Below are 129,998 nucleotides of genomic sequence, written 5' to 3'. Positions count from 1 at the left end.
TACCTGGTCTTGCAATGCTGAGATGGCAGTCTCGTTTGTCTGTGACCGCGTGGAGGTTCGGTCCAGCTGGTCCTCAATGGCGGTGGTTCTGCGCGTGAGATCATTTAGGCTGTCAGTAATGGGTGTCAGGTGCCTGGAGAACTCCGCTGCCATGTTAAGTTTAATCTCCTGCAGCAGGTGCCGTAAGTCTTCTCTGGTGAGAGGTGTCGTGGCAGCTTTGCGGCTGGTATCGCTTGCCGCCGAGTCAGAGTCTTCATCGCGGCCATCTTCCCCACGTGTGGAACTCTCCTCCCTGCGGGTGCGGAAGATTGGCGCTACCTCCGCTCCGTGTTTAGTTTTTCGTCCTCCTCCCATATCAGGTCGGTCGGGTGCCGTGGTGGGGGTATTTTGGACCGGGTGTGCCGTTCGTTTGTCGGGTATACTTGCTGTTAGAAGCTGTTATAATGCCTGCCTTTACGGAGCTCTAATAGAAAGCAGCCATCCGCACCGGAAGTCAGGCGCCGCCCCATTTTATTATTTATATAGCGCCAACAAATTCTGTAGCGCTGTACAATGGGTGGACTAACAGACACATAATTGAGATCAGACAACTGGACGTACAGGAACAGAGGGGGTTGAGGGCCCTGCTCGATGAGCTTACATGGACTTGTCTTTACCCGTGTGTCTCATTTCCTCAATTCAAACTCTCTCCTTGACCCCCTTCAATCTGGCTTCCGCCCTCTCCACTCTACAGAGACTGCCCTTATCAAAGTTACTAACGACTTAATCGCAGTTAAATCCAAAGGCCACTACTCCATACTAATTCCTCTTGACCTCTCAGCGGCCTTTGACACCGTTGATCATGCTCTCCTTCTTCAAACTCTTCAATCACTTGGTCTCTGTGACTCTGTCCTCTCATGGTTTTCCTCTTATCTCTCCCAACGCTCATTCAGTGTCTCCTTTTCTAATGATACCTCCTCCCCTTGCCCTGTCTCAGTTGGAGTTCCCCAAGGCTCCGTCCTTGGTCCCCTTCTATTTTCTCTTTATACTGCCTCTCTTGGCAAACTTATTACCTCTTTTGGATTTCACTACCACCTGTACGCTGATGACACCCAGCTATATCTCTCCTCCCCGGACCTCTCCCCTGCCGTCCTGCAACGTGTCACTGCTTGCCTTTCTTCCATCTCTGACTGGATGTCCTCCCGCTTTCTGAAACTCAATCTCTCAAAAACTGAGCTCCTTGTCTTTCCTCCTCCTAATACTGATCCTCACCTTTCGCTCTCCCTCCAAGTTTGTGGTACCAACATTAGTCCATCCTTGCAAGCGCGCTGTCTTGGCATCATACTTGACTCTGGTCTCACCTTTGAGCCTCACATCCAGCATGTTGCCAAATCCTGTAGATTCCATCTTAAAAACATAGCCCGCATCCGCCCCTTTCTTGCACCAGATACTACCAAGGAGCTTGTCCATGCTCTAGTAATTTCCCGCATGAATTATTGTAACCCTCTCCTGATTGGTCTTCCCAATAGCCGTACTGCACCCTTACAGTCCGTAATGAATGCTGCTGCTAGATTGATTTTCCTCTCTAGTCGTTTCTCTCACACCTCACCCCTCTGCCAGTCCTTACATTGGCTTCCTGTATGCTATAGGAGTCAATTCAAGGTACTAACTCACACCTATAAAGCACTGAACAACTCTAGCCCCTCTTATATCTCCTCACAGATCCATAGGTATGTCCCTTCTCGGTCTCTCCGTTCTGCCCGTGACCACCTCCTGTCCGTTGTCCGCACTCGTACGGCCAACTCGCGCTTGCAGGACTTCTCGCGGGCGGCTCCCTTCCTATGGAATAGCCTGCCCACCGCCATCAGACTCTCCCCTAGTCTTGCATCTTTTAAGAAGTGCCTTAAAACCCATCTCTTTAGGAAAGCTTATGGCCTCCAAGACTAACCCTTACCTCACATACCTGTCTCTTGCCCTCTCCTAAAGGGCAGCCCACCTTATTTGATTGTAAATTCCTGTCCTAATGTGTTTTACACCCCACCTCCTATAGAATGTAAGCTCGTTTGAGCAGGGTCCTCTTCAACCTATTGTTCCTGTAAGTTTATTTGTAATTGTCCTATTTATAGTTAAATCCCCCTCTCATAATATTGTAAAGCGCTACGGAATCTGTTGGCGCTATATAAATGGCAATAATAAATAAATAAAAATAGAGGGAGTGGGGTATAGTGACACAAAGGGTTAAAGTAGGGGAATTGAATATTCAAATACATATTAAGGTGTGGCTGTCTAATGGGTTAAAAAGAACAGATGGCGTTTGCTATTCTGTACCATGAGTAATCTGAAATGTGCTGTATAGGGAGATTGGGGGTAGGGTCCTTATATGGGGAGTTTCCTTCTGTGGCCAGAGTCTAAATTAAAAGTTATGACGTAATTTTGCCTATAAAGGACTGATGACAATAGACTACGCTGCTCTTCCTCCTATGATCCGATCTCCTCTCCTGATGTGTTCCTGACTTGTTGATATTAAGACGACTACTCACTTTCTGTAAAGTCGTTATGAAATACTATCTGTTAAGTATATCATTGTTTGCTTTTGAAGTAGAATAAGTGCATATTTTTTATGAAGAACATCAGATTGTGTATTAGTACTTTTCATTAATATAGACGTATATTAATGTAGCGAGCCTTTGACCCAAGAAGAAATATCTATATATAAAAGACTTATTCAACCGAGGAAACACAGACCAGTTATTACATTGACGAGCCAGTCAGACTTTTTTCTGGTCTTTCACACTTCCATTAAGGGGGGGGGGGGGGAGGGGAGGAGTGCAGAGGAAGAGAGAGAGAGAGGACCGATCAAATTACTCTTTGTGAAAGCAGCGTGAATTGAAGTGTGGGCAACCAGAAACAGAAAAGAACCATGTGTGTTTATAAGAAGAGAAAGATTTTTCAAATCACAAAGACTGTTCCAAGATTATTTTCGACAACAGACAAAAGCACATGTTATAAAGAAAGCAGCACAAGATACAACGTGAATTCTGCAAGCAAGCATGTGGCAGAGAGTTTCGAGATCCAAGCCCAGAACTGCGCAGCTGTGTGGATGAAGCAACAATATAGATAGAAATAACTGATCTGGTAAAGCGTGACAGATCTATGTAACAATAAATTAGGAAAACATTCCTTCAGACAACTGGACATCGGCTGTTGGAAAGGAACGTTTCATCTGATCTGCAAACTGTGATGGAAGCTGCTACAGAGTTAATTTGATACAGAAGAGTAACAGACTTAAAAATAAAACATTGACACTAACATACATATCAATTCCTAAATATTAACGTTAAAGAAAACAGACAATTAAAAGTTATGATCAGTTATTGATACCAAGAGAGAGATGAAAGCATAGTATAATGAAGAGAACTATTATATTATGACCGATACATAGGATGAGAAGTATCAGTGGTAGATAAAATAAGGATCATGTATACTTAATACCATAAAGATTGAGTTCAATAGTATTTCATAGATTCACAAGAATGAGTAATTTGTTTATATCAAGGTGAAGTAAAACAAACAATGGTAAATAAAAGAAGAAAACTAAGGAAAAATAATTTATATTGATTAATATATCCAAAGTATTTTTAATGTATATAATTACTTAAAGGATCACTATAGTGTCAGGAAAACCCTTCAGCAGCTTACCTTAATCCAGCGCCAGAGTGAAGCAGAATGCGCATGCGTGGCAAAAACCACGCGCACATTCTAACAGTCCATAGAAAAGCCTTTCTCAATGCTTTCCAATGGACGTTCTGCACGCTGGATGCAAATTTAGGAAGACAGCCACTAGAGGTTGGATTAACCCTGCTATGTAAACATACAAGTTTCTCTGAAACTGCTATGTTTACATGTGAAGGATTAAAACCTGAGGGACCTGGCACCAAGACCACTTCATTGAGCTGAAGTGGTCTGGGTGACTATAATGTCCCTTTAATAAGAGTTCAGAGATCAAAGAGGAGTTGAATTGAAGTTTAGTTAACATTACAGTACACAATTATATTTGACCTAAGTCTATAAAGGTATGGACTGGGGAGAATAGGTTTCTTGATATGACGGTATCCAATGAATAAGTTTGATGATTACCATGAGTTTGTAAGACACGGACTAGGAATTAGTTTCTGGGCAATATGACCAAATGTTAATTTTATTTTAGTTTAGTCAGTTGAAGTGTACTAAGGAATACAGATTGGTCAGAACAAATATTTAAGTAACATTAGGACAATCCTACTTTTATGTTAAGATGTATTACATTAATAAGTCATCACAATTAAGGTGAATAAGTATAGATAAATGCTAATGAAGAGAGTGATGATAATGCATTTAAATTATTCTTTCCAAGTTCTTTTAAAGTAAACCATGTTTCTATTGAATGAAAAGCTTATTAATACAAGGTGGAATTTTAGTGAAAGATTTCTGGGTGCAGAATTCCTAGAACAATAAGTATTGTCAACACCAATACTAGAATTATTATAGAACTTCATGGTTGATAACACATCCTTTGAATGTTTGAAAGAATATTATGAGACTTATAAGTACGGTTGATATATTTCAGGTAGTGAGTGCCTACTGAATATACAAATAAAATACTATGATTGTAAAGTACTGATACAATCGTAACTAGGTGGTATTAATGGTATAGGAATGTAATTAATCAATACAAATGACCTAAAGATTTTTAAGTTCACTAGAAACCATATGATTCATGGAAATATAAGTGGACGGATAATATAGTAACACATGTATTAGTACTTCAGTAATATCAGTTCTTGACAATGAAAATACTTTGTTATATGTGTCTGTATTAGGAATATGATAGCGATGTAGGAATGGACAGGTTAGTGACACTGTGTTATGGTTTTAAGACAAACCATAAACAGAGGGAATGTAGAATATTGCATATTCTATGTTTCTATTGATTATTTATGGATGTCTGGATTGACATAAATAACAGATGGTATCAATAAGTCACAAGGTTTTCTGGTATGGGAACTCTGGAATGTGGATTGGGGGTCTTGTCCTTATATGGATAGAGTTATACTCTGACGTCAGTATGGGCACATCTATATAGTAACTGAACAAAGGGACACAAGGTCGCTCTCAGACAGCTATGCAACGATGTCTCTCTCGCTTCGGGAGACCAGCAATTAGCATCTGCAGTTGAACATCCATGATCACGTAACATCCTTTGTTTAATTATGTATCAGTAACTAAGAATAAACCTGAGGAAACCGTAAGTCAGATTGCGTATTCGTACTTTTCATTAAATATAGACTTATATTAATGTTGCGAGCCTTTAACCCAAGAATGAATGAATGAATATATATATATATATATATATATATATACACACACACACACACACACACACAAAAGACGTATATATCAACTAGACAAAAGACCCAGAAGAAACTAAAATTATTACACTGCTATAACCACCAATACTGCAATATGCTTCTCAGTGGTCTTATGTGTTTCCCAACTTGCCCTGTTACAGTTTATAATGAATGCAGCAGCAAAGCTCATTTCCTGTCTGCCTGCACCTTCCACACCTCAACCCTCTGTCAGTCTTTACATTCCCATAAGATATAGGGCTTAATTTAAAACTCTTGTACTTACCTACAAATCTGTACATTACGCTTCGCCTATCTATCCTCACTAATAGACAAGTATGTCTCGTCTAGGCCCCTACTCTCTGCTTGTACTCCCACCACTGATGCTCACCTTCAAGACTTCTCTATGGTTGCACCATTAGACACCCAGTCTCCATTCATTCAAAGGATCATTAAAAACTCACTTATTCAGGAAAGCATATCAATTAAACTATTAAAAACGAACCCTTCACTCGTCTAGCAACCTACTTTTCTCAGACATGAAATACATACTTCCTTTACCTCTGGTACCAAACCCTCTAGAATGTCAGCTTGTTTGAGCAGGGCTTTCAACAACTTCTGTTCCTGCGTGTCCAGCTCATCTTGTTGCAAATAAATGTGTTGGCGCTTTATAAATAATCATTAGTTCACAATCTAATATACTTGGGAACCATGCTCACTGATGCCTGAGATCACAGCAGGGACGTCCGCTCCTGGTATTGAAGAGCCAATAGCCTCAAGAGTACCCTTCGGAAAATTATGGCAGCACCCGTCAGGTAAGTAGAACGCAGCTTTCCCTGCGCACACCCTGGCTTCATAATCCCCCAGCAATGATATTACCAGCCTGCAAACATCCCCAAATGTTGACTGTGACTCTAAACAAGCTACCGGTTGGTTTGTTTATAGAGGAACTCAGTTGAAGCAGAACGGCAACCCCCTGCAAACACAACCTGCCTGAGAGTAATACGGAAACCAGGAAGAGCTACGATCTCCCAGTAGAAGAATTTTAGGACCTGTTTTCTGGCTGCATTGTTCTCTGGTACTGGTGACCTTTAAAGAGTTACTCCAATTACCATTTGCGCTTTTTTGTGGTTATGGTGGTAGGAGTCTAGAGACACAGTGTTCCATCATGCTACACTGCACATCCAGAGTTAATTTTGTGTGCTGTGGGCTAGTTACACCACCAGCACAAGTCACATTGACCGCACAGAACTCCAGGCTGCTTAATGTTAGTTCTGTGCATATTTTACATCTGCCATCAGTACTCTGTACTGTGCTTGTCCCCTGTAGCTCTCTGTATCCTCTCAGCTAATATTTTCTTTACACATCTGCCCTTCTTCAATTCCTCCCTATCCCCTACCGTCACTGATAGGGAAAGAATGGAGGAAGAGCGAGGACAGGTAAAGGGGCATTTGACTGGACCTCCACTCTGCTCCTGTGATGTCAGACAAGGGGCGTGCTCTTCAGCATCAGACGTTTAAGATAAGTAAAACTTCTTGCTTAATGCTTTGAGCATTTCTTTTGGAGTGGGGACCTAAAGAATAATGCCAATAGGGCATTATTCTAATAAAAAATAAATAAATAAATAAATAAAAGGGTTGGAGAATCCTTTTAACAAAAGAGCAGGGTTGCAAGCCAAAAGCATCACAAAGGGTGTTTTTTTTAAACCAGCCAGCAGGCAAACCCCCTGCAATCGGGTGTAATCCAACTCGACTCTAGTTTGAGTTCCAAACATGTCCATCAGTGTGCCACCAAACAAGCTGCACCTACTGGGAGAAAAGTAATCCAGGCTTGGAATATATGTGCTCAGCATGCATTCCACAGTTTCATAGAACCAAATGGAATTCCCTTCCAGATAACTCAAATGACAGAGCTCCCCTGTGACACACAGGAACAAAAATATCCTGGTAAGCCTATTCTGCTGAGGACTGAGAACTGGGGCTTCTTTATTGTGTGGGAATTTTAGACCTAAGGGGAGGAGTCTAATCTTTTAATTACATTTTCTGGTGGACTGCCTGTCCAAATGATCGTGGATTTAACAATGGCATGGGTAGGCAACCTTTGGCACTCTACATGTTTTGGACGTGCACCCATAATGCTTGCAAAGTATCAATGGAGGTGTAGTTCAAAACATCTGGAGCACTGAACATTGCCTATGCCTGAACTATGGTGTTGTATTGTCTTATCTGTGTGGAGGGGGAGGGAATAAATAGTGTGCCAAATACAAAGCATGAAAATCTTGACACCAAAAAGAGCCACTGACCCACTCTTTTCCGGTTTAGCAGAATGCTGCACTATAAGCATGTCCCCTTTAGCCCTGCCATCTTACTCAAGAAAAAGGTCATACTTTTCAAATGTATACACACACACACACCTCTGCCACTGACCTACAAAGCAATATGCATTAAAAGGAGTAGATACCAATAGAGAAATATTAAAGGACTGTACCGGTATTACTCATTTGTAGTCTGACAGTCTGCATACCTTTGATAGGGAAATTTGTGAGTAAGGCATTAGGGATGTGGGCATATGGTGCAGCATTCTGCAAAACATTTGTGCAAAAATTATATGGATTTGAGCATGCAAAAATAATGCAGTATATGATGCAAATACCCATCAATGCAATCCCTTTTCAAGCAGAGCTGTTGCTGCCCTAAGGAAGTTTCTCTGGCATGGTTTGTGAGCAAGGAGAAAAGCGTCCGGTGCAGCATTCTGGAAAAATACGTTTGTGCCTTGATCACCTCATGTCACAGGAGGTCAAGTGGGACAGACTTGTAACATATTAAATATAAGGGTCAAGTGACTAGACATTCCTAGCTCACTCCCCTATTCCATACCTTAGTGAAACCCTTTCAGGTTCAGAGGAGTGCACAATACACATGTCCAGCTTATTGGATTGTGTGCCATGTGTAGATTTAGAAAGCAATGTAAAGAACTTCAGTCAGACCGCTAACAGTACAAAGCAGCAGAAAACCTCTGAACAAAAAGATATTTCAACAAGAAGTGACATTTCATTCAGATTTTAATGCTTCCATCTCAGTGCTTTATTTAACATCTTATCTCCCACTCACCACAGGTTCAGGAACAAAAATATATGCATTTTACAATACCTTTCCAGTGGATTTATTTTACTTTAACATGATTAAAAATCCATTTGTCAAGAAATAAAAAAAAGAGCACTCAAATACTGTTTTTGCATTTTGTTATTTTACATCTGTACAAGTAGCAAATTGAGGACCATAAAAATGTAGACTTTACGGCATACCCAACCAAGCCACACATTTGTGTACAGAATATATTCAACACACAATATAAGGTTTTGTGCAACAGAACCTTTTTTTTTTTAAGCAAACCGTTGACAAGATTGTGTGGACATAGTTAAGCTTCCTTTTTTGCCTCCAGTGTTCCAATACAAAATATTCTAATTTGATTAAATTTATGTATATATTTACAAAGATGTGCACAAATATATTAATATGAACACAAGACAAGATGGAAAAAAAGGCTTTAAAGCTTTTTAAAGTATGGCTTTCAATCGTATCCTCAAAGTCAGTTTATGAAAAAAGAAAAAAAAAAAAAAAAAAATTTCCAGAGGTCAGTTAAATAGGGATGACGCAAACATTTCATAAAAACAAAACAAAAACCGTCTGAGAACAATCTCATTATAAATAGAGTACAAAGTCTTTTTTCCTCCGGCAAATTACAAGCTGGTGAGCTAATAGGTGTCTTGCCAGCGAGCATAGCCTCTTTCCACAATGAGTGAGTTTATGGACACAGCCTGTAAGAAAAGTACAAAGCAAGTGAATATTCAAACAGAAGCGTAAAATATAAAGTTAAATATGTTTCCCCGTGATCCAACTTCACTGGTATTCCTGGGCTCTTGCAGGTGTAGTGTTGGACATAAGAATGTATGAGTAGTAAAGCCACTATATTTTTAAAGCACAGAAGAAGCCCTACAGAGGAGCATAAAGTATGTGCTTTTCTATTTGAATAAATCAGAGTACCAGCAGAACAGAATCATACTGTGGGATATTACTGGACAGGTGTATTCTCTTTATAAAGTGGATGATGGGGGGGGGGGGGGGGGGGGAAGGTGGGTGTGTGCGGGATGTGCTAATACACCAAAGTATGCATTAATCTATGCAGTTTATGATTTGTGGTATTGTCCTCAAATAACTGTTAGAGATCCAGAGTAGCAACAGGGCAAAGCTGTGTATGTTTTCCTGGCAGCAAAATGTCTTTGAGAAATGACAATACAATAGTCATAAAAAAAGGATGCATTTATTTCACACGTTAAACCATCCCAAGGTTATGGAAAGCTGCAGCATTGACAAATATCCATAATAACACTACTTGTTGTCAAACACTACTTGTTGTCTATGCAGTCAACAAACATTAAAATGAAACATACCCCCACCACTGAAAAGTGCAAAACTCACCTCTCCACCTACCATAGCCCATAACTGGATCATTTGAATCTTTGTTGCAAGATCATAATTTGTAACCTATAAAAAGAAAAAAGAAATTAATTTAACTTACTGTAAATTCTTTTTCCCTTAATATAGTGGCAGTACCAGTTGGTTTTGAATCTTTCTGATGGACAAGCTGACTGTAAATTAAAGAATTTAAATAGTCCCTTCTACTCCCCCCCCCCCCCCCCCCTTTAACCCCTTAAGGACCAAACTTCTGGAATAAAAGGGAATCATGACATGTCACACATGTCATGTGTCCTTAAGGGGTTAGCCCTGGACTTGCCCCAGGACCATCAGTAAATAAAAAAAATAAAAAAAACAGACATTAGGCCATATCATGCTCAATATAAATGTACAGGCATTTCCCGCTTTACGTACTCCCGCCTTCACAAACGCTCCACGGACTCGTCGCCATTTTATTTTGACGACCTTTTGTGCCGGCGGCGCTCCGTGGATGCGGGCCGAGGAGCAGAGTTTGTGGCCAGGAGAAGAGAAAGGTGAGTAACAATGATGATCGGTAGGAGGGGAGTGATGTGCTGAGCTGCTCCCCTCCTGCTGCTGTTGTAGCATGGCTGAGCGGACTGCAGTCTGCCAGGAAGTGCTAACAGAGAGCACTTCCTGGCAGACCGGGTACTGTACCATGGTGATCAGGTACAGGATGGGAGGGGAGGGGGGGGGGAGAGGCACATGGACAAGTACAGGAGGGGATGGGGGGGGGAGAGGCACATGGACAAGTACAGGAGGGGATGGGGGGGAGAGGCACATGGACAAGTACAGGAGGGGATGGGGGGGGAGAGGCACATGGACAAGTACAGGAGGGGATGGAGGAGAGGCACATGGACAAGTACAGGAGGGGATGGAGGAGAGGCACATGACAAGTACAGGAGGGGATGGAGGAGAGGCACATGGACAAGTACAGGAGGGGATGGAGGAGAGGCACATGGACAAGTACAGGAGGGGATGGAGGAGAGGCACATGGACAAGTACAGGAGGGGATGGAGGAGAGGCACATGGACAAGTACAGGAGGGGATGGAGGAGAGGCACATGGACAAGTACAGGAGGGGATGGAGGAGAGGCACATGGACAAGTACAGGAGGGAAAGGGGAGAGAGACACATGGATGGGGCTGGGAGGGGAACTGGGACACATGGATGGGGCTGGGAGGGGAACTGGGACACATGGATGGGGCTGGGAGGGGAACTGGGACACATGGATGGGGCTGGGAGGGGAACTGGGACACATGGATGGGGCTGGGAGGGGAACTGGGACACATGGATGGGGCTGGGAGGGGAACTGGGACACATGGATGGGGCTGGGAGGGGAACTGGGACACATGGATGGGGCTGGGAGGGGAACTGGGACACATGGATGGGGCTGGGAGGGGAACTGGGACACATGGATGGGGCTGGGAGGGGAACTGGGACACATGGATGGGGCTGGGAGGGGAACTGGGACACATGGATGGGGCTGGGAGGGGAACTGGGACACATGGATGGGGCTGGGAGGGGAACTGGGACACATGGATGGGGCTGGGAGGGGAACTGGGACACATGGATGGGGCTGGGAGGGGAACTGGGACACATGGATGGGGCTGGGTAATGGGACACAGAGGGGGAAGCAGATACCTGGAAGGGCTTGGAGGGGGTAATAAGACACTAGGAGGGGAAATGAGCCACTGGGGTGGGGAATGAGACACCAGGAAAGGCTGGGACTCTCACTTTATGAACTCTCACTTTATGAACAAATTAGTTCGTAAAAAATCGGGAACTACGTATTATCAAAAAAGGGAGGTAATCATACAGCCACTATATTAAGGAAAAGAGAATTTACGGTAAGTAAGATTTGTTTTTCCCAACAGCGGCAGTACCAGTGGAATATAACAAGATCCCTGGAACATTAAAAGGGTGGGGTGTCTCCACAAACTACAGCTCGAACACTTTGCATCCAAAAGCCGCCTTAGAGGAAGAGATGATGTCTAGCCAATAGTGCTTAATGAAGGTATGAAAAGAGGACCAGGTTGCCGCTTTGCAGATGTCTTCAGGAGTCGCGTTGGATTTTTCAGCGCATGATGTGGACATGGCTCTGAGTGTGCTCTAATAAAGTAAGGTAATTTAACAATGTGCAATTCATAGGCCAATTTGATGGTGTCTGTTAACCACCTCGCCAGAGTGGTTTTAGATTCTCCCACACCCTTCTTTTTTCCGTGAAAATTAAACTTAAAGGTGATCCAAGGACCTAAATTCTTCAGAACGGGATAAGTAAACCAGAAGTGTTCTACGCACATCCAGGTTATGCCACTTCCGTTCTTTATCTGATCTTCCTGAACTATAGAATGATGGCAGCACCAGAGGTTCATTCAGAGTTTTTCTTGATAGAACGTTTGGGGGGAAAAGAAGGTTTAGAATGCAGCACAGTCATGTCCTGATGAAAAATTGTGAATTCTGGCAAAGAGGAAAGGGATCTCCCCACCCAATTCTCCTAGCTGAGGTAATTGCTACCAGAAATATAGTCTTGAGGGACATAAAATTCTTAATGATACATCTTTGGGTGGTTCAAATGGAGCTTCACATAAAGACTAACACCAGACATAAATCCCAGGAAGGGAATTGAAATGTCTGAGGTCTTTGTAGAATAATGAACTTGAAGCAACGCCTAATCAGCAGACACAACGGAAACTCTTGGAGCAAACAAAATGTCTGAGTGTCGCAGTGTGAACCTTTAAAGTAGAGAGACTGAGTCCAGTTTCAAAGCCTTCTTGCAGAAACTGAAAAATCGTCTTGACAGATGGGACGGCAATTAAATCAATTATGCCGAACGCACCAATGGAGGAATTTGATTCAAATTCTTAAATAGATTCTAGATGTAGAAGTTCTGGTGGAGTTAAGAATTGTATGAAAGAGGTTACCTGGAATGCCCTGGATTTTTTAAGATTAACATTGCAAAAGCCAGGCCGTCAATCTGAACATGTGAATAGTTTTCTATGGAAGAACGACATTTTCCGGGAGTTGATCTGAGAATGGAAGCTCCCAGTAGACCAGCTCCAGTTCGGCAATGCCGAGAACCAGCTCCAGTTCGGCAATGCCGAGAACCAGCTCCAGTTCGGCAATGCCGAGAACCAGCTCCAGTTCGGCAATGCCGAGAACCAGCTCCAGTTCGGCAATGCCGAGAACCAGCTCCAGTTCGGCAATGCCGAGAACCAGCTCCAGTTCGGCAATGCCGAGAACCAGCTCCAGTTCGGCAATGCCGAGAACCAGCTCCAGTTCGGCAATGCCGAGAACCAGCTCCAGTTCGGCAATGCCGAGAACCAGCTCCAGTTCGGCAATGCCGAGAACCAGCTCCAGTTCGGCAATGCCGAGAACCAGCTCCAGTTCGGCAATGCCGAGAACCAGCTCCAGTTCGGCAATGCCGAGAACCAGCTCCAGTTCGGCAATGCCGAGAACCAGCTCCAGTTCGGCAATGCCGAGAACCAGCTCCAGTTCGGCAATGCCGAGAACCAGCTCCAGTTCGGCAATGCCGAGAACCAGCTCCAGTTCGGCCGGTTAGGACAGCGATCACTTAAGCTTGGTCTGCTTTGATCTTCTGTAAAGCTCTCAGAATCATTGAGCTTGGAGGAAAAAAGGTATGCCAGGCTGAAACTCCATGTGATCGACATGCTGTCCAGAAGTGCTGTCCAGACATGCTGTCCTGTGGGTTGTCCTGCCTGAACAGTGAAGCAAACGTCTGCACTTTTCTGTTCCTTCTCCTTGCCATTAGATCCATCACTGTAAGACCAAATCTGTTTACAATTTCTGAGAAGACTTGAGGGTGAAGAGACCAATTAGTTTGTGACCATTTGTTCCTGCTGAGGTCGTCTGCTACCACATTTTGTTCGCCTATTATGTGGACTGCTCAAAAAGATTCCAGGACCACATCATAATCTCCCCAAAAAGAATGTGCAGGTCTCTGATTCTTGTACCTCCCCGACGGTTGATATATGCTACCGTCGTGCTGTTTTCAGACTCTTTTACTGCCTTGTTCAGAATCAAATATTTGAAATTTACTAGGGCATACCAGACTGCTTTGAGCCATTTGTAATTGGAAGAGTTTTATTTCTCCTGAATTTCCACAGCCTCTGACAGAAATTAAAAAAAAAAAGATGTGCTCCCCATCATATCTTTGATGCGTCTGTTGTGATAATCACACTCTTGTTGCTGGAATGGAAATCCCATTGACCGGAATCTCGACCAAATCAGCTGTTCGGGTTGATATCAAAAGGCTGAGTTTTGAATCTAGATCTTTGTCCCTTTTTGTCCAATGAGCTAAGATTTCCCATTGAAGTGGATGTATTGCCGATCTGGCCCATCTGACGGCTGGAGTTGTGAATGTCAAAGTACCCAGAACACTCATTGCTTGCCTTATGGTGTAATCTTGTTCTTCTTGAAGAAACTAAAATTTCCTCTTTTGCATTTCTTCCCCCAAAGGAAGGTGCAGAGAAAATTTCTTGGCATCTATGATGATACCCATAAATTTGATTCTTTGGGTTGGAAAGAGCTGTATTTTTGTACATTGATGATCCAACTATGATTTTTTTTTTTTAACCATGAGCATCGTTGTTTGAAGATCCTTTTCCAGATGATGTCTTGAGTCAAATATGATCGTTAATGGCGCAAGGATTTTGGTAAAAATTCTTGCGACCGACGTGAGCCCGAAGGGAAGGGCCTTTAATTGGAAATGGGTTCTGGAACTGGAGTACACTGCAAACCTAAAGTATTTCCTTATTGTTACTGCCATGGGGACATTAAGATAGGCGTCCTTTATGTATAAAGTTGCCATAAAATTCCCTTTGTTTAACCCCTTAAGGACACATTCCCTTTTATTCCAGAAGTTTGGTCCTTAAGGGGTTAATAAATGGGTGACAGTGAATCTGATCCATCCGGAACTTCTGGTAGGGAATATACTTGTTGACATTCATTAGGTCCAGAATAGGTCTGACTTACTGATCTGATTTGGGGACCAGGAAGAATCTGGAATATAGCACTATCCATTCCTGTCATCTTGGCACTTTTTTTTTTTTTTAACCAGTGCCACTGCTTCTGACCATGGAGCTTCCTTCTTTTGAGATGGGTAAGATGACAGAAGAAAACAAGGTTCCCAAGTTTCTGAGAAGTTGATTTTGTAGCCTCTTATGACCCCCAGAATCCATGTGTTTGATGTTGATTCTACCAATGCCTTGTAAAAATGTTGTAGACATCCACCTACTTTGGCATCAGAACCTCTGTCTTTTGTTAGTGTTTGTCTTGAAACTTATAGTCTCTTGATGGTCTCCAAAAAATTGACTCCTATCAAGCTTCCTAGATCTTTAGGTGGATATTGGAATCTTTTATAATTTGGCGTATATCTATTTTCCTGAGATAAGGCCTTTTTAGTGTCGGACATTTGCTTAATTATATTTTTCTAGTTGGGAACCACTTTCTAAAGTTAGTTCACAAAAAGAAGCCTTCGATGCCGTATCAGCGCACCATGAACGCAGCCATAAAGCCCTTCTGACTCCTCAAGCAAGTCCCATTGAACGTGCCAACAATTTTAGGCCTTTCTCAGATAAATCCTGCATAAAATCATTAGCCAACCTTATGTTAGGTCAAAGTTGAGGAGCTTCTTTTTCAGATCTTTCCTTTTTGTGCTCACATGACACATACTCCTGCAATTGCAGCTTTACTTTGAGACCCTGCTTTTTGGAAGATTTGTCTGCAGGATGTCTCCACTCTTCGGTCCATTAGATTTTTAAGGCTGGATAGCTTACAGATGGTAGTATGGTCTTTTTGGACAGTTGTGCCACTTGCGTTTCTACCTTTGGTAGATATTCCCAACTTAAACCTTCACGAAGTCTGATAAGCTCTTTAAAAAGGTTTGTAAATTAATGCCCTTTTCTCAGGATTCTTCCATTCTCTATGTACATATTCTAACAACTTCGGGTCTATCGGGAAACCCTTAATCTTTTTAGTAGAATCAATCTCTGATAATACTGCCGTTACCTCTTAAAGGGATCTTTTCAGGTGTACGGCAGAAAAACCTTCCACACTAGACACCTAAATAGAATTTGATGAGCATGCAGTGTCAGAGCAGTCTCCTGATGATAACTCAGACAGGGAGGGAGATCTTTCTCGCTTACATTTTTTTGAATGCCTCAAGAATAATGCATTTTAGCTGATTCTTTAAAAGATTCAAGCATTTGTGAAAGGTTAACCTGGAACCAGTTAAGAAATTTCTGCATATCCTGCTGCTTAAATTTCTCCAAACCTTCAGAGGCGCAGCTATTGCAAATTTTCTTTTTGCATCCATCAGGTAGTGGAGTAGGGCATTCTGAACAGCTGTTATGTTTCAATTTAAATGTAGCCTTCTTGGGTGCAGTTGCCGACATTTTCTCCTTGTCCAAGTCTTTAGGAGACAATGAGCTAGACATCAGCAATAAAGCCATTTTGAGAAACTTACCAATCCAGAAGAAAAACAAACAGATGCCTTTAAGGTATGATAGGTTTTATCTTTTTCTTAAAGACCTCTGAACGGTGTGGGAAGGCTGCTGACACTGTATTCCCTCTCCAAACTTACATGCTTGTCCTGAGGATTTGCATGGCTTATATAGGCACCAATTTTTTAATTGAGCGCCGAGATTTAAAGTTCTAAATTGCACATGCGCATTAGGAACTTCAGTGGAACGCACGGCTGCCCAGGAGTGCGTTCCACCTCTGTGCACAAGCTCGCAATTCGATTGGCAGATCACCCGGGACAGCCTCTTACCCAGCGCTGGTCTTTACACAGCATAAGAAGGCAGACTTCCAACTGCTCTGTAACTAGGATGCAGAGCGGGGTACTCCACTCACCACCCAGCGAGCTTTCGGCCAGATCCCCCAGACAACAACCGGTGCGCCTCACCAGACTAAGTTCCGTTAGTATGTCCGTCCCAAATGGGACAAGAAAAAATACTGGGCTAAGTAGGAGGGATTATTTAAATTTACTTATTTACAGTTGGCTTGTCCATCAGAAAGATACAAAACCCACTGGTACTGCCACTATACGTTAGGAATAAATATGTCTTTGCTAGATACGTAGCCCATGTGTACAGAGCTAGCCAATCCTTTCATGCTCAGACTATGGACAATAGAAATAAGATAAAAGCAGTTATATGATGACACTGGCTACAAATTGGAATATTCAAGGGCTCAAAAAAAAAAAAAAAAAATTACCGCAAACTAAAGCACAGTTTCAAGGTCAGCTAAGTAAATGTCAATGTAAAGTTATTAATTGGTTATGTTAATGAAATATTTAATTTGTAAACATACAATAACCATGAAAGCTTACATCCATGCTCACACCAGTAGCCCCAGGTATTAATGATTACATGGGGCTCCTCAGTCAGCTGGGGTCATTTTCAGTAGCCCCAGACAGAAGAGTTCTAAGCAGAACTGGAAGTGATGCTCAGTGCCCTTTAAATTCATTCATAAAAACTTTACTGTGATGCATTACTAAAAAACACAATCTAGCCCCCTCCGAGCACCTCTAAATATTCCAGTCTGCTGCTGCTGGCTCTTCCCCTGATCTGCCTGCTTGGCAGACATCAAAAGTCAATCACAATGCTTTCCCATAGGCAGAGCCAGCACAAGTCAAACAACCCTGGCAAATCAGTATCTGCTCAGAGATTTATTGAATCAATGCATATCTATGAGGAAAGTTCAATGTAGAGACACTGAATGGCAGTGCTGCACAGTATGCAGCACTTCCCCAGGAAGCACCTCTAGCAGCCATCTGAGGAGTGGCCACTGGAGGTATCCTTATGCTGTAATGTAAACACTGCATTTTCTCTAAAAAGACAGTGTTTACTGCAAAAAGCCTGAAGGTAATGATTATACTCACCAGAACAAATACAATAATCTGTAGTTCTGGTAACTATAGTGTCCCTTTAAATTTGAGCAGTCTTATAGACCAGAATTGTAGTTCAGTAATGCACCTTGTGTAGACTACCAACCACTTTAGATTAATTTTAGAGTTTTACCTGTGCATATAAAGGTACACCGTTTAACATTTCACCAATAGCTTCAATTGCTTCTGTGGTAAAGGTATTGTCACCTATACAAGGAGAGAAAAACACATCAATATGTTCTCAAATGTGTACAATGGAATACAGCTGGATGAAAATGCAGATCAAAGAGTGAGGGAAAAAAAATAATGGATTTGGATAAATCTGCATGCAAAACATGATTATTCTATTAATCTGCCAAGTAATGTGTGTGTTTTTCCATGAATACAATCACGAGGTACTGTTGTACTGCAAATCCCATGAATTCCAGAACATGTAAAGGTGAACCAGCAGGACTGGCTGAGAAACCTGTTATTTCCTGTGCAATGCAAAGCTGCTAAATTAACGCTCAAAGCATCTCCTCTCTATTAGGTACGTATTTATTTTATTTACTTTCTGCAATTTTCTCTAAACTGCATTAAGGATAAAGAACTGGAATGTCCAAATTGTTTTTTATTCCCCAATGCGCAGGAAAGTTGTAAAATGAAAAAAGAAAATATATTGCTATGTGTTCCTGCATTTGACCCATCCTCAGCAATCACCATCTACCTTTGTTTACCACACAGAGCCAAATTCTTCTTAACCTCCCTGGCGGTATGATTATGTCAGGAATTTTGTACCAAAAGCGGTACCATTTTTTTGCATTTGAATTACCCGCCCAGTTCCGTTATTTGTAAAAATATAAATATATATATATATATATAAATATATATATATATATAAATATATATATATATATAAATATATAAATATATATAAATATATAAATATATATATATATATATATACATATATATATACATATATATATACATATATACATATACACATATATAAATATACACATATATAAATATACACACATATAAATATACACACATATATATATATATATATATATATATATATATATATATATATATATATATACATACATATACATACATATACACAAACAATACACAAGATCCAGCGCACTCTCCTATCTACTAAACAGCAACTTCAATGTTGACAGAATTGAACATTCTGTCAAAATTGAAGTTGCTGTTTAGTAGATAGGAGAGTGCGCTGGATCTTGTGTATTGTTTATTGTATAATATGGCCCCCAGCAGCACCCCATTTAAGCATGTTTAGGTGAGTGCAACCATCCCCCCATGTTTCATACATACATATATATATACATACATATACATATACATATATATATATATATATATATATATATATATATATAGTCATTTTACGTGTATTTTGTTACCTATATATATATTAATAACAAAATACAGTTAGAATGAAATTACATATGCATATATAATTTATATTAAATTTTGTTTCAATATTTTATTTATTTATTTATTATTTTAATTATACGTATTTATATATAATATATATGTACATCTATTATATATATACATATATACAACGTCATTCTAAGTGTATTTTAATATTAATATATATACTTATATTAATATTAAAATACACTTTGTATGACTTTACATATATAATATGTATATATATTATATACAAATATATACAAATATATACAAATATATACATATACATATTTAAAAATATATTTAATTTATTTTTACACTTGTCTTTTATGGTTTTTTTAATACTTCCCACCAGCAGGGGGACTGTCTGATATTTCAAACAGTCCCCCTGCTGGCAGATCCACAGCCAGCTATAGAGGGCCATGTGATAGCTCTTTGAGAGCGATCACATGGCCCCCGGGGGCCTCATTTGCCACGCTCGGGAATACCGCCAGGAAGGTTAAAGGGATACTATAGTGCCAGGAAAACAAAGCAGTTTTCCTGCACTATAGAATCCTACAGTTCTCCCCCCCCGACAGGTTAAAACCCCTTCAGTTACTTATCTTAATCCAGTGCAGATGTCCCTTGGCGCTGGGTCATGCTTGGCCCACGCAGCCCAGCCAGCAGGGGAGACCTAATGCACATGTGCACGCACTCTCATTAGGATTTTCACATAGGAAAGCATTAATACATTTTTTCCTATGGGGATTCTGGTGACGCTGGAAGTCCTTGCTCATAGCGCACTCCCTCCTACCAGGCACTCTGCGTAGCGTGGCCGAGCGGAGCAGTGTACACAGCGGTACAGGAACATATTCTTCCTGTACCCGGCCGGACTAAAAGGAAGTGCTCACAGAGAGCACTTCCTGTCAGTCCAGCCGAGTACAGGAGACAATCTCCTGTACCGCAGTGCGCAATGCTCCCCTCAGCCACGCTACCAGGATACACACAGGGGAGCAGAGACCGAGGAGGGGGGAGAGGTACACTGTGGGACAGGGGGTGGGGATGGAGAGGTACACTGTGGGACAGGGGGTGGGGATGGAGAGGTACACTGTGGGACAGGGGGTGGGGATGGAGAGGTACACTGTGGGACAGGGGGTGGGGATGGAGAGGTACACTGTGGGACAGGGGGTGGGGATGGAGAGGTACACTGTGGGACAGGGGGTGGGGATGGAGAGGTACACTGTGGGACAGGGGGTGGGGAGGTACACTATGGGACAGGGGGTGGGGAGGTACACTATGGGACAGGGGGTGGGGAGGTACACTAAGGAGAGGGGGGTGGGGAGGTACACTATGGGAGAGGGGGGTGGAAAGGTACACTATGGGAGAGGGGGGTGGAAAGGTATTTTTATATATTTCCTATATGCTCCACTACTTTTGCGTTTTTTAGATTTGCACTAACAAGTATATTCAATACTTGTCTGTTATTCTCATACTTTTGACAGATTCAATAGGTGTGTTCGCGGTTTTCAGTTGGGCTTTATTGGCAGAATATTTAAATAACCCTGTAAGCAGTGTTCTTGAGAAAGATTTCAAATTCAGCTATTGGGGCATGTGATCTGAAATTAATGTTACGTTCCTGACAATTCGCAATTAGGCTGCTTATCCTACCACCAATCAGCTTAGTTACTCAAAAATTACTTTTAGCAAAATAAAAATCAAATTACAAAATCTTAATATAGCGGATCCAGAAAAATTCTCCAATTCGCAGTGTGATTATTTAAATTTTTTTGCCAGAGTAACAAATCAGACTTAAATATGTACACCACACAATGAGGTTTGTTTAAAGGATTAAAAAAAAAAAAGGGGGGGGGGGGGGGGGGATATAAAATAATTAAAAATGAAAAAGAAGGCATGAACAATCACCAGGAACAATGCAAAATGTGTTTACCATGAATAGGTGCAACATTGTCTAACAAAACTTCTGTTCCTTGGAAAGGCAGAGTGACAAAGTCAGATCTATGGGAAAAGCAAAACATGCTCCTGTTAAATAAACTTCATACTAAAGCAACATTTTAATTATATGCCTGTGAAACATTTTGGGTAAATTTTACACTTTTTAAACAAACAATTGTGCACATTTATAACAATAATGTATGCATCTTCAAATACATGGAAATAATTAGCATTAAGTATTTCATTACTTAAATGTTAGGTGACAATCAAGCAAAAGGAGAATAATGTAATTGGAGCCATGTTTATTACTACGACAATAGCGCTCTCACTGGATCTAGTGCCGGAAAAACTGACAGGGTCTGAACAGCATTTTGATTGGTGCTGGGCTGTCAGTTGCATAAAATTTTCAATGCAAGCTTTTTGAAGGTGTCATTATGAAGATCGCAAGTAGATGGCAGCAACATACTATTGTCTCAAAATTCACTGTTACCATCCGTACTGATATTAGAGGGAAACATTTGAGATTAGGATTAAATCAAGGATTAAAATGTGTAGAATAATTAGGGTATAGACTTCTAGGATTTTAGGATTGGGATTAGGTCTCAGATTAGGGCCAGCAAGGAAATGCTTAAAATCAGCAAGAGAGTCATTCTACCCCTATTTATAAGGTTAGGATTGTGATTTAGGTTAGAATTTGGGTTAGGATTACTTGGGAGAGGTTTATTAGATTTAGGGTTCTATTTGGAATTAGGATTTGGTTTAGACTTCGTGTTTAGGATGAAGAATTTAGACTAGAGTTAAAAATATTACTTTGCAAAAGTATCCACATGGTGTAAAAAAAATTAAATGGCCCCTCAAGAAAGCCTAAAAAAAAAAAAATCACGTGTTAGTCCCCGTGTTGTCCACTTCTGCAAAGGTGGAGTAATTGAAATAGGTGAGCTACTAAAATGCACCACAGATCCATCTTCAGTTTGTCAATTATTTGAACAACTACAATGAGCAGGTTTCAAATTCAGCTCTGTATAATCAACAATTGACAAGGGTATACAAAAGGGGTCAATTCTATACTCCGATAGACACAATTTAGTGCTTTTTATTACAATAGAACATATTAAGTTTACAATAACTGCTCAAATTGCAATGTGCATGTAAAAAAAAAAAAATCTAAAAAAATACAATACAATAAAGTTTAGAAAATGGTGCTAAAATAGCTAAATAATAAGGCTCAAAATATACCATACCGCTTTATTTATACTTTCACAAATGGTATGCATTGATGACGTAGAATTATTAAACTGCTACAATGCCCCAAATTAATCTTTCAAAAATGCTTATTTTAAAAGCAAATAGTATGTTCTCTTATATGGCATAACTTTGCATATTAGTGTCACATAAGATTTGAGAAATGGGCAGTTAAATTGAAAATATATATATATTTTTTTTATTAGTAATAATACTTAATACTTGAACTCACCTTATCTGACGTAAAGTCTTAATTTTTACTCTCTTATAACCTCCGTAATCCACGTATCGGATGAAAACCTCTTCGGTGTTTGGGAAATAAGACACGACCTGGGCCCTCCACCATTCGTTATTTTCATTAGGAGCAGCACAAATTGTACCAACTGCAAAGATACATTTACAATATTATCTTTACTTTTTCCAAGAAAGAAGTCCCAACAGTGTTAAACGTGTTTTCAATATGCATTCTGAACCAATGCCAGATAACCATCTTGATTTCTCATGACTGGCACAGCAAAAAACACTTGTTGGCAAACCCTGAACAGCTGTTGCTCTCTCAGAGCTGGTTTGCTGTGAACTATTGAGGGGGAAAAAAAATAAAAAAATAAAAACCACAAGATTAATCAGACAACCTTCCCCATTATTTCCTGGTGTGTTGCACAATAGAACTAAGCGCAAGAGGCAGGCATGCTCAAAGATTTTTTTTTTGGGCAGTTGAGTATACCTTTTTGGCCAAAAACACCCTAACAGGAAACAGTCAAGTCAGCTGTGCTTCCAAACCAGTCTCCACTTGGCATTGGCCGGTCCCATTTCTTCTGAAGTCTAAATCTACAATAAAGGTGGGAATCCGAGCAGCACTGGACACCTATATCGCTATGGCAATCCATCCTCTATACTGATTGTATGTGTGTATGTATATTATATACATTTACTGATTTACAGTAATTAGACCAATTCAGTGTGAATTGACCATATCATCCAATAATTTCCACACATAGGATGTGATTGTATGGATACACTTATTTATAGAGACACTATCACATTGTGATTTTTACCAACTATATTGTTCCTATTTATTATGCATGAGGTCATGTATGGTTTTATTGATACTATGGATTTCATGTTGGCTCCTGGTTTACCATTTACTGACTTTTTCGCCAGATAGAGTTTAGTGACCCCTGTTTTTCCAGTATTGAGGTACTATTTTTGCATTTATTTTACTTTATGAGTTTAATATCTTTTACTCTCTCCTACTTTTTAGCTTTAGACACTTGTGTTTCACCACTATATTTTTCTTCACACATTTCCTTGGCCCCGACATCTAAACCACAGCCCAACCAGAAAAGGTTACTGGATCCTAAACCCAACAAGGGAATGTCAGGAAGGTTCATTATGTAGCATATGCAAAAAGATAAATGCTTGTTAAAAATCCATCTCCAGAAATACTATTGTTAATGGTTTGCATGATAAGTACTTCACATTTAAAGCAGCACTCTCATGGACGAATTCAATTTTTTTTTTAATCCCCCCTCCCAACTCCACTACATCTAATTGCCCCCCCTAGTCAACCCCAAATGCCCCCTAGCCCCCCATCTTACCTATTTTTGCATCTTTATTTTGTGCTTGGACGGTGGTTCTTAGCACATCTTTGTGTGGGTAGGTGAAGTCCCTGTGGGACACTTCATCTGCTCACACTACATAGTGCTGTGAAATTCCCATGCATGTCCAGTGAAACACTTGGGCATGCGAACAGGAATTTAATCTATTCATTCGTCAGAATAGAAATGTAAAACGAAAGAAAGAAGACCAGCACAACGCTCCCTCCTTGTAATATGTAAAAATAGAAAGAGCAGGGAGCAGTGCCCGCCGCCACTTCCTAAGCCCCCTCATGTCCTCCCCTCAGTCTATGGGGGTCAATATGACCCCCATAATAGCATAAGGGAGATTAAAAGCTACCGAATGCCCCTACTATGCCGTGTGTAGGGGCATGTCTACTAAACATGCTTACTGTTGGGAGAAAAAAAAATAATATATGGGAAACAGAGCACACGTTGTTCCTCCACTGATCATAGATGGTCAGGCATAGGAAACCTCCATAAGACAAATAGTCCCTACTTTGTCTTATGTTTTAAAGAAAAACTAGAGCAGACAGGAAGAAATTAAGAACAGATTGTGACAGAGGGAGAGAATAGGAATAGATTGGGGAAAGGCAAGTTCGGCATGACAGTGCCGCTTTAACCTCTTTGCCCCAGAATTGTTCCTTATAAATACAGCTCTAGGCACATAAATACAAATTCCTTTCTTCAGTGCCAGAAGTAAAACAGACAGTCCTTCAGAGTTCTCTTTAGGGATGTAATGGGAATCTTAAAGAAACACTTCTGTCACCATAAGGACTACAATTTCTATTGTGTTTGTGGTGCTAGAAGTCACCAATGCATGACTGTTCAGTGGAGCCAAAAGAAGCCCATTTAAGCTCATGGAGTGGAAAAGAATAAGGTTTATGATATAATTAGAGATCTAATCAGAGGATTTTTTTTATTTTTTATTTTTAAATCGGACATGGAATTGGACAGAAAGGTAAAATGTGTCAACAGCACAGTTGTGGGATGTAAAACCTGATGTTTTAATTTTAATGTTTTGAACACTACTTCACAAATTTAAAAATCCTTTAGTGTAGTTACATGTACATTTTAATTGATGAACCAAATCCATTGTATGATTTGTTAACTCACCTTCTACTGGAGTTGGAAGAGTGGGAATACCAGGTTCCATGTAGCAATAATACATTTGCTGGTCCAAGGTGCTTAGAGCATGATACGTTGGGTGTGTGTGTTGCTGGATGAACAGATGAGTGGCGCTGGCTATGCTGGAAACAACCACTTCAATAGTGACACCTTCTGGGAGCACCAGCTATAACATGCAAAGTATACACATTTACAGCTTGCAAGACATGTTTATCAGTTGGTGAAAACCAATAATATACAGTCTAACGCAGTGGAAGGCAAAGATCAACATCATCTTCAATGATCTGATAGCCATAATTTTAGCCAAGCATCATGGGGGGTGTAGTCCACAGCATCTAGTGTGCCAAAGGTTGAACACCCCTAGTCTAAGGAAGTATGGAGAGGGGGGTTATTTATTGAAAGACAGTCTTATAGAAGAATGAATATATTGAAGGGGACAGGATTGTTTTATCGATACTCACGTAAATCCGATTAGGTTATATCATAAGTCATTTACCATAGCTAGGGGGAAATAAGTGACTCCCCTCTTTCCAATTGATGTGCTGTGATAGGCTAAATGCAGTTGGCTGACACTTTCAGACAATCAGAGCTCAATTGTAGTGTGAGGAGCATGACTAAAAAGCTTTAGAGACACCTCCAGAAGGAGTCAGGCTGTGGGTGGCCACACTATAGGAATAGTCAGGAATACATGTTTGTGTTGCTGACCCTATAGTGATCCTTTAACATTTTGGCTATATGGCTGTGTTTCTTACAGAGCACCATACTTGACAAAGTTAAGAGGAATGCCTGCTTTCATGTGACATCACTCAAGATTTTATTAAGTTTACTGAGAAGTTTACAATTATGTAATTTGAAGGTGCATTTACATGCTGTCCTTTTACCACAATGAGAAAAAAAAAATGTAAGCAGCTATTCAAGGACAAGCAAGGGAAATTAGGAATCTCATATTGACTTTGTCTGGTAGCTCAAAACTCTAAACTGTCAAGGTGACAGAGTAGTGTACAGGTCCTGTTTGTTCACATATCTGGCAGATTGCAATAGAGATGCTTCTACTTTGTCAGGCTGAAATGTTTGCAAAACGTTTCTGATTTTACTTTTATTAGCTTTATCAACGGCTGTAGGAGACACCTTTGGCACCAGATTTACAAAACAAGTCATTGACCACATGCCCATGCAGGTACACTTCTGTCATCCTACCTTTCTCTTAATATTTTAGCACACATTTCAACCATAACATTGTTAAATTAAAGCTGTGTCATGCTTGTGCAGTCTATAATTTGTTGTAACTAGGACACATTTAACTGCATTTTTTTTTTATGAACTTCATATTTTATATCATATATACAAACATTCCCCTATAGTTCTAACATAGCAGAAATGTGGGTGTGTAAATAAAATAGTTTATTGTCTTCAGCCAACAGGAATAAGCTTAAATCTTCCAGAGGAGGTAACATACATTTGCAAGCACAATGCATCCACAATCATATCCGAACACATTTGACACAAACTGGTGCTCTCTTAAACTACTGAATTTCATGTGTTTATATACATTGCTCTAGACAAAGAACTTACCCAAGATGTTGTAGGAAGAGAACCTTGCCTTTGCAATAACGGTGGTTGATAAAAGTTTGTTAGGTCAAGATCCCTAAATTTCTTGGAAATTAAGTCAAGTGCAATGTCAACTGCCTCCTGAGAACCTGTCAAATAGAAAAGGAAAACATTTTATTTTACTAATTTGACATAAGAGGGAGAGGTTTAATTAGTAGTCATGGTCTATGGTGCCATGAGTCTCTGAGTTATGATTGCTCTCAACCACCACTACACACCATGTCCCTTTAAAGACCTTCAACAGTCTCACAATTTACAGGGAAAGCCAGCTTGAAGTCAAGTGCAAAGTTCATCATTTTGGCCAATTATGACCTTGTTTTAATATTCTCAAATATTTTATTATGTTTGCATAAACTTAAAAAAAAAAAATGAATGTAATATTTCAAAAAAATAATATTGTAGTATTAAAACTATTTAAACATAATATATTGAAATTATTTTTCAAAATATTACATAATTTTAAGTTTATCCAAAAATCAAGGCAGACATCTGGTTGAACATATCAAAGAGCATAATGTGCATAATTTTGGGGAACAATCAAAAGTTGGGTGTGAGTTATGCACTACAGTTATGCACCAGAATGCACTACAAATCACTGGCATTTAGATACAAAGTTTGAGCTAAACTGAAAGAGCAGCAAAATTGATAAAAATTACCATTTGTCACTAGCAATTGGCAAACGATAATTTTACCCTGGCAAGTAGTAGTTCTCACCTAGAGAGTATGCTATGGCTTGCAGTGGTGAGTAACTTAAAGGACCACTCTAGGCACCCAGACCACTTCAGCTTAATGAGGTGGTCTGGGTGCCAGGTCCTTCTAGGGTTAACCCATTTTTTCATAAACATAGCAGTTTCAGAGAAACTGCTATGTTTATGAATGGGTTAAGCCTTCCCCCTATGTCCTCTAGTGGCTGTCTCACTGACAGCCGCTAGAGGCGCTTGCGTGATTCTCACTGTGAAAATCACAGTGAGAGCACGCAAGCATCCATAGGAAAGCATTATGAATGCTTTCCTATGTGACCGGCTGAATGCGCGCGCAGCTCTTGACGCGCGTGCGCATTCAGCCGACGGGGAGGAGAAGAGGAGGATCGGAGGAGGAGAGCAGGAGGAGATCTCTCCGCCCAGCGCTGGAAAAAGGTAAGATTTAACCCCTTTCCCCTTTCCAGAGCCGGGCAGGAGGGGGTCCCTGAGGGTGGGGGCACCCTCAGGGCACTCTAGTGCCAGGAAAACGAGTATGCTTTCCTGGCACTAGAGTGGTCCTTTAAAGACTTGCACCAAACACAATGTCTGCTTGTGCTTTTTGAGGTGGTTATGTTGGTAGCAGTCTGAATGTGCAGTGTTTCAGGCAGAAATGCAGCACATCCAGAGTTATTTGCAATTGTATCTAGTTGCACCATTGGCACGTGTGACTTAGTTGTGAAATATATCCAAAGAACTGACCATATTCCAGACTGTCAGCTCGTTTTGCATACTAGCAACAGACATTCTATGCTTCTCTTGCAGGCACAGCTCTCCCACACTGAACGCAGCCCTCCCAGACTACCTATTCCACCTAGCCTTTTCTCCCCTCCTACCTGACTTTAAAGAGTGCGCCGAGCAGGTAAAATGGTGCAATCAGAGGCTTCCTTATGAGAAGCATTTAATCGGACCACTGCGCGTTCCTGTGACATAAGATGTCCAGAGAAATGCCAGGAGCTTTACCTGCCGCTTGAATTAGGCCAGTAACACTTATTTTTATATCCCTAAAGTATGAGGCTACAACTTTCCTGACACTATGTATCACAATATTACAGTTATAAATGCAATTATTCATTCTTAATTTTGGACTTTACTAGAACAATTCTACTCACCTTCTATGTGACACAACTGGAATTCTTGTGTAAAAGGCAATGTTGTTATGTAAATTTTGGCACCAGAAGTCTCTTTCAGGTATGTCACAAACCGACCTTGTTTTCCAATCAGTCGGCCAACCAAGTGCTTTGTTGAAGAAAGGAGAAAAAAAAAAAATTCACACACTAAATAAAAATCAGACTTCTGTAGGTAATAAAGATAGAAGAAACTACATATTATGGAAAAGAGTAACTGCATTTACTGAAAAAAGTTTAAAAAAAAAAAAAAAAAAAACCAGGACAGTATATGTTTCATATATATATTTTCAAAGGTGAATTTCTGACAATGTATGTGTGCAAAAATAAGTCAAAGCTTTTAACCTCTTAAGGACACAGCTTCAGAAGATTTTCTTACGCTTAATGACAAGCAATTTTTGCATTTTCTTGCTGTATGCGTTCAACTGCAATTTGCATCTCTCTCGTTTATTGCACTGACATATTATATACTGTTTTTTTAAAGGACAGAAAGGGCTTTAAAGCGGCACTGTCATGCCGAACTTACCTTTCCTCAATCTCTTCCTCTTCTCCCCCTCACTCGGGATCTGTTATTCTTTTCTTCCTGTCTGCTATAGTTTTCTTTAAAATCATAAGACAAAGTAGGGACTATTTGCCTTATGGAGGATTCCTCCGCTTGACCAGCTCTGACCAGCGGAGGAGCAAAGTGTGCTTCATTTCCGCTGGTCAGAGCAATTTTCCCATGATCCCTAGCTTTCCTCCCTGTTCCCACAATGCTTCCTGTCAGTATTGCCGAACGTCCTGTCACTTAGACAGAACGCCGGCAAAACTGCCGAATTGCATCCTAACAGAATGAGAAGAGTTTCTCCATTGGTGTTAGGATGCAATTCGGTACTTTGTTCGTATCGGAATTTCATTCTAATGAATGAAACTCCGATCCTATTCATTGCCACGGCTGAAAGACCTAAATTGGTCTTTCAGCCAAATTTACTAATACTAAGTAAAGATTACTTAGTATTAGTAAATAATATGCCCCTACTCGCTATATCGCGAGTAGGGGCATGTGTAGAAAGCAGTGAGCAGCCTATAGCTGCTCACTGTAAAAAACCTGCTGTCCTCCCCCCCTGCGCGGTGGGGGGGAGCCCTAATAAAACAATAAGGTGGGTGGGGGACCTACTGTCCTCCCCCCTGCGCGGTGGGTGGGGGCCCTAATAAAACAATAAGGTGGGTGGGGGGGACCTACTGTCCTCCCCCCTGCGCGGTGGGTGGGGGCCCTAATAAAACAATAAGGTGGGTGGGGGACCTACTGTCCTCCCCCCTGGCCCCCACCCCTGCGCGGTGGGTGGGGGCCCTAATAAAACAATAAGGTGGGTGGGGGACCTACTGTCCTCCCCCTGGCCCCCACCCCTGCGCGGTGGGTGGGGGCCCTAATAAAACAATAAGGTGGGTGGGGGACCTACTGTCCTCCCCCCTGGGCCCCACTGCTGAGCGGTGGGTGGGGGCCCTAAAGAAAGATATGGGGGGGGACCTACTGTCGTCCTCCCCCCTGGCCCCCATCCCTGCGCGGTGGGTGGGGGCCCTAATAAAACAATATGGGGGGGGACCTACTGTCCTCCCCCCTGGCCCCCACTGCTGAGCGGTGGGTGGGGGCCCTAAATAAAGATAAGGGGGGGGGGGACCTACTGTCCTCCTCCCCCCCAGAGCGGTGGGTGGGGGCCCTAAATAAAGATAAGGGGGGGGGGACCTACTGTCCTCTCCCGGCCCCCACCCCTGAGCGGTGGGTGGGGGCCCTAAAGAAAGATATGGGGGGGGGGACCTACTGTCCTCCCCCCCGACCCCTGAGCGGTGGCCCTAAATGAAACACACACACCCCCCAAAACAAACTATCCCCTACCTACCCCCTCACCCTAAATATATTGAGGGGGAATAAAATAACTAACCTGTTAAAAAAAAAAAAAAAAATACCGTTTGATGTCTTTTTTTCTAAAATCTTCATTTTTCAGCCCCCAAAAAGGCCAAATAAAAATCCATCATAGTTGTCGAATTAAAAATAAAATAAAAAACCCGAGCGCCAAAAAAAAGACGAAAAAGAAAAAACGAGCGCAAAAAAAAAATCCATCTTCACCCATGAAGGGCTCCGCGCAGACTGAGCTCCGCAGGGCGGGGGGAGGCTTATAAAGCCTTGCCCCGCCCTGCAATTAGGCTAAGAACACTCTGATTGGTGGGTTTAATCCAATCAGAGTGCTCTGTGTCATTTCACACAGCGTGGGAAAATTCCAAAGAACTTTCCCACGCTGTGTAAAATGACACAGAGCACTCTGATTGGCTTAAACCCACCAATCAGAGTGTTCTTAGCCTAATTGCAGGGTGGGGCAAGGCTTTATAAGCCTCGCCCCGCCCTGCGGAGCTCAGTCTGCGCGGAGCCCTTCATGGGTGAAGATGGATTTTTTTTTGCGCTCGGGTTTTTTCTTTTATTTTTAGTTCGACGGGTATGATGGATTTTTATTTGGCCTTTTTGGGGGCTGAAGAAAGAAGATTTTAGAAAAAAGACGACGTCAAATGGTAAGTTAATTTTTTTTTTTTTTTTTTTTTTTTTTTTTACAGGTTAGTCATTTTATTCCCCCCTCACTATTTTTAGGGTGAGGGGGGTAGGTAGGGGATAGTTTGTTTTGGGTGTGTGTGTGTTTCATTTAGGGCCCCCACCCACCGCTCAGGGGTGGGGGCCAGGGAGGGGGGATGGGGTGAGGAGGACAGTAAGCCCCCCTTATTGTTTTATTAGGGCCCCCACCCACCGCTCAGGGGTGGGGGCCGGGTGGGGGGGGGGGGGGGAGGACAGTAGGTCCCCCCCCCATATCTTTATTTAGGGCCCCCACCCACCGCTCAGGGGTGTGGGCCAGGGGGAGGACAGTAGGTCTCCCCCTTATTGTTTTATTAGGGCCCCCACCCATCGCGCAGGGGTGGGGGCCAGTAGGTGTCCCCCCCTATCTTTATTTAGGGCCCCCACCCACCGCTCAGCGGTGGGGGCCAGGGGGAGGACAGTAGGTCCCCCCCTTATTGTTTTATTAGGGCCCCCACCCACCGCGCAGGGGTGGGGGCCAGGGGGGAGGACAGTAGGTCCCCCCCCTTATTGTTTTATTAGGGCCCCCACCCACCGCGCAGTGGTGGGGGCCAGGGGGAGGACAGTAGGTCCCCCCCTTATTGTTTTATTAGGGCCCCCACCCACCGCGCAGGGGTGGGGGCCAGGGGGGAGGACAGTAGGTCCCCCCCTTATTGTTTTATTAGGGCCCCCACCCACCGCGCAGGGGAGGACAGTAGGTTCCCCCCCTTATTGTTTTATTAGGGCCCCCACCCACTGCGCAGGGGTGAGGGCCAGTAGGTCCCCCCCTTATTTTATTAGGGCCCCCACCCACCGCCCAGGGGTGGGGGAGGACAGTAGGCCCTCCCCCTCAGTACCATTATAGCACCCACCTGCTTCCCAGGGGTGGGGGCCGGAGGACAGTAGGTCCCCCCGCCCCCCCATATTGACCCCCATAGAGTGAGGGGGGCCTGGGGGGCTTATGAAGTGGAGGGGAGCACAGCTCCCTGCCGCTTCTGTCTTTACATATTACGAGGGAGCTGCACGCCAGTAGCTCCCTCCTTGTAATAAACCAAACAAACGAACACTGATATTCGGTGTTTGTTCGTTTGATTTTTCTATTCATTCATTCGTCTGTCTGAAATTCCCGTTCGCATGTCCAGGTGTTTCACTGGGAATGTGCAGGAATCTCAGTCTGTCTAGTGTGGGCAGATGACGTGTCCCTCAGGGACTTCACCTACCCACACAAAGATGGCAGCGCCCTGAATAAAGATCGGGGCAGAAAATAAAGAATAAAAAAAAATAGGTAATGTGGGGGGCTTAGGTGCATTTGGAGGTGACTAGGGGGTCAATTGGATGTAGTGGAGGCGGGTTAAAAAAAAAAACCGGGATTCGGCATGACAGTGCCGCTTTAATTTGATGCAACATAATTTATAATATATTACAATATATATGTACAATATACATAATACAATATACACACATACACAAACGCACATCTATATACACACACTTATTTATTATTTTAAAAATACAGAAAAAAGCAAAAAAAAATTTGTACAGTTTTTGCAATAATAATAATAATAAGTGCCTAATTAGCGCAGGTTAAAGAAAGTAAAAATAAATTAATTTAGTTGTTCTGAATTACAGAATATATAATGTGTCTGGGATTTTAAGTTTTTTTGGTAGTTACAGGTCACAAAGCACAAGGAGTAAAATAAAAACGTTTAATGTGGAGCGATTTTAGAATTTGGTATGTTTGTCTTGTAAGCTTTATAGCCATAAAAGAAAACAAAATTGCCACACAAAAGTATTTATATAAAGTAGACATCACTGGCTATTGTCCTAAGGTTGTTTTGACACTTTCTAAGTAGCCATTTCACCGCCAATCTCTGCTAAATATTAGAGTAGAATTTTGTTTTTTTTTGGCACACAAACTTATAACAAGAACTTCTCATGTGTATTTTGTAAAGTTGGTGTTTGCTATTCCTGTACAGAGTTTTATTATGTGTTCAGTTACTTCTGCTGAGTACAACGGTATCCCCATTGTATGTCTTTGGCACTATTCCGTGAAGCTACAGTGCCATATAGGAGACCTGTCCGTTTCAACATTTACAGTAGAATTTTGAGAGGCGGATTTAATGGGCCTATGCTTCAATTTGGGGTATTATAGCAGTTTGACTGTTCAAAAAACAAAAGCATACCATTTGTAAAAGAAGACACCTCAGGGTATCTCATATGGTGCATATTGTGCTTTAACATGCCCTAATTTTTTCACCAGTATATGCCAAAGTATGTGGTAAAAAATAAGTTGGGGCATTTTTTATTTTTTTTTACATACGGATTACATTTTTTGCTGGGCATTTTGTACATTTCATATGTGCCGCTAAGTTCAAACCCCCCAAATTATGCTCAGCTAAGTCTTCTGAGTAAAACAATATGCCCAATGTATGACCTAGACACTATTTTGTTTAGTTACAGTGCTGTAAAAGAGATGTGACAAGTTCAGGTTTTTAAGTGTGAATTTTCATGGAGGGTTTTTATGCGTCTGTGTCCCACTTTGGAGCACTTGAGCAGGCTACATATTCCAGCTACACTATAAAGGCATACCATTTCTTAAAGAACACATCCCAGGGTATTTCAAAAGGCGTATTTTGAACCTTAGCGTGGGATCATTTTTCCGCTAGCTTGTACCAAGTGTAATGGAGCATTTTTTTACACTTTTTCTAAACTTTTCCTTTACCATTAACCCCCTAACTAGCAGTAAGCAGCACTAACCGTAAATTTGCCATTTTCCCATAACTCTCACCCACCCCAGCTAGCAAAATATATAATTATACAATATTTAAATTAATTTAATAAATTTAACCCCTGAGCATTAAAAAAGAAATAAATAAAAGTTAATCCTCAGGGGTTAAAAAAATATTAGATCACAGTATAATACTGTGAGATCTGTATTTTGATCACTGTAGGCAGTGATCAACTTGCAGGTAAGGGGTTAATTTTTATTTAGACTGGGTAAAGGGGGGTGTTTTTTTTTTCTTTTTTACTTAAACGTTTATAAAACTTTTTTTTACCTTTTTAAAGCTTATTTTAAAACTTTTAACGTTAACCCCTAGTTAGCCTAACACCAAATTCCCCAATACCCCACCCATCCCAGCTAGCTAAATATATACATTTTAAAATATTTAAAATTTAATAAAATAAATTTAACCCCTGAGGGTTAAACAAAATAATTAACCCTCAGGGGTAAAACAAAACAAACAAAAAAAAAATTTAGATTGCCAGTATTCTAGCTTAATCTTATCGAAGGAGTCGTTTTTATTCATGTGTGGATACCAGTTGGCCCCAATGATCCCTTCCTATGAATAAAAAAAAAAAAAAAAAAAAAAATAGGGCTGATCATTTATAACTAATCATTCTAAATTAACTATACATTGAATATAGCTAGATTTACCAGTCATTTTATGCAACATTTTATACTTTTGGTCTCCAGGAAGAGCCTTAACAGCGAAACACGTGTTGGGGACATTGAAGTGTATGGTGTTCGTTTAGAGTTAAGGGACAACATGTATTAATTCTACAGAGACAATACTATCCATACTATATTTTTCCTTTTAGTAGGGGGGGAGTAGGGCCCTCGAAGGAACAGCAGAGTAGGGACGATCAGTATCTTTACCCTGCAGGGTCTCATCACTACGATATTTGTAATTTTGTTTCATCTCTCCCCCTCTGGCTAATTAGTTATTGGATAAGTTACTTTATTTTTCGTTTACATTTCAGTACAATTATTCCACTTTTATCACCCAGTTATGGTGAACAGCATTTGTTACTTGCTTTTTTTTTTTCCTCAATATTTCATTTAGATTGTTTATTAAAATTTTATATTTTCCTATTTTGGTAGGATTGTTTCCTATTATAGATATTAATTGGATTCACTATATTCATGATCAAGTATTTTAAATATTTATACAATTATATTAAAAGTTATGTTTTATTAAGGTTACTCTGTATATTAGGGCTTCTCTCCCAAATGGTCAGTTCTTGTGTTTTTTTTTGTTAGTGTATTTTTTATACTTATACCTTTACTTTTGTTGCAAGTGTGATAACATTGTAACCAATATAGTTATAAACTGTATGTATCTGAAAGAATATCTAATCCTCTATTAATACACTAAACAAAATTATAAACACAACACTTGTTTTTGCCACCATTCAGGGCCACTATCAGATAAAATTGCACATTTTAGAGTGGCCTTTATTGTGGCCAGCCTAAGAAACACCATTGCAATAATCATGCTGTCTAATCAGCATCTTGATATGCCACATCTGTGAGGTGGATGTATTATCTCGGCAAAGGAGAAGTGTTTACCAACACAGATTTGTGAATATTTGAGAGAAATAGGCCTTTTGTGTACATAGAAAAAGTCTTAGATCTTTGAGTTCAGCTCATGAAAAATGAGGGCAAACACAAAAGTGTTGCGTTTATAATTTTGTTCAGTGTATATGCCCATTAGCTATCCAATTTTAAGATTTATTTTTTCCCCCACTTAACTCACTCATGCTTCACTTCGTTAAGTCTGTTATTTCCAATTGGTAATTAATAAAGTAATTCCTTACTACTTTCTTTTCTGTATTATAATTTCTGTTTTTGAGCTTTTGTTGAACATTTACTTTTGTGGGTAATATTATTGCCATCGTGTCCTCTTGAGGCTTCAGCCAATCTATTAAGTGCACTGTCCCACCTAGACCTGCAATGTAAACATAGTTTCTCCATAGCCAAATTGTTTTACATTGCTGGACTAAGACAGCCTCTAGTGACTGTCTACCAGAGAGACGCTAGAGGTGACTCCAGGAATTTACTAGATTCTGGTCACCAAAAGGTCTCTGAATGTCCTCACGCTCTGCATGAGGACATCGAGAGTCAGTGAAACTCCCATAGGAAAGAATTGACTAAATGCTTTCCTATGGGGGGCGGGGCCTGAGCAGCATGGCGGCTGGACGTGCTTCGTGAGAGCTCCGAGCTCAATCCCCCCCCCCCCCCCAGGACCGGCAGGGGTTCCCGGTCCACCCTAACCTGCACCGGTGACCAAGCGACTCAGCAACAAGCTCTCGCCTACACTTTCACCTCACGTGAAGAATCGAGCCCGCTGCGAGACGGGCCTCGCACACAGGCTACACCACAAATGGCGCCTACACAGACAGACCCTAACGAGCACCCGACTGAGCGCTCCCTCCGACGGATAGATGAGGCCTTCCAGCGCTTTTGGGAAAGACTAGAGCAGCGCATGGCACTGCAACTGCCAGAGTTCGTGCGGGAGAAGAGGGAGGCCAAGAAGAAGGGGCCGAGCGAGCCCCGCTCGGGCAGATTCCGTCCTGGAGCACACGCCACCCAGGCTATCTGTCCACCTGGGCCGAAGGCCAAATGGGGTATACCCCCTCAGCATCGCCCACGACGCCGGAGGACCACGCGCCGCAGGCGGCGTTTCACCACCCGAGCCCTCTGTAGCGCCCATAAAGGGGAAGACCCGGCTGCACTGCATACCCGAGTCTGTGGCACACAGATGCGGTCCTTCCAAGTGGCCTGGGGCTGGAGCGGGGTCCGCCACGGCACACGCAGCACCGTCTTCGTCAGCAGAGCCGCAGAGGCCTCTGAGCTCCCCTCTGACCAGAACATAAAGCCACCACTATCCTTACGCCTGAATGACCTACAGGAAGACCAAGCAACTGCTTCACAACTGCCAACCACGGGAGTCGGGTGAAGTGGAAACTACCCCTACACCCTGGGGTCAGCTCGGGAGGAGACAGCGAGCACACACCCGCACCACATAGAACACTTGAGTAACCACCTGCCTCTAGTTCCTATTGACACATACTCCCCGGCTTCCGAACATCAAAGTGGAGTGCCAGATTTACGCTGCACATGGGACTGTTCAACCTACCAGCTGTACATCTACGGCGGCCTAACACAGGGGACACCGGCTGAGTAGCCCACTGGGACTTTAAGTATCCTGGCGGGAATTGCGGCACCCGAGCCCCGACACTACCCTACTCACCTTTCATGAGTCACGATGGACGCACTCCAGCCCTCTCTGCATCCTTCCAGGTCTGCCACCTGCAAGAACCAACACTGCGTCCTTACATCTGACTGATATGTATATATTGACTCTCCTGCTCTTATCACGCTAATGTTTATTTGGTTAAATACATAATCTTAAACTCGCAGAAACTACCGCTATTACACTAAGCTGAACTTGCCTTCATCCACTAAATAGCGACAGTGCGAATTTAGAGGTGAGGTCCACAGTTACTACTGTGTGCGCAGCATGCTGGAGACTCCCCATTTTATGGTGAGGTCATATTAGCTCAGCCTTGCACAGTCCGTAATTTTTGACCATATAGGTCCCGCAGTTTGATGTTCCTGGGCCTGTACCCAGTGGCATACTAGTGCTACCACATACACGCCTTCATGTTTAGCTAGCCGGCCCACACACACAGCCACTAATAAACAGCACCTCTTTGCCTGAAGTCAATAGCCCACATAGCCACGTGAAAAGCCCCCAGACTCTACGCAGTAGCGCTAATAAGTAAAGCTAAACAGTCAGTCCACAGCACATGTACGCCATTTCTAGTCCGGGCAACCGCACTAGCCTGTTCATGTTCTAGCATGTTATCACCACTTTTGCAAGCAATTTATCATTTATTGTGTAAGCGTGTTCCTACTATCTTAGTTCAATTTGCGCGACAAGGAAATACTGAACCTGCGCATCTATTCTGTACAAAGTTTGCGCACTTAATCCCTCGCAACTAGTCAATGTTAAGCGAATTCAATTGCATATAGACTAAACCTGTTTACAAATGCGACTTTAAATCATTATATATAAAAAAGAGGTATTAATGCTAAGGGAATGTTAGATGACATTGTTATTGAACCCTATACTGTATTCGAATTGCAAACTTCCCTCTCTCTATTCTGTACCCCATCTAATATGCCTCAATAAAATACAGATTGACATTAAAAAAAAATGCTTTCCTATGGGGAGGGCCTAATACACTCACCGCACATGTGCATTAAGTCCCAGGTCGGATTACTGAAGAGGCAGAATATCAACCCAGTAGCAAGGGACATCTGTGCCGGCGGGAGGGATAGGTGTCCAGAGGCACTATAGTGTTAGGAAGACAAATCTGTATTCTAGCACTATGGAGTCCCTCTTTAAAGGGATTCTAGTCGCACTCTTGCGCACCATCATACCTTAAGTGCCCTTGATAGAATGTAGCATCTTATCCATGTTTTTCACATTCACTTTATTTAAATAGCAAAACAAACGATTATGCAGCTTCCTGAATCATAACCCTGTACTTTTAGCTACATTGCCTCTTTTCACAAAGAAACGTCCTTGTTGAATTAACTAGGAGTACATATTCAGAGATTCCGATATTACTCCTTTGCTCTTATTTGTCCCCTTTGCACAGCTTTGAAATATTATACAAATATTAGGACAGTAATTGCCTGAGGAGGCAGAGTAAAGTAAGCATCCCAGGTCTCGCTAACCGCTCATTGGCTGAGCATGTACTCAGAATACATTTAATAAAGAAGTTTCTTTGTAAAAAGAGGGAGCATTATGCAGGTACACTGTTATATTGTAGAACAGCTCTTAAAATCTGAAGTCCTAAGCTACAAGCCAGGCACTAAAAGTTGGTCACTACTGCAAACCATAACATACACGTGGGGTGAATTTCGACATGTCAGGGCAGATTAATATTCGCTAATGGCTAGTAGGGAGTGGAAATATTGAGGCACTGCTGTAGAAAGCAACAAAACAGTTCTCTTTAAGTAGACTTAAGATATTTGAACAGGGAGGAAAACACATGACTGGGGACAAAACCTCTAAAATGTCCAATAAGATGTTTGCTTTAACCCCTTAAGGACCAAACTTCTGGAATAAAAGGGAATCATGACATGACACACTTGTCATGTGTCCTTAAGGGGTTAAGGTGCTGATGCACAGATCTCATAATGAATACTGTTACTGAAGGTGGTCAGCAAGAGGGAAATGGAGGATTTTCAAAACCATGTGCTGTATTACTGTGAAGGAACGGGATTACAAAACTACATGCACAAATAGATGAGCAAGTCATTGCTTTGTCTCATTTACACCTGTCAACGGATTTAAAATAAAAAGACAAAATAGATTAGATTGATCTTTACCTTTGGAACTTCAAACTCCCAGACAACAAGTGGTAAATTTTTTGGAGTACTTCTCAGAAGCTGTTCACTTGATCCCAGGGTGCTGGCACCATCTGCAGAATCCACACCATTCATCTCTGACCCTACAGTTATCAAAGTCATGAGAGTAACATGCCTTAAACATATGCAAGTCTCTTTACAAGAAAATAGGAAGAAAAAAAAAAAATACTATAAAAAAAAATCAAATATAGACCAGATAATTTAAAGATATTTTTAGGATATGAACCCCGAATCACAGCTGTAAAGCCAATAAGCTATAATTCAATGAGTCAAAGTTATTTCAGTTTGTTAGGCATAGTTACGAAGTAGAGACACTGAATATAAACATTTCTGGGCCAACAACTGCTTTTAGTTAAATGCTTTTTTTTTTTTCCTAACCTGTCATGATATAGGTGTGCAGTTAACAGGACACTTTAGTCATCAAAACAACTTTAACTTAATTAAACCGTTTGTGTGTCTAGATCATGCCTCTGACGTTTCACTGCTCAATACTCTGCCATTTAGGAGTTAATGGGACACTATAGTCACCTGAACAACTTCAGCATAATAAGGTTCAGGTGAGAACTATAGCTCCCTGCAGCCTCTCATGTAAACACTATTTTCTGAGAAAATACAGTGTTTACATTGAAAGCTAGGAACACCTCAAGTTGAAGCGTTCAGAGTGAACCAGAGGGACTTCGGAGTTGGAGGCATAATATGCCTCCATCCACTCAGATCTGCTGTCAGTAGAGCACAGGGCAGCACTGTGCACAGCATCCTGTGATTCAGTATCTCCTCCCTCTGCATGCAGACACTGAACTATCCTCATAGATTCATTCATTCATTCAATTCATCTCTATGAGGAGATGCTGATTGGCCAGGGCTGTGCTTGAATCATGCTGGCTCTGCCCCTGATCTGCCTCCTTGTCAGTCTCAGCCAATCCTATGGGGAAGCACTGTGATTGGATCAGGCTATCACAAGTCAGCAGACTGCTTGTTTTTTCCGGAGTCTAACCGCATGCAGATTTACAGCTTCTGGCTTGAATACAGTAAGATTTTTACTATATTTATGGAGGCATGAGGGGCCCGGGGGGGCTAGATGGTCGTGTTAACACTAGGGTCAGGAATACATGTAGGTGCCCTGGTGACTATAGTGTCCCTTTAAGTTACTGGTTTCTACTCATGCAGCCCTAGCCACCCCTACCCTGGCTGTGATTGACAAAGCCTACATAAATAAGAAAAGGTTTATTTTTCAATCAGATGTAATTTACTTTAAATGGTTTTATCTTCTGCTCTGTAAATTGAACTTTAAATCACACACAGGAGGTTCATGTAGGGTCTACAGCAGCTTTTAACAGAGCAGGAGATAAAACAATAAAGGAAGTGTAAAATATTACTCTTTACAGGAAGTGTCTAGGAAGGCAATGCAAGTCACATGGAAGGAAGGTGCAACTAGGGCTGTATAAACAAAGTGATTCAACTCCTAAATGGTAGAGAATTGAACTTTGAGACTGCAGGGGCCTGATATATACACCAACACTGCTTCATTAAGCTAAAGTTATGATGACTATAGTGTCCCTCAAACCAACCACCTGGCTTGACTCACATTATACTTTTAAGTGTTTCTTCCCATAATACGGTTAAAAGCTCATGTTTTATTGTATTTCCATTACCCCTGTCTCTTGTTGAAATCACAAATCATATTTTTAGTGGGTGTTACTTTTGCTGTTAGACACCTCTCCTTCATAATCCCATTTGGGAAGCAAATACTAGGTTTAAAAAAAAAAATAAATAAATAAAAAACACAACATGTGTATAGACTTATCTGTTCTTGGTCTCCATTATCAAATTGGCTGTACAAAGCTGCTGCAATAATTCATTCTGGCTGCTTCTCTCCTCTGTTCTGCAGCACATAGACAGAGCCTGCCTCTCCTCCCTACTTTCCCTTGCATACATGGTTTTACCCTTAGGCTGAATTCAAGCAGGAGGCCTGCCCAGGTGAGGTTCTCTCTCATATCAGACATGCAAAGCATAGCCTTCCATATGTCTGTCACAGACTGAACTGACAGAGGGGCACAAGAGGGCTTTTTTTTTTTATCCGCTGCCCCCAGATGCACCTATAGTAGCCAGAGGAGTGATCAGTGAAGTTATCACTAGGCTGTAATGTAAATGCCACTTTTTTTTTTGAAGACGGTGTTTACTGCAAAAAGCTTGAAGGGAAGGATTCTACTCACCAGAACAAATACAATAAGCTGTAGTTGTTCTGGTGACTATAGTGTCCCTTTAACTCCCAATGGTAAGTTGGCGCCAGTGACCTCCTGCCATAACAAATTCCAATGAAGTTATGTTGCCAGAGTGTTCCTTTAAGAAAATAAAATGCAGGCAGCAGAGTTAGCATTTAAAATAAAATCAAAAATAACCTTACCTCCTGAGTGGTCAATCTCTGTCTCTGAAGTACTTGCACCTTCTCCTTTCAAGTCAAGTGAAGAGCTATTTGAATGCCCATTGGGTATAAGAAAATGCTTTCTTGCTATCTTATCCTTTTTTACTTTCTTCTTACGTACACTAATCTGATCCCTAGACAATTCAATACCTGAAGTGCTCAAAGAGTCATATGACCCAATGCCAAGACTTGAGAGAACTGTGCTCTGCATGGGATCTTCTGTGCCCACCCCATCTTCTGATGTACAGGCACTCATGCTAGAGTCATCTATAGCCACATGGGCTTCATCAAAGGAATCTGTACTTAAATGGACTGGACTAAAGATTGGTTCTCTCTCTTCCGCACACTCAAAGTCTCTTTGCATCATATCTGCATTGCTTTCCTCCAGACAAGCCTGATCGTTATCTACATTTGTTAAATCATCTTCTTGATTCTGTTCTGTTTGTGTAGACTCACATGCAGAGTCCCTCGTGGAAAAACTATCACCTTCTTCATGGGAGATTGCACCATTTTGCTCCAGCACTAGTGGCATACTTTTCTCTGAGGCACTTTCATCAGTTTCCAGGTAATCCCCATCAGACAGATCTCTCACTGCACTGGCCAATAATTCCTGTTTAGCTGCTACAATCACTTTGGAAATAATATTGATAGCCAGCTCCTCAACCATTTTTGCCTCATAGTTTCCAAAAAACTTTTTGGTACTGGCATCATCAGAGCACCCATGGAAAATTTCCAAATCTGGGCATGAAGCCATTTTAAGTCTGTCTGAATTTGTACCTTTTTCAATGTCCTCTGCTCCCAGTGAAGCCTCAGTGTCCATCTCCGCCCTCAAAACGCACACTGTAGAATGCTGTGTGTTATTGTCTACTGCACAGAAAGACTCTTTGATCCAGGAATCCTTCAGCACAAGAGAGGAATTCTGATTTTCCATCAAAGAGGACTCAATCAGGGAAACTTGTAGTAAAACTGGTTTCTGCACACCCTCAGCTTGAGAAAGCTTTTCAGAGGAACACTCCAGGACAAAAGAGTCCATATGCCTAGGTGTTTTAGTAAGGGTCTCTTGAATGTTGTCAGTGTCTAGCTCTGCTTGCCTGTCATCTGTCTTGCTTAACTGATCTGTTGGAAGTTTTGTGTTCTCTGTTAAGAATGTTTGTGTTGTGTGGCTGACACAATACTCTGCACACAAACCATTGAGGAAAAGGTCTTCAGATTCCAAACAACCTTCTGTCAGTTTCTCACCTTGCGGTTTAAACAGTTGAGTTGCAAGTGGCGCAGGAACATCTTCACAGTTTGTGGTTTGTCGCAAGGGGCAAATCTCACCATTTTGAACTTTTGACTCATTCTGTAAAATATCCCTAGATGAACCCTTCACGTCTGAGATCAGGATGGCAGTGTTGTGCTTTGAAGACGAATCCGAACACAAGCTACGTTGACGTGTTTCAATGCCCTCCTGCAAAGGTAGTGTTCTTGCATTTTTCACAACTTCTATTGGAACAAAAGCATCTATGTGTGCAGAGTCTGCAGGGCAAGCAACCGGCTCTGGTTTACTTTGGTTCAGCTTCTTCTTCCTAGAGTAATACCACCAACAACCAATAGCAACAGCAGCCGGCACAATGATTGGGAGGATTTTGCTCAAGCTGAATGAGGACATTTTTAAAAAGGTCAGTGAAATCTGAAAGAAGAGCACAGAGTCATAGGTAAAACAAACCACTAAAAAAAATAAAAAATAAAAAAATATTATACAAACATATTTTTACCTCTATAGATCGCTCTATAGCTATGCAGACCAGAAAATGTATACATACACACAGAATGACCACCAAAAAGTAAATGCAGAGCTAGAACATTACCTTGTGCTATACAAGAAAAACAATGCAGATACAAATTCACATTTAGTTGGAAAGTTATTCAAATTAATGCCTTTGACCCACTGTACTTATTATTACTATAGTCTCTAGTACACCAGAGGTTTATGAAAGGTTGAACAATCTGCATTAAAACCTGAATGAAACAATCTTCATGGTTTTCATAAATGAAGTTTAAGAACAAAGCTAGTTGAAGGCTTTACAGATGTCATTAGAATGCAGCCAGTTCAACTAAAACTTCAATAAATCCTAGATGAACAGCCTCTCTGGATAATAACCAGATGTTATGCCATAAGGTATTTTATTATCTTATTGAAGTGGTCTGGCTGCAGTGTCCCTGTCCACTGAGTCCTACAATGTAAAACATTGCAGTTTTAGAGAAACTGCAATAATTACCTTGCAGGAATAAGACTGCGTCCAGTGGCTGCCAATCAAAAGCCACTAGAGGCACTTCCTGGATGGTAGCAGACTCTGAAGATGTCCAACATAATTTAAGGGACTCACTCTGCAGGACATCCAGCGTCAATAAAATACCCATAGGAAAGCATTGAAGCAATGCTTTCCTATGAGGATGTCCTAATGCGCTTGAGACACATGCATATTAGTCTGCCCAGTTTGATGGCGTCAGAGGAGGCAGAGCGCCGTCCTAGTACCAAGGGAGATTGGTGCCGGAAGCGGGTGAGTAAATAAAGTATTTTTAACCGTTTATATGCCAGAGGGGGGGACAGAGGGCACTATCGTGTAGAAATACAGCTTTGTATTTCCAACATTATAGAATCCCTTTCACCCCTTAAGGACGGCAGGCGTGCTATGCCATCCTTGGAGAGCTGACTCTAAACGCCAGCGTCCATGCCATCCTTCCCACTTACCTGCGATCCCAGGAATGAGAATTACCCCCATGATGGCATACCATTTGCCATAGTAGACAACCCAAGTTATTGCAAATGGGGCATGTCCAGTTTTTTTTAGTAGCCACTTAGTCACAAACACATGCCAAAATTGATGTTCAAATTCGTTTTTCTGCATTTTTCACACACAAATAATAACACTAACTATATATATAGTTCTACGTGTATTTTGATATCTATATATTAACCCCTTAAAGACAGCGCTTCAGAAGCTTGTCTATCACTTAATGACAACGGCATTTTTTGCATTTTTGCTGTTTGCGTTCAACTGCAATTTGCATTTTACTAATCTATTGCACTGACGCATATTATATACCGTTTTTTAAAGGATAGAAAGGGCTTTAATTTGATGTAACATATATATACATAAATGCTTATTTATTATTAAAAAATACAAATTAAAATATATAAATTTGATTTTTTTTACAGTTTTTGCAATAATAATGTGTGCACAATTAGTGCAGGTTAAGGAAAGTAATTAAAAATAAATTAATTTAGTTGTTCTGATTTACAGAATATATAATGTGTCTGTGATTTTAAGTTTTTTTGGTAGTTACAGGTCACAAAGCACAAGGAGTAAAATAAACTTAATGTGGAGCGATTTTTGAATTTGGTATGTTTGTCTTGTAAGCTCAATAGCCATAAAATAAAACAAAATTGCCACACAAAAGTATATATTTATATAAAGTAGACACCACGGGGGGGCGGGGCCTGACTACCAAGCAAGCAGGACGCATGCTGAAGGAGCTCCTCGGCAAATACAGAGAAATTGGCCCAAAACTTGAAACCTGCTCTAAAGTACCGGCTGAACCCAATCTCTGAAGGCACGGGAGAGGCCGGGCACCAATTTCAACTACCCTGCTGAGAGCTTTATGGGCTTTAACAGTCTTTGCGGCCTACAAACTACACTGAGGCGGCAGACGCGGCCGATCCACTGCCTCGCCTACAAATCAACGACGAGCCGGGCCACGCTTCCCCCCCTATGGGCCGGCGGGGGTTATCCCGGTCCCCACGAAGCAACAGGACACAAGGAACTGCTTAAAAGCACAGAGCAACTGACACCGCAAACTGACATGCTGGCTGTAAAGATGGCCGCCACACAAAATCCAGATCCCTGGGCTCCCCACGAGGACAACATAACAAGGGCGTTTGATCGCTTTTGGGCGCAACTCTGGGAGAAACTCGCTGAACAGGCACAAGGACCTGCACCCACAGACCCAAAACAAAAGCTAGCGGCAACAAAAGCACCACAGCCTGTCCCACTTAGGGGCACCGAGCGGCTGACTGTAATGAAAAGGCGGAGGAAGGCACGGAGGACACCTCGACTCTATACGAGCCGTCCTGCTACCAGAGCTCACTTGCCTGAAACCCAGTCAGCGCACAGCCTCGGATGACGAGCACCCCGAGGAGACACCGGCTGCCGGCTCACACACTCAGCGAGCCGGCCCAGTCCACCCACTGCACTCATGCACGAAACACACAGCCGGCTCCTATGTATCAACAGAGGGGGAGAAACAAACCTTGATGGCACCTGCCACTGGACCCATATGCCAATCACCACCTTCCAGGGTCACTGCGCTTCCTGCTATCGGGAGTCGGCTGACCGGGGACTTACCTTCCATGGAGGAGGTCACACCAGGGCTGTCTGACCTTCCGGACCCCCTGTGGACGTCACAGGGTCTAAGGACAAGCTTCCTGGACGAAAATCAATTCTGCTGCCAAAAGCCTTGATACCCTGCACACCCTTTGACTGTAGCCACAACACCATTTCAACCGACACCCTCGACATCCACTCACTAGGATCCCGCGAGAATTTGCCTGTTCATACCTGCGGCTCACCGAGGAGATCCATCGTAAATCCTGGGGCCATGAACTGTCCGCAACTACCCGCAATACTAGTTGAAAACTAGTGCAGTTCAAGTACTTTTTCCATCTTGTTTCGAATTTTCTTTAACTGTTTTACACATGTTTGCATAATATTACCTAAATCCCTGAGCGGTGCTCCTTTGATCACAGTTTGTAGCTCATACTATCGCTATACTCCAAAATTAGAAGTAGCATACTACCGATGCTATCTCCAGCTCATGTTGTGTACCAAATTTTTTCTCCCTAACACAGACATGCTCAACTAGCTTGTAAATTTGTTACCTAACCAAAATGCATATCTCACATATGTCAGTGTGTCTGCCTGCACCAGCTGCTGTGGCGGTGCCAGCTTGTCCGCTCTACTATTGTGTCCTTGGGCCCAGTGGTCTAAATAATCTGAAGTTTATCTATAGTTCTAAACCTTAACTTGTCTTTTTCTGTCACTCTACACATAGAACTATGACCCTGAAACGTTTCTACTTAATTACAAAAAGTGCAGCAACTCTGACGTCTTCTGATACTTATTAATGTTGTATTTTGCAATTTGAGAAATGTCTGATACCATGCTTTGTTACTCAATGCACTACAAAAATAAAGAATTAAAGTAGGCACCACAGGCTATTTACCAAAGGTTGTTTTGACACTTTCTACGTAGCCATTTCACCGCCAACCTCTGCTAAATATTGGAGTAAAATTTTATTTTTGGGGGGTTTTGGCACACAAACTTATAACAAAGAACTTCTCATGTGTATTTTGTAAAGTTGGTGTGTGCTATTCCTGTACAAAGTTTTATTTTGTATTCAGTTACATCTGCTGAGTAAAATGACACCCCCATTGTATGTCTTTGGCACTATTTTGTGAAGTTACAGTGCCATATAGGAGACCTGTCCTTTTCAGTATTCACAGTCGAATTTTGAGAGACGGATTTAATGAGCCTATGCTTCCATTTGGGGTATTATAGTAGTTTGACTGTTCAAAAAAACCCCACAAAGGCCTACCATTTATAAAAGTAGACACTCCAGGGTATCTCATAAGGTGCATATTGTGCCTTAACATGCCCCCATTATTTCACCAATATATGCCAAAGTATGTGGTAAATTATTTTGGGCATTTTTTTTTAATTTTTTTTTTTACACATACGGATTGCATTTTTGCCGGGCATTTTGTATATGCCACTAAGTTCAAAACCCCCAAATTATGCTCAGCTAAGTCTTCTGAGTAAAAAAAGACATCCCCAATGAATGTCTTTGGCACTATTTCGTGAAGCTACAGTGCCATATAGGAGACCAAGCCATATCAGTTTTTACCGAACTTTGAATTTTGACGCTGGGCCTATGTGCAATTTCCAAGCATCTTCGCAGGTTTTAAATTCAAACTACCCCACAAAGGCCTACCATTTCTTAAAGTAGACACCCCAGGGTATTTCAAAAGGCATATTTTGAACCTTAGCGTTGGATCATTTTTCCGCTAGCTTGTACCAGGTGTAGTGGTATGAGCGTTATTAAATGGATTTTTTAACTTTTTAAAACTATTTTTTAAACTTTTGTTTTGCTTATTATTTTTTTTTAAAGTTTCCTAAACTTTCGTAGAAATTTTTTTTTTTTACAGATTTAACATTTTTCTAAGCTTTTTTTTTTTACCGTTAACCCCTAACTAGCAGTAAGCATCACTAACCATAAATATAATGAAGAAAATGCACTGAATGCTGTGGTAGTGCCCCTTAAAAAGAGAGAGACTACCCAGCAAGCTGGTAAGATGACAGATGAATATTGATATGAGCCTAATCTATCTTAAGATTAGGAGTCCAGTGGATAGGGGCGAACTAGGGGAACAAAAATAGGAAAAAACGGCAATAAATGGTGCTGGAAGTAGTGGATACAGTGCAAGAAAAAAGTATCTCGAAATCAACAGTGTTACACTGAAACTTTATTAACTGCTTATAGAGAGAGATACACTTGCCACTGTGTATCCACGCATACTTCTATATCCTATAAATGATTAGAAAGTCTGTCCCTGGTATGCAAATGAATACTTTGTCTATACATATAACGATGAGAGGCACAGTATTCAATAGGGAGAAGAAGAAAGAGAAAGACGTTTAACCAGTACTAATGCACAGTGATACAGCAAAAGGGAGGATGTCTACTGACACACAGGCAGCGATAATAGTGAAGTGTAACGAGAGTCTCTTTGGTAACACAAATCAATCGCTAAACTGCTTAAAATCCCTTTGCTTCTGCTAATAAACACCTTCGTGGGTGTTCTAACGCTAGATGGTTAAACTAAGTACTGTTCCTATCAGTGGTATCGGACTCCAAACCAAAATTAAATGATCAATGAGAATGGTTAACAAAAATTTAACATAACGAAAAATGTGCAGAGAGGGGTTTCCCTTAGTGCATATTCGGTGGTGCACGTGAAGTGTCAAAGTGCCGTGAGTGGGAATACCCCCCGTCTTAACCCGACGCGCGTTTCGGAGTCTGAAAACTCCTTCGTCAGGGGTGAAAATTGCCGCCAGAACCCCCCCAGCATTTAAATGCAAGGTGGCCAATCATGAAGGAGGTAATTCGTTCGTCATCAGTGACGTGGTATCTCGACGTGAGCATCATGTGGGTGGAGACTCATAGCTACTACGTCAGATGATTGGCACACGTTCCTCGCTCAGTGAAGATAGTTTAATGATACCGGTGCACGAGTGCATTACCGGTTAGATGATGATTGGTCAAATAAAAACGTAATTCTTGCTGGTAAGCCATTCAAATATATGGCGATCAGCAAATACCCCCCGAAAATGTTTTTTCCCAATACAGTCACTGCATCCTACGAGTGTTATATGGAAGGTGGAAACATGACATATGATACGATTAATTATGTATATCCTGGATTACGGAGGGTCCTCTCATATTCTTATATGTGGTATATATGGAGAAATCACTGGAGCATAAAAATAGTAATTTATGAGGGAAATCTCCCTTAGTTCGTCAGTGAAAAGTCCATAACACACAAAAAAGGAACCATAATGTAGGGTGGTATTGATAAGGTGGGGAGAGAGGCAAAAGGGGAGGAAATGGGCGGTAAGTATTGGACAAAATAATGTCCTACAGTTCAAATCATAATACAGTGATATAGAAAAAAATATATAATATTAAACAAAAATCCCGTGAATTGATCAGAGAAATAAATAAAAAATTATAATTAAGATAGATGAAGTAGGCTATTTACAAATATACAAGATAAATATGTGTATTGTCTGAAGAGACTTCTAGATGAAGGGGGAGTATGAGAAGCCCTCATTAAGACCTTTAGGAGACAGAGTTTTTAGGCGATAGATCCAATAACATTCGCGTCTTCTTAGACGTTGGTCCCAGTTGCCTTTCCTCTGGTCCTGTTTGATTAATTCTATGCCTTGAAATTTGAGGGTATTAATGTCTCCATTATGGACTGTTTTCACATGCCTGGAGACAGATGTTTCTATGTTTCTAGTTGTTTTAACTGAGTTTATGTGTTTTAGAATGCGTTTCTTAAATGGTCTGAAGGTTTTTCCCACGTACATCACATGGCATTGGCAAGTGATGAGATATCACACCCTTCGAATTGCAATTGAAGAAGGAGGGTGAGGTGAAGTTTTCGGTATTGGAGCTATTGCTGAAGTTTTTTGAGTTGGTATTAATGTACCTGCAGGCTTTGCACCTACCACATTTATAGGTGCCTTTCATTTTTTGCGACAGCCAGTGAGTGGGTGGTTTATTCATTTGAAAGTGGCTATGCACCAAAATATATTTCAAATTATTACCCTTTCTGGCTGTCAAGGAAGCATAAGAGGGGAGGACATCTCTAAGATGTGTATCCTGTTTCAGGAGAGGCCAGAAGCGATTCATAATGGTTCTGACCTGATCCCAACCGGCATCGAAGGTGGCAATACACCCAAGTTGTTTCTGTTCACCATCTTTTGATATTGAGGGGACAACTCCTTTTTCTTTTAATAGATCTTCCTGTTCAGTTAAGAGAGCCCTATGGTATGCCCTCTTGAGGCATTTATTGGGGTACCCTTTGGACCTGAACATTTGTCGCAGGTCTCTTGCTTGTGTCTTAAAATCTTCTAAGTCGGAACAGTTACGTCTCAGGCGTAAATACTGGCCCGTTGGTATTCCCCGCTTCTGTTGAATTGGGTGATGGCTTTTCCAATTTAGAAGATTATTTGTCGCTGTACTCTTTCTGAACAGGTTTGTTTTAATGACCCCTTGTTGTAGTGGGGATACCGTGAGGTCGAGGAAACTTAAGGATGGAGTGCCTATTTCAGCGGTGAATTTAAGATTCAATTCATTAGTGTTGAGGCTATGTGTGAATTGCCTAAACTGATCCCCTGACCCAGTCCAGATGATTATAATGTCATCTATGTATCTTTTCCAGAGATGTATGTACTGGGTCAGGGGATTTGATGGGGGAGATGCGAATACCACTTGCTCCTCCCACCAACCCAGGTGCAGGTTGGCATATGAGGGCGCGCAAGATGTCCCCATAGCAGTCCCCTGCACCTGGTGGTAGTATACCCCATCAAAAAGGAAGAAATTGTGTGTTAACACAAATCTTAGGAGGTCCAATACCAGGTCACTGTGTTTGTCTAGGGATGCCCCTCTCCTCCTCAGGAAATGCTCTGTATGTTTTATCCCTATTGGGTGAGGTATTGAGCTATATAAAGACTCCACGTCCAAGCTGCAGATGATAGCATTGTGTGGTAATTGGGTTTGAGTCAGGACTGCTAAGGTTTGTTTTGTGTCTCTTAGGTATGACGGTAGCTGTGCAACCAGCGGTTTCATAATGTGGTCCAAATAGACACTAACATTTGGGGTCATATTATTGTTGCCAGAGACAATGGGTCTGCCTGTCAAGATCTTCTGTTGCTTGTGGATCTTAGGTAGGCTATAGAAAGTCGAGATACGAGGGTTGTTAATTGCCATGTAGTTATATTCATCCTTAGAGATTAGTTTGTCATCGAAGCCTTGTTGTAAAATGCTTCTTAGTTTGTCTTCAAACATTTTGGAAGGATCTTGTTTCAAGATTTTGTAGGTCGTTTGATTCGAGAGTAGTTTTTTGTTCATCTCTACGTATTTTAGAGTGTCCAATATAACTATATTGCCACCTTTGTCGGAAGGCTTTATAGTTATTTGCTGATTATCTTTTAGTGTATTCAATGCTTTATATTCCGATGCTGTTAGGTTTGAGTTTGGTTTGTAGCTTATTTCATTACGTGGGATTTTTTCCAATCTCCTCGCAAACCAACTCCACGAAAGTCTCTACATACTTTGAATCTCCTAATTTCGGACAGTAATGGCTTTTGTTTTTGAGGTTGGTCAAGGGGTATTTTGGTCCTGCAGTGTTATCATTTTCTTCTGATAAGTCTGCTAAGATCATAGTCATGCGATAATCTTTGAGGTCTAGACCTAAGTTTTTAGCTTTCTTCTCTTCACTTAGGAGGAAATTTTTATGTAAAATGAGCTTTCTTGCGAAGAGATGAATGTCCTTAACCCAAGTAAATTTATCAAAGCGTGGTATAGGAATAAAGGACAGACCTTTTGTCAACAAATCTAATTCTGATTGTGTAGGAATATATTCGGATCAATTGCAATTCGAAGGGTGTGATATCTCATCACTTGCCAATGCCATGTGATGTACGTGGGAAAAACCTTCAGACCATTTAAGAAACGCATTCTAGAACACAAACTCCGTTAAAACAACTAGAAACATAGAAACATCTGTCTCCAGGCATGTGAAAACAGTCCATAATAGAGACATTAAAACCCTCAAATTTCAAGGCATAGAATTAATCAAACAGGACCAGAGGAAAGGCAACTGGGACCAACGTCTAAGAAGACGCGAATGTTATTGGATCTATCGCCTAAAAACTCTGTCTCCTAAAGGTCTTAATGAGGGCTTCTCATACTCCCCCTTCATCTAGAAGTCTCTTCAGACAATACACATATTTATCTTGTATATTTGTAAATAGCCTACTTCATCTATCTTAATTATAATTTTTTATTTATTTCTCTGATCAATTCACGGGATTTTTGTTTAATATTATATATTTTTTTCTATATCACTGTATTATGATTTGAACTGTAGGACATTATTTTGTCCAATACTTACCGCACATTTCCTCCCCTTTTGCCTCTCTCCCCACCTTATCAATACCACCCTACATTATGGTTCCTTTTTTGTGTGTTATGGACTTTTCACTGACGAACTAAGGGAGATTTCCCTCATAAATTACTATTTTTATGCTCCAGTGATTTCTCCATATATACCACATATAAGAATATGAGAGGACCCTCCGTAATCCAGGATATACATAATTAATCGTATCATATGTCATGTTTCCACCTTCCATATAACACTCGTAGGATGCAGTGACTGTATTGGGAAAAAAAAATTTCGGGGGGTATTTGCCGATCGCCATATATTTGAATGGCTTACCAGCAAGAATTAAGTTTTTATTTGACCAATCATCTAACCGGTAATGCACTCGTGCACAGGTATCATTAAACTATCTTCACTGAGCGAGGAACGTGTGCCAATCATCTGACGTAGTAGCTATGAGTCTCCACCCACATGATGCTCACGTCGAGATACCACGTCACTGATGACGAACGAATTACCTCCTTCATGATTGGCCACCTTGCATTTAAATGCTGGGGGGGTTCTGGCGGCAATTTTCACCCCTGACGAAGGAGTTTTCAGACTCCGAAACGCGCGTCGGGTTAAGACGGGGGGTATTCCCACTCACGGCACTTTGACACTTCACGTGCACCACCGAATATGCACTAAGGGAAACCCCTCTCTGCACATTTTTCGTTATGTTAAATTTTTGTTAACCATTCTCATTGATCATTTAATTTTGGTTTGGAGTCCGATACCACTGATAGGAACAGTACTTAGTTTAACCATCTAGCGTTAGAACACCCACGAAGGTGTTTATTAGCAGAAGCAAAGGGATTTTAAGCAGTTTAGCGATTGATTTGTGTTACCAAAGAGACTCTCGTTACACTTCACTATTATCGCTGCCTGTGTGTCAGTAGACATCCTCCCTTTTGCTGTATCACTGTGCATTAGTACTGGTTAAACGTCTTTCTCTTTCTTCTTCTCCCTATTGAATACTGTGCCTCTCATTGTTATATGTATAGACGGCACGATTTATATTTTCAAGGGATCATATTAGAAGTTAAGGGAATCACAGCAGTCTAGCGATCCAATTGTGTTATCAAAGAGATTTTTTTCTCGTTATAAATTACTATCATCGCTACCTGTGTTTGTCATTAGACATCTTCTCTTTTACTTTACTACTGTGCATTAGTATTGGCTAAACGTTTTTCTCCCTTTTTTTCTCTCCCTATTGAATACTGTGCCTCTCATTGTTACATATATAGACGGCACGATTTATATCTTTAAGGGATCATACTGTCTAGGGGTTGACTGTCGTATACTTCCCTGGGAATAGCACTCTGAACAAAGTATTCATTTGCATACCAGGGACAGACTTTCTAATCATTTATAGGATATAGAAGTATGCGTGGATACACAGTGGCAAGTGTATCTCTCTCTATAAGCAGTTAATAAAGTTTCAGTGTAACACTGTTGATTTCGAGATACTTTTTTCTTGCACTGTATCCACTACTTCCAGCACCATTTATTGCCGTTTTTTCCTATTTTTGTTCCCCTAGTTCGCCCCTATCCACTGGACTCCTAATCTTAAAATAGATTAGGCTCATATCAATATTCATCTGTCATCTTACCAGCTTGCTGGGTAGTCTCTCTCTTTTTAAGGGGCACTACCACAGCATTCAGTGCATTTTCTTCATTATATCTACAATTTAGGGTTCATGCCCATTAGGTGGAGCTGGTACCACCCACTCTGACCCATTTCCCTAACCACAGATTAAACTTTGTTGATCTAGGGCTAAGGGGAATTTTTTCGTTTTCTATATTTGGTCACTAACCATAAATTCCCCATAACTCCCACCCACCCCAGCTAGCAAAAATATTTAATTATACAATATTTAAATGAGTTAATTAAATAAATTTAACCCCCGAGGGTTAAAAAAAATAAATAAGTTAATCGTCAGGGGTTAAAAAAAAATTAGATCACAGTATAATACTGTGATCTGTATTTTGACCACTGTAGGCAGTGATCGACTGGCAGGGAATGGGTTAATTTTTATTTGGACTGGGTAAAGGGTTTATTTATTTTAATATTTTACTTAAACGTTATTAAAACCTTTTTTTTAACTTAATTTTTTAACTAAAGCTTATTTTAAAACTTTTTTTAACGTTAACCCCTAGTTAGCCTAACACCAAACACTAAATCCCCCAATTCCCCACTAACTTCCACCCTCCCCAGCTAGCTAAATTTATAATTTTAAAATATTTAAATTAATTAATAAAATAAATTTAACCCCTGAGGGTTAAAAAAGAAAATCAGATCATAGTAAAATGTAATCCCTGCCAATTGATCACTGTAGTCAATGATCAATTGGCAGGGAAGGGGTTAATTTTTTATTAAAATGGGTAAAGGGGGGTGGGATTTTAATTTACAGTGAACCCGGAAGTGCAGGGAGGCGAGGTGAGTATACTGAACACATGTGCCCGCTCTGACAGCACATGAGCTGGGACAGCCGGATCCAGTGCTCCCGGTCTGCCTCTAATACATTGCAGACGATCTGGGGTTAATTTTAACGGGTGACGTTAAGGGTTTCCCCGTAGCAACGGACCTCGCCCGTCACTCGTCGTTAAGGGGTTAAAATACACACACACACACACACAAACACACACAAACACACACAAACACACACAAACACACACAAACACACACAAACACACACAAACACACACAAACACACACAAACACACACAAACACACACAAACACACACTCTAATTAAGTGCTTCTGCGGGCCCCCCCCAGGACTGCCGGGCTTGTCATGAGCCCGGTGGTCCTGGTCTGTATTATGGCAATGTAAGCAAGAGCTTCTGCGGGTCCCCACTGCACAGCCCGTGCCACCGGATCACCAGGGATTGACATATCCCCCTCCCTGGCCAAGTATGAAGCGGAGGGAGGGGGGGGGGGGGGGAACTAAAAAGATAAATAAAAAAAAATATAACTTAAATATTTAATAAAAATACCCTCCCCCCACCCAGTTTACACACTACACAAAAACACTCTGCATTCATTATATACACACACACACTGTAAATAAATATTCAAAAACATTTAACCTACTGATGTCTCAATTAATGTAATTTTATTGGTATCTATTTTTATTTTTACATTTACCAGTAGCTGCTGCATTTCCCACCCTAGGCTTATAGTCAAGTCAATAAGTTTTTTTTGTGGTTTATACGATAGAGAGATAGATGGATATACACACACACACACAAATATTTATGACCAAGTATTTATTACTTAATTTTAAACGGTTTTAACGTTTATTTTTTTTATTTATTTTTTACAGGCAGCAGGGGAAGTACCAGTCATTACAAGCACTCCTCCTGCTGGCACTGCCATGCACGGCATAGCAAGGACCTCGTGGCCCAGGAGGGCCGGAAAGGAGGGGGGGGGACTCCCTGAGCTGCCAGGTGAGTCCCCGCACCGCAATCACCACCGACCAGGTAAGTAGAAAGGAAGGCGGGGATGCGCTATGCCGCCACCCCCCTCCTACCCCCCGGCGTTTAGAGCCAGGTCCCCAAGGATGGCATAGCACGCCCGCCGTCCTTAAGGCGTTAACTTCAACGCTTTGCAGGCCTACCTGACCCCAACGTATATCTCTCCCACAGCCAGAGTTTAACATTGCAACACAGTCTGCCTCCAGGCGCTCCCTGGATCCTAACGGACCTTTGGTCCGGTAACTGATGCTGAACATCCTCACAAGGACATACAGCGTAAGATTTTTCCACATAGGAAAGCAACGATTCAATTCTTTCCTATTAGGGAGGTCTAATGTGTGCATTACATTTTCTGCGCATGAACGGCAACCCAGCACCTAAGGAAAGACGTTGGGGCTAAGATTAGTAAATAGAGGGTTTTTAACCCTTTGTTCATGTCATGGGGAGCACGAATAAAGGGGGAGGCAGAGGGAGGCAGAATGTCAGGAATATGGCTTTGTATCCCTTTGTTTTATACACCTACATACATAACTCTGTCTTCTCTCATTTCTCCCTGCCGGCCCCTCATCCCTTTTGATACCTACCTAAATGTTTGTTTTGCTTCAGTAACCTTCCCCTCATCTGTGCTTAGATGCAGCTCGCCATTCCTTAGCTTTACTGCAGGCCTGTCTGACCCAAACATCTTCCACAGCTAGAGTGAAAAGCTATCCAGCCTCAGAAGTCAGAACTGCAAGGAACTTTCTTTGCCTCTCATAACCTACTCCTGCACTTCCAAGTTTTGTTTTTTTTTGCGCTTGCTTTTTGAAAGGGCATACTCATCTAGAGAATCCTCTGTCTTCTCTTTTCCTTCTCCCTCACTATAAAAATCTTTCCTTACATTCAATTCCCTCAACCCCATAACCTCCACACTTCCCCCTCTATACCACTTGTGGTTTGCAGAAACCTCCACTGTCTTGGCCTACAGCAATTCACCAACCTCCAAACTCTCCTTCTACCCAACTAAAACCTAATTTCTTCCCTAGCTATGCAACCTCCCTCTACAACTCAACCCTCCCCCCTCAACTAAACAGCACAGCAGCTCCTACATTTAAATGTAACCAGAGGCACCAATAGCACAACAAGGTAACCAGGCATCTTTAGAACTGCTGAATGCTGCTTGAGAAAGTGTCATTCTGCGTTTGAATTCAGCCAATATGTTTATGCTATACTCAGCTTGGTTCTTTCCTCTGCAAAAGAAAACTTCAATACCCTCATAGCCATAATCTCCCGCTAACCAAAATGCCTCTTTCATACTTTTATCTCTTCTTCACCCTGTTGCTGCTGCTCCTCCTCATAACTTTACCACTAAAAACTTTGCAACTTACTGCACAGGGAAGAGATCTCATCTCTTCTTCCCTCTACACAACCTTGATCGCAACTTCCCATCCAACTACCCCCCTGTCTCACTACCATTTGCCTCCAAGATTCGATCTCTCATCGTCCCTCGACTCATGTCTAACTGCCTCTCTGCAATTTCTAATTGGATGGCAGCTCACTTCCTTAAAGGGAAACTCCAGTGCCAGGAAAACAATCCTTTTTCCTGGCACTGGAGGGTTCCTCTCCCTCCAACCCCCCAGTTACTGAAGGGGTGAAAACCCCTTCAGTCACTTACCTGAGGCAGGCAGCGGCGATGTCCCTCGTCGCTGCCTCCTTCTCCGCGCCGCTCCTCCCTGTGATTCCGTCGGCCGGTGGGAGAGACTGATCCCGCCCACCGTCCGAGGAGACCTAGTGCGCATGCGCAGCAATGCCGCGCATGCGCATTACGTCTCCCCATAGGAAAGCATTGAAAAAGATTTTCAATGCTTTCCTATGGGGAATAGAGCAACGCTGGAGGTCCTCACACAGCGTGAGGACGTCCAGCGACGCTCTAGCACAGGAAACCTGTGCTAGAAACTAGGAAGTGACCTCTAGTGGATGTCTAGTAGACAGCCACTAGAGGTGGAGTTAACCCTGCAAGGTAATTATTGCAGTTTATAAAAAAACTGCAATAATTACACTTGCAGGGTTAGGAGTAGTGGAAGTTGGCACCCAGACCACTCCAATGAGCAGAAGTGGTCTGGGTGCCTGGAGTGTCCCTTTAACCCCTTAAGGACACATGACGTGTCTGACACGTCATGATTCCCTTTTATTCCAGAAGTTTGGTCCTTAAGGGGTTAAACTTAACCTGTCCAAAACAGAACTGCTAGTCTTTCCTCACTCACGGTGCCCTTTTCTCCACCCCTACTCATGTCCAGTCAATTGGAAAAATCCTGCAGCTTCCACCTCAAAAACATAGCATACATCCTCCCCTATTTAACACTTAATGTTGCTAAGGTGCTGGTCCATGCAGCTATCCTGACTCACCTTTACTACTGCAATTTGCTTCTCAGTGGTCTACCATGTTACAAACCTGCCCCATCACCGTATATATTGAATGCGGCGGTGAGGCTCATCTTCCTGTCCGCCCATACCAGACACCCTCTGTCAGTGCCTACATTATCTCCCCATAAGATATAGGGCTCAATTTAAGATTCTGATACTTCCCCACAAATCTCTACAAAACGCTGCTCCTAGCTGCCTATCCTACCTAATACACAGGTATGTTCCATCTAGGCCCCTACGCTATTCTGAAGACTTGCATCTATCCTTAGTGCTACCCAACCACTAAGTGAATACTATTATAACAGCCTACTTTTCTACACTACCCTTACCTTTTGTTTCACTTTACCCCATCCCCTCTAACATGTAAGATCATTGAGCAGGGTCCTCAATCGCCTCTGTTCCTATGCGTCCAACTTATCTAGAACAAGTACTTGTTTGTTAGTCCACCAATTGTACAGCACTGCTGAATTTGATCATGCTTTATAAATAAATAACAGTTCTTGCAATAAATAGATGCATGAATTAACAGAGGGCTATGCTTCCCAGAGAGCTGAATGAGTGCTAAAGGTCATTCCATCACTGACTTATTATACAGTACTCTTAAGGTCATGATTATCTGGAACATGTATTCCTATCAACTTACTATCAGTACAAACTAGGCATGCAAATACAGTCAGGACAGAAATCCCACATGATAGAGAAATTACCAGGATCATTCTTGAGAAATCTGGGCCTTTTGTATTCCAGTCACACTACAACTGGAGTTGTCAGTTGTAGAAATTCTGCCTCACAGAATTACGCCTAAGCTAGTGCAAGGCCAAGACAGCCTTGTATGGCTTCCTAGCAGCAGTAACATCATGTGTTTGATAAATGTATACAGCTGCAAGCAAGCCTGAGAGAAAACAAACTTGGAATATTTAGGCTTAGAATATCATTGTATAAAGCCTGGGTGTATTATATTACAGTACACAAAACAATGAGAAGTGCCGAGATGGGCCATTATTAGATATAAAACAGTTACATTGATCTATACACGTAGGCCAAGGTTCCTTTTTATTTTAGCGCAAAGTGAGCGCTGCACATGGCCCTTAGAATAACTCAGCTGCAGTTATTTTAAAGGATTTACAGTCTGCCCCCATGTTGAGGGAGACACCCACCATATGAAAAGACCCTTTGAGGTCTACCTGTATGCCCCTCTGTCCAACAATCAGTACTGGTTTTGTCCAGCTGCCCAGCACAGATCAGTTTTAGGAGCTACCACATGAGAGGGTGATCTCCCTCTTATGCTCCAATTACAGTAGATATTGTTCTGTACTGTGAGAGCTGGGAAAGCCCAATGCTGAGATCAGAATACAATTATGGTGGGTTTACAGTAGAGAAACACTGTCTGAATTTCCCCCCAAAAAAACATGTGAAAATCACAAAAACATTAATAAAAAAACTTTTTGGCAGAAATGCATTATAAAATGGTTAATGAAAAGTGTCAAAATGCTCTTAAAGGACCACTCCACAACCCAAAACACACTTCAGCTTGCTGGGTGAGAACTATCCCATAATAATAAAAAAAGTGTCAATTTCTATAAATAATAAATCGATCAAAAAGCCACTGGGCCAATGTGTCTGCCTTAACCCCCCTTAATATTTTATCTATATTTACTATTGGGTTATGTATACATACAAAAGAGCCCTATTTCACCTTTAAAAGTTATATATAAATAATATGGGTCTTCTTAAAGGGACACTATAGTCACCTGAACAACTTCAGCTTAATGAAGTTGTTCAGGTGAGAACTATAGCTCCCTGCAGCTTCTCATGTAAACACTATTTTCTGAGAAAATACAGTGTTTACATTGAAAGCTAGGAACACCTCCAGTTGCAGTCACTCAGAATGCCACCAGAGGGACTTCCGAGTTGATGGAGGCATAATATGCCTCCATCCACTCAGATCTGCTGTCAGTAGAGCACAGGGCAGCACTGTGCACAGCATCCTGTGATTCAGTATCTCCTCCCTCTGCATGCAGACACTGAACTATCCTCATAGATTCATTCATTCAATTCATCTCTATGAGGAGATGCGGATTGGCCAGGGCTGTGTTTGAATCATGCTGGCTCTGCCCCTGATCTGTCTCTTTGTTAGTCTCAGCCAATCCTATGGGGAAGCACTGTGATTGGATCAGGCTACCACTTCTGATGAGGTCAGAAGACTTGTTAGGCAAACATCATGCAGAGTTACAGCTTCTGGCTTGAATACAGTAAGATTTTGACTATATTTATGGAGGCATGAGGGGCCCAGCGGGGCTAGATGGTGGTGTTAACACTATAGGGTCGGGAATACATGTAGGTGCACTGGTGACTATAGTGTCCCTTTAACCAGAAAGGGTAAATGGGATAGAAAGTGCCAAAAAGGCCTCGGTCATAAATGTGCTGCATCTCAATAAGAGCCTTGGTCCTTAAGAGGTTAAATTTATACACATCTTATTTTTCCAAGTAAAGGACAGGAAGATTTTTTAAAAAGTAAATACCAAGAGGTTTTAAAAAGAACGGCTTATAGACAGGGCCCTACATATGTACTGTATGTGTCTACTAGGGTCTTGAAGACATTTGTCACTGCATAATCTGTTGACTTAACAGGAAGGTTAAAGGACCACTATAGGCACCCAGACCACTTCAGCTTAATGAAGTGGTCTGGGTGCCAGGTCCAGCTAGGGTTAACCCATTTTTTTTTTTTCTAAACATAGCAGTTTCAGAGAAACTGCTATGTTTATAAATGGGTTAATCCAGCCTTCAAATCCTCTAGTGGCTGTCTCACTGACAGCCGCTAGAGGCGCTTGCGTGATTCTCACTGTGAAAATCACAGTGAGAGCACGCAAGCATCCATAGGAAAGCATTGATAATGCTTTCCTATGAGACCGGCTGAATGCGCGCGCAGCTCTTGCCGCGCGTGCGCATTCAGCCAAATGGGAGGAGAGGAGAGGAGGAGAAGAGCTCCCCGCCCGGCGCTGGAGAAAGGTAAGTTTTAACCCCTTTCCTCTCCCCAGAGCCCGCGGGAGGGGGTCCCTGAGGGTGGGGGCACCCTCAGGGCACTATAGTGCCAGGAAAACGAGTATGTTTTCCTGGCACTATAGTAGTGGTCCTTTAACTATCAAACTAATTGCCAGGTGCAATGACAGATGGCCAGTAAACAAACATCACAATGAGGAAAAGATTGGAGTTGTAGCCGTGGAAAGACTACATAAAAAGGTATAGACAGCCACAGGAAGGAATCAGAGACAAGGAATCAGGTTAGCTAGCCAGCCCCCCTCTTTCACTACTACCATAAAACTTTACACTATATAACTATACATAAGGCAATTTGTGATTTTCTAACCGTGCCCAGGACATACTGATAAGTTTAACTATGCAGCAGAGATTCAGCTTTTGTGCTGTTCTACTACCCTTCTTTACGGTTCATATAAAAAAAAAAAAAATACTGAAGCACAGATTTATTTTTGTATATTTAATTGACACAAATGCACACACCCACCAATCTAAACATTCATTAAAATTATTTTTGTATCCGTTTAAAAAAAAAAAAATTCCAAGTAAGAAAGAGGTGTCTATCAGCAGTATTGAGTTGCTTTGATGACAACAGTTCATAATCTTTACAAGACACTAAGCACCATAACCATTTACCTGCCCACAGTGTGCTCAGTAGACCATCACCATCCAAGGTTGACATTCACATTTGAGAATGTGCAAATATAAATTCTGGATTATCAATTAGACTGCAGAACAGACTATGGGTACCAGAGAAAGATGGATATTTAATAAAAAATGGACATAACTTGATAAAAACTGGGGTGAAGGCATCCCATAGATTCAAGGCTCTAGAACTAAAACACGTTAGAAAATAGAGTTTTTTGCAAGCACTGTTATCAGAAATCATTCACTTATACCACCGTTTCTCAAACCAGTCCTCAAGACCCACCAAAAGTCCAGGTTTTGTTAGGATCTCCATTGGAATAAAACAGGGAAATACATAAATCCTGGACTGTTGGTGGGTCATGAGGACTGGTTTGAGAACCACTGACTTCTACCCTAAATGGAGAATATCACCCATAATTACATATGGATCACCAAGCGTTGGAGTCCAATATTCTGAAGTCCTAATATCACAAGCTAGTTGTGAGATAGAAAGGTTACTCTATACCAGATGGGAGCAATTTTGTCTTCACTTTATAGTATTGATTGTTAATGTGTGAGCTCAGGACCACACTTAAAATTGACATCCTGTCGCAGAGTTCCTAACTGAGGGTCTATTAATACCTTGCTCCCATCTCCTTCTCTATGCATTACGAGGGTGGTTATGATTTCTCGTGTCTAGTAGAATGTGAGAGAGTGTATGGAATTGCGCCTCTGAATACAGTAATCTAGTCTAGTGTGTTAATGCATATCTATTCAACCAGAACCAGTTTACGCTTTTTCTTTATCACAGGCAGAGGTGTATCTTGGATTTGTAGGCAGGACTAAACTCTAGCAACCCCCTCATTAATTTTGCCCTGCTATCCCCCTTCCTATTTAAGACCAAACACACGCTTTGACAGACGCACATCCTCCAGACACATGTACGGACATACACTCACTAACTGATACAGTCATACACTTTAACAAACACACCCACTCAGATACACATACAGTGACACATAGATCCTCACTGATTTGACACAACACACTGACAAACACACATACACACAGACATTTTATCATACACTCAAAAATTAATTGTATTATTTTAATTTAAATCCATCCAGGCTCCTTACCTAGGAGGAGTGGATTCTTTCTCTGTGGTCCAGCGTGGCTGTTGCTGGCTGGGGACTCCTGTGCTACTGGCTTCTTTGCTGGAGAGGGGAAGTGGGGGCTCCTGTGCTGCTGGGGGCAGGAATGGGGAGTGTGGGGGCTCTTCTGCTGCTAAAGGGGGAGTGTGGGCTGGGGGGGCTCCTGTGCTGCGGTGGGTGAGGAGGGGGGAGAGAGAGTGTAGGGGCTCCTGTGCTGCTGAGGGGGAGGGAGGGGTCTTCGGTGGCTGCTGGGCGCGGAATGGGGATGGCGAGGGAGCTATAATCTTGCTCTACTCCCTCACACAACGCTTACTGATGCCGGGGCTAGAGTGACGTCATATTCCGGCTCCCAGCATCACAGAAGGGCGCAAGAGACTGGAGCTTCGAGATAAGCACTCCCTTGCTGCCCGCCCACAAAGCAAGTTGTCGCCTGCCTCGAGGGGAGGGCGGGACAAAAGGCTAGCAAGGCATTTGCTGGGGCAGCGTTTTTTGCCACCCTCCTGGAGAGGGTGGACCAAGGCAAATGCCTTGCTATCCTCGCAATTAATACATCGCTGATCACAGGTGTAAATTTCCCAGAGAACCAGCATCACTAAAAAGGTCATGGGCAGCCTTTCTGTGTAAATATAAAAATTTGTTTTCAGTGCTGCTTAAAGGGACTTTCTGGGCACCAAAGCTACCTTAAAGCATTTGATAATGCGATTTTTGCCTAACTATTTTGCTGCATTTTTTTTTGCATAAAATAAACATGTTTTGCAGAATGCTGCATTATAAGCCTGCCTCTTTAGCAACTACCATGCAATTTAGAAAAAGACTTCCTTACCAACAGGCATGAACACCGCTCAGCCACTGACTGAATAATTTGAACAAAGGAGAAGATACCCAGAGAGCCATACATTAAAGATATCACATAGTACTTTATTTTTCTGCAGCCAGGTTGTGAATTCAAATCTGCTCACTCTGTGCTGCTGAGACTGTGTGCATCCTATTGATAATGAAGTCTTCCTGGCATGAGGAGTGTAGGAGGCAGGCTTTTGGTGCAAAATCCTGCAAAACATTTTTTGCACAAAAACTGTAAAAATTTTAGCATGCCAAAAATACACCATATTAATGAGGATGAAAGCTATCAAATGCATTAAATTTGTATTGGTGCCTGGATTGTATATTTAAGCAACAGGTAGCACAATTCAAGAAGATATTGGACATCAGCTGATTCTTAGCTTGCCTTCCCAGCGTCAAATTTCCCTATCTACTCTATAATTTATGCCTTATTTTCTGAAGTTGAAATGTGAATCTTACGAGAAGGTGAACCAAAGGATTCCTCCTCTTCCAGTCATTTGGTGATGGCCAGTCTGTGATAAGGAATAATATACTTAACTATAGTGCTCAAAATATAAAATATTTTAGCAGCAACTGCAAAATCATTAAATCCTGACCTACAAAGAGTGCAAGACAGAATTTGCACGATTTCCTGCATGATATAGTTTCATGAGATCAGGAGTAAAAATAGTACTCCAGACACCAAAACCTGCTTCAACTAGAAGTGGCATTGTCATCGTCTAGCCTTTGCAAAATTCACAACTGTGATATCGCCGCTGAGGGTCTGGTGGCAGACAAAGATGAGTTTTACTTACCTGAACCTGTACCTTGCGGACAGGTACAAGTCTGATTCAACAACAGCATTAAAGGGAAACTCCAGTGCCAGGAAAACAATCAGTTTTCCTGGCACTGGAGGGTCCCTCTCCCTCCCACCCCCCAATCCCCGGTTACTGAAGGGGTGAAAACCCCTTCAGTCACTTACCTCCGGCAGCGACATGTCTCGCGTCGCTGCCTGCTCCTCCCCGCCGCTCCACCTTCTGCCTACGTCGGCCGGTGGGCGAGACTGATCCCGCCCACTGGCCGAGGAGACCTAATGCGCATGCGTGGCAATGCCGCGCATGCGCATTGGCGCACCCCATAGGAAAGCATTGAAAATGAATTTCAATGCTTCCCTATGGGGAATAGAGCAACGCTGGAGGTAGATAATCTGTGCTAGGGACCAGGAAGTTCCCTCAAGTGGCTGTCTAGTAGACAGCCACTAGGGGAGGACTTAACCCTGCAAGGTAATTATTGCAGTTTATAAAAAACTTCAATAATTACACTTGCAGGGTTAAGGGTAGTGGGAGTTGGCACCCAGACCACTCCAATGAGCAGAAGTGGTCTGGGTGCCTGGAGTGTCCCTTTAAGGTCCATGGAGGTCCCCACTAGAACCTTCAAAGACAAGAGTCTACTCCCTGTAGTAGTCACTGGTTACGGCCAGGGGATTGACACTTCTACAAAGATTCAATCTTCATGAAAGTCATATTACAGGAAGGGAAGAGGGTGTTGTGTTGTTGGTGCACAGACCATGTCCCTTTATTTCTGCAAGACAGTGCAGTTCCTGAGACACTGCTATGTTAACATTTGTTGGAAACTACACCTGTCATACTTACACTCATTAGGTGCTTTCTCCCTAATCTTACAAAAAGTAATAAAAATAAAAATCAAGATCTCCAAAGCATCACCTGACTAGAGCTAATTATGCACTGAATTCAATGCAGGCACCTGGAACCAAGTAAACTACTAAACTGTTCTAGAACAATTTTAAATTGACACTATAGTCACCAGAACAACTACAGCTTAATGTAGTTCTGGTGAGTATAATAGCTCCCTTTGGGCATTTTCATGTAAACACTGCCTTTTCAGGAAAGGGGCAGTGTTTACATTGCCCCTAGGGACACCTCCATGTAGTCACTGGAGGGGCCTCCTGGCTCAGAGTTTAACCCATTGACTGCTGTAACTCCAACACTAGCAGCATCATGGGGTACCACCAGCCAGACTGGGGAGAAAAAAAAAAAAAAGTTCCATGTTGGCTAATTTTGTGCAATTTTTGTTTTTGCACAAAAACAGATCGTTTTTCTGTCACTGGAGTTTCCCTTTAACCCTAGCAGATAATTATTGCAATTTATATAAACTGCAATAATTACATGCTTAGTGTTAAGGGTGATGGGACATTGCACCCAGACCAGTTCAGTGCCTACAGTGTCCCTTTAAAAGTGTGACTGTTCAGAGAACTTTTAGGCGATTTACCAACTATATGCAACAAAAGTGTAATTTACAACAAGGTCAATGTAACTCATTTTTAAACAAAAATAGTGTTTATAGACATTACTGTGAGATATTATTGATTTAAATCTCTGTTATGCACTCAGACACACCAACAACATGAACTCCTAGAAAAGAGGGACATTATGATAGAAAAGAGGGACTGAGGGATTTGGGCCAAACATATGGGTTTTATTAACCCCTTAAGGACCGAGGACGGTTCAGGACCGTCATCGGCATTTTTGCATTGCCGACCGAGGACGGTCCTGAACCGTCCTAACGGTCCAATGTACTTACCCGATCGCCGTCGTTCCCCCGGCGGCGATCGGCGGTGCTCCCGTTGTGGGGAGACTGCCTGCAGCCCAGACAGTCTCCCCATGGCGGATTAGGACCCCTGTGGCCATGTGATCGCCCAACAGGGCGACCACATGGTCACAATAGGTGTCCATGTCTCTGCCTGCAGGGGGACTGTCTGTGCTGACAGGCAGTGTCCCTGCTTAGTGTAAAATCATAAAAAAAATAAAGTTTAAAGTTAATAAATAAAAATTATAATTATATATGTGTGTATATATATGTTATATAGACGTATATTATATATATTATATAATATACGTCTAAATATCATATATATATATAATGTCATACTAAGTGTATTTTTATATTAATATGTACATATATTAATATAAAAATACACTTATAATTAAATTACACACGTGTATATATATATATAATAACTATATATATTGTGTATATATTATTATAAACTACAAATAATAAGTAATTTAAATTAAACTAAAAAAATTTAAAATAATAAAAATTTAAAAAAAAATTATTTATCTATACGAAATTTTATTCTAACTGTATTTTGATATTAATATATATATTTATATCAAAATACACTTAGAATGAAATTGTATATATATCTATGTATATATAAATAAATAAAAAGAATACGAACTATTCATATGTCCATATACAAAATTACATAAATAATTATATAAATATACACGTAGACTTCAAATATATAAATATGCATATATATTTAAATTCTACGTGCGTATTTATGTAATATTTTTACATAATTAAGTTATTTTATTGATTGCAATTTAAGGGACCTGCCTGCCAACCCAGGCCGAAAGTCCAGAGAATTTAATTTGCTATCACTGTATTTTACCCTGTAACGTTCTACGACACCCTAAAACCTGTACATGGGGGGTACTGTTTTACTCGGGAGACTTCGCTGAACACAAATATTAGTGATTCAAAACAGTAAAACATATCACAGCGATGATATTGTCAGTGAAAGTGACTTTTTTTGCATTTTTCACACACAAACAGCACTTTTACTGATGATATAATTGTTGTGATACATTTTCCAGTTTTGAAACACTAATATTTGTGTTCAGCAAAGTCTCCTGAGTATAACAGTACCCCCCATGTACAGGTTTTATAGCGTTTTTGAAAGTTACAGGGTCAAATATATGGGTCATATTTTTACATTGAAAATGGCCAGGTTGGTTACGTTGCCTTTGAGAGCGTATGGTAGCCCAGGAATGAGAATTACCCCCATGATGGCATACCATTTGCAAAAGTAGACAACCCAAGGTATTGCAAATGGGGTATGTTCAGCCTTTTTTAGTAACCACTTGGTCACAAACACTGGCCAAAATTAGCGTTCAATTTAGTTTTTTACTTTTTTCACACACAAACAAATATGAACGCTAACTTTGGCCAGTGTTTGCGACTAAGTGGCTACTAAAAAAGTCTGGACATGCCCCATATTGAATACCCTAGGTTGTCTACTTTAAAAAAAAATATGTACATGTGGGGTGTTATTCAGCGATTTATGACAGATAATAGTGTTACAATGTCACTATTGATACATTTTAAAAATATAGGTTTTGAAACCTCAATATCCTACTTGTACCTATAGCCCTATAACATGCAAAAAAATAGCAAAAAGCATGTAAACACTGGGTATTTTTAAACTCAGGACAAAATTTTGAATCTATTTAGCAGTTTTTTTCATTCGCTTTTGTAGATGAGTAAAAGATTTTTTACATAAAAGTCAAAAAACATGTATTTTTTAAAATTTTTCATCATATTTTTTCATTTTTTAAAAATTAAATTACATGAGATTATATAAATAATGGTATGTAAAGAAAGCCCATTTTGTCCTGAAAAAAACAATATATAATTTGTATGGGAATAGTAAATGAGAGAGCGGAAAATTACAGCTAAACACAACCACCACAAAAGTGTCAAAAAGATGCCTGGTCGCAAATGTACAACATCGCAAAAAAAAGTCCGGTCCTTAAGGGGTTAAATAGCTGCACACACCTGGACATCACCGGCTTCATGTATTTTCCATAATAGTCAATGAAAAAAAACAAATCTACTTAAAAACCTTAAAAATAATTAGATGGGGAAATAGAAACTAAAATGTGTTAATCTACTTTGACCCTTGAAGTGCACAGCAGAATTTGTTGTTTGTATAAACAAAACAAGTGTAGACTGTCAGTAATTCTTTCACCCACCATGCTACACAAAGTTGTGACAATTTGAAAGTGTTAACCTGCATGGCAGGCAAACAACCTTGAGAAGAAAAAAAAAAAAAAAAAAAAGGGATGATATATATATATATATATATATATATATCATCATTTTTAATTTATTGTTTTACATTTTTGTATAATATGTAAATGTTTTTGTTAAAAATACCTAAACTGTTAAGAAGGAAAAAGAACGAAAACGTGAAATATCAATTTCACTAGAGGAATACACAACAAGGAAGCCATGAGAGCAAGGAAGGTAAAAAATGTTTTTATAAAAAAAAAAAAAAAGACGAACAATTCTAGAAACTGGCTGAAATACTTTCCATTAATGACTAACCAAATCCTGGTTTTTACAGAGAGGTAGTCCGTTTACGACACAAGTTACAAACACATTTGTAAAACTTAATAAAGGAAGAAACTTAGACAGGTCTGTTCATACCAGCACACCCTTCACAATCTGCACTGATAACAGAATCATCGTGGCCTACAATAAATCTGTGTAAAACACATGTACCCGCCAGGCAGTGTGACCTTTACAACAAACCCAGTGTTAGTGAGTGAGTGTGACCTTGGTGAACCAGCTCAGGACATGGGACCATACACACACACACTGCCGGCACCCATTCACACACAGCACATGGACACACACAGCCTGAGGGGCCGGATAATAAAGCAGACACTCAGTAAGGTGACAGTCACCGTGCTGGCACAGCCAAGGACAAAGCCACCTGCAGGGAGCACACGGCCGGCCAGCACTCAGCCCGGGCACTCAGCCTGGCAGGGGGAGCACACTGACAGACCCCCCCCCCCCCTCCCCCCCGAGGCTGGCTGGGTGCTTGGGGGCCGCACGCGGTCAGTGGGGGGCGCTCTGTTTACCCCCGCGCTGCACGTGTCTCCCTCCCCCCCCGTCAGGCCCGGTGCCCGGTGTACCCACGTGGGAGCTATTAATAGAGTCAGCATGCGGGCCGCTATATATAGACACGGGCCGGACACGGACTGCCCCCCCGCTGCAATCACGGCTCCGGCTCTAAGGTTACTGCGTGCACCGCCAGCACGGAGCCCGGGCAGCCCGTACCGGACACGTGGGACCGGGGAAGGACACAGCCGGTATCTAGGTCACCCTCTCTCCCGCACACCATGCGGAGCCCACACAGCCCGGCTCCCCCTCTCACACCCGGCCAGGGCAGCACTAACCCGCCGGGCGGCAGCTCCCCTCCGCCACCGTTACCGTTACAAACTGCCGGCTGCGCCGACCGAGGCCTCGCACTCACCTATGCAGACAGCTTGGGAGCCGCGGACCGGAGACCATCAGAGGGCGGGGACCGGCGCGCGAGACCACCCTTTCTGTCCTCGCGGCGGCCAGTCAGATGCGCGGGAGCGGACTTACGTCATGCACAGGGCGTGGAGCATAACAGCGCGGCTCGGCCATTAGTAAGCGAGGCCACGCCCCCTGCCAAGCGTGCAGCATCACGGTGTCCTTAGATGGAGCATGGCAACCCTGTGTTTATATTCAATGTCAGCACAGTGTGCTCTAATAATACAGTGTGCTATAATAACACAGTGTGCTATAATAATACAGAGTGCTATAATAATACACTGTGCTATAATAATACAGAGTGCTACTATAATACAGAGTGGTGGTATAATACAGTGTGCTATAATAACACAGTTCTATAATACACTGTGCTATAACAATACAGAGTGCTATAATACACTGTGCTATAATTATACAGAGTGCTACTATAATACAGAGTGCTAAAATACAATGTGCTATAATAATACAGAGTGCTATAATAATACACTGTGTTATGATAATACACTGTGCTATAATAATACAGAGTGTTACTATAATGCAGAGTGCTGTAATACACTGTGCTATATTAATACAGAGTGCTATACTAATACAGTGTTCTATATTAATACAGTGCTATAATATAGTGTGCTGCAATAATACAGAGTGCTATAATAATACAGAGTGCTATAATACAGTGTGCTATATTAATACAATGCACTACAATAATACAGTGTGCTATGATAATACAGGGTTCTATAATACACTAAACCAAAATATGGGTCACTAAACATTCATTCATGAGTTCCACATTCATGAATGAATGTTTATTACTGATTGTGGGGTGTATTTAAGAGGGAGGGAGAGGGAATGTTTTTTTATTCATTGTTAAACCTGTCACACTGCTGCAAGGTCCCTGAGGAAGTCCCTGTAGTGGGAAGAAACGCGTTGGACACATTGTGGGCAGTTTTTATCCTATGCTGATTGATTCTTACCTATGTGTAAGTAATAAATGCTTTTTGTACTTTGCACAAGCCTTTCTACTTTTTTCATTCTGGATGTCTTTTCTTTTTGTATCTTTCTCCACTAATGAGATTGAATAATTTTGAAAGCAGAGAAACATCTGAGAACAACAAGGAGTTGTGATAGTTGTCATAGCAGTTTCAGAGGACAGCCACTAGAGGCGCATCTGCAACGCTGGAGGCATATTATACCTCCATCACGCAGAGCATCCATAGGAAAGCATTAAAAAAAAAGCATGCGCATTCGGCTCCGCTGACGTCGGCAGAGGGAGCTGACGTCAACGGGGGAGGAGAGGTCACCAGCGCCGAGGGAGCCTGGCGCTGGAATAAGGTAAGCTGCTGAAGGGGTTTTAACCCCTTCAGCGCTACGGGAGGGGGACCCTGAGGGTGGGGGCACCCTCAGGGCACTATACCACTTTGTTTTCCTGACTCTATAGTGATCCTTTAAGGGGTTAAATCTCTCTACATACACAGGCCACATTTTGTGTAGCAATCAATTAGTATACTTATAACAGAGCAAGTTATTTAATTATACATTATAAAATCACAATGCAAATTGTTGCATATGAATATGAGATATTTTAATCATACGATATCAATAACAAAATAAAATGGGAATCTTACTATATGTGCATATTAGTCAGTGTGGGCATTTTTCTTTATAAGCTTTATTCTGTGTGGGCTTTTTTCTTTGTGGGCATTTTTCCATGTGGACATTTTTCCTTGTGGGCAATTTTCCGTGTGGGTATTTTTCTTGTGGGCATTTATGACAGTGGAGTTTTTTTCTATGTGCAATTTTTATGTGGGCTTTTTTCATGGAACCTAATAAAATAAATCCTACCTACCCCGCTCAGCCTAATAATAATTAAGGGGGAAGCTAAAAACTAAATACATGGAAAATTTTAAACAAAAATCATACTTACCATTAGAGGTCTTCTTTTTTTCTAAAAACTTATTTTTTTCAGCCCAAAAAAGGGCAAAATAAATCCAGATGATAGAAAATAATCCATCTTCAAACGACAAGGGTTTCGCATACACTGAGCTCTTTATAAAGCCTTCCTACAACCTGCAATTTGAGTCAGCGCACTCTGATTGGTTGGTTTAAGCCACTAATCAGAGTGCTCTGACAGGTACAGTTGTGCTCAAAAGTTTGCATACCCTGGCAATAAATGTGCCATTTTGGCATTGATTTTGAAAATATGACTGATCATGCGAAAAAGTGTCTTTTATTGAAGAATAATGATCATATGAAGTCATTTATTATCACATAGTTGTTTTGACTGCTTTTTAAATCATAATGATAACAGAAATCACCCAAATGGCCCTGATCAAAAGTTTACATACCCTTGGATGTTTGGCCTTGTTACAGACACACAAGGAGACATGCACAGGATTAAATGACGATTAAAGGTCAAGAGCGGGATGACGTAGGATGTCATTCGTTGTTGCAGGAGCGCGTTTGGGGGCACAAATTTGGAAAATGCGGCTGGGAAGCAGTATGGCGGAAGAAGGAGGAACGTAGATAGCGGCTGAAGGGGACACAAGCAGAATTAGACTGCGGACACGAAGCAACAAAGCTAAGTCGGAGCAACAGACAGCATAACGGGATTGGAGCTGGAGGCAGAGACAGATTCCAGTCTTGGATCAGGAAGACTTGAAGATAAGTAACGCACACAGTATTGCAAGTACCCTCAATATTTAGTTTCTCTTGTTTCTTTTTTCTACTGTTTGACAAGTATGGGTGGTGAAGTGATAATTGGATACAGGGATCTATTGCAGGGCTATTGCAAATACTCTTTCCACAGTATTCCAGTATACAAACACCAAATAATCCCAAAGTTAAGGTATATAAAGTTTGTATTAATCAGTAAACAACTGATAAACAGTTGAAATTTACAGCTGAGATCTACAAACATCAAACATTACAATTAGTTCATTATAAAAGGGGAAGAGATCCCTGAAGACCGTTAAAACCAGTAAATCACGAGAAACACATTCAATTTAAAAAAAACATGGCCCCCAAAAAAGAGAAAATGCATGAGATGGTTAGACCTGATAAAACAGAAAAAAACTAAACCAATACAACTAGTACTTTTTTTTTTCACCCAAATCCAACATGGCTACTCAAAAAGAACAAAATAGAAGATCAATATCTCCTAATCAATTGGAGATCTCAACTTCTTCCATGCAGACAGAAATAATTCAGTCTATCAAAAATAAAAATTGGTAAGGCATTTCATGTGATTTGCTTGCAAATAAGCATAGGCCCACACAAGTGTTAAACATTCCTAGTGGGTGCTGCTTTTAGGAGTTATTTAAGGGGTAATGGTCATTAGCTTGGCTGATATAGCTTGGTTGCTGCTTCAAAGTGCGTGCTTGGAGATATTCTGGAGATAAATTGGAGGTAATCTGAGGTATACAGGAGGACGAAAAAAAAACAAAAAACTAAGGTTTGTTTGACTTAAAGGGATCCTATGGTGCCAGGAAAACAAACCTCTTTTCCCTGGCACTATAGGCTCCTGGAGTTCTCCCCTTCCTTGGGGCCCCCTCCCGCAGGGCAAAAGGGGTTAAAACCCCTTACATAGAAACATAGAATGTGACGGCAGATAAGAACCATTCGGCCCATCTAGTCTGCCCAATTTTCTAAATACTTTCATTAGTCTCTGGCCTTATCTTATAGTTAGGATAGCCTTATGCCTATCCCACGCATGCTTAAACTCCTTTACTGTGTTAACCTCTACCACTTCAGCTGGAAGGCTATTCCATGCATCCACTACCCTCTCAGTAAAGTAATACTTCCTGATATTATTTTTAAACCTTTGTCCTTCTAATTTAAGACTGTCCCCTTGTTGTGGTAGTTTTTCTTCTTTTTTTTTTTTTTTTTTTTTCATGGTTATGTGAAAAAGTTTTTTGTTTTGTTTTTAAATTCTTTATTTTTCTTGTGCACAAGATAACATACAAGCTTGCATAGCCACGACGGCTGATGCATGCATTTCAACAGTAGTCACATGCGTGGCAGATCAAACAGCACATTTTAGATATATGTAAGGAACTTCATGCTTTAAAACAGTAGTAGTATTGTTAAGCTGCGCTTGTGTACATGTCGGGTAAGCTTAGAGTCATTAAGTGTAAGGTCATAGGAGTGTGGTGCAACCTTTGAGTGGAGAGTAATCTTGCACTTTATGTGTGAATATAATAACAAGCTTTGGATCTTCAGTGATCTGTAGTGTTTGTGCTAGGCTGCTCAAGCGTATGCAAATAAAGGTTGCGTTTAGAGTGATAGGAGTGTGGCATAACCCTGGAAAGGGGGGTACCCATTGTTACTTTGTAAAACAGGCTAAAATAATTGTAAATGGGGTACATGTGAAAGGTAAGATTAAGCGTTTAACTAGAGTATACTCCTATGGGTTTCATGTGGTAAAACATAGCTTTAGTGATACCGGAGAAACTGACGGAAGCCAAGCACAGAGAGATGGACACAGGTTTCTTCAGGAAGGAAGAGATTCTTTATTGGATCACCGATCGGGACTCAGAGGGACTAATGTCACCAAAATACAGCAAGTTCTGAGCCCCGGACAATAGTGCAGGCTCCTTATATAGGCACATAACTCCTCCCATATTAAGCTCCACCCATACATTCTCTTGACCAATCAATACAAATAAGAATTAACTTCCTGCTTGACCGCATGGCCTGTCCAGCATAATGGAGGAGGGGAATACTACATCCTGTATTCTTGCACATGCTCCGTACACTACTGATTGTATCTTGCCTCGTGCAACCAACTGATCGATACGTCAGCATATGCACGTACACATGCCACGTGGTAATCTCGGCCTACTAAATTTATTTTTACCGAGATCCACCACATTCCCCCCTTTGATGCCTCTTGATATTTCACAATTACTTGAGGCATCACTTAACCTTGGTTTGCATACACCGCAAGTTACCTTGAACCAGACCAGACTTATCTTATGATGTGAATCTTCAACACTCATCTTCCTGCATTGGTTCTCCCTGATCTAGAGCCTTATATTTATAAATTGCCATTATCTGTGCAGCAGCCTTCCTCTCTGCTATATTTTCTATCAGGCTTTGCACAGACCTAACTACTAAGGGTATAAGACACGGCAGGAGTAGACACAACATTAAAATTAGTAGGACTCCACCTACCACTGCCTTAAGCCCTCCAAACCACTCATACCAGCTACCAAACCAACTACTTGGATTGTACCCTTTCCATACCTGAGTAGGCACATGCGCTAGTTTAACCATATGGCTAGTAAGCTCAGCTATTGCTTGCCCTTCGTCATCTATTTGAAGACAGCAATTGCTCAGGTTAAACTTCCCACATACACCTCCCTCTACTGCCAATAGGTAATCCAAGGCTAATCTATTTTGGTATACTGCTGTCCTCATCCTGGTATTGTGCTTCGCTAGAAGATTGAGCGCTTGTGATGTCTCGTTAGTAATGATCTCAACCACTGCCTGTAATCTTATAATACGGTTGAGCATATAAATTGGGGTTCTATAACCAAAGGTACCATCCTCTGCCCACGTGGCTGGCCCATAGTAATCTATAATACGCTGGGGAGGCCATTCATTATCTTCCCAGGCGCCTATCTCTATGGGTCCCCTTTTCTTCCTATGATTCACATCATACACTTTAACACCTAAAGTCTCACCTGTTTCAATAGGTAACAAGAAGAAGGATGGTTTGAGCATACCCAACACACATGCCCCTTCCCAGTCCTGTGGCAACTCCGAATAGGCTTTCTTACCACAGATCCAGTACAAATTTGCTGGGGCTCTCCAGTTAGATGTGATGGATAAATCAAACCACACATCCTTTAAATTGGCGTATCTAGCAAACGGGTTAGATGGTTCTGAGACATTTGAAGCCGACCACCAAGTTGTATTCTTCGTATCATCATCATAAGCTTTTTGCCCTAGACAAGTTAATTCTCCTACAGAAGTATTATACATCATTCCTTTCCTTGCTATGCAAACATAACCTATGATGGAGGTCTTTAATCTCCACTCAGATTTACCTCTAACACTCATATGATAATCGGCTTGTGTAGATATTAATTGGTCAACTGCCTCAGAACCGGACATTACCTCCTTTGCTTCCCAAGGCCATTGGTCTCCCATGTTAGTACCTCCACACACATAGCAGTTGGTAACATTAAGACTACCGGCAATACTTTCAGCTAAATCAATAAACAGGTTTTTAGCATTATGGGGGATCTTATTATCTATGCTCATCTCTTCATAAAAGGAATGGTATACTTGATGAGTCTGGGAGGATACCGTATCAGTCTCTATCCCTATAAACAATACTGTCCCAGGATCTAAACCCGTCCCATATATTTGAAACCCAAATAAATTACCATATTTATCTAAGAACTTGTCGGGGTTATTTATAAGTATATGGACTGGATTGCATTCCATAGACTTACAATATGGACTGGTAGGCAACTTAGTCACAATCATGTCCTTGTCTACTGTCTGTCCCCAAGTTGCCCACCCCACACAAGACCAATATGGGCAAAAGTTATAATCTCTATTTGGGCATCTAGGGCTCACATACTTATTTTTACTACTGGGACAAATATATTTATCGTTAGACCCATACGTCCTCTCCCATCTAAGATCCCCACATACATTCCACGGCTTTCTACCACTCGATATCGCCTTACACGCATCAAATAGCAGAACACCCGAAGAATGTACGGATTCTAATACCGTCTTATTAATTAGGGTCCCCTGAGGATCTCCATTCCTGAGAGTCAACCAACTTGTACGGGGTTGATACTCTGGACTGAAGCACTTAGGTTCTCCTACTCCTAAATGGCACACACTATATTCTATATTTAAGTATCTACATCTTGATACATCTCCTTTACACTCGTATTGCGAATGCCAAATTAGAGTTTGGGAAATATGGTTACCTGTTCTTGTAGTCTTAATGCATACCTCACAGCTAGGAATGTCGGTACCTCTACCTTCCTGAATATAAAAATACACATATAAAAACATTATCAGAAACTAGTGTCACGCGAACCGCCATTGACTTCAATGGGCAGGCGAATTTTAAAACCAACAGGGACTCTTTCTGGCCACAAAAGTGATGGAAAAGTTGTTTCAAGGGGACTAACACCTGGACTGTGGCATGCCGGAGGGGGATCCATGGCAAAACTCCCATGGAAAATTACACAGTTGATGCAGAGTCTGCTTTTAATCCATAAAGGGCAGAAATCACCTAACATTCCTAAATTGTTTGGAATAACGTGCTTTAAAGCATCAGGTATGATGTTGTATCGATCAGGTAGTGTAAGGGTTACGCCCGCTTCACAGTGACAGACCAAACTCCCCGTTTAACGCACCGCAAACAGTCCTCTATATACAGAGTAAACATGGCTCCCTCTATATACAGAGTAACATGGCTCCCTCTGTATACTGTGTAAACATGGCTCCCCTCTATATACAGTGTAAACATGGCTCCCTCTATATACAGAGTAACATGGCTCCCTCTATATACAGTGTAACATGGCTCCCCTCTATATACAGAGTAACATGGCTCCCCTCTATATACAGTGTAAACATGGCTCCTCTCTATATACAGAGTAACATGGCTCCCCTCTATATACAGTCTAAACACGGCTCCCCTCTATATACAGAGTAACATGGCTCCCTCTATATACAGTGTAAACATGGCTCCTCTCTATATACCGTGTAACATGGTTCCCTCTATATACAGTGTAAACATGGGTCCCCTCTATATACAGTGTAAACATGGCTCCCTCTATATACAGAGTAACATGGCTCCCTCTATATACAGTGTAACATGGCTCCCCTCTATATACAGAGTAACATGGCTTCCCTCTATATACAGTCTAAACACGGCTCCCCTCTATATACAGAGTAACATGGCTCCCTCTATATACAGTGTAAACATGGCTCCTCTCTATATACCGTGTAACATGGTTCCCTCTATATACAGTGTAAACATGGCTCCCCTCTATATACAGTGTAAACATGGTTCCCTCTATATACAGAGTAACATGGCTCCCTCTATATACAGTGTAACATGGCTCCCCTCTATATACAGAGTAACATGGCTTCCCTCTATATACCGTGTAAACATGGCTCCCTCTATATACAGAATAACATGGCTTCCCTCTATATACCGTGTAAACATGGCTCCCCTCTGTATATAGAGGGAGCCATGTTACTCTGTATATAGAGGGAGCCATGTTTCCACTGTATATAGTGTAACATAGTTCCCTCTATATACAGTGTAAACATGGCTCCTCTCTATATACAGTGTAAACATGGCTCCTCTCTATATACAGTGTAAACATGGCTCCCTCTATATACAGTGTAACATGGCTCCCCTCTATATACAGAGTAACATGGCTTCCCTCTATATACCGTGTAAACATGGCTCCCTCTATATACAGAATAACATGGCTTCCCTCTATATACCGTGTAAACATGGCTCCCCTCTGTATATAGAGGGAGCCATGTTACTCTGTATATAGAGGGAGCCATGTTTCCACTGTATATAGTGTAACATGGTTCCCTCTATATACAGTGTAAACATGGCTCCTCTCTATATACAGTGTAAACATGGCTCCCTCTATATACAGAGTAACATGGCTCCCTCTATATACAGTGTAACATGGCTCCCCTCTATATACAGAGTAACATGGCTTCCATCTATATACCGTGTAAACATGGCTCCCTCTATATACAGAATAACATGGCTTCCCTCTATATACCGTGTAAACATGGCTCCCCTCTGTATATAGAGGGAGCCATGTTACTCTGTATATAGAGGGAGCCATGTTTCCACTGTATATAGTGTAACATGGCTCCCCTCTATATACAGAGTAACATGGCTCTCTCTATATACAGTGTAACATGGCTCCCCTCTATATACAGAGTAACATGGCTCCCCTCTATATACAGTGTAAACATGGCTCCTCTCTATATACAGAGTAACATGGCTCCCCTCTATATACAGTCTAATCACGGCTCCCCTCTATATACAGAGTAACATGGCTCCCTCTATATACAGTGTAAACATGGCTCCCCTCTATATACCGTGTAACATGGTTCCCTCTATATACAGTGTAAACATGGCTCCCCTCTATATACAGTGTAAACATGGCTCCCTCTATATATAGAGTAACATGGCTCCCTCTATATACAGTGTAACATGGCTCCCCTCTATATACAGAGTAACATGGCTTCCCTCTATATACAGTCTAAACACGGCTCCCCTCTATATACAGAGTAACATGGCTCCCTCTATATACAGTGTAAACATGGCTCCTCTCTATATACCGTGTAACATGGTTCCCTCTATATACAGTGTAAACATGGCTCCCCTCTATATACAGTGTAAACATGGCTCCCTCTATATACAGAGTAACATGGCTCCCTCTATATACAGTGTAACATGGCTCCCCTCTATATACAGAGTAACATGGCTTCCCTCTATATACCGTGTAAACATGGCTCCCTCTATATACAGAATAACATGGCTTCCCTCTATATAACGTGTAAACATGACTCCCCTCTGTATATAGAGGGAGCCATGTTACTCTGTATATAGAGGGAGCCATGTTTCCACTGTATATAGTGTAACATGGTTCCCTCTATATACAGTGTAAACATGGCTCCTCTCTATATACAGTGTAAACATGGCTCCCTCTATATACAGAGTAACATGGGTCCCTCTATATACAGTGTAACATGGCTCCTCTCTATATACAGAGTAACATGGCTTCCCTCTATATACCGTGTAAACATGGCTCCCTCTATATACAGAATAACATGGCTTCCCTCTATATACCGTGTAAACATGGCTCCCCTCTGTATATAGAGGGAGCCATGTTACTCTGTATATAGAGGGAGCCATGTTTCCACTGTATATAGTGTAACATGGCTCCCCTCTATATACAGAGTAACATGGCTCCCCTCTATATACAGTGTAAACATGGCTCCTCTCTATATACAGAGTAACATGGCTCCCCTCTATACAAGGGCGTACCTGGAGCATTTGGCACCCGGGGCGGATCCTTTATTTGGCACCCCCCTCCCCAACTTTGAAATGTAAAAAACAGCTGCAATTTTTTTTTAAATGTATGTTTATGCAGTGTGTGTATAGTGTGTAAAGTGTGTGTATATTGTGTGTATAGTGAGTGTGTATAGTGTGTATAGTGTGTATAGTGTGTACAGTGTGTGTATATTGTGTGTATAGTGTGTACAGTGTGTGTATATTGTGTGTATAGTGAGTGTGTATAGTGTGTGTATATAGTGTGTATAGTGTGTGTAGTGTGTGTGTATAGTGTGTGCATAGTGTATGCAGTGTGTGCAGTGTGTGCATAGTGTGTGTGTAGTGTGTGTAGTGTGTGTATAATGTGTGCAGTGTGTATGTAGTGTGTGTGCATAGTGTATGCAGTGTGTGCATAGTGTGTACAGTGTGTGTGTGTAGTGTGTGTATAGTGTGTATAGTGTGTGCAGTGTGTGTATAGTGTGTATGCAGTGTGCGTATAGTGTGTATGCAGTGTGTGTATAGTGTGTATGCAGTGTGTGTATAGTGTATGCAGTGTGTGTATAGTGTGTGCAGTGTGTGTATAGTTAGTGCAGTGTGTGTATAGTGTATGCCGTGTGTGCAGTGTGTATGCAGTGTGTGTAGAGTGTGTATCGTGTATGCAGTGTGTGTATAGTGTGTGTATAGAGTGTGCAGTGTGTGTATAGAGTGTGCAGTGTGTGTATAGTGTGTGCAGTGTGTATAGTGTGTGCATTGTGTATGCAGTGTGTGTAGTGTGTGTAGTGTGTGTGTGCATAGTGTGTACAGTGTGTGTATAGTGTGTGCAGTGTGTATAGTGTGTATGCAGTGTGTGTAGTGTGTGTATGCAGTGTGTGTAGTGTGTGTGTGCATAGTGTGTACAGTGTGTGTATAGTGTGTACAGTGTGTGTGTATATTGTGTGTAGTGTGTGTATAGTGTGTGCAGTGTGTGTATAGTGTATGCAGTGTGTGTCCCCAAGCCCCTAGTCACACAGCCAAATAAAAAAGCCCCTACCTACCCCCCTCACCCTAAAAAATAGTGAAGGGGGAATAAAATTACTACCCTGTAAAGTAAAATTCAACTTACTATTCAACGTCTTCTTCTTCTAAAATCTTCATTTTTTAGCCCCAAAAAAGGCCAAATAAAAAGCCATCATACCCGTCGAACTTAAAAATAAAATAAAAAACCCGAGCACAAAAAAAAATTAATCCATCTTCACCCATGGAGGGCTCCGTGTCAGTGTTTATCAGGGATCCTTAGGATAGGTGTCAATCCATATCTGCCAAGTGACCCTATGTAGGGGGAACAGTCCCTATTCTGCTCTGTGTCAGTGTCTGGAGGGAGTATCTGCAGTAACACAGAGTGTCTGGGGGGAGTATCTGCAGTAACACAGGGTGTCTGGAGGGAGTATCTGCAGTAACACAGAGTGTCTGGGGGTAGTATCTACTTGTAACATTTATATGCACTAAAAAATAAAAAATAAAAATTGAAAAAAAAAATAAAATGGTTGCAGCTTCCGAATTAATCTAAAATGGATGCTGTCCAGTAGGTGGGAGGGTCTGCTAGGGAGGGTGTGCTGCTGATTGGCTGTAATGGGTCTGCTGACTGTGAGGTACAGGGTCAAAGTTTACTCAATGATGACGAATAGGGGGCGGACCGAACACCGCATGTGTTCGCCCGCGGTGGCGGAGGCGAACATGCTATGTTCGCCGGGAACTATTCGCCGGCGAACAGTTCGGTACATCACTATCAGAAACACATCTTTCGTCGTCATCCTCAGTCTTCGTCCGTGCGAAGGCACCTCAGCTTCCTGGATGTAAGGGCTGCAGGGAATGGAGTTCTGCTCGTCTTCACAGGGGTCCCTTCGGGACTTTTCCTGGCTTATACACTCGTTGGTGAGCGGACAGGCTTTATTATGGCCTTCTCACTCACTTACCAAATCTCTGAAACAATAAAATTTGTAATCCACAAGGTTCCTCGTCACTCCGACTGAGTCGTGCGCTTTAACCGGATCTTGCAGGGATTCTCTGGATCTGCTGTAACTTGCCAAGAATCGACTGCTGCTGGTTTAACCCTGGAGTGATGTATCCACGGAGTCACTTCGGCTACTTTTATCGCTGTAGGGGTAGACAAAAGAACAACATAAGGACCTCTCCACTTGGGCCCTAACGGTACATTATTCCACTCTTTAATCCACACTTGGTCTCCTGGGTGGTAACTATGAACTGGGGGATAAATATTCACAGGTAATCTATCTTGTACCCATTTCTGTACCTCCTCCATAGTCTTACCCAACTCTACAACCTGCTGCCGGGTAATTCCTTCTCCCAACTGACTCAAATCCCCCCTTAAGTTACCAAGTACGGGAGGTGGTCGCCCATACATGATTTCAAAAGGAGAGAGGCCCATCCTTCTGGTAGGTGTACTGCGGATTCGCAATAGAGCTATGGGCAAGAGAACGTTCCACTTAAGTTGGGTTTCCTGACACATTTTAGCCAACTGATTCTTAATAGTTCTATTCATTCTCTCTACCTTACCAGAACTCTGGGGTCTATATGCCGTATGAAGCCTCCACTTTATACCAAGCATATGAGTCAGTTGTTGTAGGCACTGATGAACAAAAGCTGGACCATTGTCCGATCCTATAGAGCAGGGTAGTCCATATCGGGGTATTATTTCTCGTAGCAGGAATCTCACAACTTCCCCTGCTTTCTCCGTACGAGTAGGACATGCTTCTACCCAGCCTGAATAGGTACACACAACTACCAGCAGGTAGCGATGTCCACCAGATTTAGGCATTACTGTATAGTCAATTTGTAAATCGGACATGGGGAGTCCCCCCATAAACTGGACTCCTGGTGGCTTTACTGGTCCTTGCCTTGCATTATTCTTAGCACACGTTACACATCTTCGTACAATGGCCTGAGTCAAGTTGGACAATCTTGGTATGTAGAAATGTTTTCTGAGGGATTCTTCTGTACTATCTCTCCCAGAATGTGTCCCGTTGTGATAGTTTTGGACAATTTCTACCGCTAGTGATGCTGGAATGACTATTCTTCCATCTTCTAAATGATACCATTTGTTCTCCAAATACTTTCCAGGTTCAGTCTTTAACCACTCCTCTTCTTGAGCTGTATAAACTGGAGTCCATTGAGACAGTGGAGTTGTTATAAGAGCAGCTATATGCTCCACATACTCTTGTCTTCCCGATTCAGCGGCACGCTTAGCTGCACTATCTGCCATCCGATTTCCTTTGGTTACATCACCATCTCCTCTCAGATGCGCTCGACAAAGTAAAATACCGACTTCTTTCGGCTCCCACACTGCTTCCAATAGTTGTAGGATTTCAGCTGCGTACTTGATTTCCTTGCCTTCTGAATTCAATAGTCCTCTTTCTTTATACAAAGCTCCGTGGGCATGAGTGGTTAAAAACGCATACTTGGAGTCCGTGTAGATGTTCACTCTTAAACCTTCAGCCAATTGTAACGCTCGTGTCAGTGCTATCAATTCTGCCTTTTGTGCTGATGTTCCTTTTGCCAGTGGCCGAGCTTCTATCACCTTGTCTATCGTTGTTACTGCATATCCTGCATAGCGGATCCCTTCTTTCACATAACTACTGCCGTCGGTGTAATATTGAACATCGGGGTTCTGGATGGGAAAATCACGAAGATCTGGTCTACTTGAAAATACTTCATCCATTACTTCCAAACAATCATGTTGACTTTCAGTAGGTTGTGGCAAAAGGGTAGCTGGATTTAAGGTGTTTACAGTCTCTAAATGCACTCTTGGGTTTTCACACAACATTGCTTGATACTTGGTCATACGGCTGTTACTAAACCAATGATTTCCTTTGTAATCCAACAACGTCTGTACTGCATGTGGGACTCGTACATAAAGTTCTTGACCCAGAGTGAGTTTATCGGCTTCAGCTACTAGCAGGGCGGCTGCAGCTACGGCTCTTAGACAAGGTGGAAGTCCGCTGGCCACTGCATCCAGTTGTTTAGACATGTAGGCAACAGGTCTTTGCCATGATCCCAAGTACTGTGTCAATACTCCCACAGCCATTCTTCTTTGCTCATGTACATACAGGTAGAATGGTCGTGTGTGATCAGGTAGACCTAATGCTGGGGCACTCATCAAAGCCTTCTTCACATCTTCAAATGCCGTTTGCTGTTCTTGAGTCCATAAGAAGGGGTCGTGCTCTGTACCTTTGATAGCTGCATACAGAGGTTTTGCCAGTATCGCGTAGCTGGGAATCCATATCCTACAGAAGCCTGCTGCCCCCAAGAATTCTCGCACTTGTCTTCTATTCTTGGGTATCGGTATTTGGCACACAGCTTCTTTTCTCTCTGGCCCCATAATTCTTTGACCTTCAGAGATATGGAATCCCAGATATTTGACAGTTGGCAAACACAACTGAGCCTTCTTTCTAGACACTTTGTATCCTGCCTTCCAGAGAATGTGTAGTAGATCGTGCGTTGCTTGCTGACATATTTCCTTTGTAACTGCTGCTATCAACAAGTCATCTACATATTGTAACAATACACACTCTCCTGGGATGGACTCGAAATCCAAAAAATCTTGACTTAGAGCTGAACCAAATAGGGTAGGTGAATTTTTAAACCCTTGGGGCAGTCTTGTCCAGGTCATTTGGCGTTTTGAGCCCGTTACAGCGTTTTCCCATTGGAAAGCGAAGATACATTGACTTTCTGCGGCAATTCGGAGGCAAAAGAAGGCATCTTTGAGGTCTAGGACTGTAAAGTAAGTAGCCCCGCCCGGAATTAAAGCAAGCAGGTTATATGGATTGGGTACAACTGGATGTATGCTAACAACCGCATCATTGACTGCTCTCAAGTCCTGCACAGGTCGATACTCATCTGTACCGGGCTTTTGAACAGGCAGCAATGGGGTGTTCCAGGGGGAAGTACAGAATTTTAGGATACCATACCGTATGAACTTATCCAGATAAGATTGGATGTTCTTCTTAGCCTTCTGCGGGATGTGATATTGTCTTAGGCTCACTGGATAAACCCCAAGTTTTAGTTCGATTTTAATAGGTGGAATATTGCGGGCCAGTCCTGGTGGGTTGTTCTCTGCCCAAACTCCTGGTATGTTGAATAAGGACTCATCACTCCTAGGGTTTTGGCTAGTCAACGCTGTATAAAGTCGCCACTCTTCTTCCTTTGGTACGGATAATGTCATAATACCTGAAGGTCCATTAAACTTTAAGGATGTTGTTCCATTTGGTAGGAACGTAATCTGCGCTTGTAACTTAGATAGCATATCACGTCCCAGCAATTGGACTCCGACGCGCCCATACTTATCAATGGAACGTCGTTGACAACGAATACTATGCACATGTTCTATTCAACAGTCACACCCGTTTCCTTCGGCAACAGCACCACGTGGTACGGTTACCAAGTGAAACGTACACAATAACACAATAAACACTCAGGGAATTCCCGTACACACACAGCTGTTACACCAGTCACTAAATAATCAATATTATGCCCTTTGGCGAAACTATACAGTCACCCACGCTATAATTCTCTATATACGAATTACCCGTCTATAACACACCCCAGTAACATCGTCTTTTACAAATAGCGGTTACAGTACGGTTAGCATAGGTCAAAGCACAATTTAAGGTCACAATACAATTATTAGTGGTTATGGTGTTAAACATGCAATAGACGACAATGATTAGTACTTATATACAGTGTCAGTAAATATACAGGGTTATGGTACCGTGCACTATGATACAGCAACACACTATTAACACTCTCGCTAGACGGCTGAGCTCGCGCTATCTAACAAGATATACACTTTACTAACAATCTTTAACACATTTACAATCCCAACTAAACTATTGGCCAGTACCTTGAATGGACTACCTAAAACTATCTACATCCGTTTTGGTTAGCCACACTGCCCAAGCACCACATATAGCGAACTAGAGGGCGGAATTTACACAGAATCCTCTTAGTCTATTTACTCTATCAAAAATCTAGTGGGTTCCAAATTTACACGCCTTCCCACTTAGCCAAGATAGGTTGAGATCTAGCGAACCGAATTTACACAGACGTCGCTTAGTCTCCCGGTCCCTCCGACCTAGCGAACAAAATATACACCCTAGAACGCTAGTCTAGACAAGACACCGGTGTCCGGCTAGGGCTATTTACACAGAACCCCGCCTGACTCCAAACCAAATCAAAAGGTCTTACTAAAGAGCGTTCGATTGAGCGGTGCGCCTTCGCTCCTTCCCTCCGACAGAGGGGGCAGATTCCATACACAGATTTAAACCCCTTTTGGGCCTACCGCACAATCGGTATACCCCTAGTGGGTCTGCCGTCTAAAACAGCAGTTGTCTTACCTCCTCGTTCCTGAACCTGAGTTCACACTCATCGACGGGGACACCCCAGCACTTCTTACGTAGAGGCCGATGATCTCCTGGACAACAGACCAGTGGCGCCGAGACGAAGGGAGGTCCACGCAGAAGTTCAGGGGTGCAGCCGTAGAGAACGTGGGCAAAGATAGACCGTCTCACGCCTCTGCCTCTCAGCTACCGTTGAACGATGAGCTTCCCGGCCAATGCACCAAATGATACCGGAGAAACTGACGGAAGCCAAGCACAGAGAGATGGACACAGGTTTCTTCAGGAAGGAAGAGATTCTTTATTGGATCACCGATCGGGACTCAGAGGGACTAATGTCACCAAAATACAGCAAGTTCTGAGCCCCGGACAATAGTGCAGGCTCCTTATATAGGCACATAACTCCTCCCATATTAAGCTCCACCCGCACATTCTCTTGACCAATCAATACAAATAAGAATTAACTTCCTGCTTGACCGCATGGCCTGTCCAGCATAATGGAGGAGGGGAATACTACATCCTGTATTCTTGCACATGCTCCGTACACTACTGATCGTATCTTGCCTCGTGCAACCAACTGATCGATACGTCAGCATATGCACGTACACATGCCACGTGGTAATCTCGGCCTACTAAATTTATTTTTACCGAGATTCCACCACATTAGTAGATTATGAGAGTTAGTAATGCCAATAAGAAGAGAAGCTAATATAATGTAAGACAGCTTTGTGTGTCCGTTGAGCAATAAGTAAGCTCGGCGTCTGTAGCCGCGGCTTCAGCCGATTCCACAGTCCTGGCTCAGTAAGACTTCGGCACCGCTGGGAATCAGGGGGGCTCCGCTGCAACTCCCCGGTTTTTCGTGGGTACCTTGTGTGGTGAGCATACTTTCTCGGCGACGTGCCTGCTTCGTCTCTCCCCATGCTGATCCGTGAGTTGGTGTCTGGGTGTTTCCTCCGAGTAGAGGGTCAGAGCCCCTCAGGGCGCTTGTAGCAGCTTTGCTAGTTTGTTGGCGGGCAACGCGCTGAGTGTCTATCTGGCCTCTGTTGGCTGAGAGCCGTGCATAGGCCCCCCATTTGTGGCTCTTTTGCTTGAGTAGCGGTGGGCCCTGCGTGTGGGTTCTCCGCTTGTGTCGGGACCCAGGTAGGCAGTTTCTGATGTGTGGTCTGCGGCATAAAAGTCGGGAGGTAGCCTTCGCTCTTCTCTTTCGCTTAGTCCCGGTTGGTGGCTCTATGGTGCTTGTCGGAGCTGGACTATGCGCCGGAGGAGTGATTGGCTTGCGGGAGGCCGTTTTGGCTGTATGGGTCTGCGCCAGTGTGGCCCATAGTCGCTCCCAAAAGTGGTCAAAGGCTGCTTTTATACTGGCCTCATGGGGAGTCCCGCTTGTAGGTCTCACTTGTAGAGGCTGGGTGAGTATGGGCCCCTGAACGCGGTCGGCGTCCGCCAGTTTGATTACCAGTTGCGGGTTGTGTACGCCCACAGGAGCTTGTAGGAGCCTGTGGCCCTGTGTGGTGTGGACCGGGATGACCCCCGCCGGTCCATAGGGGGGGGGGACGTGAGCTCTGCGGTAAATCCGCTGGGTGTGAGGGTTGCGAGAGAGCGGCCGTCTCTCCCGCGCTGCCCCTGGGAGTTTGCCGCATGTTGGCATGTCAGCAGGCCTCAATAGTTGGATCGGGGCACCCGGCGGTCGAACTGCTCGCTTGTGGTATTGGGTTGTTCGCCTGGGTGTCCCCCGCTTGTCAGGAGCTATTCTGAAGTTGGACGTGCCGAGTTTCATGGGTTTTTCCCCATAAAAGGACGTTTTGGTTCAGGAGCTGGGGCTCGGCACGTCTATTCAGCCCGGCTGCTCGGCTCCGACCCCCGGTAGTTTTTCTTCTTTTAAATATAGTCTCCTCCTTTACTGTGTTGATTCCCTTTATGTATTTAAATGTTTCTATCATATCCCCCCTGTCTCGTCTTTCCTCCAAGCTATACATGTTAAGATCCTTTAACCTTTCCTGGTAAGGTTTATCCTGCAATCCATGAACCAGTTTAGTAGCCCTTCTCTGAACTCTATCTAAGGTATCAATATCCTTCTGAAGATACGGTCTCCAGTACTGTGTACAATACTCCAAGTGAGGTCTCACCAGTGTTCTGTACAATGGCATGAGCACTTCCCTCTTTCTACTGCTAATACCTCTCCCTATACAACCAAGCATCCCTTCAGCCACTTACCTGAATCCTCCCCCCGCCGACGTCAGCCGGTGGGGGAGACCTAATGCGCATGTGTGGCAACGGCCGTTGTAGGATCTGGTAGACTTAGAGTTGTGAATAAAAGGCATATTGCACAATCTTTTGCTCTACATAATTCATTTTCAGCACTTTCAGAGTGTAGTGGTGTTATGGAGACAGGCTCAGGCACCAAGTGTAGTGGTGTTATGGAGACAAGCTCAGGCACCAAATGTGTAGTGGTGTTGTGGAGACAGGCTCAGGCACCGAGTTTGTGGAACCACCATCCTCTATGTCAAAGTTGAGCAATACTGCAGCCAATGACAAAAAGGTGAGGTCTGTTAGAAAGCAGTTGTTGTTCGGGGATTCCATCATAAGAGGTGTGGACCTGGACAATAGTGGCCTTGTGAGATGTCTTCCTGGAGCTACTGCTCACAGAGACAGGAGACGTATTTGTAATATTGTTAAGCGAGCAAAGCAAGAAGGGGAATTGGATGTACGTGTACATTTAAGGACAAATGACTTGGCTTGCAATGAGGTTTCAGACCTAAAGCAATTTTTTTTTGTGTTTTTGCCAATGATATACGGCAGGTTGCTTCCACACGGTAGCCCATGGATCAGCGCAGCTAAGAGGAATAGGCCTTGACAGAGCCAGGAGGTAGGCATAGCAGCCACATGAAGTTAGTGTCACTTAGCATGCTGGGTGGGGCAGAGTCATAAGGGGTGTATTTATACCAGCCATTTTATGAAGTGGCCATTGTAAAAGAAATTAAGCCTACCTGTCAGTTGTGCAGGTCGGTGTGTTTCTGTGTTTTTTATTGCAGGTGGCGTCAGCTGAAGTGATCCAGGCAGGTTGGTGAGCGCTGGGAAGGAGCAGAGGACGGCATGGATGCAGAAACAGCTGGGGGTTCGAGAACGTCTGCTGCCCCCCACACACCCCCAGCGGTGATAGAGTGGAGGCTGAGAAGGAGGGTGCAACTGCCCCAACGTATCAGCCCAGGAGCGGCGCCGGCAGGAAGGTGGCAAGGAAGTCCGTCAACTCGCAGCAGAAGAATGACGGCCCAGGCAGATGGATGGGCCTTGGAGATGGGAGTGTGGCCGGCGCCGGTCGGGCGCGGAGGCCCAACACAAAGAATGCGCCCCGCCACATGGCTGCGGGCGGGAAGGCACAGCGAGCGGCTACGTCCGGCTTGGCAGGACGGAGGCCGGGCAGGAAGGCAGAGCTGCAGCTGACATGGCGTCCCGGTGAGTCCGTCCCTGGTGGCGATACTGAGGGGCAGGGGGTGGAATATAGGGAAGCAGCTCGGGCAAGCAACCCCCTCCAATGGCGGTGGGGGGTCCGGAGGGCAGGACGAGGAGGGGTCTGCCCCTGGAGGGGACTAGGCCCAAAGCAGGGGCATGGAGGGGGACGGATGGTGCTGCAGGTGCAGGGTTTTTCCTGGCCTAGCAGAATGGCGGGGGAGGTGATCCAAGCCCCCCCAGGAGGGATAGAGTGTCTCAGGAGCAGTCTAGGCAGACAATATGAGGATGAGGACAATGGGCAAGGAGCAGCTACCAGGGACCATGGAGGGGAGAGCAAGGCATGGAGACAAAGGAGAGCAGGAGCCCCCCTGGGGGGCGCTTCCAGGGTCTGCAGGACTGGAGCAATGACAGGTGGCGGGAAGAGAGGAGTGAGCAGTGCAGTGAAAGCGACAGGTGCAGCATCCAAGGAAGTCAGCGGTGGGCTGGAAAAGCAGAGAGGAGCCGACCTAGGAGCCGTTGTGGAGGCGGAGGCCCAGTTCCAGAGTCAGGAAGAGGAGGTATCAACGCAGCGCTTCGGTTCCAACTCACAGGAGTTCAAGAGGTCGGCGAAAGGATACCTGGGGACGGGACAACAGGCAATGAGGCAGCACAGAGAAATGGATAGCAGAAGAGATGAAGGGTGGGTAAGGCACCCAGTGGACAGACTACCTAGGTTATCTTCTCCCGGCAGGTCACGAAGTGTTTCAGCTGCGGCCGCGAGGCGGGGCCAAGCGGACAGGAGTTGGTGTCAACAGGAGTCTCCGGACACTGACAAGGTGGACGGAAAGACAGCACTCCATGGCCTTCAAAGACTGGGGGCCCCGGCGGTGAGTCAAGAATTGCACCACACAGTGGGAATTCACCGGGTTGATTAACACCAATTTTAGAATCATGGCAGGAGAGGGGGTTACATCACAGCGGTTCCGAAGGGTATTGTTCCCATCAGGTGGAAGGGAGATAGAGAACGGGTCAGAGGTGGCAACAACGCGCAGGGAGAGGGGTGGTGAACCAAAGGAAGTTACGCCAGTAACGGAGACGGCTGACGGGTCAGGGGGCAGGCAGTAGTGGGTGGCGAGTTTACTGATGTGGCATGGCAAAACGTGCGCGGGGCCTTTGGGGGGGTGTCACTTGAAGATAGGGGTAAGATATATTTGGAATGGTGCCCGATTCCTAATGAAGAGAGGAGTGTTCCGGATATGGGAGAATCAGGGTGTCATTGGGAGCGTCAAGAAAAGAACACCTAAGGCAGGTAGAGTACTCGCTGGGGCTTCAGTCGCGCGTTTTCGGATCAGAGCGACACCGGTGACGATCCGGACGTCGACGCCGCTGGCTAAGGCAATACGCCCATATATAGGCACTAATTTGATGGATAGGATTGTTTTTTGTTTTTTTTGGCTATTCTGTTCAAAGTGAGGGATTGGGAAACAGCTGGGATTGGTTTGCGAGCAGTCACGCATGGAAGCCCAATTGGGGTTGGGGCGGGCCCGTTTCGCCCCGCCAGTCGTGGATCGGGGGGTGTCTCCGTCGGGGGTGGTCACCTAGATAGGGGCAGGCATATTCTGTTGCTACACAACTTGTCGCACCCGAAAGGGGCATAGGGAAAGTGTAGCGTTACTTACCTTATCCAGGGGCCGGCCGCGGTCCTCTCTTCGAGCCGCGCGCGGTCCTGCTGCTGCACGAGCCGCGCTCGGCTCATCCGACGGCTGCAACAAGAAGGCGGGCAGTGACCGCGAGAAGCGGTCATGTGTCCCACCTGAATCTAAGAGCGCGCCGCGGGTCTCGGGCGCGCTCTTAAAGAAACAGTGGGAGCCTAAATTGGAAAAAGGCTCCCATTGGCCCATGTCATGCCACACTCCCCATACACTTACCTTTTGGAGGTGTGGATCCTTGCCCTATCGTGGTTTCTGTTGCAGTTCCCTTTAGCGCTTGTTGTGTTCAGTTGTGTTCCTTCGTATTGACCTTGGCTTTGTTTCTGACTACGTTATCTCTTTATCCTTATCTGTTCTGTTTGCCGGCTTGCTGTTTACTGTTTACCAGACCCCGGCTAGTCCTAGTTTATGCTGTCTCTTTGTGCCCTTGACCTTGGATCGTTCCTGACTCTGTCTCCTCAGATACGTCGAGTCCGGCCATTCTAAGGTCTGGTAGATGTATCTCTCCTCTCTGTTGTCTTTTGTCGAGTTGAATCCTGCGAGTTGGGGTATATTTTCGTTACATTACAATAGGGCCATGGACCCCACAGATTTGGCTCAGCAAATGGCTTCTCATGAGGCAAGGTTTGTAGAGCAGGATCACCGTATGGATCAGATAGCTCGGCTCTCCAGACGCTCTTGTCTAGAACTATTCCTGCAACCGCACCTAACCCTCCTACACCTCTTCTTCCCGAAGTATCCAATTTGCCTAATACTTCGCCCCATTTAACACCCCCTCCCAGGTATGGAGGGGAAGCTAAGACATGCAGAGGTTTCATTAATCAAATAGAATTCCACTTTGAGATGTATCCACGTTCCTTTCCCACTGATAGGTCTAAAGTGGGGTTTTTGATGCATCAACTTACTGACAAAGCACTTGAGTGGGCAAATCCTATTTGGGAGGCCAATGGACCTATGGTGCATAATTTCAATAGTTTTCTTACGTCTTTTCGTAGAACTTTTGACACAACGAAAAAGGTCAAAGAATGCCGCAAGAGCATTAATGAGAATTAAACAGGGTTTTAGGTCTGTGGCTGACTATGCTATTCAGTTTCGTACCCTTGCTTCACAGGTAGATTGAACCAATAATGGGTTAACTACTGCATTCATGGAAGGTTTATCTGACACTATATTGGATGAGGTAGCAGCTAGAGAGCTTCCTATTGCATTAGAGGACCTTATTGATTACCTCATTGATATAGATAATAGGATTCGTGACAGGCTCTATACTAAGAACAGGAATAGATGTTTTGTTACACCTATTAACCCCAGAAATTATAAACCTGAGAGTGTTAAAGTATCTGAGGAGGAACCCATGCAATTAGGGGTTGCCAAACTCTCTGATACTGAAAAATTGCATAGAAGAAGGGACGGACTCTGCCTATACTGTGGTAGGAGAGACCATAAGATAAAGGAATGTCCTGTGCTTCCGGGAAACTCTCGCACCTAAGACCTTATAGGGGACTGGCCTTGGGTGTGATATCTAAGTCTCCTAAATTGCCTCCTAACCATTTGCTTCTCCCTGTTTCTCTTCATATGGGAGAGAGTTGTATAGCTGAAAGCATACTAGCCTTGGTTAATTCCGGGGCTGCTGAGAACTTCATAGACTCTGGTTTTGTTACGAAACACAACATTCCCATCAGAGAGAGGGAGATACCCTTGGCCATTGAGGCCATAGATGGTAGACCTTTAAGTACTCCAGTCGTTACCCATGAAACTGTACCATTATTCATGTACACAGGGGTTTTACACTTTGAGACTGTTCAGTTCCAGGTTATCACCTCTCCCTCTTCTCATATCGTGTTAGGGTACCCATGGTTATGTTCTCACAATCCCATTTTCGACTGGGAGTCGGGCCAATTAAAATCATGGAGCAAAGCCTGCCACGAATCTTGTATGATTAAAGTCACCCCTTTAAATACTATTAATGTTCCTACTACTCCTCCTTTGTCTACTGTTATACCTCCTCAGTACTTGTTTCTCAAGACTGTATTCGATAAAAGGGAAGCTGATAAATTACCGCCTCACAGACCCTATGATTGTGCTATCGATTTATTGCCTGGCACTATACCTCCAAAGGGCAGGGTGTACCCTTTATCTATTCAAGAAAACCGTATCATGAAGGAGTATGTTAAGACATCACTAGAAAAGGGGTTCATTAGGAGATCCTCTTCTCCGGCTGGAGCGGGGTTCTTCTTTGTATCAAAGAAAGAAGGTGATTTAAGACCGTGTATCGATTATAGAGGTCTAAATAAAATCACTATCAAAAATGCATACCCTGGGCGTGGCATGGACTCCGAGAGTGATGGCAGCCTAACTCCGGAGCTCCGCACCGCAGGCTCATTAATCAGCCCTGTAACCGGCGATCACCGACTTCACAGTCCCCCCAGAGAACTGCCAGCACTAGCGGAACCCTCACGCCCACAAACCATGTCGCAGAGGAAAGCGGCAGCGAAGAAACAGAGAGGGGATAACCCCTCCGTCACGGACATGCTGTCCACCATTAGACAAGCGCCACGTGGAACACACGGAGCAGAAAGCCCAGCGGGCGCATCCTCCTCGAGCCCCCCAGCAACACCGGCATCGCTTTGCGGACATGCTGAGGACCCGCAGAGCGCAATACTACACTCCCTGGAGGAGTTAAAGGGGTACTTGGCGGGAGAAATAGAGAGATCAGCCAGGGAAGTGAAGGCCGAAATCCAGGCCATAGGTATCCGTACAGAGGCCCTGGAAAGCAGGCTGGAGGATGTGGTCACAGCACATAATGCCACTACCACTGCCACCAATGCGCTCCTGACCCGAGTAGCTGAGCTAGAAATGGAACTAGAAGACAGCTCCAACAGAAAGAGGCGCAACAACATGCGCGTACGCGGCCAGAAGAAGTACAAGATGGCGAACTGGAACGCATAATGGCGGAGTGCTTTCGCGCCAGCCTACCGCAGATCCCAGAACACTTATGGCACATCGACAGGATCCACAGAGCTTTGCGTGCCAAGGGTCCACAAAATAGCCCACCTAGAGATATCATAATCCGATGGCACTTTTACTCCACAAAGGAAGCCATACTCAAGCAAAGCAGAAACCACCAATACGCGTACAAAGGAACGATGCTCCAGATCTATCAAGATGTCGCCCCAACAACCCTGGCAAGAAGAAGGGAATGGAAGCCCATCGCGGACCTCGTCAGAGCAAAAGGATTACGCTTCGCCTGGGGATTCCCCTTTAAGATGCTGATATTCAACGGCCCGAGACCTACAGTCCTCACGCCATCCATGGACCCCAGGAGAGCCCTCCGGGACCTGGGCATTCAAGTACCTGAAGACCTCATCTTGCCAACAAGAGGCCCCAGCGCGCAGGACCTCCTCCCCAGGGACTGGTCAGAGCACAGGGGGCACCCTATCTAAGCAGAGATGGCGGAGGCCCGCACTGCCGGGACTAAGGCAGCGGACATTGGGACACGCAAGTTATTTACATAGTTACATGCTGACTTGGTTCCTAGCACACTTTTGAGACTTTAAGCTTTAAGACGGACATTACAGTTATAATTACATGGGGGACACTAGTGACATGGGGGTCGTGGAATTGGAGGGATGGGGGCGGGGGAACAGAATACCGCACTGGAGGGAACATAACAAAAAAAAAAAAACATTGGTCATGGATATACAACTCCTAACGTTCTAATCCCGCACACGGACAGATGACCAATACTTGACCTCTACACAAAAAAACCCCCAAAAAGATTACAGCACCCCCCCTCCCCCCCGAGCAAGATAACCATCACACTGGGAACCAACTTTTAGGGGCCGGGACTTCCCCATGTCACGAACACACAGGATTAGGTAGTAAAGTAGTTAAGAGCCTTGCCACGGTGCTCGATGGCTGTACACTTGCCCCGCCTGAGATTATCTCTCGACGCGGCGAGTGGCCACCCCCGATCGCCTGGCGGACAATAAGACCAGGATGTTTGACCCGATGGAAAGGAGGATTGAGAGGAAACGACCTTGGACAGGCCTTGGTCGAGGTTATATATGTTATGTTTTCATGTTACCAACGCATGTTTTCTTACCCCATTTTATTTCTTTCCCTACCCCCACCCTCATCCCCGCTGAGAAAAGGTATACCCGCCTATCACTCAGGGGGGACCGCTGGGGCGCACGCCGCATGACGGAGAATGCACAGTGCTACGAGACAGAAACACGCCGAAGCGCAAGGTACAAAACCACACTACTCACAATACCACATGGCGCTTAAACTGACATCACTAAACGTCAACGGTCTCAATGTCCCGAACAAACGAAGACTGCTACTAAGGGAGTTACATAGACAAAGGGCAGATATAGCGTTCATTCAGGAGACCCACATACCGAACACATCTAAGGTACAAATCACAGACCACATATACACGAGAGCATATGCAGCCAGAACACTCCGCAAAACTAGAGGGGTAGAAATAGTCATACACAAACGATGTCCAATGGTGATACAAGCCACAAAGACCCGGACGGCAGGTACTTAACAATAACGGGAATAATCAACTCAACCACATACCACCTCATTAATGTATATGCCCCCAACACCCCAGAAGCAACATTCTGGCAGACGCTAGAAACCTTAATAATCTCCCTGACAGGGGGCATAATAATCCTAGGTGGGGACATGAATGCAGCGCCGTCAGGGCCGGACTGGGAAGAAAATTCGGCCCGGGCATTTTTCAATCACAGCAGCCCCCTGAGAAAGGGGCGGGGCCAGAGAGGGTATGTTTTGTCATCACTAATGACAAGCACGCCCCCTCTCAAAGTGAGCATGTTGGTTCAATGCGCAGAGCTGAGGAGCTCTAGCATTAAAAAAAGGCCCTGTATTTGTTCTGCAAAGTGCAAGCAAATTTAATAACAAGCTTGCGCTGTGTTTGCTTTTAACTTGTCTCTGGTGTCTCCATAATTGGGATACCAGAGGACAAAAGGGCCAGAAAAGTGTATGTGCATGTGTTTGGAGCATGCTTGTGGGATTGCGTGTGTGTTGAGTAAGTTGATTGTGGTGTGGTATTGTGTAAATAGGTCAATTTAATTTGTGTTTGTGGTGTAATATGTGGGGCTAGGGGCTGTAGCGAGTGTTTATAGGGGGCATAGTGTGTATAGGGGATGTAGCGAGTGTGTGCATACGGGCTGCAGTGTGTGTAGGGGTTGTAAAGAGGGTGTGTTTAGAGAATGTAGTATGTGTTTGCTTACAAGGAATGTAGTGTGTGCATAGGGGATCCAGAGTTTGTATGTCAGGAATGTAGTGTGTGTAGGTGGTGCAGTGTGTGTAGGGGATCTTGTGTGTAAAGGACCCAGAGTGTGTATAGGAGATTGTGTGTGTGTTTGTATAGAGGGTTCAGAGTGTAAATAGGGTAAGGGATCTAGCATGCATCTCGAGCGTAATGTGTGTAGTGGTGCTGTAGTATATAATATTGTATAGCGCTACATAATCTGTTGATGCTATATAAATGGCAATAATAATAATATTATGCATGCTGCACCCTTCACACATACACACAGCACACCCAACACACTGCGCCCTTCACACATACAATACGTCCAAACACATATATATATATTTGGACGTATTGTATGTGTGAAGGGCGCAGTGTGTTGGGTGTGCTGTGTGTATGTGTGAAGGGTGCAGCATGTGTGTGAGGATTGTAGTGTGTGTGAGGGTGTTCTTATCTACTGTCACATTCTATGTTTCTATTTTTTTTGTCTGTTAACTTACTGAGTGTTATTTTATATATTATACATACGTGTGTGTGTTGTATATGTGTGAGAGTGTGCTGTGTGTGAGTGTGTTGTGTGACTGAAGGTGATGTGTGTGTCTGAGGGTGCTGTGTGAGTGATGGTGTTGTGTGTGTCTGAGGGTGCTGTGTGAGTGAAGGTGCTGTGTGTGTCTGAGGGTGCTGTGTGTGTGTGTGTCTGTCTGAGGGTGCGCTGTGTGTGTGTGTCTGAGGGTGCTGTGTGTGTGTCTGAGGGTGCTGTGTGTGTCTGAGGGTGCGGTGTGTGTCTGAGGGTGCTGTGTGTGTGTGAGGAGCTCTAGCATTAGAAAAAGGCCCTGTATTTGTTCTGCAAAGTGCAAGCAAATTTAATAACAAGCTTGCGCTGTGTTTGCTTTTAACTTGTCTCTGGTGTCTCCATAAGTGGGATACCAGAGGACAAAAGGGCCAGAAAAGTGTATGTGCATGTGTTTGGAGCATGCTTGTGGGATTGCGTGTGTGTTGAGTAAGTTGATTGTGGTGTGGTATTGTGTAAATAGGTCAATTTAATTTGTGTTTGTGGTGTAATATGTGGGGCTAGGGGCTGTAGCGAGTGTTTATAGGGGGCATAGTGTGTATAGGGGATGTAGCGAGTGTGTGCATACGGGCTGCAGTGTGTGTAGGGGTTGTAAAGAGGGTGTGTTTAGAGAATGTAGTATGTGTTTGCTTACAAGGAATGTAGTGTGTGCATAGGGGATCCAGAGTTTGTATGTCAGGAATGTAGTGTGTGTAGGTGGTGCAGTGTGTGTAGGGGATCTTGTGTGTAAAGGACCCAGAGTGTGTATAGGAGATTGTGTGTGTGTTTGTATAGAGGGTTCAGAGTGTAAATAGGGTAAGGGATCTAGCATGCATCTCGAGCGTAATGTGTGTAGTGGTGCTGTAGTATATAATATTGTATAGCGCTACAGAATCTGTTGATGCTATATAAATGGCAATATTAATAATATTATGCATGCTGCACCCTTCACACATACACACAGCACACCCAACACACTGCGCCCTTCACACATACAATACGTCCAAACACATATATATATATTTGGACGTATTGTATGTGTGAAGGGCGCAGTGTGTTGGGTGTGCTGTGTGTATGTGTGAAGGGTGCAGCATGTGTGTGAGGATTGTAGTGTGTGTGAGGGTGTTCTTATCTACTGTCACATTCTATGTTTCTAATTTTTTTGTCTGTTAACTTACTGAGTGTTATTTTATATATTATACATACGTGTGTGTGTTGTATATGTGTGAGAGTGTGCTGTGTGTGAGTGTGTTGTGTGACTGAAGGTGATGTGTGTGTCTGAGGGTGCTGTGTGAGTGATGGTGTTGTGTGTGTCTGAGGGTGCTGTGTGAGTGAAGGTGCTGTGTGTGTCTGAGGGTGCTGTGTGTGTGTGTGTCTGTCTGAGGGTGCGCTGTGTGTGTGTGTCTGAGGGGGCTGTGTGTGTGTCTGAGGGTGCTGTGTGTGTCTGAGGGTGCGGTGTGTCTGAGGGTGCTGTGTGTGTGTCTGAGGGTGCTGTGTGTGTGTCTGAGGGTGTCGAGAAGACTTTTCTATGAGAAGTCCAACAAGATGGACACGTTATTAGCTAGGGCCCTCAGGCCCAAACAAAAACATAAACACATTACGTCCATCACTAACGACAGGGGCCAAACCCTTACTTCCCCACAGGATATTGCGGCAGAATTCACTAACTTCTTACAAAAACTATACAATCACTCCCCCGGAAAGGATGACACGAATAGGGAACACGTCCAGGCGGTCGCAGAATTCTTGAAGGGGGTAAACCTTCCCAGACCCAATAGGGAAGACCTGAATGAACTGGGGGCACCAATCACAATAGAAGAGGTGGAAAGGGCCATAGGGGCGATAGAGGGCAACAGGGCCCCGGGTCCCGATGGGTACGATGGGGCCTATTACAAAGCACTACGGACAGAGCTAGTGCCACACCTGACGGCTATGTACCAGGACCCCCCCCTACTTACCCTAAAATCAGTTTTGGTTGGGAGCAACAGCCTACACGGTCATAAGCAAGACGCACTCTATACACCAAAGGCAGCAGGTGAGCGTCTCAGACACCTATTAACACGCGGTCAGAAATTACCTACAGCAGTAGTCATACGCACAAACACTGCTCATAACAAGGCAAAGGCGCACCAAAGATACTCCGATCACAGGACGGAGCAGTACACGAGCGAGCCACGCAGTTAACTAGCATTTAGATAGGTAACCCACAGCGGTACACACTTAGGCATAATTGTCCAACGGGAAAAGGGCAAAAGAAGAGGGGTGAGATATACACTTGTACTGCCCGAAGAAACGGAATAATGTATGTCAACAATATATTATACAGTCATTTGTTGCCTCTGTAACTGTGAAGATGACATGGTGCATGTGAAAATTGAAACGCTCCTTGCCTTAACTCAAAAAATCAAGAATTAAAAAAAAGAAAAAAAAATGCATACCCTATACCTTTAATCACAGAATTGTTTGACAGGCTTAAACATGCTACTGTATTCACTAAATTGGACCTTAGAGGTGCATACAATTTAATACGTATTAAGAAAGGCCACGAATGGAAGACGGCATTCAATACTAGATCCGGTCATTACGAGTATACTGTTATGCCATTTGGTCTTTGCAATGCCCCAGCAGTATTTCAAGAATTTATTAATGACGTCTTAAGAGACTTTATTCACACATTTGTAATCGTGTACTTGGACGACATACTAATATATTCTACAGATTTACACACTCATCACAGACATGTTACAACAGTCCTGAAGACCCTTCTTGCTAATGGTCTTTATTGTAAACTAGAAAAATGTTTATTTGACCAATCCGAAGTCCAGTTTTTGGGGTATTTGATTTCCGCTAAAGGTTTTCGTATGGATCCCCAGAAGCTTTCTGCTGTCATAGAGTGGCCTCTACCACTAGGTTTGAAAGCCATTCAGCGTTTTCTTGGTTTCTCTAACTATTATAGACGCTTTATTAAGGGTTTTTCTTCTATTATAGCGCCTATCACCCGTATGACAAAAAAGGGTGGTAATACTCGTGTCTGGTCTCCCGAAGCACTTCAGGCTTTTGAATTTCTTAAAACTACATTCGCCTCTGCACCTATTTTACAGCATCCTATCCCCTCACTGCCTTATATTCTTGAAGTTGATGCTTCTGATATCGGGGTAGGTGCTGTTTTGTCCCAAAGAGAGTCGCCTGAAAAGCCATTGCATCCTTGTGGCTTCTTTTCGAGACAAATGTCCAAAGCTGAAAAGAATTATGATGTGGGTAATCGCGAACTCCTTGCTATTATCTTAGCTCTTAAAGAATGGAGACACTTGTTAGAAGGAACTAAGGATCCTATCCTCATTTTTACGCATCACAAGAACCTATCCTACCTTGGTGAAGCTAAAAGATTATCTTCTAGGCAGGCTAGGTGGTCACTGTTTTTGTCCCGTTTCAATTATATTATCACCTATAGATCAGGTGATCGTAACATTAAAGCAGACGCTCTGTCCAGGCAGTTCGAAACTGCTGACAAACAGGAGATTGATGTTACTCCTGTCATTCCCCCAGACAGGATAATAGCTACTACTATTTTGTCTATTTCTTCATCCCTCTTGCAGGCCATACAGGCGAAACAAAGCATGGCACCTAGCGAGAGGCCTATTGATAAATTGTTCATTGACGTTCCCGAGAGACGGGATATTCTGTCGTTATATCATGATACTAAGACTGCTGGACATCCTGGTATTTCCAAAACAATGTCAGCTGTTTCTCGGTATTTTTGGTGGGATTCCTTACGCAAAGATGTCACTGACTATATAGGTGCTTGTACTACTTGTAGAGTTCCTTGTGGGCTTCTGCATCCGTTACCCGTTCCCGAGAGACCTTGGTCTAACCTATCCATGGATTTTATTGTTGAATTATCCCCTTTGAATGGTTACACAGTTATCCTGATGATAGTAGATCGGTTTTCCAAAATGGCTCACTTTGTGCCTCTTCACAAGTTGCCCACATCCAGGGAACTAGCTTTTATCTTCGCTAGAGAGGTATTTCGGTTACATGGTATTCCCGTATCAATTGTGTCCGATAGGGGTAGCCAATTTATTTCCAGGTTCTGGAAAGCCTTTTGTTCAGAAATGGGTATTTCTCTCTCATTTTCATCCGCTTACCATCCCCAGTCTAATGGAGCTGCAGAACGTGCCAACCAGTCTCTGGAGCAGTACCTTCGTTGTTTTGTGTCCCACCATCAGAACAATTGGTCTGACCTTCTTCCTTGGGCTGAGTTTGCTCGGAATAACGCCACTCATAATTCTTCCGGCAAAAGCCCTTTTTACGTTGTCTATGGCCAGCATCCCGTTGTTCTTCCGGCTGCATTCTCCTCACAGGGTATGCCAGTTCTGGATGAGCATTTGGCTGGTCTGCGTAAAACTTGGGAGCAGGTTCAGCGTTCTTTGGTGGATTCCGCTGCTCGCCAGAAGGCTCAGGCTGACAAGCATCGCAGAGCGGCTCCTTCTTATGTTGTGGGGGACAGGGTTTTGCTTTCCACGCGGAATATTCGCCTCCGGGTGCCTTCTATGAAATTGGCTCCCCGCTTCATTGGTCCTTATCGTATTCTACATAAGGTTAATCCTGTTTCATATGCCTTAGGTCTTCCTAAGAATCTGCGTATTCCTAATGTCTTTCACACCTCATTGTTGAAGCCTTACGTACGCAACCGCTATACCCGGCATACTCCCCGTCCCCCTCCTGTCTCTGTGGAGGGCCATGAGGAATTCGAAGTTTCTGCTGTTCTTGACTCTCGTTTCCCTAAGGGTCGACTTCAGTACTTGGTACATTGGAAGGGCTATGGGCCTGAGGAGCGCAGTTGGATTTCTGCTGAAGCTGTTCACGCTCCCCACCTTGTGCGTTCTTTCCATTCTCGTTTTCCTGCCAGACCTGCGTGGCTCGTCCGACGGTTGCAACAAGAAGGCGGGCAGTGACCGCGAGAAGCGGTCACGTGTCCCGCCTGAATCTAAGAGCGCGCCGCGGGTCTCGGGCGCTCTCTTAAAGAAACAGTGGGAGCCTAAATTGGAAAAAGGCTCCCATTGGCCCCTGTCATGCCACACTCCCCATACACTTACCTTTTCGGGGTGTGGATATGACAGGAGCCAATCAAATTAATTTAGAAGGTACTTATACTCACCTTTTTCCCCTAGTCCTTGCCCTATCGTGGTTTCTGTTGCAGTTCCCTTTAGCGCTTGTTGTGTTCAGTTGTGTTCCTTCGTATTGACCTTGGCTTTGTTTCTGACTACGTTATCTCTTTATCCTTATCTGTTCTGTTTGCCGGCTTGCTGTTTACTGTGTACCAGACCCCGACTAGTCCTAGTTTACGCTGTCTCTTTGTGCCCTTGACCTCGGATCGTTCCTGACTCTGTCTCCTCTAAGATACGTTGAGTCCGGCCATTCTAAGGTCCGGTAGACGTATCTCTCCTCTCTGTTGTCTTTTGTCGAGTTGAATCCTGCGAGTTGGGGTATATTTTCGTTACAGAAAGGAGGCATCGACGCGGCCCGCTGCTGTATCTCAGGTATCATTCGGCCTTGCTGTCGAGTTGGTTCGGAGGAGCGGGACGCGTTTGGTTATTGGCGACCTTTCCATCTTCTGGGTAGCATGTGTACAGGTGCCTATTGGTGAACTCTACTTGCCAAGGGGCGGTTCCATGTCATGTTCCTACGTTGGAAGTGTGTTCCGTTGGGCAGGGGTGGGTGAAAGAGGATTAGGGAGAGGGTTCATTAGTACGGTGTCCGGGAGCTAGCTTGCTGTGGGGCTCGGCTGGGCCGGGCCATGGTGGACTGACATTACGTTCACGGGAATCCTACTGCACATCTTTGCGGGGTGAGTAACTGTTTTGGTGGTTGTTACGGACCGTTTCAGCATAAAAGGGAATAAAATCCGTTTAGGCGATAATCCCCTCTAGATAGACCAGCAGCTACTATAAGCACCAAGTTCCCGAACTCCCAAACTGCACGGATTCACCAACTCTCGAACAGCAGACACACGAACCCTGGAAGCAGCCGAACAGGAAAAGCAATACGAACAGCTTACACTCCTGGCAGTCGGCATACAGTCCCCTTTCCCCCCAAGAAAGAGACACACTCCAGCTTCAGGGTTAAACAGCAACAACACTGATTTATTCACACACAGGCTTATATGAGATTCTCCCATGCAAGGGAGGGGTTTACAGTACACCAATCCAGTTTAAGGTACAACCCACACATCTCCTCCCTCCAACATATCTGTTAACACAATTAACAGGGACATAGTTTTACCCAAGTTTTGGATGTACCCTAAATACTTGGGGTACATCCACAAATCCAATATCTCCAGATAGCCCTAGTCTGGGGGAACAACATACGTTAAAATCAGCCCATTCGGATAAACGGTTCGGGAGTTATGGGACTTTAAAGTATTGACCGACCGCATGGGTAAAGTAGCCGAAAACAGTTCCATGCATTTTGGCCCTGTGGTCGGTCACAAACAAGTGAATGAAACAGACGAATTACTGGTGTTATAGAGACTAAGGGGAATTCGCATGAATCCCCTAGTTCGTACGTTTCTTTCTACCGAACGGCGGGCCGTTCGGTAGTTTCCCCACGAAATCCTGGAAGTCTGGAGGTCTCAGCGGTGTTTGCCTAGTCGAGTGTCCGATTTTAGTTCCAGACGCTCGACGGCAAAACACCGCTGTTCGGTAGTTAAAGATGGCCGCCGCCACGTGTTAGTTTCCTGAATGGCGGCCACCCAGAGGACAAAGACCACACTGCACTGATTGCCAATTACCCATTTGCAACATTGTTGCAAACGGTAATTGGAGGCACACTTAGTCCTGGGTGGTCTGGTTGTTCGGTAGTTTCCTCAATACAATGAATGGAGTGATTCTACCGAACAATCAGATGAATGCTGCATATATATAACCCAGGTTAACTGCACACATAAATACATACATGACATTAAAGGATTAAAGGCAGGATTACTGTACTACGCTCCACAGTCTTAAAGGTACAGTATCCCAAAAGTCCCAATAGGTCCACGGATGGCCCTTAAAGGCCCAGTAGCAGTAATATAGATTATTACATGCCCAAATATAGTTTTTATAGTACAATATGTCCAGGGGCCATAGTCGCAGGGCAGGAGGCTAGCAACCAGGCTTCTCCAGTCCACAGTGGCGAAGTTGGTTTCGCCACAATTCTCCCCTTTACCAATTAGACTAACAGGGTACCTGACCTCCTGCCGGTCAGTGCCCTGGTTAGTCCAGCAACCCACCCACAAAACAGAAGTAGTAGAGCAGCCCACCCATAATAAACAGTTACTACCTCTGGGTGAGGGAGAATCTTGTCTGGGTTCAGGTGCCTCACCACGGCTGTGAGGGGGACTGGTAGGCTGCCTTGGTGGGTTGCTGAGGGGGCAGAGACCAGCAGTACTCTGTCCTGTTGCCAGCACTACCACAGGAGTAGTCTGGTGGGAGCCTGGTTGCTGGAGACCGACTGTCTCCCCTTTAGATATATCGCTCTGTGGCTGGGGGACAGGACCGACCGTCCCTACCCCTGGTGCTGTAAGTGCAGAGACTACGGTCCCATCTGCACAGATGTGGGGCTTAACATCTCCCCTTGGTGGGTTAGGCTGCCGCTGGAGAGAGGGTGTAACAAGCTCCTCTCTCTGGACGGTAAACTGCCGCTGGGGAGGGGGGTTAGCAGGCTCCTCTCCCTGCCACTCTCTCTGCTGGTGGAAAGGGGGACCAGCTGTCTCCCCTTTCATTCTCTTGTCCGGCTGCTGGGGTGCGAGACTGACTGTCTCTGCTCCCTGCAGGACACACTGCCGCTGGGGAGGATGGACGACACCATCAGCTCCCTGGGGTACACACTGCCGCTGGGGAGGGAGGACGCTGCTCTCCTCTCCCTTCACTTCACACTGCCTTCGTGGCATATCACTTTGCTGCTGGGGGGCAGGAACAACTACCTCTGCCCCCTGTAACTCAGCATGCCGCTGGGGAGGAAGGACTGCACCTTCGGCTCCCTGGGACACACACGGCCGCTGGGGAGGATGGACGACACCATCAGCTCCCTGGGGTACACCTTTGAGTCCCCGAAACGCACTCTGCCGCCGGATAGGGCGACCGATACCCTTGGCTGGATCTGCCATGAACCGCAGGTACTCATCTACCTGTCTACTCACAAGCTGCACGTATTTCTCCGGGGGGTTGGGTCCGAGGAAAATCAGCCGTGATCTCAGCTCTTTGTCAAACTCCTCCTGCGTGTAGCTGGGTGCCATGCTTGCTCTGCTGCAGTTGGTTCCTTGTAGATAGGGTCGCTGTACGGGTACTAGCGTTGCCCTCAATTAGTAATCCAGGAATGGTGTTGTCTGTAGCTGTCCCTCTGGTTGTAGGAACGATCCCGCCGCTTGCCACCAATTGTTACGGACCGTTTCAGCATAAAAGGGAATAAAATCCGTTTAGGCGATAATCCCCTCTAGGTAGACCAGCAGCTACTATAAGCACCAAGTTCCCGAACTCCCAAACTGCACGGATTCACCAACTCTTGAACAGCAGACACACGAACCCTGGAAGCAGCCGAACAGGAAAAGCAATACGAACAGCTTACACTCCTGGCAGTCGGCATACAGTCCCCTTTCCCCCCAAGAAAGAGACACACTCCAGCTTCAGGGTTAAACAGCAACAACACTGATTTATTCACACACAGGCTTATATGAGATTCTCCCATGCAAGGGAGGGGTTTACAGTACACCAATCCAGTTTAAGGTACAACCCACACATCTCCTCCCTCCAACATATCTGTTAACACAATTAACAGGGACATAGTTTTACCCAAGTTTTGGATGTACCCTAAATACTTGGGGTACATCCACAAATCCAATATCTCCAGATAGCCCTAGTCTGGGGGAACATCATACGTTAAAATCAGCCCATTCGGATAAACGGTTCGGGAGTTATGGGACTTTAAAGTATTGACCGACCGCATGGGTAAAGTAGCCGAAAACAGTTCCATGCATTTTGGCCCTGCGGTCGGTCACAAACAAGTGAATGAAACAGACGAATTACTGGTGTTATAGAGACTAAGGGGAATTCGCATGAATCCCCTAGTTCGTACGTTTCTTTCTACCGAACGGCGGGCCGTTCGGTAGTTTCCCCACGAAATCCTGGAAGTCTGGAGGTCTCAGCGGTGTTTGCCTAGTCGAGTGTCCGATTTTAGTTCCAGACGCTCGACGGCAAAACACCGCTGTTCGGTAGTTAAAGATGGCCGCCGCCACGTGTTAGTTTCCTGAATGGCGGCCACCCAGAGGACAAAGACCACACTGCACTGATTGCCAATTACCCATTTGCAACATTGTTGCAAACGGTAATTGGAGGCACACTTAGTCCTGGGTGGTCTGGTTGTTCGGTAGTTTCCTCAATACAATGAATGGAGTGATTCTACCGAACAATCAGATGAATGCTGCATATATATAACCCAGGTTAACTGCACACATAAATACATACATGACATTAAAGGATTAAAGGCAGGATTACTGTACTACGCTCCACAGTCTTAAAGGTACAGTATCCCAAAAGTCCCAATAGGTCCACGGATGGCCCTTAAAGGCCCAGTAGCAGTAATATAGATTATTACATGCCCAAATATAGTTTTTATAGTACAATATGTCCAGGGGCCATAGTCGCAGGGCAGGAGGCTAGCAACCAGGCTTCTCCAGTCCACAGTGGCGAAGTTGGTTTCGCCACAGTGGTAAGGGAGTGTCGATTGCCTAAGGGCAGTTGAAGGCATTACGAGAGGCAGGGCGAAGGTTCACAGGTTCCAGGAGGTCACGCTGAGGAATTGCGGAGGCGCATAAGGCAGGCTCAAATCCGCATGTTGGGTTAGTCACGGGGGTGGGTTTTTCGCCGTCGCAAGGGGACGGCTTCTTGTGGAGCCTTTACGGGAGGCATTGAGTTGTTCACGGTTATCACTGGGAAACATGGGTTCCGGGGCATACCTGGACGACAGGTTGTGCGAGGTGCAGTAGCGGGATGCAGGGAAGGTAAGTCATACCATTTGAAGCTGGCATCTTTTGAGTCATTGAGGAAAGTGTAAAGGGTGGAAAGTCGTACTGCACAGACAATATGGGGAGGTTATGCGGTGAACCATCGAGCCGAGTCCTTGGGTCTGGAGGTACGACGATTGCGGCACTTTATATCACTGTGCAGGTCGTTTTCCTATCGGTTGCGGGCACACCACGTGCCTGGTTGGCGGAATGTAGGGGCTGATTCCTGGGTTTGTGTACAAGGGGAGAAGCTGCGAACAGGGCCGGACTGGGAATTAAAAGCAGCCCTGAAAAAAAAATATTTACCAGCCCCATAATGCGTCGCGCCAGCATAGTGTGCAGATACAAAGTTAGAAAAGAGAACTTAAAATTAAAAATGATTACTCCAACATAAAAAAAGCACTCGTAGGCTTCAAAATAAACAAAAGTGCTGATTTATTTTAAAGGACCACTCTAGGCACCCAGACCACTTTAGCTTAATGAAGTGGTCTGGGTGCCAGGTTCAGCTAGGGTTAACCCATTTTTTTTATAAACATAGCAGTTTCAGAGAAACTGCTATGTTTATTAATGGGTTAAGCCTTCCCCCAAATCCTCTAGTGGCTGTCTCATTGACAGCCGCTAGAGGCGCTTGCGTGATTCTCACTGTGAAAATCACAGTGAGAGCACGCAAGCGTCCATAGGAAAGCATTGTAAATGCTTTCCTATGCGACCGGCTATATGCGTGCGCAGCTCTTGCCGCGCGTGCGCATTCAGCCGACGGGGCAGAACGGAGGAGGATCGGAGGCAAAGATCTTCCCGCCCAGCGCTGGAAAAAGGTACGTTTTACCCCTATTCCCCTTTCCAGAGCCGGGCGGGAGGGGGACCCTGAGGGTGGGGGCACCCTCAGGGCACTATAGTGCCAGGAAAACAAGTATGTTTTCCTGGCACTAGAGTGGTCCTTTAAGGTGAATGAGTTGGAGGATCTTACCAAGCATTTCCTGGTCCGGCAGGTCTTGAAAGTCTAGGGATGCTAGGACACAAGTTTATTCAAGGTCTGATTGGTGTCCTGCCATGGGTGTGTTTCTCTCGCTATGAGGTGACCTTGTTACGGTTGCCATCTGCATTTCCCATGCCAGGATGCCAGGAATCTAGGATAGGTGCAGTGGTAAGGCTAATGAATTAATTATTGATGGGTGGGGGCTCGTAGTTTGCTTTAGAGGTCAAGCACTGTGCTGTGGCGGAGAGCTGGATAGACAAATTGGCAGATAGAAGGGGTTGGTATTTGGGATAGGAAAGTTTAAATAAGTTCAAGGTCGTGTTTTAAGTTCGTATTGGAAGGTTCGAGCTGGTCGGTGCTCTGAGCCTCGGAATGTAGGGGATCTCCATATGCCCCTGCAGGTTGGTTTATTTTAAATGGTAATGGTTATGGTTATATTATATATAGTGTTATTTATGTTGGGTTCATTGTAATTGGTATTTGAGATAAATAGGGATGGTGGTTTGTACAGTGTTAAGGGTATGTTTGACAAATGCCTTTTTGGTTTATTGTTGTTATTTATATGATTTATATAAAGCTGAGGACAATATTTAAACATCAAATGTAATGTCCGTATATATCTGGGAAATGTATAGATGTTTTTATTCTATGCCAATAAAAATGACAATTCGCATGTCAAGAGAACTTCAGCTTTTGAAAGCTGATTTTAGATAAAAAAAATGCATTATTAGATGCATGCACGGTTTCATTTGGGCTATATCTAATAAACAGAGATTTTTATTTAGTAGAGTAGAGTGTCCCTTTAAACTCCATATAAACTAAAACAATGGCACACAGTAGTCTGGAAGGCATGTACAAACACAAAGCCTCTAAAAAGTTAAATACAGGGACCGGGCCTGAGCCTTATGGCGGCAGGACACATCTTGCTTGAGTTCCTACTCCTGAGCTAATAATCTATGAGTTTTCTAACCCCTACCACTCCCAGTCAGCACTGAAACAATCCTACCTAGTGACTGTACTGGACGGGGTGCATTGGATCGGTGCTTTACAGTGCCTGTGATGCCTGGTGAATCACGAGATGGGTGAGGCAACCACTCTCCTCAGTCCTCACAGCATCAACCCTTACGGAACTCCTCCACAGTCCACTTCCTCCCCCCCACTAGACTGTTCTCTATACGGCCTTTTGCCACCATGCATTCAGTCCCGCCAGTTCCCACTTATCTATGCAGATAGCAGATAGCAGATGCTTTCACGCCCTTCAGATAAGGCCTGACGCTGCCACAGACGACCCAACTAACCTCCCTTTCGAAGCTGGAAACCATTTTTGAGAGCTTTTGGGAAACTTTGGAGGAGCGTTTGACGGCATCACCCTTGTCTAAAGCTGGAGATTGAAACAGTGCACGACAAAGAACGAGACGACCTCCTTTGGATACAGTATCTATACAAATGCCCGTTTGCCCACTCAGTCTTAAGGCCACCATGGGCCTGGCCCCTAAGCATCACCAACATCAGCAGATGTCTGTCCGCAGTAAGAGGCAAGGGACTACCAGGACCCGCTGCTCTCCATTGCATGAGATGAACTTGGACTTTGTCAGGATCCGAGTCTGTAGCAATGTGATGCCAGCCTATAATCCAGCTTTGGGCAGAGGGGGAGCCCTATCTTATTCTGGTTCTGCAGCTACTATCTGTTATCCTTCTGCTAGTCCTAGTGTACTGCCAACCACTGGAATCGGGTGACTAGGGATTAATGATATATGAAGGCCTTTCACTTCAGATATACTATTACAAAATCATAGTGACCGTCATCTTGTTCTAATGTTATGTTTCATTTTGACCTGTTGTCTTTTCTTTTTATTTTCACTGTCTTACGGCTCGTAGCACTTTTAATCATGACATGGGAACAAGTCCCAGGGATATATTCACTATATTGTGTACCTCCACCATGTAGCGATATCTGAGCTATCTTGCTTCTATGACACTAATTAGTATCTGATGCGGTTTATATTCTGTCAGTTGCACACTATGCATCTCTCTTACTTGTCTCTACACCTCTGACTACCTTGCATCTTCTGAAAATGTTGACATACTCTATCTTGTGTACTCTCTCATTATTGTCTTACTTTATAAAAATGAGGCTGCTTATTTCTTAGAACTTATTTTGACATGTTGCAATGCTTATTCTTGTGCCATTGTTCCTGATTATACTTTATGTCTTGTGTCACTCTACTGCATCAATAAAAGACAGAATGACAAACGTTAAATACAAAACAGAATGGTTTGTTTGTTCTCTTGCAACCAATTTTAACCACCAGAGAGCAGCATTGTACTTACATTAGGTAGGTTTGTTTATAAAATCAATTAAATAAAACCTTGAGGTTTGCATCCAATAGATTATTCTAACTTCAGAAACAAAATCATTTTAATTTTAACTCTTTACTGACACTGCTTCATGCAATTTTGGTATTTTTTTCTGTGTGTGTGTTTTTAATTGTAAATTTCCTTTTTCTCATTTATTGCACCAGCATATATATATATATATATATATATATATATATATATATATATATATATATATATATATATATATATATGATGTGGGATTATTAAAAATCTTTATTGTACTTGTATTGAATTATTGTACTAACTCCATTTTAACCTTATATTGTGACAATCCTCCATTTTGTCCTCCTAACCTGACTTCTTCAATCCTCCATTTTGTCCTCATGACTTAACTTGTTCATTTTAAAACTACCTTACGTGACTGAATTTCCCAACCCAATTAGTATAGTAGACAAAGACTGTATTTCCTGCAAAGATACAGGAGTTGCTGACTACTCCCTAAACTTGTAAGATAGTATAGTTTGAAGGCCACGAGAACACAGTAGTAATGAAATGTTCTATTCATAAGAGACCTTGCACCTGGACATGAGGCCTGATATCACTGACCGTGTAAAATGACGCTCAAGACCCCCTTATCCCCACCCGTGTCCAGATCAATCCCACCTCTGGTGGGTGGGCACGGGACTAACCTCTTAATTTTTTGAACCAATAAGTAAGACACTAACCCCGACACTTAACAATTAATCCAATTGATGATGTTTATTTGCTGATATTCTAATAATCAATGATGACGCAAAATGCCTCTTAAAAGGGCCTGCGCACCCGCTTTTTTCTTCACTTGCCAATAAACTTTCTCGAAGTTATTTTAACCTGAACCTTGTGTGTCAGACTTAATTACTTCAGCGTATATACGCAATTCAATTTTATTAATTTGGACAGGAACAGATAGACATTTAAACATTTTGGTTTACTTTTAAAAAGTACCATAACAACTTGGCGCCCAACGTGGGGCATCGGGCTATGTCCGGCCGGTGAGCCGTCCTAAGGAAGACAAGGGTGGACGGAGGAATCCAGGGGGAAGGAAAGGAGATTGATCACCTCCAGGTACACGGTAGAGACTTCTGCAGAGCCACCGGTATGTTCCGGCCCCTTTGATTGACCCGTCCACGTGTCTGTGACTGCTTCCCGGGAGGACATCAAAGACAGGTAATATCTTGCCCGGTGTCTCGTTACTCACTTGTTTACCTGCATTTTAGTCTATCTGTTGCCTGGGTGTGTTTGAATTGTTTGCCTGTTTCCCCATTTTGAGATAAAGGGGGGTGGACCTGCAGGGGATTTGCCTGGGGTTCTCTGTTTTGCTTGTTTTCCCCTTTTTGGGATAAAGGGGGGTGGACCTGAGGGGACTTGCCTGGGTCTTCAGTTTGTCTGTCTATCTGTTTGTATTTTACCCCTTTTGGGATAAAGGGGGGTGGACCTGTGGATGCGTTCCTGGGGGTCTTCTGTTGCCTGTTTTACTCCTTTTAGGAACCACGGTGCTGTGGTTGTAGGGAAAAAGGGGGGTTGACCTGTGGATACGTTCCTGGGGGTCTTCTTTGCCTGTTTACCTCTTTTAGGAGCCTCGTGGCTGTGGCTGTAAGGAAAAAGGGGATTGTTGGAACTGTGGATTTTGTGTAGACTCATAATTTCCTGTGATCCTTCTTGTGTCACTTTGAGAGCCTAGCTAGCTTCTTTGTGCACGTGGTAACCCGCAGCTTCAAGTGTGAAGGCTGAGGGAATTCCAGTTTTCTTTTGGTAACCACAACCCCGAGCGCTGGGGCTGGTGGAATTCCAGTTTTCTGTTTATTTGTGGTAGGGGACTTAGTCTTGTGGCAGGGGACTCTGTTTCCTGGGGGGATTCAAGTAGGCATTGCTTGTTTTCCGCATCACGTGGTAGTGAGACTTATAAAGTGGGTTTTATAGGAGCACTACGGGAGTGAGGATAGAGGTGGCCACATTCTTGTGGGCTACTGTGCAGAGGGAGGCTGACGGAACTCGGACCGGTGTCAGTTGTTTTCCGTGGCCGCTGGTAGTGAGACTTACGAAAGTCGTTCTCCGAGCGGAGACACTACGGGGTTGAGGGAGGTGACTTTGGAGTAAGCACACGAGTAAAGGAAAGGGATTATTGTTGATTTCATTTGAACTGTGATGCATGCACTGTATTTCAATTGTATTGTTGTCTTGTTTGTCTAATTAGGAGTCTCATGCACTCCTGTGTCTGTCTCTAAGGATTTTCCTTGCCTTTCATCTTTTCTACACTTCCTATATTATTATACTATCCACTCCTATTTCTCTTAAAAGAGAAGTGATTGGTCACACACTTCTCACCTCGCTCCAATCCGTGTCTACCACCCCGGGTAGGCGGATTCAGTGACTAGTCTACGTTTTGGGAAGACGCACCAGAGAAAGTCCCTCGGTTCTCAGGTGGCAGTCGAGCATTGTAGACGTTCTTGTTCAGTTTTCCTTCTCTCTCCCTATATCTAGGACGCTGGTATAGGGGGAAAGGGATTATGGGGCAGGATTTAAGCAAGCCCAGTAAGGGCTGGTTAGCATGTGATTTAGTTGAGGACAGAGAGGGCGAGGAGATGGTTAAAGGTGTTGAAAAGATTGCAAAAGTATGTAAAATTGCTGTACCAACAGGTGGAAGATTGCAACCAGAAAGTTGGCGTAGGTTACTGACAGAAAAGAAAGGCAAGCTTACAGATAATGGTTTATTAAAGACTGCTGAAGCATGGTACAGAGTAGCGAAGGCTATTCAGCTAGAAGGTTGGGTAGAGGAAGAAATAAATCACAAAGGTGTGAAATTGTTTGTGTATCATAATAATTGTGTTACTGGGGTTTACCCTCAGCCAGCGCCCCAAAATGGCGCCCAGGGAATGTCTATCCCCAAGGTTCAGTCAGCAATAGGTGATAGCCAGCTGACTATGTTCCCCACTCCCAATCCTCCTAACGCCCATCCCATCACCTCCCCTGTCTGCCCGGTCCTGAATTCTGATGGATCTTTCTTTTCCCCTTCCCCGTCTCTAACATTCCCATCATCCTCATCCATCCCTACGCTACCTGCTGTACCTCCTCCTAACATCTCATCTGCCATTCCTTCCCTACATTCTCTCTCCGTTAATGATCCCCTCCCCTCTTCATCCGCCCAGCTAACCACCTCCTCCACCCTTGCCCCGGCTCCTCCCTCTACACCCACCTCTACCAATCCCTCTCCGTCCCCTCCCATCTCCACCCCAGTCCAATACCCCACCTCCTTCCCCTCCCCAGCCTGGCCCTACCCCTTCCCATATCCCATGGCCCTGCCCTATCCCGGGTATCCACTACCCCTTCCCCAAGCCATTCCCCAGGTTCCGGTCATGCCCAGTCCGGTACAGTCTGCCCCGGATGTGCCCACATCCAACATGGCCGCCACTTCTTCCCTTAATCCTAATGCAGTACCTTTTCCGGTCACCAATATGGCGGCCCCCAGTACAGCTCTGATGCCGGTAATTCCCGGTGACTACCTATCCCCAGGTTATGACTCGCTAGCCACCCCTGCATCTGGGACCCCCGCTCATCCTCCGGTCCTGTCACCTCACCCGGGCCCTGCACGCAAGAGAGCCCAGATCATAGAATTAGATGAGGAAGAGGAGGATAGGCTATCCCAGGACTCATTGGAGGCTGCAGGAGCCGCTGCAGGAGCCTCAGCTCATCGTTCTATCGATGATCCCTTTGGACACAAGGGTCGGGGAGAACGGACCCCTCCTAAGTATGTTGCTTTTCACCCCACTCAAGCTAGTGCATTAATGAAATCGCTCCCTGACCCAGAAAAACAGCCTATGCCTTTTTACCGAGGGATAGTTCAAATTCAAAAGACTTATTCCGCCGCATGGCGTGATTTACTGAGCATTTGTGCTATTAAAGCAGGGGATGCATATTGGCCGAGCATGGCCCGTCACCTCAGTACAGATCTGCTTTCCAGTGATGTTGATTACCCCTCCGGGGTAACCTTTTGCACCCAATTAAGAGAATGGGCTAAGGACAAACTTGCAGATCAGGCTGCTGGCCTTACTGATGTTATTCAAGATAAAGGAGAATCAGTGGAAAGGTTTCATGCAAGACTGTATCAAATGTTTACAGATTTGGGATTTGATCTTACTGACAAAATTCATTCACAAATGCTGTCAGGTGCGTTTGTCCAAGGTGTTAAAGACTCTATACGCAAGGGAATCATTGCTGCACGCCCTGAATATAAGGTTGTTCCCCTGGATACCCTGCTTTTAGTTGCTAGAGGTTTGGAATCTGTTCAGACCCCAAGAAGACCCACTTCAGCTCCTCTCATGGTATCCCGCTCCACTCCAGTCCCAAGAGGTACCAGACCGGAGGAGGGGGGACATTGCTTTAATTGTGGAGCAAAAGGGCACTTTAGAAGTGACTGTCCAGAACCAAAAAAGGAGCAAAGGGAACCCAGAAAGCCACCCAAGCCTGCCCCGGCTCCCAAAGCCACCAAACAGGTTCCAATAGTTGAGGAACCCGATGACTAGGAGATTGGCAAGCCTGTGTCCGTAACCCCTGTCATGGCAGTGTCTACAGGGGATAAGGGGGGGCCACTTGCCACAGTGACTTTACCCATTGAAGGCCACCCTACCACATTTCTAGTTGACACAGGTGCAGCCCGTAGTGTTCTGCGAGAACAAGACCTGCCAGACCCATCCTTCCTGTCCAATATTGATGTCTCTTGTGTTGGAATGGATGGCCAGCCAAGACATAGCCCTTTAACAACTCCACTACGAGTTGGCTCTAGCCTGCTTGCTCGCTTTGTGGTATCCTCCACATGCCCAATTAACCTGTTAGGTGCTGATGTACTCTCACGCCTGCAAGCATCCATCACCTTCACCCCAGACGGGCAGGTAGAAATGTTTACACCTCTATCTGTATCAGACACCTCAGCCCTGTGCTCCTTGCCTCTGATGCTGCATTTAGAAAAGCCCCGTGAGGAAGCAGCAGAATTAAGGTCCAATTTCCCAGAGGAATTAAAAACACAGGTGCCCGCCAAGTTATGGTCCTCAGGCCCAGAGGACATAGGTCACCTAAATGTTCCCCCTGTGGTGGTAAAGCTTATTCCAGGAGCTAAGTTACCAAGAAAGCCACAATATCCATTAAAACCAGCACAGTCTGCTGCCATTTCTATCCACATCAAGGCACTCTTAGAGAAGGGTGCCCTGGTAAAATGTAAATCTGAATGCAACACCCCATTATTTCCTGTGAAAAAGAAAACTCCAAAAGGTGAGCCAGAGAAGTACAGGATGGTCCAGGATCTCCGTGCTGTTAATGAAGCTACCGTCCTGGACACCCCTCTTGTACCAAATCCTCATACTCTGCTCTCTGGGGTCCCACCATCTGCAAAATTTTTCACAGTCATTGACCTGGCCAATGCCTTTTTCAGTGTCCCACTGGACCCATCCTGTCAATACCTGTTTGCTTTCACTCATGAGATGCAACAGTATACCTGGACTGTCATGCCCCAAGGGGCACAAAATTCTCCAAGTCAATTTGCAAAGGCCATGAGTACCATCCTTGACCCATGGCAAGCTGAGCACCCAGAAGTTGTCTTGCTCCAGTATGTGGATGATCTACTGCTCTGTGGAGACGATATTCCCACTACTGAAAGGTGTTCAATTAGTCTTCTTTCCTATTTGGCAGAACAAGGATGCAAAGCTTCACTCATCAAGCTGCAATTCTGCCAATCTTCAGTGATTTTCCTTGGACATTGCCTATCCCAAGGCACCAGACACCTTACTCAGGACCGGGTAAGAGCTGTACTAGACATTCCACCTCCAAGGACTTCAAAGTCTCTCCATGCCTTCCTAGGCCTCATTTCCTACTGCAGAGCATGGATCCCAGAAGCCTCTCTGCTTATGCAACCTCTCTATGATGCACTTAAGTCTGACCTATTCTGTCTGACCAATGAAGCTCTGGACAATTTCAATGCTCTCAAACGTGCCATTGCTTCTGCTCCTGCCTTGGGCCTACCTGACTACACCAAACCTTTCAAATTATTTGTCTCTGAAAGACAAGGCCATGCAACAGGAGTTCTCACCCAAACTAATGACTTGAGAGGCCGCCAGAGGCCTATTGGATATTTCTCATGTCAACTGGACATTGTGGCCAGAGGGACCCCTTCCTGCCTCAGGGCCGTTTTTGCTGCAAGAGAGCTCATAGAAAGAACCTCAGACCTGGTCCTTGGCCACCCTCTGGTTGTTTTGGCCCCTCATGACATTTCTGCCATCATCAACCAAGTCCAGCTCAAGCACGTGTCTCCAGCCAGACACCTGCGCCTACAGTGTCATCTTCTTTTGCCTGACAACATTTCCATCCAGAGATGTCAAGTGCTTAATCCACTCTTCTTCCACTCCCTGAGGGGGGTATCTACTATGGATTCATCACGGATGAGACCTACATTTACCTGCTCTGCGGGTGTATCAAGAAGATCATGCACCCACATTTGACATTTCAAGAAAATGGGAATCCTCTCTGTGAAGGCCCAGATTACGCCTTCTGTACCATGTGGTACAAACCAAACATTTCTCCCGAACCTTGCTATGAAGATGAGCTTTACCACTGGACTGATGTGAAGCTCACTGCTCAAGACTTCTATTGTGATTCTGAAGGCAATAGCATGGTCTTGGTCCAGCTACCTCAACAACTTAACTACCTTTACCGCCATTGGGATACCGCTATCCCACATATTCCTGTTACCAAGTTGAAGACAAGGTCATGGAATGATCTTGGGCCCATGGCAAAACTATGGGCCACCATGAATGAAGAACAGCTACAGGAAAATGGTATTGCCAAATACCCAACAACTGACCTTCTAGAAGCATGGCCACGCCATTTCCTGGAAAAGGAATTTCAAGATCTGGTCATAAAGAATGATTATGACCCAGAAACACCTCATGACTGTTTCGAACAGATGAAAATGGAAACAGTGCACTTACCAACTGTGCATGAGAATCCATTACCAGATCCGGATTTTACCCTGTTTGTGGACGGTTCAAGATATGCTGATGAAGAAGGAAGATACCATACAGGATATGCCGTAACCACAACAGATGAAGTTATCAAATCATCATCTTTACCACCAGCAATGTCTGCGCAAGAAGCTGAATTACAGGCTCTGACTTCAGCATGCAAAATTTCCGAAGGAAAACGTGCCAACATCTATACAGATTCAAGATATGCTCTGGGTGTGGCACATGACTTCGGCCTAATTTGGAAGACAAGAGGATTCCTTACCACCGCTGGTACACCAGTCAAACACAGCACTGCAATCAGCTAATGGATGCCCTCCTACTCCCCAAAGAAGTGGCCGTTTTGAAAGTCAAGGCCCATGGGAAATTGGATACAGATGAAGCAAAGGGCAACCACTTAGCTGATCAGGCTGCTAAGCTAGCGGCCAGGGATCTACAGGAAGTGGACGAAGAAGTGTCCGGACAAGAAGAAGAAGAAGTTCCTATTTTTGCTCTGCAAACTCTTCCTACTGATTTGCGAATTTTGCGAGAACAGCAAGCTGCAGTCACTCCTGAAGAAATCCAGAAATGGAAAAAGAAAGGAGCTGTCCATAAGGACGGAATATATTACAACAACTTCAAATTTTGTCTTCCCAGAAAATTATATCCAGCAGTTGTCCAATGGGCACATGGGCCTGCACACCTGTCAAAAGAATTGATGGCCGCCCTCATACAGAAGTATTATGAAGCACCTGGAATCACAACATTGATCAATAGCTTCTGCAAGGCCTGTGTCATTTGTGCAAAATGCAATCCAGGAAAACCAATCAAGGTGCCTGCAAAACACCTGGCGAAGCCCATGTACCCCTTTCAGAGAATTCAAATTGACCACATCCAAATGCCCAAGAGTGGGCCCCATGAATATGCACTAGTTATAGTGGACATGTTCTCAGGCTGGCCAGAAGCCTACCCAGTGGCCAATATCACTGCAAAAACAACCGCAAAGCGCCTACTTACAGATATTGTATGTAGATTCGGACTCCCAGAAGTCATTGAGAGTGATCAAGGCCCAGCCTTTACAGCAACAGTGACTAAAGAAATTTGGACTGCTCTAGGGGTGACTCTAGCCTTCCACACCCCTTACCACCCACAAAGTAGTGGTAAAGTGGAGCGCATGAATGGCACTTTAAAAACCAGAATGTTAAAAATGTCACAAGAAACAAAGATGCCCTGGCCAGAAAGCCTACCAATAGCTTTATTTAGTGTTAGGCACACACCTAGAGGGAAACATTCACTGTCCCCATATGAGGTTCTATTTGGGACAGCACCCAGACTAGGTTGTTATTATCCGCAGCAGTTGCAGCTCCAATCGGATGTTTTAGTAGACTATGTAACTGAACTTGCAAGTGTTTTATACAAAATACATGCCCAAGCTTTCTCTTCAATTCCAGATCCCGAATTGGATACAGGTACCCATAACCTGCTCCCCGGAGATTGGGTTCTGGTCAAGAAGTTTGTGCGGAAAAGTACCCTGGAACCAAGATTTGACGGTCCATTCCAAGTTCTCCTGATTACCGCAACCTCCGTCAAACTGGCCGGTAGGCCAAATTGGATCCACGCTTCCCACTGCAAGAAATCTCCTGCCCCAGAGGAAGCGAATACCGCACAAACATGTATCTCTGGTACACCTTCTCCCTAATTAGCCTTATAAAGGCCCAGCAAGTAGCCATTACCAAAGATATTAGTGGGTACACCTTCTGGTATAATTCATCGTGCACCCAGGTGGCTACTTATACCTTTGACTACTGTGATATTGTAGAATGCCCATTTCCCACACCACAAATCCAGAGCATCTATAGAGATATCCCTCATTCGAAAGACCCATATGTTTGTGTAGTTGACAAGCAATGGGGGTACAATTGTGACCACTGGGGGGCGGCGGGATGGAATGCCGGGCCTGCCTGGGGTTACAAACCAAAAAGTGCCGTATCTAAAGTAGATGATCATGGTAGATCCCTTCTCCAGAGAATGACTTTGAGAAAGCCTGGGGGGGTACACCAATGAAATTAATCCTTAACATTGAGCATCCAAGCCCCACGGATGCAGACCAGTATGTGATGGGAATGTATTGGAAAAAGGGTTCCTACCGTAAATTAGGGCATTTCTACCTCAAAGATATGTGCAACTCTTCTGAGTGGCAAGGGGCCACCCATATGGTCCCTAACCCATTAAAACCTCATATCCAGACCTTTCAAGACATGATGGCCATTGCTAACCCCACCTTTGAAGATACCATGGCCGCTGAAACAGGTTTTAATGATGTAAATCTATGGTTAGAATGGATGAAATATAATGCTAATAAGCATAATAAGACCGCATGCTATGTGTGTGGCGGTGCCCGGCCTCACCTGGGTACTGTGCCTTTAATCCTACCAGTAGATATGGAAGAATGTGTTTTAAGCCTTTTTGCCTATCACTATAATTTTAACAGGTCCATATGTATTGCATGGACAAAAGAGTATCCTCTCCTAACCCAGGATGTCAAACCCCCAGATGGTATTACCGTGTATAAAGGTAATTACACTTGTTATGCTAATTACGATGGAATGGGTAAATTCTTGGGTAACTTCTCTAAGGGGTATTGTGCTACCTACAGAAATGTCTCTATGGACTTGTTGCAGTTTCACACCAGGTCATTAGGGGATATTTACTGGTTGTGTGGGGATTTACAGCTAAGATCCAGAATGGACAAGCAGTGGTGGGGGGAGTGTACTCTGGCTAAAGCCATTATGCCTATACATATCATCTCTGACACACACCTCGTCACCCATGGGTCCAAGCACACTAAGGTTAAGCGTGACGCCCCAGTGAAAGGAAGTTTTGATCCTCATGTGTATATTGATGCCATTGGAGTACCTAGGGGGGTGCCCAATGAGTTTAAAGCAAGGGATGAAGTTGCTGCAGGATTTGAATCAATTTTTACCATAGTTACCGCAAACAAGAATTTAAATTGGATAAATTACATTTATTATAATCAACAGCGTTTTGTTAATTATACCAGAGACGCCCTCCAGGGGTTGGCCGAACAGCTGCAGGCCACATCCCAAATGGCTTTCCAGAATAGAATGGCCCTAGATATGATCTTAGCCGAAAAAGGAGGGGTTTGTAAAATTTTGCCCGACACCATGACATGTTGTACCTATATCCCAGAAAACACAGGCCCTAATGGTAAAGTTACATTAGCCATAGAGAAATTAAATGACCTGTCTGAAGAGTTAAAAAGGAATTCTGGGATAAAAGATCCTTGGGAAAGATGGTTTGGTTGGATGACAGGATGGCAAAAGGCTTTAATGCATATTGGTATGGCTATACTAATTTTCCTTTTTATCTTTGCTCTTCTCTTTTGTTGTATCCTCCCATGTCTGAGAAAATCCCTCATGAAGACTGTTGACCAAGCGGCACCCACTTTCACCCATCTCGAAGTTGATGACCAAGAATTCCAAGACATCAACTCACCCTGTCTGCCTCTGCAAACTATCCCTTTTGTTGATAAAGTGCAGGAATTCTAGGAAGGGACTAGCTTAGGGACAGCATCTGTCAGTGAATGGTAAAGGCCCCATGTGGAGAAGTGGTGGGTTAGCTGCCATGGGACACCCATGGGTGTGAAGTGTTCGAGAGCCATACTGACGGATGAGTTAGCCTATTAGGGTCAGCTCTAGGGACAGACTTGCACTTTGCATTAACACCTAGCTAGCGGCCACGGGGTTTCTGTGCCTTTGGGTTAACACGTCTTCTGATACTAACAAATAAAGTTTTATCTCTTAGAATCTAACATTTCATAGGGGGGACTGATGTGGGATTATTAAAAATCTTTATTGTACTTGTATTGAATTATTGTACTAACTCCATTTTAACCTTATATTGTGACAATCCTCCATTTTGTCCTCCTAACCTGACTTCTTCAATCCTCCATTTTGTCCTCATGACTTAACTTGTTCATTTTAAAACTACCTTACGTGACTGAATTTCCCAACCCAATTAGTATAGTAGACAAAGACTGTATTTCCTGCAAAGATACAGGAGTTGCTGACTACTACCTAAACTTGTAAGATAGTATAGTTGGAAGGCCACGAGAACACAGTAGTAATGAAATGTTCTATTCATAAGAGACCTTGCACCTGGACATGAGGCCTGATATCACTGACCGTGTAAAATGACGCTCAAGACCCCCTTATCCCCACCCGTGTCCAGAACAATCCCACCTCTGGTGGGTGGGCACGGGACTAACCTCTTAATTTTTTGAACCAATAAGTAAGACACTAACCCCGACACTTAACAATTAATCCAATTGATGATGTTTATTTGCTGATATTCTAATAATCAATGATGACGCAAAATGCCTCTTAAAAGGGCCTGCGCGCCCGCTTTTTTCTTCACTTGCCAATAAACTTTCTCGAAGTTATTTTAACCTGAACCTTGTGTGTCAGACTTAATTACTTCAGCGTATATACGCAATTCAATTTTATTAATTTGGACAGGAACAGATAGACATTTAAACATTTTGGTTTACTTTTAAAAAGTACCATAACATATATATATATATATATATATATATATATATATATATATATATACACTTTAATTTGATGTGAAATATACATTTATAATTTTTTGTTTATTATTAGAAGAAAAATGTGCTTCCTGCTATGCCATCCATTTTTTATAAAAAGGAAGAGGAAGTTCCCAGCATTCCAACCTATCACATGACCAATCACTGAAAAGCCCAGCAGGATGTCCTCTTTACAATACAGCAGGGATTGATTGACTAGCTCGAAAGAATAAAAGGAGATGCATGTGAAGGAAATGTCCAGTGCAGAGCACACAAGTTAATGCACTGGGTCTCAGGAGGATATTGTGTTCAGCTACATCTTCTGAGTATGATAAAACCAATGTATGCATTTGCCACTATCCTACGAAACTGTAGTGCCATATCAGCAGGGGTTGATTGTAAAACACAGAAGCATATGGTACATTTAAATATTGATGGATTAAGAGCCCACTGGGCCTGGTGCTGACATTTCTGATGGGCCCAATTACAGAATCGTATCGACAGAAAACACAGGATTTATATGAATACACATACCTTATTCTAATCTCTCATCTTTCATTCTACAACCAGATTTATACCCCTGAACAATGTCACGTCCGTGGGCAGGTTAAAAGGAAGTGGGCCAGTGGCACGAATCATGTCACTGGCTTGGAAAGAGGAGGAGGTCTGCCCGAAGTATTGGAAGGTCAGCCTGGTGTGTATACATGCCTGACTACCTATCAATCATGCAGCTGGATAACTCAAAAGCGTCTAATGATTTGCTCACTCTGTGCTCTGTGGGAAGATTTCCCTGGTGTCCCCTAGCACTTGTCCTCTCATCTCCTTCCCTTCTTACTAGCAAGCAGAAGCTCCTGGTAGGTGGTCTGGGACAGAGAAAAATAAGATGGAGAATAGTTGGGATGATCTCCACAGTGCTAACAACCTACAAACCTATTTAATAAAAGTGCTAATCCTTCCCACCCTGCCATCCCTGATATACACTCCACCTTGCATACATTTAACGAAATAGAAATAAAAAGAAATGCCAATCCTATCATGCATGCCTGTGGTTGGACCTAAATTACGGGAAGCTAACTAGGTTTCCTTCTCTAAAGGCATCTTCATTTCTAGTCTTCCTACTCCATGGGGGACACCCTATTTCTTTGCTGTCATCTCAAATGTGCATAAAGAGAATTTAAGTAAGTGGGTGGGTGTATGTGTCTTTACTCCCTAAATTATTTGAATCCCTAATCTTTTTTATGTTGTCCAATCTTTTTCCATTTGTTACTGTCTTTCTCCATGCTTCTTCCTCTTCAACCTGTCGCTGCCCCTTCCCATGCAACAATTTGCCCTTGGCCACCTTCCTTTAACCTAACCATTGTTATTGGCCTATACCTGCACCCCATGTCACTTCCTTTCCTGCCTAAGTACCAATGTCTCATCCTCTTTCTTAGTACCTACAACCTCTTCTCTTCCAATGTCTACATTTCCTCTCCTCTCCCTAAGCCCACATCCCTCCTTTTCCTAAGTCCCTATGTTAACTCCTCTTCCTAATTCCCTATGTCCCCATATATCGACATATCCCCTCTGTCATGAAATACCTATAACACTGTGAGCTGGTTTCAATATATCTTTACTGCAGAGCTTAACTTGAGGTGAGACACCATCTTCAGCAGCCACATTACATTTGAAAAAGGACAGTTAGTTCCCCCACGCACCTCTGGAACGATCCCTCTGTGTTTATCACTCAGGCTCTCATCACACCCTCAATTCCTAAAATCCTTATGTCTACTCCTCTAACTCTCCATGTCCTCTCTTCCTAATTCCTATATTAACCTCCTTTATAGCAAGTACCAATGTCCTGTCCTCTTCCAAAATCCCTGTGCCCCATCCTTTCCCTAAGGACGTCTGTCCTCTCTTCTTTTTAAGCTCCCTCCTTGTCCTAAGTCCCCATATGTCCTCCTATATCTAAGTTCTTTATTTCCCCTCCACTTTCAAAGTCCATACTCATGGCTGCACCCCCTCCAAATCACACGTGGTACTGCTTTTATTGTGTGTGTGGTTTGGTTAGGGTGGTGTGGCTATTTTATCGGACGTCCAGAGAGTCCCTGGGGGCATTTGCCACCATGTCCTGGCTTAGTCCGGCACTGCATATACAATTTCAGTTTCTACTGTTAGAATTATAACTCAATTTGGAGCATTGTAGCAGTCTGACAGTTCAAATTACACCACAAAGTAATAAATATATGACAGTAGACACAACAAGGTATCTTATATTGCAAAGATTTTGTCATTTTTGATGGGCATATTTTTTGCATTGTTGTTTTACATTCACATTTCATTATTACTGTGTATTTTGTAAATCTGATGTATGCCACAATGATACCCCTCCCCCCCACCAAATTATGATTTCCTAAATATTCTGAAAAAAACTATACCCCCAATGTGTGCCATAGTCACTATGTTGGGAAGTTACTGTGTAAAGGGAAACTCTGGTGCTCTGAGTACAAATTTGTATTCCTTTGCACTACAGTACCCTATAGTGCCCCCTCACTCGCGCCCACCTCATAGAGCAGAATCCCTTTTGTAATTTACCTAAATCCAGCACAACAATGTCCCTCAGTGCTGGATTTAGCTCCGCCTCAACTCCTCCTTCCCGAACATTAGCTAACGGCGAGGATCTAATGCGCATGCACCGCGAGTGAATCTGTGCTATCCTATGTGGTTTTAGATGACTTTGGATGAGGACATCCAGCGTCAGTTAGGCAACCAAACAACCCAGAAGGAATTCCAGTGGCTGTCTGATAGACAGCCACTAGTGATGGAGTTAACCCTCCAATTAAATTATTGCAGTTTCCTGGACAATCATGGCAGCATTTAGCTCCTCCCTCTAGCCAATAGGACAGGAAAAAACTCAATTAAACAATCAAGAGGACATGTATATCAGGCTCTCTGTCAGCCTAGTTCCTCAGTATTTTTTTTCCTGTCAGCCAGGGACAGACAGTTTAAACTGTTAAAAAATAATATTATTTTTTTGGCTCACCTGACTATCTATGTAGTCTTCACCCTGGACAGGTCAGCCTCCCTGCCCAGGAAGCTCCAGGTTAACATGTAGCCCACCTCTGAGTAGATGGGAACCCCTGGAGACTGCAGAGATTAGTTCCTCTGTAGTGCATCTTGGATCTGCTCCTGCTACATCCATTCTTCCAGGCTTAGCCGGGTATGTGTTTCTGCAGAATCTTGTACAGAGTCTGGTAAGTGTCTTTTTCCGGCAGTAATTTCCTCACACAGGCTCAAACAGCACGAACGACAAGCCGTTCGTGTGTATCATGCGTGCTCATGCGTGAATAGCACGCCCGCGATTGACCCTAGTTCGCCAGTTCTAAAGATGGCGGCCGGGTCTTTTTTCGGCCATACACGCATGCACACAGATTTAAAGGCGCGGAGTGCGAAATTTAAAACTAAGGCTTTTAAAGCTTTTCTCTGCACAGCAAGATCGGATTTGGATGCATTTGTTTTGCTCTCAATGCCAAATTTTTAGCTTGCTGCAGGTAAGATATGGAGTTTTGTTTCCCATTAAGAAATAATTTAATTGCTTACATTGTGGATTTAAAGCAACCTTTCATCCTTAGCCCGTAGATCAATATGGACCATTCTCCTATATCTGCCAAGTCATCTAGAATAGGCCATAGGTGAGCAATACTCAATCTTTTTTTATTTCTTGGAAATATTATTAAAGAGTGAACAGAGGGTACAGTCTTTTTATGACTTCTGTCTTAACAGCCCTCAAGACCAGTCGGGCCCTAGATCTCCATCACGGAGAAGGGAGAAGGCCTTTGGAGAATTGCAGGCTTTGCAGAAAGGGCTTGGCCCTACTTGCGGGTGAATCTGAGCAACATCAGGCACCCCAGGCCTCAACTTCTGCACAAGATATTGCCACTTGGATAAAACAGGCAGTGGCAGAAGGAATGGCCGAATCTACCAGAGGCAAAAGGCCTAGAGAAGATTCTTTCCAGAGGGGTTCAGAATCATCAGAGGAAGAGAGGCAAGGCATTGCAGACTCCTGGGAATTAGAACAGATTTCCTCCAGTGAAGAGGAAGCCTCCAACAGTCAATGCCCCTTGGACTCAAGAGCCGTGGAGCATCTAATCTCCTTGGTCAAGAGAACATTGGAGATTCCAGAGGAGGTGCAAGAATCATCTGCATCAGACAGATTTTTTAGCGATCTGAGCCGCAAAAGAGTCTCGTTTCCTGTACATAAAATCTATTAAGGAGCTTATGAAGACACTCCAGAGAAAAGGTTCTCCTTGCAATCACGCCTCCCAAAGCTATATCCAATCAATGAGAGTGATTCAAAACTTTGGAATTCTAATCCTAAGGTGGATGCACCTGTTATCAAGGTGGCTAAACACTCCACTCTACCCATTGGTAGTAATGCTTCTCTTAGACATCCCATGGACAAGAGAATTTACACCAACCTTTCAAAATTGTTTGTCACAGCGGCTTAGGCTGTCATCCAGCAATAGCCATTTAGGCCATGTCAAGGGCTATGAAAGCATGGGTAATGGATACAGAAGAAGACCTGGATAGAGGTGTTAGAAGACACCACATCTCGGAATCTCTAAAGGAGGTGAAATTGGCCAGTGAATGGCTTTCGGAGGCCTCTACAGACCTCATAAGGGTCCTTTCTAAAACTATGGGATATTCTGTATCTGCAAGAAGAGCCCTATGGTTGAGATCTTGGGGAGACATCGCTTTTAAACACGATTTATGTGCCTTACCCTTTCTAGGGGATGTTCTCTTTAGAAAACACTTAGAAGAGGCCATTAGGAGGGCAGCAGATGCCAAACAGGTCCTTCTGCCTCAGGATAAGAGACCAATGAAACCTCTCCCAGACCGCAGGCCCTACAGAGAATCTAATTCCTATAGGGAGAGTAAGGCTTACAGACTAGGTAGAGAATATTCTAGACACAATACCCGGAGAAGCAGTCAGTCAGCTAAAGCACCCAGAGGCAAGAATCCTTCGTCTTCCTTTAGTGCTGATAAACAATTCTGAAGATTACAGTCCCCAGGCTTCCCTAGTTGGTGCCAGACTCTTACACTTAGGGAAGGCCTGGGATACGATTCATGATGTGTGGGTAAGAGTCATAGTGTCATCCGGCTACTCCCTGGAGTTCTAAGACTTTATTCCACCTCCGCGGTTCATAAGGACGTTAGTACCTTCCAATCCTCAAAAACAAGAGGCGCTATTGCATTACGTTTCATCCCTTCTTCAACAGGAAGTTGTACTACCAGTACCAAAAAAGGAAAGATTTCAAGGGTTTTATTCCCCTCTCTTCCTAGTAAAAAAAAACCATGAGGGAAATGGAGACCGATTCTGGATTTACACCAGCTCAATCTCTTCCTCAGAATCAGGACATTTTCCATGGAGTCTTTGAGATCAATCATACCGGTGATTGATCAGAGAGACTGGATGATTTCGGTAAATTTGAGGGATGCGTATTACCATATCCCGATTGCCAGTCCTCATCAGAGATTCTTTAGGTTTTGCATTTACAACCATCACTTCCAGTTCCGGGCCATGCCGTTTGGCATAAGCACTACTCCAAGAACTTTCTCGAAGGTCCTAGTTACGATTGTAGCCTTGCTAAGAAAACAAGGAGTCACAATCTTCCATTACCTGGACAACATTTTGATAACAGCTTCAGAATACAGCCTGTTGATTCAACATCAGTCTCTGGTTCTAGAAACTCTCTCCCATTTCGGCCAACTACATCCATCCAGGGAGCTGATATTTCTTGGGGCTCATTTCAACATCAAAACTGCTGTTATATCCTTAGCCCACAAAAGTAAGATGACTCTGTTGCACAGGGTGCGACACTTTCGTCAACAGTCTTCGGCTCCAGCAAGGTGTTTCATGAAGTTACTGGGCACTTTATAGTCAACGATAGGCCTTGTCAGATGGGCACAGTGGAATATCCGTCCACTTCAAAAGTACCTGCTAGACCACTTCAATGCCAGTTCTCAGAAATGGAAAAATGCCCTTTTCATTCCACAGCATCTGAAGCAAGATCTCCTTTGGTGGCTGTATCGGAATCACATATCTTGGGGGTTTCCTCTAAAGAACATAGACTGGTGGATCATAACCACTGATGCGAGCCAGTAAGACTGGGGTGCTCTCTTTGGAAAATGGTTTGTTCAAGCAACGTGGCCTCACCATGCCCGTCAATTACCCTCAAATATTCGGGAACTAAGAGCAGCCCTTCTGGCTCTCCTTCACTTTCAAGGTCATCTGAGGAACAGATGGGTAAAAATCAGGATAGACAACAAAGCCGCAGCGGCTTATATCAACCATCAAAGCGGTACCAGGAGCACTTCACTGAGGAAAGAGATTTTACCTCTCATGACATGGGCTCAGAAGAGTTTGGCAGGTCTGTGTGCAGTTTTTCTCCCGGGGAAAGACAATGTGGTTGCAGATTTCTTGAGCAGACAACAGGTAGAAGAGACAGAGTGGCAAAAATTGGTCCAACGGTGGGGACTTACCCAAGTCGACCTTATGGCCACAGCAAAGAATGCCCAAGTTCCAAGCTTCATCTCAAGACGGTTTCATCCCAAGGCCATGGCACAGGATGCTCTCTCAGTGAAATGGAACTTCGATCTGGCCTATATCTTTCCTCCGATTCCTTTGATCCAGATGGTCCTCAAGAAAATATCCAAGGAAAACTGCAAGGTGATAGCCATTTTACCATTTTGGCCTCAATGTCCTTGGTTCCCCCTGTTGAGGAGAATAATGATAGACCATCCTTGGGAAATACCTCTGTCAGAGGATCTGTTGTTCCGGGAACCTCTTCAACATCTAGAACCACACAAACTCAGACTTCAGGCCTGGCTCTTGAAAGGCGATCCCTAATCTCTAAAGGTATTCCAGAACAGGTGGTGTCTACCCTGTTGTGTTCCAGGAAAGATTCTACCTCTCACACGTATCACAAGATTTGGCAAAAATTTGTAGACTGGCTGAAGAAGGAAGTTCATTCCTTGGGAGAAGTCATGAATTTGCAAGTATTGGAATTTTTACAAGCCGGATTGGACAAGGGCCTCAGCCTCAATACACTTAAGGTTCATTGTTCAGCAATATCAGCCATTTCAGGGATCAGATGGGCTGAAGATCCATTGGTGATTTGTTTTTTTAAGGCGGTAATTACCAGATTTTACTAATTTCATGACGTAAAGTCATGATTTTATAAAGGACACGGAGGCAAGTATTATGCTATTCTCTTTCTTTTATTCCT

At 43.5% G+C, this 129,998-nt stretch overlaps 1 protein-coding gene across 3 annotated transcripts; it reads right to left on the bottom strand.

Moving 5' to 3' along the window:
* Positions 1 to 8,406: 8,406 nt before the first annotated feature.
* AKAP1 (A-kinase anchoring protein 1) lies at positions 8,407 to 70,375 on the bottom strand. 3 transcript variants are annotated; one of them, XM_063457444.1, is made up of 11 exons: positions 70,268 to 70,375; positions 41,795 to 43,484; positions 39,352 to 39,473; positions 28,574 to 28,700; positions 26,689 to 26,813; positions 25,105 to 25,282; positions 22,605 to 22,755; positions 21,126 to 21,193; positions 17,901 to 17,974; positions 9,842 to 9,907; positions 8,407 to 9,180 (listed from the first exon to the last, which is right to left on the bottom strand). In XM_063457444.1, exons 2-11 carry the CDS (start codon positions 43,461 to 43,463, stop codon positions 9,118 to 9,120), a joined length of 2,643 nt encoding a protein of 880 aa, XP_063313514.1. In that variant the 5' UTR covers positions 43,464 to 43,484; positions 70,268 to 70,375; the 3' UTR covers positions 8,407 to 9,117. The 3 variants fall into 3 exon arrangements, with proteins under 3 accessions (XP_063313514.1, XP_063313516.1, XP_063313515.1); XM_063457446.1 differs by having other exon boundaries at positions 9,854 to 9,907; XM_063457445.1 differs by lacking the exon at positions 70,268 to 70,375 and adding an exon at positions 70,171 to 70,255.
* Between the last annotated feature and the right edge of the window lie 59,623 nt (positions 70,376 to 129,998).

Source organism: Pelobates fuscus, chromosome 1, assembly GCF_036172605.1.
Source record: "Pelobates fuscus isolate aPelFus1 chromosome 1, aPelFus1.pri, whole genome shotgun sequence".
NCBI lineage: Eukaryota > Metazoa > Chordata > Amphibia > Anura > Pelobatidae > Pelobates > Pelobates fuscus.
The sequence above is the reverse complement of the archived record's forward strand: the minus strand, read 5'-3'. Positions and strand labels throughout refer to the sequence as shown.

Coding starts and splice junctions, on each gene's coding strand:
- AKAP1 (XM_063457444.1), bottom strand. CDS start 43,463: ATGTCCTCATTCAGCTTGAGCAAAATCCTCCCAATCATTGTGCCGGCT. Junction 39,474..41,794: donor AGAGATTGACCACTCAGGAG/GTAAGGTTATTT, acceptor TGATAACTGTAG/GGTCAGAGATGAATGGTGTG. Junction 25,283..26,688: donor CTCTTCCTACAACATCTTGG/GTAAGTTCTTTG, acceptor TGCATGTTATAG/CTGGTGCTCCCAGAAGGTGT.